This window comes from Aotus nancymaae, unplaced genomic scaffold (assembly GCF_030222135.1).
Source record: "Aotus nancymaae isolate 86718 unplaced genomic scaffold, 86718_ANA_hifiasm-v0.15.2.pri h1tg000103l, whole genome shotgun sequence".
Classification (NCBI taxonomy): Eukaryota; Metazoa; Chordata; class Mammalia; order Primates; family Aotidae; genus Aotus; species Aotus nancymaae.
The window spans coordinates 587,551-731,729 of record NW_026988518.1 but is presented as its reverse complement, the minus strand read 5'-3'; the positions used below and the strand labels follow the sequence as shown (position 1 = coordinate 731,729).

Sequence of the window (144,179 nt, the reverse complement as noted above, 5' to 3'; positions counted from 1 at the left end):
CTATTAGCTACCTCCTCACCCTTCTCTTACCTAACAGCCCCTTCCAGTTACATTCACATTATTACACAGATATGTCCAAGTTTAAGAAATTTTAAGAAATAGAAAATAACTGAATTTATAGTAATCATGTGAAATGTTTCTCAAATATTCCTTTATTTTACAAAACACTAGCATAGTCTTGTAAAAATTTTCAAAAGGTACTTTAAAATATGTTTAACATATTTTTAAGTGTATTACCAAGTACCATTCCAGTTGCATAAAATGAGGTGAACTTATATTACCTTCCTTTAGAGAATCATTGAAAAACAAAAACACAAAACAAACAAAAAGAATAGGATCAGATTTAATCCTCAATATTGTGTTATCATGTTCTTATACTGCGTTGGCCTCAGCAACACTATGAAGTGCGTACTACTAGATCAGCCAACAGATTTAGCAAAACTTACAGCTTGGTTTTAAATTGGGCTTCGCTACAAAGATCATTTCAGGCCCTGATTACTTTTTGGCATGGACAATTTTGTATTTCCTCAAAATACGAACGAGTCTCGAGATTTATAAAATGAGGGGATTAGGCCGTTTTAATACTCCACAGTCTACAAAAGACCACTCAACTCTAACTCATCTTTCAAAATCACAAGTAAATCATTGTGAAAAATATATACTGGAGAAAAGTTTTATACAGTTATTTTCTAACTATTTGCAAGGTATAATTTCTTGCACATAGAATTCTTTCAACATACAAATCAAAAGCCAATTTTACATTTGTCAAAATCCCCTCAGCATGCCTGTTCTCCTAAGCCACTCCAAGCCATGAAGAAAAGTTGCTATTCTCACACCAACATTTTAGAATAGTCTAAAATTTTATTCCGTGAACACCATAGGAAGCTCTGTTCCAGAAAGAAAACCATACTTAACAAATAATTGTAAGCTAATTTCTCTATTAGGTTAGCAAAAGAAAAAAAAAATTATCCTCCTTACAAAAAAATATGTGCTTCTGTTCATAACAGCAAAGACATTAAATCAACCCAAATGCCCATCAATGATAGACTGGATAAAGAAAAGGTGGTACATATACACCATGGAATACTATGCAGCCATACAAAGGAACGAGATTATGTTCTTTGCAGAGACATGGATGGAGCTTGAAGCCGTTATCCACAGCAAACCAACGCAGGAACAGAAAACCAAGCACACCGCATGTTCTCACTTGTAAGTGGGAGCTGAATGATGAGAACACACAGACACATGGTGAGGAACGACATACACTGGGGCCTGTCAGAGGATGGAGTGGGGAGAGGGAGAGCAGCAGGAAGAATAGCTAACTGATTCTGGGCTTAATACCTAGGTGATGGGTTGATCTGTGCATCAAACCACCATGGCACACGTTTACCTATGTAACAAACCTGCACATCCTGCACATGTACCCCTGAACTTAAAGTAAAAATTGAAGAAAAATATTTGACGGAGTCTTGCTCTGTCACCCAGGCTGGAGTACAGTGGTGTGATCTTGGCTCACTGCAACCTCCACTTCCCTTGTTCAAGCAATTCTCCAGACACAGCCTCCCCTGTAGCTAGGATTACAGGCCACCATGCCCGGCTAATTTTTGTATTTTTAGTAGAGACGGGGGTTAGCCATGTTGCTCAGGCTGGTCTCAGCTCCTGAGCTCAAAGTGATCCGTCCACTTCTGCCTTACAAAGTGCTGGCATTACTTCAGCATTAGCCGCCAGGCACAGCTGATTTTTAAATTATCTTATCAAATACTTCATCAAATTAAAATTCATTGAATTGTATTCAATTTCACTACTGAAAATTAATATGAAAGCAATCATATAGCATTCAGAATTTAATAAATATTTAGATAAAAGTTTTGTAAAATCTATGCCTAATGTGGAGCCAACTTTATACCTTCACTTTTCTTTCCCTAGAAGACTTTAAAACTAGCAATCAAGGTCTTCAAATTAATTAATGAGTGTCAGGCCCAAGTGAGGTCACTGTCTGCTGGGAAGGAGACAGCCTTAGCATCAGTAGACAGTTACAAAACAATCCCATCCCTTCTTCCAGATTCCAGAACTAACAGAATTGTGGGAAAACAAAGAGACAAATGTAAGAGACGAGTCCCTCCTAACCCAATAGAAAGCTACAAAATTTTGTGTATGCTTACAGAACTGTAGCTACATCTACATCACATATATAGTCTGTTTCCTTAAGATAAAAGAAGAGAGGTTATAGATCAAGACACACATTTTTTCACTTCTATCTAGCTCTGACCTGGTGTATAGATATCATAAATTGTTATGTTTGTTTTTATTTTCAGTTTCTAGACTCCCTTGCCAAGATTATCAAATATCCAGCAACACTCAATCTCCTTCAGATAATCCTGAAAAAGCTTGCTTGGAAGAAATCACTCATCCTATGTTTTGATCTTTAGAAGCCTATCCAGAGATTTTTTAAAGGCTTTTTGGCCACAGAAACAAACCAGTTCTGGTAAAATACCCAACATTTTGGGTTAGGATTCCAAAGATTGAGCCTTAGGAGTAAAGACAAACCAGAAGTGATTCAATCTTTGCAGGGGCTGAAGTATAGCTTCATATTGTATCAAGTTCTATAATTAGAATAAGATAATCTGGGAATACTGGTGTTCCTAGCCAAAAGAAAACATACAATTAATAAGGTCTAGGATGGCACTATTTTGTGGTTCAAATTAATTTTATAGTTTTTCATATTCATTGTTCAGCACAATCAAGAATAACGCAACAATGGATTTTAAAACCAAGAGAAATAAGAGAGAACAGTTCTAGAGCTATAAACACTAAGAATTATAACTAAGAAAAAAGAAACTATAAAATAAAACCTAACAGATTTTCTGGACATGAACAATACAATAATTGATATTAGAAATTTAATGAATGAGTCTAAAATTAGATCATACATAGCTGAGGAGAAAATTAGTGAACTGGAAGCAAAACTGGAATAAAATCATCAAAATGAAGCATTAAGAGATTAAAGTATGCAAAATACAGAATAGAGAGTAACAGATACAGGAGATACTGTGAAGTCTAACTTTGAAATCCCAAAAGGAAAGCAAAAAGTGAATGAGGCAGAAGGAAGGAATTTCAAAGTTATAGAGAAAGCCTCTTTCAAAAGAATTAAAAGCAGCTGGCTTTAGCAGTACTTTCTGCAACAATCCATGCCAGAAGAAAATAAAATGATAGAATTCTCAGTCACGGCCCAAGAATTGTATAAACAACCTAACTACCATTTTCCTAAATTCAGAAGCAAACTATGAAAGTCATTCTCTTTTAACTAAAAGAAGCAACTCACCTGCTGAATCAACTAGCCCTGAAAATGGATGGCGCTGGAGCATCAGGCCCATACCCGGCTGTTGCCGGCAGTCGACTGGACCCCTTCCTAACACCTTACACTAAAATTAACTCGAGATGGATTAAAGACTTAAACATAAGACCTAACACCATAAAAACTCTAGAAGAAAACCTAGGCAAAACCATTCAGGACATAGGCGTAGGCAAGGTCTTCATGACCAAAACACCAAAAGCATTGGCAACAAAAGCGAAAATTAGACAAATGGGATCTAATTAAACTCCAGAGCTTCTGCACAGCAAAAGAAACAATCACTAGGGTGAACCAGCAACCAACAGAATGGGAAAAAATTTTGCAAGCTACCCATCTGACAAAGGACTAATATCCAGAATCTACAAAGAACAAAACAGGTTTACAAAAAGAAAACAAACAAACCCATCCAAAAGTGGGCAAAGGACATGAACAGACACTTTTCAAAAGAAGACATATATGAGGCCAACAAACATATGAAAAAATGCTCATCATCACTGATTATTAGAGAAATGCAAATCAAAACCACATTGAGATACCATCTCACGCCAGTTAGAATGGCGATCATTAAAAAATCTGGAGATAACAGATGCTGGAGAGGATGTGGAGAAATAAGAACACTTTTACACTGTTGGGAGTGTAAATTAGTTCAACCATTGTGGAAGACAGTGTGGCACTTCCTCAAAGACCTAGAAATAGAAATTCCATTTGACCCAGCAATCCCATTACTGGGTATATAACCAAAGGGTTATAAATCATTCTATTATAAAGACACATGCATACGTATGTTCATAGCAGCACTGTTTACAATAGCAAACACCTGAAACCAACCCAAATGCCCACTGATGATAGACTGGACAAGGAAAATGTGGCACATATGCACCATGTAATATTATGCAGCCATCAAAAATGATGAGTTCGCATCCTTTGTAGGGACATGGATGAACCTGGAAACCATCATTCTCAGCAAACTGACACAAGAACAGAAAATCAAACACCACACGTTCTCACTCATAGGCGGGTGTTGAACAATGAGAACACATGGACACAGGAAGGGGAGCATCACACACTGGGGTCTGTTGGGGGGAGCCAAGGGAGGGACAGCAAGAGCATGGGTACATCAGGGAGGGATAACATGGGGAGAAATGCCAGACGTAGGTGATGGGGGGATGGAGGCAGCAAACCACCTTGCCATATGTGTACCTATGCAACAATCCTGCATGATCGGCACATGTACCCCAGAACCTAAAGTACAATTAAAAAAAAAGAAATGAGCATTGAATTGCATGATAATTATATTAATATGTTTTACATTTTGGTGAAAAAATGGTTTCAATACGGCATTATGCTATTTTGAACTTTAACTTTTATATATATATATATATATATATATATATAGCTTTAGTATTTGTGAATATGCTTATTAACCTATAAAAATCCAAAGCAAAAAGTATCTTACAGTTGCTTTAGATAAGCTTTTAAATATAATTTAAGTTTCAAAGAACAAGAGAGCAAATATTTGATATATTCCTCAGTTAAATATTCTTATCAAAATAAATGTGACCGAGAGGTAGCTGAACTCTGGGGAATTTTTGCCTAGTGATGTGACATTGAGTAATCACCTGAAGATAAAGTCAATGCCCAGGGAAATTTTTAGTTGTAAAAGCTAACTTTTAATATTAAAATATGTTCAAATGTCATACAGTTTCTCTCCCAAAAGCTGCCTACAAAAATTGTCCAAACCCTGGGCACCACAAAAGATGTCTCATGTGAGAGTCAATTAACCTAAGTTGTATTTGGATTCATTTATTATAGCATGAAATGAGCTTAATTAGACTAGTATTTAGCAGTGTGAGCTTTTGAAGTTGAGGAAAATTTGTTTATAAATTGCATAACTCATTTAGCAACGAATGTCTCTGGCATACTCCCTGGTACCAAAGTTATCTGGAAGAATTCCTTTACCTCTAAATGTGAATCATTTACTACTTACTCTGGAGTTGGAGGAGGTCAGTATTGGTAAAACTTTACCAATATTGTCTTACTAATAGTCATTTCCCAGACTCATAGGAGGGAAAATGTATTTGGTACACACAGTTTCTGGATAATTGTGCTTTGTTTTATCCAGCTTGATGAATTGGTTCAAAAAATAATATACAAATGAAATTTCTTCACAATTCCAACATCTTGTAAAGGCCACTGGATTCCACATTTCTATGGGGTTGACTTGAAGATCATTTCAAGAAGTGGTCCTTTTAGATCATGTAGTAATGCTGTTGTACAGAAAATAAAATTTAATGCTGAAATAATTATTGCAGCAACTCCATAATAGCAGTGATTTAGAAAATTATTCTCTTTAGGAAATTGAAATATTTTTTGAAAGCCTGATTGAAATCAAAGGGGAAAATAAAGTAGAAAGAAAATATCAAATCTAGCTACAGAGCATAGTTCACATGTGAGTACTAGCAGACAAGAGGTTTCAAATGCCACTCAAATTAGTAAAATTATGAAACCAATAGACTGTGATAAGTTATGTGTAAGTAATGTAATACCTAGAACAATTGTAAAAAACACTACTCAAAAACACTATAAACAAAATAAAATGGAACTAAAAATAAATCTTCCAGTAGCTCACAGAAAGGTAGAAAAAAAAGGAGAAAAAAAGAGGGAACAACAGAAAACAAAAAACTTGATATGATTACATCTTACATATCAATAATTACATTAAATATAAATGGTCCAAATCTATCAATTAAAAAAAAAAGAGGGTGAAAGAATAGACTGGCAGAGTATATGACCCAAATATTTACTGTCCACAAAGAACTCACTTCAAATAAAACTATATAGGCATGTTAAAAGGAAAAAGATGGAAAAATATCTGATAAAATAGGCTTCAAAAAAAAGAGAAAATTATTAGAGATAAAGAGGTTCATTATAAAATGACAAAAGGGTTAATCCACCAAAAAGACATAGCATTACTAAACTGTATGTGTCAAACAACAGAGATGCAAAATATGTGAAGCAAAAGACTGACAGAACTGAAAGAACAAAGCCACAATTCTAGTTGTTTTCTTCAACAACTAACTCTCAACAATTAATAGAACAACTACACAGATAATCATCTAGGATATAGAACTCAACAACACCATCGACAAACAGAATCTAATCAACTTTTATAAAACAGTTCATACAACAGTTCATAAAACAATAACAATAGAATACACATTCTGGTCAAGTGAGCACAAAACACATACCAAGATAAACCATATCCTGAATCATAAAGAAATATCAACAAATTTTTAAAAATTGAAATCATACAGAATGTTTTCTCCAATCACAAATAACTAAAATTAGAAATCAATAAGAGAAAGAGAGCAGAAGAATGTCCAAGCATGGACACTAAACAGCACAATCACCTATGGATAAAAGAGGAAGTCTCAAGGAAAATCAAAAAACGTATTGAACTGAATGAAGTGAAAATTCAATATATCAAAATTTCTGGAACACAACTAAATTTAGAGCACAAAATTCATGTATTACACCAAAAGAAAAGTTTCAATTTAACAATCTAAGCTCCCACTTCAAGAACCTACAAAAAGGAAGAGCAAACTGAATCCACAGCAAGGAAAATGAAAGAAATAATAAAGGTAAGAACAGAAATCGTTGAAATTAAATATAGAAAAATCAATGAAACAAAGAGCTGCTTTTCAAAGATCAATTAAATTGACAAACTTTTGCAAGACTGAAAAAGTAGAAAAGATAAAAGATATAAATTATCAATACCAGAAATGAAAAAGAGAATATCACTATGGACCCTGCAAATAACCAAAGAAAAATGAGGAAATGCTATAAATTACTTTACATACATAAATTTGAGAAAGTAGATGAAATGGGCCAGTATCTTAAGCTTTCACAATGAACTCAATATGAAATAGATAATTTAAATGTGCTTATAAGTATCAAGGAAATTGAATTTATAATTTTTTAACTTCCAAGAAAGAAATCTCCAGGTCCAGGTAGTTTCAATAGAGAATTCTTCCAAACTTGACGAACTCCACTTTTATACATTCTCTTTTAGAAAATTAAAGAAGGAAGACGCTAATATTTTGTGTTTTTAATATTACCCTGATACCAATACCTGATAAAGAGAGTCAAACAAAGAAACAAAAAAACTACAGACCAATATCCAGATGCCACAAACATAGACACACGTAATTTATTGCATATTTCAAAATAGCTAGAAGAATTGTAATGCTCCCAAAACAAAGAAAAGATAAATGTTTGAGGTGATGTCTATCCCAGTTACCCTGATTTAATTATTACACATTGTACACATGTATAAAAATATCACATGCACCCCCAAAAATATGTACGACTCTGATATGTCAACTTAAAATTTTTTTAAAAGTTAGTAAAGCTTAGAGATTTCTTAAAGAGTTGCTCATGCAAATCAGCATGACCTCTAATGTTTAACTCTAAGAAAGTCAGTATAGGTCTGGGAGTGACTCACTCCTGTAATCCTAGCACTTTGGGAGGCCAAGGCAGATGGATCACTTGAGCTCAGGAGTTTGAGACCAGCCTGGCCAACATAGCAAAACCCTCATCTTTACTTAAAAAAAAATACAAAATGTAGCCAGGCATAGTGGCATGGGTCTGTAATCCCAGCTACTCGGGAGGCTGAGGCAGGAGAATCACTGGAACCTGGGAGGTGGAGGTTTCAGTGACCTGAGATTGCACCACTGCACTTCAGCCTGGGGGATAGAGCAAGACTCTATCTCAAAAAAAAAAGTCAATATAATAAATATATATTTGTTTTGCAAATTTTATTTTTAACCACACTTAAGATTAAATATGCAAAAGACCTTATTAAAGACAAGCTAAAGACCAAGAGCAAATATTTGCAGATCACATGTTCAACAAAGGACTAGTGTTTAGCAATTAGAATACATAAAAAATTTTCAAACCCCAACAGAAAAAAAAAAACTCCAGTTAATAAGTAGGCAAAAGACATGAAGAAGTATTTCACTGAAGACGATATACAGATGGCAAATAAGCACATGAAAAGGTGTTTGATATCATTAGCCATTAGAGAAATGCAAATTAAAACCACAATGACTTATCACTAAACACTTGTCAGAATGACTAAAATAAAAAATTGTAACGAGACTAACTGCTGCCAAGTGTGCAGAGCAACTGGATTATTCACACTCTGCTCCTAGGAATGTAAAATGGTGCGGCCACTCTGGAAAACACCTTGCCAGTGTCTTCAAACACTAAATGTGCAACTACCATAAGACCAGACAGCAATTGCACTCTTAGGCATTTATCCTGTAGAAACGAAGACTTACGTTCAGACAGAAACCTGTGCATGAATGTGTATAGCAGTTTTATTCATAATGGCCCAAAGCTGGAAATATCACACTGCACTTTCTGCACTGGAATTATACATTTGGAGTGTTTTAGTTATTTGCTTCCATGTCTTTCTTTCCCAACTAAAAAGCGACATGTTTGAGGTCAGAGCTTTTACCTACCTGTGAAATGTAGTACAGAGCATTAAAGGAGGCCACATCTGAAACCCGCCCATATGGTTCAAGTCCTACATGCTAACACTCTGGCCTTGGATAAGTAATTTAAATTCTCTTTGTCTTTATTTCTTCATCTGTAAAAAATGACAATAAAAAGGCACACATACCTGCAAAGGGCTTAGAAAAGCTCCTGACACAAAGTAAGCTCACACCACGAACACCTGGCTTTTAACATCTAGCTCAGAGTTTGGCGAATAGTAAGTGAGTCAATAAATATTTGTTGAATGAATGAATGGGTAAGCAAGTAAATGAATGGTTAAAGTTCTAAAATATTTTTTCCACCACATTTAAATTGTTGACTCCTTTCTATCTCTAGGACTATACATCTAATCAAGGCTTTTATCATATCTCATTATTCTAACATAATAAACCATGACTTAATAAATGAGATAATGCTTAACACATTTAGCTGAATGCTTGACATAAAATAAATATTCAATAATTGCAGCCATGGTTAAATTACTTTAGTCTTTTGAACCCCACAATTCTGTCACAGGGAATCATTTTCTAGTTGCTTCCATAATAAAGTTAAAGTGTAAATCTCTTCGCATAGCATTTAAAATCTTACAGTCTGACTTTAATCTAGCTTTATCTGCAAAGAAAGTGCTCAATAAATAGCTATGAATATATTTACTATCTTTCTCACTAGATTCTTTTCCACATCCTATATTTCAACTCCAAGTTACTATTTCCTGAAGAAGCCATGAGTCTATTTGAAACTTTCTTCCTCTCTTCCTTATCTGACAAATATTTTATCTTTAATAAAGACTCCATGTCGTCTCCTATCTCTACGTAAGCTCCACCCATCCATCTATCCCTCTAAATCACTCTCCAATCATTCATTTATTGATTATCTTTTTATCACTAGGGGCCAGCACAGTGCCTGATACATAATAATGCTCATTAGTGTCTGCTGAATTGGACTGAGGAGAAGAGAAAAAGTTCTAAAGACACCAGTTTTCAAAAATCCTAAAACCTGTGCCAGTTTCCTCAAAATGTAATCATTATAATTGAGTACCACATGCAATGATTGGGGAAGTGCTTGAGTTTCTAAGAAGTGGGGCACTTACTTTAAGGGTATTATAAAAAGTTGCAACAGGAATCGCCTAGGAACCCCTGAGTGTGTCTCTAAGGGATGAATCTAAGCCAGGTGTTAAAGGAGTCTGCATCATATTGATCCCTTCTCTCCTTCAATCCTTCTCTTCAGAGAGCTGTCCTCCTAGACCCCTTAGCCATGTGCTGTCAAAAGCTCCCAAACACACACTTATGGGTCCACATTCTTGCTGTATCTTTTCCATCTTTTTTGGTGATCTTCATTCTCTTTCCCATCAATAATCTCAATTCCTAGGGTCCTATTTGCAGCTACTTTAAATGATATTAATAACTTGATGACTAACAGAATTTATCATTTTTCTTCTGTGTGTACCCCTGTCATATTATTTTAGATCTTGAGTATTTGAGGTGGTTTCTGGTTTGACTTCATAAGTCCCAGCCAGGAATTTTACCTCATCCTGCAAGTTACTGCCACCAGATACAGTGCCAATGATGAGAACAGAGGCTTTACTGAGCATGGAGACCAACTTCGTATAAACCTTAGTTCTCAAAAACTAAAACTTCTATTTTAAAATAAATCCATTTATATGCATTATATAATTGTACCAAATGATTTTCAGAGTAAACACACCACTATCAATATACATGAACCCACTAAACACTTATATTTACTTAATTTTCTGTGACAAACTTTTCTGACAAGTTTTTGATAGACTTTTTTAAATAAATTTTTCTATCAAAATGTTTCCCACTTCTTTCACTAGGTAGTTCCTTTTCCATTAATAATTTACTCTTCTACCAAAATTGTCTATACAGAAATAGGGTTCTCTTTCCCTGGCTAGTTGTAACTCTTAATCATTGTTTCAAACTGACTGCCTATTTTACTGAATCCTCACTTTTTCATCACTTAGGAAACAGAAGTATAACGTAATTTAAAATACATCCCTTTGTTTTCTTTTTCCTTATATATATGACATGAAGTCTGATCTTACAAACTCATTTTCCACCTGTAACCTGAGCAAATTTCACAGGCTCCTCGTACCTCTTAACATAGAACTTGCAGCAGCCTCAGGCAAATTCCACACTCCCAAACTCCCACCAGCTCAGGGCCTCTGATCCACAGATCACCAGCACCTGCAAAGCCATCTGGGGTGCAATGGGGCAATGCCTCTCTCTTAGTTAACTTAATCTCTAAGAGCAGGAATTCTCAGAATTGTTTATCAAACTTCACTGTTTATACTTTCCGTGACATTCATTTTTCTATTTTCACTTATTTTCTTTCCCTTTCAAAGGACAAACACCACACTTTCATGTTCAGAATCATTTTTCCTCTTCAATGTCTAGGGCTTCATGGCTCAACCAAGCATGGGGTCTGGCTCTCTTTGCTTTGGGATAAATTTTCCACCCAGACATGCTCAGCCTGTACAAATAGTTGTGTCAACTGCCCCACTATCTCATCAGACATGTCCAGCATGCCTGAACCCTGGGAGAGGACAAAGTCTAGGCTCACGTTGATGCCCTACTTGCATAGTAAGACTAAATTAAGGACTAGGACAAGCATCTGCTGTATTAAGCTCTCTATGAATTTTTTTATTTCAAAAGAGAACATCTGAAAATGAGAATATTTTAACCTAAAGAAACAAATGCCTAAGGGCAAAACTTCTGACAGCAAGTAAATACATATTTTTAGACACTTTTCTCTCCAATTACTTTGTAAACAGGACCACAAGAGCGGACCCCTCAAAAAATCTAGGCCTTTCTTAACTCAGGCACAGAAACACTCTCAAAAAGCATCATGGGCCTAGCAGACAGCCTGCAGCCCTGGGTCCTAAGTAGTCTGGGACATGCAAACATCTGTACTCAGGAGCTGGCCAGCTGCCACCCACAAAGAAAAGCTTCCCATAGGTTTCCTACAGTGATTTTAGGATCCAAAAACAACCTGACATTTGAGTTTTACCACTAATTACTCAAACAATCAACCCACTGTTTTCCAATACCACCTCTAGTTTCTTTCATTTCCATCCAAGCTTTCTTTTTGAAATAAAAGTTATTTCTCATCTGACTGCTTTGCTTTCCATTTGTGGAGACTTGTGAAAATCTTTCCTCGAGATGTGTTGCATGTTTAAAACCATCTAGGACTGATCTTTATTCTATTTTTAGAAAGCTTCTTTTTCAAAGTGTATGAATAGTGTTTGATGGCATAGTGGTTAGACTGAGCATTTGCTCGATGTGGGGTTAGGGAGAAGTGGGGCGCTGATATTTATAGAGCACTATACTGGGCCCTTCAGGATGAGTAGTGCCATGTTGTCTTCATTTCAAAGACGAGGAACAGAGGCACCAAAAGGCAAAGAAATACACTCAAGATCATACAGTTCTTAAGGCACAGAGACAGAGTTTGAACTCAGATCTATCAAACTCTAGATCCCATTCCCTCTCCATGTATCAAAGCCTTCCATAAGTCAGAGAGTTTCACAGAATTTCGTTCTCTTCAGGAACCTGCTCTTAGTACATATAGCAATTCATTTCCCACCATGCCTCTTAATAGGCATTCTTTTATTCACCATGTTAGAAGAGCATTTTTGCCTTGTGTTTACCTCCAAAAAGATGTTTCCATTGTTTTGCCTCATTTGTGTGTGTGTGTGTGTGTGTGTGTGTGTGTGTGTGTCTGCTGGTATCTCAGAGGTACACAGTTCTAGACTTAATCTGTATTTTCTGACAGAGCCCTAGCCTGTAAATGTGCACTCTCTCTTTCCTGGAGAACTACGCTTTTGGATAAAACTGCTTGGGGATATTTTGCCAAATTACAGTAATTATTGAGGTATAAAATCAAGCTGAAAGATTTAAATCTGCAATCTCAGAAGATCTTGCTTCTAGATGGTAGAGTTGTTACCTCCATCAGTTAATTGGAAAACTTCCTTGTTATAAGAAAATGTTGGCACAGTTGGTTGGGAAAACAATGAGTCTGAAAGTCTATAACAATTTGATAAGCTGCAATGAAATAGAAAATGAATGTTAATATAAATTGGTAAACATCAGTCAGATACATGAGGTGAAGGTTACATAGAGTCAAGTATTTGTATAGAATGTATCTGGAATTCTAGGTACTTAACTTTCCTCTGAAAATGCTCCTGAATTTTTCTTTGTGTGGGCAGCTTTGCTAAAGAATCCTGCAAAGAAATACTCAACCAGTGAGGTCAGGTTGGTTAAGTATCTGTGGAAAAAATAAAATGTGTATACAAGAATATAAATCACTGGGTCAAGACAGCCTAGAAGAAAACACAGCAGCTATGTACAAATACAACCAGGATTTCTAAACTATGAAGTAATTTACAATACATTATCTGGTTACAATATCCTACAACAGCATCTTGCATATAACGAACAAAGTGGCCAAAGCCTGGATTTGGGCAAAATTCATGCCACCTACTTTGAATTGATCCTCATTTAAATAATTGAGTTTTGTTAAAAAATAATTTTTTTATTTTTAAAAATATTTTCCTTTCAGAGGACCATCTCAGTGTAAATACTATATATAGTATCTCTTTTCCTTATGTTGCGAGCAGATCTGTGGTACATCGGCCTACTCATTCTCAGTAAAAACACTCCCTAATCTTCCCAAAGACCCCCTCCTCTGGAAAATATTCTATCATCTTCATAATGCAAACACCATCTTCTGGTCCTAATACTATGCTCATTGGCAGCACCTTTCCCTTGTCGTGTATTATGCATCATCTTGTATTATTTATCTTTCATAAATGATTATTTGCATCTTACATGTACACCGTCTGCACCCCAACAATAGAACATATAGTCCTAGAAGCAGAGGTAGACTAGTTGTCTTTACAGGCTCCTCAGTGTCCAAAGCACTGTTATACATGAAGTAGGTACATGACGCAGAGCTGTTGACTTACTTAGCATTTTTTAATTTTAACCAGGATTATCTTCTTCAATAAGCACAAAATAATATTTTAATATGAAAAGCAGAATGAGTTCATTTTTTTACTTCATATGTAATATTTTTACTGTAATTAATATGGATATAGGTTTGGTGCTGAGATAGTCACTAGTGAAAATCTAAACAATGCAAGAATTATAGAATTAAAATTCTAGAATAGACCTTGAGAGATTGTCAAATTATCCATATCCTTCAGCATTAAATAATCTTTTAACTGTTTATTTCAAAGGATAGAATAAATGTTTGTAACATAAAGCATAGAATAAATATTATAATAAATGTATACGATATTATACATTTCTTCTCAGTTTTTACTGAGAAGGAGCAGGCCGACGTACCACAGGTCTGTTCTCAATGTAAGAAAAAGAGATACTATATATTACATTGTTTACACTAGATCTTCTTCTGAAAGGAAAATATTTTTTAACAAAACTCAATTATTTAAATGAGGATCAAGTCAAAGCAAGTGACATATATTTTGCCCAAATCAAGGCTTTGGCCACTTTGTCCTTTATATGTGAGATGCTGTTGTAGTTAATCTTAAAAAAAATTATTTTTATTGTGCCTTTGATATATTATGTTATTAATTAATAATTCTTGTATAATATGTATTTGATTAAAAAGTTTTTTGGTACATATGTACTACTCTATCATTGCCAGATGATGCCGAGGTATAAATCTTTTCAAAGCTTTGAATCTTCCAGGCGTTTGGTGCTTTGGCAAATCTAAAAAATATTTTTCTATTTTATTTTCCTTTTTTTTCAATTATCCAATGTCTCTTAGAGTTTTTTACCTCAATATTTTGATATAGAAATTCAACTGACATTCAGCATGTGCTTAATTCTAGCCTTTACTAATCCATAAAGCAAATACATGATGAAGCTGCCAAGAATCTCTAGACCTTAGCATAAATTTTTACTTTCTTTGGATGGTAGAGGAGAGAGAGACGTAGCATAGTAATACAAAGCAACATGACAAATTAACTGATGAAAATGGTACTTTTTTAATTTTTTAAAAAATGTATCAACCTTTAACAACCTAAGACAATAAACTTTGAATAAAAGCTGAAAGCCTTCCCCTATCTGTTTCCATACCATATCCAGTTTATGGAACTTGACCCTATATTAACTCAAAGCCTAATCTCAGGAGGCCAGCACTGAAACTAACATGGCAGGCTCATAATGAGCAGAAAATCCAGAGTTCCATCCAGTGCCCAAACTCCTGCTCAAACCTCTAATAATCAATAACCTTGAGCCCTAGTCTCAATGCTGAGAGAGATTTAAGAAACTTCTGTCCCACAGGAATAGTTTGAAATGTGCCAGAATTGGGAAGAACTATATTGTTTGTGAGAGAACCTAGCGGACAGCTCTGAAGATGGAAATCTGATTTCACAATTGAACTATCAAATCCCGGGGGAATTGAGACAAGTGGCAGCTCTAGCAGAGAAATCTCAATAAGCAGGAAAAAAATGGGAAACTGGTGTAAGGAAATAGTGAAAGAGAAAAAGGAGGAGTAGCCTAAGGCCAAATCTGAGAATTTCTTAGGAAGTAGGAGGGCAGGTAGCCCTTTGTCACCACTTTCTGAAAGCTGCCTCCTCCTCAACTCCCTCTCTCTTTCTCTCCCTCTGTCTCACACCCACACACATGCACACATATGCACACACAGACACACACGCGCACACACAGACACACACACATTCTAAAAGGCATTAGATTATAAGAGTTGATTATAATAATCTTCACTGCGATGCTTGGCTAATCAAAGGAAAATGTCAGGAAAACAATCCTTGCCTTGCCCAGTAAGATGGGAGTGTTGATGAAGATGGGAGATGAGGACAAAGGAATTGAACATTGAAGGGGAGCTTGGAACAGCACCAGAACGCCTGTCAGCGTATTCATATCTATAGCATCTGCCTCCCTGACAGATTGGAATCTTCCCAGAGCACAGTGCTTTTGCTTAGTGGTTTCTCACCATGACCGTATGAGAGAACGCTGCTCCACAGGTGAAGACATCTGTTAGAGATGGTGCCATTCCCCTTCCCTGAGAGATTTCTGTTGCTAAAGTCTTAGACACAAACTATTTTTTAGACATATCTGCCAAACATGTATTATTATTACTACTTTTTCTTTAGAATTTACTAAGGTAGGTTTATTTTCTCTTTTAAATTTTCTCTTAAATTATTTTAATGTCATTGTACATATTTGTCTTTAAACGGGCATATACAATTGTACATGATTGCATGAATAATCAAATTATTTATCTTTTTTTATTTTACTTTAAGTTCTGGGATACATGTGCAATATTATTACTACTTTTTATAAAATAAAAGCTAGCATTGTATTATCCCCAGTTTAACTTAATTGAATAAATTTTTGTTTCAGCATCTTCTTATCTCAAAAAAAGAAGCTAAACTGTGTTCATTAATAACCCCCACAAAAATGCAGATTTTATTGCATCAAGGGAAAAACTTTGTTAGGAAGTGTGACCCAAAACCAAATAGATTGCCTTTAGTGACACTGAGGTTGTCACTACTTAACTTGTTCAGGGGAATCTGGGCCTTAATGTTTAGAGAAGATTCATAAATCAGGTAGTTAGTGAAGTCAAATGTATGTGGGAGATGTATGTATAGAGAAATAAAGTAAACATGACAAAATGTTTTCAATTATTGAATCCAGGTAGAAAATATATGGGTGTTTATTATGTGCTCTCCTTTTCTGTATGCTTGATAAGTTTTATAATGAGATATTAAGAAAAAAAGTGTGCAAACTTCCTATGCACATAATGTGACCATTTGTCAAATTACTATAATTGAAATGTTTTATGACCATTTTTCATAAACATGTGCTAGGTTCTTCTCCATAATAATGTTTACATTATCATTTGTAATAGTAGCCTATTGTATGGTTTTCCTTTTATTTTTTCAAACTAATTCTCAAATATAGATATTTAGAGGGTTTCCATGTTCTGTTATGGGTGAAGTAGCAATGAGTATCTTACATATACATCACATCTTTGAGGATTTTCTTCATTTTCATACAACCAATCTATATATTTTTCTTTGGATTTTGGCTTTAGCTGTCACGTTTAAAGTCATTCCTCATTTCTAGATTATGAAAATCTTGCTTAAATTGTATTCCACTACCATTATGCCTCATTTTTTTACATTTAAATTGTCATCTATTTGGAATTTAATTTGATATAAACAGTCAGACGTTTTGCTTTGTTCTGATTTTCCCCAGATCCAGTAGAATAACCATCTTTTTTTTTTAATGGCTCCATATCTTTCCTAAATGTCTTTTGCTAACACTGTTAGGATTCTTCATTCAGCATCCTAATTGAGTGTACGTAAAGCTCTTATAAAAGCCCCTAGGTTTACATCAACCTGAATTTCTTCCCAAAAATAACATTTTGAATTTAGAAAGTACTACTGACAAAAAAATACTCATGCAATGACATTTCAGGACATTCATACAAGTTTCTGAAGTTCTGAAAAATCTTTTCAAAACCACTCAAGTCCCACTAAAAGTATCAGCTATTCTGCCACCCCACTGGCAGGAAATGGGCTAAGCGTCTCCGCTCACTTAAGAAGTGATTTGAGGCCGGGCGCAGTGGCTCACACCTGTAATCCCAGTACTTTGGGAGGCCGAGGCGGGCGGATCACGAGGTCAAGATATCAAGACCATCCCGGCCAACATGGTGAAACCCCGTCTTTACCAAAAATACAAAAATTAGTTGGGCGTGGTGGCACGTGCCTGTGGTCCCAGCTACTCGGGAGGCTGAGGCGGAAGAATCGCTTGAACCCAGGAGGTGGAGGCTGCAGTGAGTCGAAATTGCGCCACTGCACTCCAGCCTGGCGACAGAGAAAGACTCCGTCTCAGAAGAAAAAAAAAAAAAAAAGAAGTGATTTGAGTAAAAGGTAACATTCCCAGCAGTCTAAGAGTCTATCGACGTCTCCCACTCACAGTAAAGGACTGAATTTTCTTCCATGCTGCTATCACTTCACTTGCTCTACACATGTGACAAGTTAAAGTGTAAGGTTTCCTTTACAAAGACTTTTGAGGAATCCTCTGATCACAGACATGACATTAGAAAGACAGGAAACCTGAAGCCAATACTAAGGAAAAGAAATCTGTCCCACTGTATTTTGAAAAATTGGTTTTCCTTTTCCACTCCAGCTTATCCATAAAGATTTTCCCATCACTCTGTGTTAGCTGTGAGTCTGGAGTCTTCGTACGTATTTGGCAGAACTGAAGTGAGAGAAGGTACATTCCTATTCATACAAAAGGATCTTTCCATTTCCTTTAATATAAGTACTATGAAATAACAGTATTTGAATAAAGTACTGTGAAAAATAGATTTCCATGAACCAAGCAGAATAAACAATATGTTGGCTATTTCCACATCACAATGGCTTCATTTTTCTCTCTCAACCAAAAGTCAATCTCAGTGTTTGCACATCAATGAATGTGTTTTCTTTTGAGCCAGCTACTTTAAGCCTAAGGTTAAATACCCTTCTGTAAGTGTTAATCACAATTGTATTTCTCATTCTGACAGGTCGTAACCTGTCCCTCTAACACCACCATTCTCCCCCTTATCCACCAATTTCCCAGGGAACAGGCATCATTCTTGAATTTATTAGTCTTTTGTTGTATTTTTTCCCAGTTACTAGAATAAGAATGAAGTCATCTGGTTAAACAAGTTTATTGCCCAATCAAGAAAACCCAGGCAATTCCCTTCTGTAGGATAGTCACTGTGAGCTGTGGTCATTTAGAAATCTATCATTGAGCATGTGATCTATGAAACCGAAGCAGGTGGCACTAGAAAGGTTGCCATATTCTACCAATGTGTTTAATGATGTAAGCAATTATGGGAACTGTGAAACTGATGTGCTTAACTGCTATGATCTAGCTGTATTCGTGGAATTCATTACTTGAATTAGGGTCCATGAAGGATAGGAAAATTAGCATAAAATAGGATATTTCATTATATATTTCTTTGAAGTCCAAGGTATAAACCAGTCTATTACTCTGTGTACACCTCAACTGTTTTTCTTTCTTTGGTCTCTGCCTAAATAGTGTCAGTCAAGTTCCCATTGAAAGATTGGCAGTGATACAGAAGATAGTTGGGAGGTACGTTAGCTTTCAAACGCTATGATTTAGCCATGTGGAATCCACCCTGTCTCAGATAGGGAGCTTGCAAGTGCTGGCATGTCTCTCTGTGCTGGTCTGCCAGCCTCCACACATTATGTTTTGAAAGCACTTCCTCCAACTGCCGCTGAATTGGCAGGGCGGACCTCCTGTGGATCAGTTTTTCCATTCTCTCAGTCCTGCTTAAGCACAGTGTTCTGTTGTCTGTCAGCCTTCTATTCCAGACCAGGCCCCGCCCTTGGCCTACTGAGAAAGCTGGGAGCTACTGGAAAAGCAAAAGCCCTATTAATGGTGCATACCATACAGCCAGGCATCTGAGTCTTCCCCACCTCTCCAGCCATATCCCACGGGCTTTGGACCAGCAATAGGCAGGGACAAAGCAGAAGGCATCTGATAATTTGGTTTGTTTCAAACAGATAGTTTGACTGAGTGTGCACTGGGCACCTTGCATATCCTGTGCACATGCAATACATACCAGAATCTCTTTGAGTGCTCATGAAACCCAGACATCATCTCTCTCTGAACCCAACCCAGAGCTATCAGTGACATCTCATGAGAGGTCCTTTTAATTCATTCAAGTGGAAGAATATTGTTTAATGTCCTCTAAGCAAAAAGTAAAATCAATAATATTTTTTTTTACTACCATCTCTTTGCCCAAAACCATCTAGAATCTCAAGATAGTACAGATGTGGTATACAGCATGGTACCCCCTCTAAAACTACCTAAAATTCCATTAAGGAGACAAGACCATACACAGAGCCATGTGAGAACAATAAGTGGTGATAAATTCAATACAATGGCATAGGTCTTAGTAATATGAGTGACACAAATTTTAAGAAAGAAAAGATACAAGTGAGATGGAAGTGCTGGGGGAATGCTTCAGGAAGGAGATTGAACTTAAAGGATTAATTTATAGTATTTTGCTTTGTAGAAGAAGTCAGGAAGTCACAAACAAATGGGAAAACATCCTATACTCATAGATAGGAAGAATCAATATCATTAAAACGGCTACACCGTCCAAAGCAATTTACAGATTCAGTACTATTCCTATCTAATGACTAATGACATTCTTCACAGAACTAGAAAAACTATTTTAAAATTCATATGAAACTAAAAAAGAGCCCAAATAGCCAAGGCAATCCTAAGTAAAAACAACAAACCTGGAGGCATCACATTACCTGACTTTAAACTATACTACAGAGCTACAGTGACCAAAACAGCATGCTACTGGTACAAAAACAGGCACATAGACCAATGGAACAGAATAGAGAGCCTAAAAACAAGGTCACCCACTTATAATCATCTGATCTTTGAGAAAGCTGTCAAAAACAAGCAATGGGGAAAAGATTCCTATTCAATAAATAATAACTGATTAGCCATATGTAGAAGAGTGAAGCTGGACCTCTTCCTTACACCATATACAAAAATCAACTCAAGACAGATTACACACCTAAATGTAAAACCCAAAACTATAAAAACCCTGAAAGACAACCTAGGCAATATCATTCTATACATAGGAAGAGGCAAAGACGTCATGACAAAGACACCAAAAGCAATTGCAACAAAAGTAAAAATTGACAAATGGAATCTAATTAAACTTAAGAGCTTCTGCACAGCCAAAGAAACCATCAACAGAGTAAACAGACAACCTACAGAATGGGAGAAAATATTTACAAACTATGCATCTGACAAAGGTCTAATATCCAGCATCTAAAAGGAACTTAAATCTACAAGAGAAAAACAAACAACTCATTAAAAAGTGAGCAAAGAACATGAACAGATACTTTTCAAAAGAAGACACACATGCAGCCAACAAGCATATGAAAAAAGCTCAATATCACTGATCATTAAAGAAATGCAAATCAAAACCGCAATGAGATACCATCTCACATCAGTCACAATGGCTATTACCAAAAAGTCAAAAAAATAACACAGGCTGTCAAGTTTGCTTAGAAAAGGGAACACTTATACTCTGTTGGTGGGAGTGTACATTAGTTCAACCATTGTGGAAAGCAGTGTGGCAATTCCTTGAAGAGCTAAAAGCAGAACTCACATTTGACCCAGCAATCCCATTATGGGGTGTACACCCAGTGGAATATCTATTATTCTACCATAAAGAAACATGCATGCAAATGTTACTTGCAGCACTATTTACAATAGCAAAGACATGGAATTAACCTAAATGCCCATCAGTGACACATTGGCTAAAGGAATACTATGCAACCATAAAAGAGAATGAGATCATGTATTTTGTGTGAACATGGATGGAGCTGGAGGCTGTTATCCTTAGCAAACTAACACAGAAACAGAAAACCAAATACTGCTTGCTCTCACTTATAAGTAGAAGCTAAATGATGAGAATTCATGAACACAAAGAAGGGAACAGACACTGGGGACTACTTGAAAGTAAAGAGTGGGAGGAGGGAAAGGAGCAGAAAAAATAACTAACGGGTACTAGGCTTAATACCTGGGTGATGAAATAATCTGTGCAACAACCCTCATGACATGAGTTCACCTATATAAAAAACCTTCACATGTACTACCTAACCTAAAATAAAAGTTAAAAAAAAAAAAGTCAGGAAGTAGGAAAATGGAATGCATCATAATGAAAGGCTTTGACTTTTTCAAGACACAGTTGAACAGGAGGTATCTTTTGCCAAAGTATATACTTGTAATGATAATAGTAAGAGTTACCACTTAATGAACACTTACTGTTCTATGTACATAGCGTAACATAATATATGCCATAATGTATAATGACATTGAATCTACATAGCAAGCTCAGATAATATCATTAGCCTCATGTAAAAGATAATGAAACTAAGTTTAAAGTGGCTATGTAGTTTCTCAAAATCACAGTAAGCAGCAGTGTTGAGATTCAGATAGGGCTCCTGAACCAAGACTGTGACCCACTTCACTAAACTCATGCTTTATTAATATTTCCCACAGAAAACACAATACTTACTAGTTGTTCAAAAAATTCCCAGTCAGAACGCACTCATGTTGCGCAAGATCCCTAAAACCTCCATCCTCAAATGACATTAGTTTAGAGAATGATGATAGCAAAGCCCAGCTTAGGAGAGCACCATTCTCATTTGGTCATTGATTTTCTTAGTAAATAGACTGTGGTGCCCTGTTGGTGAAGAATGTGGGTTCTGGGGCCGAGAGGGTTAGAATGCTGCTCACTATAGTCTAGAGTAGTCCCAGAATTTACAACCTAGCTTTAGGTGATTAGCAATCAAGAAAGCCCCTCAAGTTGTATAGAGAAAAGCATTCATCTAATTCCTCATCGAGACCTTACAGATTCCCTGGCTTGCCTTAGAACAAATGTAAATAATTCAGACCCACCTATTTGTGACTTGGCACAGTCTAGACATCTCAAACTGCTCTACTATGGGGCAAGACCCCTGGACCACCCACCACCTAGAACAGCTTTGACGCAGACTTCAACAAAGCCATCCACGGATCCACGTCAGTCCTCTATTAATGCCTAAGGCATTGTAATTTATTCATTTATTCAACAAATATTAATTGAGTGCCCACTAGTGCCAGTCCCTATCCTGCCACAGAAGCGGTATCAGGAAAGGAGTCTTTCTCCTTTTTTCACTTTTTGCCCTTCCCCATCTTCATTCTTAGTGGGGAATGAGATATGTTGCCTAACCTAATAACGTATTAGGGCTAATTCTCAGTTTTCCTAGGAAAGAACAAAAAATGGATCCCACTGTCCTTGTATATATTTTGGTGGTATCAGGACAGAACCAGGGAAGATTTCAAAGGGGTAAAACAGGAAAGAGGAGAGTTACGGGGACAGATCTAGAAAAGTATCTTTCTAGTGTCTACCTGTATTGCTTACTGATTGATACATTTAAAAGTTACCTTCTAAAACTTTGCTACTTAAAATAAAAATAATCATTTATTATTTTTCAGGGTTTCTCTAGATAAATAAGAAATTCACAGTGTACGTAGGGGATGACTTGTCTCTGCTCAAGGAATCTGGGTCTCAGCTGGGAGACTCATAGGCCAGGAGCTGGAACACCTACATGTGGCTTCTCCATGTGGCCTGGACTTTCTCATAATGTAGTAGCTGGATTGCATAGGCAAGCATTCAACAGAGACACAGAGAGAGAGAGACAGAAGCTGTGTCCTTTTTATGACCTAGCCTCATAACTTACAAAGCATCACTTTCAGCGTACTTGATTAAAACCCAGATTCGGCCGGGCGCAGTGGCTCAAGCCTGTAATCCCAGCACTTTGGGAAGCCGAGGTGGGCAGATCATGAGGTCAGGAGTTCGAGACCAGCCTGGCCAATATGGTGAAACCCTGTCTCTACTTAAAAAAAAAAAAAAAAAAGCAGATTCACAGGATAAGAACGTAAGACCCACTTCTTGACGGGTACAGTACAAGTCAAACTATAAGAAGAGTATATGGAATTGGAACCTATTTGCATGGCTATCTTTAGAAAATACACTCTGCCAGAAAACAAATACCACATGTTCTTATTCATAAGTGAGTGTTGAACAATGAGAACACATGGACACGTAAAGGGGAACATCACACACTGGGGCCTGTCAAGGGTGTGGGGGCCAGGGGAGGGACAGCATAAGGAGAAATGTCTAATGTAGATAATGGGTTGATGGGATGCAGCAAACCACCATGGCACATGTGTACCTATGTAACAAACCTGCATGTTCTGCACATGTGCCCCAGAAAAAGTATAATAAAAAAAGAATAAAGAAAGAAAATATACTCTGCCATACCACTGATAGCTGAATCTGAATGAACTACCAGATGATCCAATGCTTGTGGTAACTAAATGCTTTTGTACTCTCTTGTAAGCTCCAAGCATATTGGGCATTTTTTGGTAGTAGACTATACCTATGTGCCCTTCCACATGCTATAGGATAGTGTTATTGGGCTGGGTGGTTCTGTTATCAACATCATTAAGCTGGAAACCAAAGTTCCCAGAATCCTCTTCCCTATATGGTTCTAGGTCTGAGCTGGCCAAAAGAGAAACTTGCATGTGATTTGGTATGTGGAAGTAAAGCAGTAGGCGTTATTCTCTGGAAGTCATTTGTAGTGAGATGTAGTGAGGGACAGATGCAGAGTTGACCAATAGGTTCAAACTTGTCTTTGTTCTTCTCCGCTATGCATCTAGCTCTTCTTCTTGACTGCTGACCCTGGTGATAAATGGTGACCTCCTGTCCACCACCAGATGCCTGGCTGTGGACCCACAGAGAGGGTAACTGTACAGGTGCAACTTTGTATAAACATTTACATGAGCTTCTGTTCTATTCCCACTTCAATGGCTGGACATGCTTAGCTTCTCAGATTTTTCCTACGAACTTTGGCTTCTCCATCTGTGAAAGTGCTTTTAGAGGATCCGTTAGTGACTCTTTTCTCATCCTCTAACTTTGTCTTTTTGACATTCACTCGTTCAGCTACTCCCACAGTTTTTTTTTTCAAGGTCTGATTCTTATAATAAATCCCAGATTCCATAACATTCAATAGTAGTTTCAGTTCTCTGGCTGGACCCTAATACAATTCCATATGGGAAATTCACGGGAACATCTGGATCAGCGATAGTAAATCCATTTCCTGCCTGTTAAAACAATGTGAACACTGGGGCACAAAAAGGGCTTTTCACTCAATTTTGGGCATCTATCTCATACAAGGGCCCAAGCCAAGTATTAGAGTATCTGCTGTTTGTCTTAGCCTTGAAGATAAGCCATAGGAGGAAAAGTATTTATGAATATAGGTTGCAAATAATGATGTATTAAAACTGTTTCTCATGTTTCTTGCCCTCCTGAGGCTAAGTACTTATAGTAACACGAGAGAACAGAGAAATAATGGAGAGGCTGGGGAGACTTACAGGCATGATTTCTCTCTTTATTTTTAATGATAAGTTAATCCCTTGAATATTTATTAGGAATCTCTTTTGCCACCTCTGGCTAAACTCTGTCAATGTCAAGCAAAGGGGATGAACAAGATATGAATTCTGCTAAAAACTTACAATCTAGTAAACAAGATGTCTAAAATGCAGATAATTCTGATGAAAATTAGATTTCTTTTAAAAGTGAAAGCAAGTTGTTAAGAAAGTGAAAGAATAAAGGAATGGCTACTCCATAGGCTGAGCAGCAGCTTGAGCTGCTGGCCTAAGGATACTTACAGTTATTTCTTGATTATATGCTAAACAAGTTTTCTGGGAAAGGGGTGGGCAATTCCTGGGGCTGACAGTTCCTCCCCTTTTTAGACCTTACAGTTGCCATGGCATCTGTAAACTGTCATTGCGTCTGTAAATTGTCATTGGGAGTATATTTTAACATGACAATGCATTACAACTAGCATATAATGAGCAGTGAGGATAACCAGAGGTCATTTTTGCCACTACCTTGGTTTTAGTGGGTTTTGGCCAGCTTCTTTACTGGAAGCTGTTTTATCAGCAAGGTCTTTATGACCTTGTGCAGACCTCCTATCTCATCCTGTGACTTAGAACACCTAATCTCCTAGGAATGCAGCCCAGTAGGTCTCAGCCTTATTTTACCCAGCCCCTATTCAAGATGGAATCACTCTGGTTCAAATGCCTCTCACGTATTTCACCCCTCCCTTTCATAAGAGAACCCTTAATCCTAAGGGTTGTAAAGGGACAGAGATCCATCTTCTGTAACTTCCTCAGGCTGAATAGGGGTGATAATATTCCTGCCTAAGTACTAGGGTCTCTTGTATTCAGAGTAAAGAGGAGTTCAGTTGAAAGCTTCAGTATGGTGAAGGCCATTCATAACTCTGAGTTTCATCAAAAGGTGGTATCTGGAAGATTAATAAGTGCTTAATTTAAGAAAACATTCAGTAAGCTGCTTATCCTGCATTCCTACACAAAGAGTAAAATAGCAATATATTCCACAACAATAAAGCAAAATACGCAAAATTATCCCAAGTAAACTAAACAAGAAGGTTTTCCATGAATTGGGCAACTGTTAGAAGCAAGATGATATGAGGTTGCTAGATGATCCCAATATGTGTCAAGAATTAGAATATTGATCCAGATTTTTACATTACCCATCCATCTTGTTTCTTCTGAGCAGCAGTCAGATATTACTGATAGGCTCACAGGAATAAGCAGAGTTAGTCTAAATTGCAGAGAATAACTTTAAAAAATCAACTGATGAGACTGGAATCTAGTAACAGGTGTACCATAGTTTTTGAAACATAATTTTTGTCTCTCCAGTTTCCCATTTTTACTAAAGACAAATCATGCTAAGACCGATTTGCCTTATTACACTTGGCCAGATTACTTGTATAAAGTGCAGCAAGAATTATTTTTCACATACGCTTTTTAAATTGGCTTCAATAGTACTTTGTTTCATAAAAGGAATCTCAGATAAGACTTTTTAAACCCTAGCCCAGCCATGAGTTTGTACCCTCAAATACCTATGAGTTGGAAGAATTCCTCTCCTCTTAAAGTTCCAAAATAACTTGGGGCTCCTAGGCCTGTCAGAAAGTGGCATTCTTTAGTTCTCACAGGTCAGGAACCCTGTACAGGGACTGTGTAGACAAGGCATGAGGCCAGTTTTCCCAAAGGGTTCTTACTGGCTCTGTAAGTCAAGTTCGATTCCTTAAAGAAAAACACACCATTCCAGTCAAAACTGGAAACTGGTAAAATAACCAGTTTCTTCAATTGTGTCCTATTGCAAAAGAAAATAGATTCTTACTGCACTTATGCAAATAACTATGTTGCCGTAAGTTAAGAATACTTAGAGTTTCCAAATTCTGGATAAATCCGGTAGAAAGAAACAAATATGCTCCAAATTTTGTTCATAGGAATATACTTTACTCAATTACTATGAGCTGTAAATAGCTCAAAATAAAAGTTTTGTTGACTCCAAAGTTGGCCAACTGGTGTTGCACACAAATGATTTTCTTTTGGGTCGGGGATCTCTTAAGTATAACCCCTTTATGGTTCACCAGAAAGATGTTATTGGAAAGGGGTTCCAATCCAGACCCAAGAGAGGGTTCTTGGATCTCACGCAAGAAAGAGTTCCAGAAGAGTACAGAGAGTAAAGTGAAAGCAAGTTTATTAAGAAAGTAGAAGAATAAAAGAATGGCTACTCCATAGGCAGGGCAAACAGAAGATGTTTTTTAATGCAATGCAAGAAGTTCAAGCATGGTAAAATAAGAGTTTACAACAAAATGAGTTACTGAGTTCATGCTCACTGGGTTCAGGGGGACTTTCTTTGGTATTTGAGCAAGGCCAGAAAAATTTACTAATGTTTTATTCATTCAACAAATATTTTATTTATCTTATTGTATTATTTCATCTTTTTTATACCAACATATAATCAGATCTTATGTAGATGTATAAATATTATCATATAGCCAAACCTGGAGCTATGACTTGGAAATCAAAACCTTTATTTTGAAAGTGTTAGGAAACCATATACACAAAAGCCAAGATGATATTCCACCTTTCTGGGACTTGAAGGCCTCTAAAGCTAGGAAAATCTAGAATCATGAGGAGAGGAAGTATATCTTGGCAATGGAAAAGTCTACAATAACACAGCTACTCATCAGTGAGTAGTGACTTCCAAAGGTCACAAAAGCCACACCTAAGTTCACACAACCCATCAAACCCCAAGTGGAGCAACATACACACTCCCAGACCTTGAGAGAATGATGTGCCTAAGAAAACAAAGACAACATTGGGAGTCTGTTAGAAAGAGCTTCCTCTATATGACCAAGAGAAAAAGAATAGAGCAGCTTCTGTTTCAAGCACAGGGTCCCTTTGTGAGAGAACATGCTCACCTTTGTTTTCCCACCTTTCCGATCTGGCTCTGCTTCATCAAACTGAACCTCTTTGATCCCTGCCACCAGGCACCAGCTCGAGCTGCCACCTCCAGACATCCCCCAGCACTCTGCATCATTGTCCTCTCCTATGCTAATGCAGCAGGTGTCTACCACACACCCGGACCTCAGTCTAAGACCAGAGAAGCTTATGTCTTAGTTATTCTACAGGAGTGGAACTGTAAATCTCCATTGCAAAATAAAATTCCCAAGTCAAAATCAATCTTCAGTCTTGCATTTCCTGAAAGAATGAGTAGAGCACTCAGGAAGGAGTTAGATTAGAGAGCCCCTAATGCAGACGTAATCAGTTTTTTGGCCCAGCCAGAGTTGTCAGGAGAAGTGAAGAGACTTTCACACAACAACGTCAGCCTCCACGTCTTTTCCCCAATACTGTAGCTTGACAGTATCCTATAAACAATGGGCTGGGCAGAAGTGGAATTTGTGAAATGAAACTATTCATAGAAGTGATATTATATTTTAGAGACAGTGTTGTCAAAGGGATTAGAACAGAGAAGGTCAAGGACAAATCAAAAGTGCTCAATCCCACCACTGTTTATGGGCTTCTAATGCCCTCTAGAACATTGTTCCAAGTCACATATGCTCTCAAGCAACTAACATCAAAGTCAGACAATATCATTTTGACCTTTCTAGTTGCATTCAAAATCCGGTGCTCTAAAAATATAAACTCTAAAAAGACATACTAAATAAAAAATCAGTTTAAGTTTTTATATATGATAAGAATCAAGGACCTTGGGATGAGACATAAACAGAGTACAAAGAGAGGTGTTCATAGATTACAGCAGTAGTTCTCAGATGGGGGTGATTTTGCCCAACCCCAGGGTATATTTGGCATGATTGGAGACATTTTGGGTCATCACAACTTGGAGGGAAGGAAGATGCTACTGGGATATAGTGGGTAGATGCCAGGGATGCTGAACATCCTGCAAAGCAAAAAATAATCCCATTCTATCTAACAAATAATTATCTGGTCCAAAATGTCAATAGTTCTGAGATTGAGAGAAATCCTGTACTAGAGACACAAAATTTAACCTGTCTTTTCAGCAATTATGAATATTAAAATAAAGTTTAACAATTCCAATCTAAGTTCATATTTTGAGTCCCCCTCAGCCCTCCTAAGGCCTTGTTCCAATCATAGTACTGATAGATAAAATATGGATAGAGTCCATCAAAAACTCAAAGCTGTGCTTATAAACAAAATAAGCATCTCTGTGAACAGAACCAGATGGCAACATGAAATGGAGAGCCTCCCAGACTCTGGATACAAATGCAGTCAGTGGCAGCCAGGAGTTTGAGTCCTGTACAGCAGTGGAAAACGTGGAGAATGAAACAAGTATCACTATATGAAACCAGGTTGTAAAATAAGTTGAGAAAAGCTGCCACGTACAGCTCTCTGAGACAATAGCTTGCAGGAAGTAGAATGCCCAGAGGAGGTAACGGAAACATACGCAGACTCATAACCAGGACCTGAGCCTAGTCATTCAGAGCCTTAATCTGTCATACCCTTAATAACACCATGGGATAGAAACCTCAGCCATCTACATAAGATGGGTTCTGGGCTTTGGGCCAAGCGGCCAGTGACAGCAACTACAAAACCACTAGACAGCAGAGAATGTGAGAGAATAAATCTGCACATCATATTCCAAAACACATAAAGAAAACTAGCACTAAGAAAATTACTTTAAAAAATCAACAGAGCATAAATTCACTCAAGATCAGTCATTCTCAATTAAGAATAACTTTTTTCAACCACAGAGAACAACTAGCAATGACTGGAGACATGTCTGGCTGTCTCAAATGGAGGGATAGAGGTGTTATTGTCACCTAGTAGTAGGCAGAATCCATGGATGCTGCTAAACATGTTAAGTGCACAGGACAACCCACTACGACAAAGAACGACCTGGCCTAAAATGTCAATAGTGCTGAAATTGAGAAACCCCGTTGTAGATGAAACAAACATAATGGGAATGTCTAGTCTGCAAAGAGGTACTTCAGGAAATGCCATCCATTTTTAAATGAAAACTTTTAAAACAAAATCAGAGAAGTAAAACAAGTGAATGTAAAATGAGCGCATTAATGTGTTAGAAATTTAAAATATTATCACTGGTATTTAAAAATTCAAGCATGATAAAGTCTAAACAACACAGAAAATTAGTAAATTAGTATGTAGTACTGGAAAAATTTATCAAAATTTTTTAAAAAAGAAAATATTCTAGACAAAGATAAAAATTAAAAGACAAATTAAGGGTCTGTAATTCCTAGGAGTACTGCCAATGATAGAGCATTAGAGGGGATGGTTTTGATGCAGTATTCAGAGAGATCATGGCTACAGTTGCTTAAAATATGAAGAATACTGTGAGCACTCGTTAAAACAGCACTCTAAGCACTCAGTCAGGATAAACTAAGATAACTCTGCATCTAAACACAAGAACAAATCAGAAGAATATCACTGTGTAAAGAGAAAGCTTTTTAAAACTACCAAAGAAAAAGAGAAAATACCTAAAAAGTCGTAACTGTCAACATTTTTCTTTAAATTTTCATCATCAGCAAATTTCTCATCCGTATGAATAGATGGCAGAAAATAATGGAGTAATATCTTTTAAAAGCTTAGGGTCAGTAATGCTCAAGCTAAATTTTGTACCCGGAAAAACTATCTTTCAAGAGTATAAGCAAAATAAAAATACCCTCAGAAATAATAAGAAAACTCATTGACTACATAAACAAGGGTCTATATGTGAGTGGAGAGAGAGACAAACATCTGTCTATGTATGTAATCTATACACATCTGTATATATATATCTATATATATACACACACATTCTTACAGGCATAATTGTATATAATCATGTGTATGTCTACATACAATACATGTGTATGTGTGTGTACATATGTGTGTGTAAAATTTTAATTTCTAAACCAGGAGAGGAACTAAAAGAGGATGTAGAAAACCATCACTTTAACAGAGAAAGAGAAGAAAGGGGGAAAGGTAAGAAGGGAAGCAGGGGGAAAAAAAGAAAGAAAAAAGAAGAAAAAAGGAAAAAAAAAGAATAATAACCAGAAAACACATATAAGATTGTAGAAACAAGTCCAAACATACCAATAATCATAATAAATGTAAATAGATTAAACCAGCCATTAAATAACAGATATCATCAGGAAAAAAATATATATATATATGCAGCTTTAAAAAACACATTAAAAGTATACAGAAAGTTTAAAGATAATGGTCTAAAAAAGATGTATCTTAAGAATTCTAACCCAAAGAAAGCTCATGTTTCAAAAAAGAAATATTTAAAGGGAAATAATAAGAAAAACAGTGGTCACAAATAATAAAAAAAAGAACATTCCACTAAGTTACAATAATAAACACATATACATCTAACAACTTGGTCTCAAATTTATAAAGCTAAAACTAACAGAATGATGAAAACTAAACAAAACAACAATAACAGTAAACAATTTTTAAATATCTCTATCAGAAACATACCAAGCAGAAAAAGAAACTGAGATTTAGAAAGCTCAGGCTGGGCACAGTGGCTCATGCCTTTAATCCCAGCACTTTGGGAGGCTGAGACAGATAGATTGCTTAAGTTTAGGAGTTTCAGGACAGCCTGGGCAACATGGTAAAACCTCATCTTGACAAAAGATACAAAAGTTAGCTGGGCATGGTGGCACACAGCTGTAGTCCCAACTACTTGGGAGGCTGAGGTGAGAGGATCTCTTGATCCTGGGAGGTCAATCTGCAGTGAGCCGTGATTGCACCACTGTACTCTAGCCTGGGCAACAGACCTAGACCCTGCCTCAAAACAAACAAATGAAAAAATTCAGACAACATATTTTGACAAGATTAATCTAATAGAGATAAATAGAATCCTGCACCTCACAAATAGGGATGATTTTTATGCATGTATGAAGCATTTGCAGACAAAATTCTATAAGATACTTTATTAATCTAAGAAAGTGCATGCTAAACGATTATATCCCTGGCCATTATCTAAAGAGAAGAGAGTTCTTAAGAAGGGGTGGTAAGAGGGAAAACAGAGGTGAGAGACATATATTCTAGTTTATTTAGTTGGCAATTACTTGTGGGGTATCTAGCATGTTCTATTCTCCCAACTGGTTTTATGAGAAGTACCCTGCATATTCTGTATTTATTCTCCCAAATACCTTTTTACCTTTCCCAAACAAGAAGCAGAAATTAATTTTGAAAGAGTCTCTCATAAAAAAATAGATGTATAAGTCTTTTATGAATAGTGTAGCTATTATTATTTTAAATTATAGCAACCTTTAAGGGATAAAGTGCTCAGCACCTCGTTAAAGGGTCAATTGATTTATTTTGCCTATTCTGCTAATCAACATTAGTAGTGATCTTGAGTTTGGTCCATTGCAGGAACTCAGATTTCAATGCAGATGCACTATTTTAAATCCTTTTTCCCCACCTCAAAATCCAAAAAACGACGAGCCTAATTAAAAGCATCTATGTGGCTGAAAGTCAGGGGGAAGAGGACTTACAATGTTTCTGTCTTCTCTGAAAGGCAGCAGCAGTGTAAAGGGGAAATTTGTGAAACAATCTGACTCCCGTGTTTCTCTGTGTTCCACATTCTTAACCTCTCTGAACATCAATTTCCTTCTCATAATTTATACTATGCTATTCTCCCAGGATTGTGGTGAAGACTAAATGACATAATGTTCTAGTGTTTAGCACAGGCCAAGTACAGAATAACTACTCAATCCCTGTTGAACCTAAATCTCTCATCCTGAAACAGAAAGCTGAGAAACCCCAAATCAGCTAAAGACTGTTCCTTCCCCTGTGGGTACCTTATCCTGTGATCCAGCCCCACCATTTCCTGAGTTGCTGACATCAATTTCCTGACAATTTCACTATTTCCATCCTGAAAAATTGACAGCTTAGATTCAGGGGGAAAAGTAAATGTTAGGTATTAACACCTACCAGGGTTAGGTAATCAGGGGATTTCATATGTGCACTAGGAAAATATGAAAACTAAAGAAAGTCAAAGCTCTGAAGCTCTGGGATTCAAGAGAGGAAAATATCCTTGTTTTCTTTGTGTTCCATTCTCATCGGTGTTTAATGTTACTAGATAATGCAAAACAGTGGAAAAAATAACTTTCATCACTGAAAAAAGATCTGAAGGGATACCTGACCATACTTTTATGAAATAAAGTAAAATTTTAAAATCCTGCTAGATAAAAAAAAAATACAGAATGTTATTGTAACTTTTAAAAATGTTAAATGGCAATACCTTAAATTCAATACAGTGGTTTATAACTGAGCATAACTTCTTTAATTTATAATCTTCAGCATAATAGTCCTGTAAGAAAAAAGGTCAGCTACCTTTAGAAAAGCAAAAATATACCACAAATGTAAGGCAGAAGATGCTTTTGACTTTTTATGATATAACAGCTATATCTGTCTAGATATACACCAGGCCTTTTGTTTTTTGTTTTTTGTTTGTTTGTTTGTTCTTTCTTGTCCATTGAAAAATTCCAAGTATTTTCTTTCACTAACAAGAAAATATTTTCCATATGTAGCAAGAAAATATTTATCAGCACCTCTCCCAACTCAGTGTCAAAGTAGATGTCACTCTGAATTGGTAGTTCCCACAATCCTGAAGCTAGCATGCAGTGAGACATTGTCTTTTACACCAAACTTACATATGAATTTTAGCAAGATGCCCTCTGCTCCAGCTTTCTTTCAATATACCAAGGAAAAAAGACTACTGCTTTCCACCTAGGAACTGGGAGAAGTGTCAAAGTAAATCTATCCAATGGAATGGAAGGAAAGAGAATATATCACACTTGTGATATATGTGAAATATTTTCTCTCTTGCTAAGCCATAGCTCCATGGCTTATTGCCCCAAGCCAACAAGGTGAACCAGCAGAGAGAGACCACATGCACGAGCTGCAACTGTGCCTAGTATTCTGAGGATAAAAGAATATGGGTACTATTTTATGCAAATCTCATCCAGGTTAATAGAGTCAAACCCAGAATTATGAGCCTTCAGGAAACAAATGCATCTGGTAGAGGGCTCTAAATTATATATGGCATCCTAGCTGTAAGAGAGTCTGGAAAACACTTTTCTGCAAGCTTTATAAGGAGGCACAATAGAGTTTGGAAGAGATGTTGAGCCAGCCCACATATGATATCTGTTATTATAACCAACATTTATTAAATGCATACTATGTGCCATGTGTTGTGCTTAATATTTCATATATATTACGATTATCTCAGTTTAATCCTCATTATAATTTATAAAATGGATATTATTATTACTATTCTTCCCTTCCATGTGTGCCTACTGAAGCTCAGACAGTTAAGATCACAAAAGACACCCTTTAAACTAGCCATCTGACTCCAGAGCTCAAGCTTTTAACCACATTTTATTGTCTAAGTATTTGTCTTGTTCACTGATACACTGTCAGTACCTAGCACACTTTTTTTTTTTTTTTTTTGCTCTCTCTGCTGCCCAGGCTGGAGTGCAGTAGTAGAGTGGTCACAGCTCGCTGCAGCCTTGACCTCTCAGGATCGCCGCCAGTTTCCGGGAATGACCAGCCTCCTGGGCCAGTTGGAGGTCAGGCAGCTGCACAAGTCTCCCATGGTTCCTTGTGCAGGGAATATCAAGGGGTATCAGGGGGTCACACTGGATCAAGACCTGGCTCTGTCACACAGAATCCTCCACTCTGAAGACTGCACCTCTGGTTACCAAACTGATGACCTTCAATTCTTTCAAGTCACTTCTGTGGTTACTCTAAAGGCCTCCCTCCCCCAATTCCTTTTCTTCGTATTAGTTGAAAAGCAGTGTTTACACTGGTTTGAGGTATAAAACTGCAGGGCCTAGCTCCGGTGGCTGGTGGCTTCTAAGTGGACTAACGTTTTTAAGTCCAAATGTGTCATGGTAATCGCCCCATAAACTGCATCCTTCGACCATATCTCGGCTTTCCGTTGAAACTGCTCTATGTAACCCTAATGTGACAGGCAAGCAGTCCAAACTCATGCCATCTTGGCCCCTGCAACTTGTAATAAGTAACTAAGGTCTGTAATTTCCACCCTACCCCAACAATGTATAAACTAATGCTTATCTTGACTTCAGTGAACCACTTAAGTTGACAATCAGAATGTCCGAAGTCCCCTGGCCCTCAGAATGTCCGAAGCCCCTCGCCCTCACCCCTGCCCAGGAGGTGGTTTACGGGCATAAAAGGTCTTAACACCCTCCTTTCGGGGCCACGGGTTAGAGAGACAGAGTCCTCTGTAGCCGCTGGCAATAAAGACCCTGCAATTTGGCCTAGTCTTTGTCTCAGTGGTGATTTCGCATTCGCTCGGTTACAATATGAACACACAGGGTCTTAATATAAAGCCCAGCATCAAGGTCAACTATCCTCACTGTATTGACACTGCTGTCATGTTAGAAGGAGAAACATGGCACAGACCAGAGAGAAAGCTTGGCATGATCACTATTTACCTATATCATGTAGACAAAGTCCTTTGGCAACCTCTATCGTCACAATATTTGGATCTATATTGCCAAAATGAAGACCCTTAGCAATATTCAGTGGCTTGGGGAGAATTCGATTTACCTAAGGAATACAATTAGGTTAAAAAAACTTAAAAAAAAAAAAAAAAAAAGAGAATCTCAGACAGCCAAATCATTGGAGACCAATAGAGATGTATTAAGGATTGGAATCTGAGAAAGAGTATAGGAGTCTTTCTATCTGTATGAAGAAAACAGTGACCATAGAGGAAAAAATCCAGCCATGCAGCTCCAAAGAAGACAAGTGGGGTATCCTGAGGGGAAAATGTATAGGGGATTGAGAAACTTGTAATAAAAATGACTGAAATGGGAGATGTCAAGGGGAGGGGAAGGCAGAGAACACAAACTGAGCTTTTTCTCCACTGAGAAAGTGCATGATTTTTTGGAGAGCCCAAAACTCCATGAAAAAAAGGTCCTTCTTATTGTTTGCTCTTTCCTCTCACAGCAGCCTCGCTGGAAAGCAAAGTCAGCCGAAAAAACACAATGCAACCTTCTGTTCAAAGGAAAGTGGGGGGAAAAAGAAGTCCAAGGTTGCCTCCTTCTTACCCACTCTTGAGGCACATTTTTATCCCATTGTTGGACTCTGCGTTTTCCCAGCGGTTGCCATGGCATCAAAGAGACAAATGCATTGCTCCCGTTTTAAAGCTGAATTCCCTTGCAGACAAAATTGTTTCCATTTGAGGATATTTTCACACTCACACACAACCAGAACTGCTTTCAAAAGAATGTGTCTTTAAAAATATGGATGAAATGCATTGCATTCTTCTGGTAATAGAAGAAACATATTTTTATTTTTTAAATGGATAAAAATATTTGAAAAATGAAATGCAATTGCCTTATGGGTCTTCACCTACAGATGATCATGGCTCACATTTTGTCATATTTATTTCAGGTCTTTCATCTACAAATGTATATATATTTTGTATTATACATTGCAAAATTGCAGCCCAATTACATACGTAATTATGCATGCTCCTTTTTCTTCACTTGATAACCCAAAGACACACTCTTCCAAAGCAGGGCTATAAAACCCAGAGATCCTCTTTATAGAGCTTTCACATTTTGCTCATTTGCATCTTGCATATTCTTATGAAAAAAAAGAATTTAGTAAGACAGCAGTCTGGCCTTCATGTCCCCATGAATCTAAAAGTTTGAGAGAAGTCAGCAGGGAAGATGGGTTAATTGTGCTAGAAAATTCTTGCAAAGAAAAGACTTTGCTCTCCATTAATTTATGCTATGAAAGAGAGAACACAGTTTCGCATATTATCCTGGGTCTATTTAAAGAAAATAAACTGAGAAGTTAACTATAAAATGTCATGATTTTTCTTTCAATAATTACATGTTCTTTAAAATTATAAGCGTATTTTACAATTAGTAATTCTTTAGCCCATTCATCCTTCCAAAACAGGTTAAGGTTAGTAGGAAACCAGACTCCAAAGGGTGTAAAAACATGAATGAAGACAGTGTGCTACAGTGGAAATATTTCGGGTTTCACATCAAACTAAAGTGGTTTCAAAACTAAGCCCTGCAATTAACAGATGTGTGACCTTTGACATGTTACTAAAGCTCCCTAACTCTCAATTTCCTTATCTCTAATAATTTAGATTGAAAAAATGCCCAGCCCAGGGTTGCACAGAGAATTAAATGAGAAGAAGCATGGGGGATGGAAAAGGCCAGGTGCAGTGGTTCATGCCTGTGAACCAGCACTTTGGGAGGCCAAGGCAGGAGGATTGCTTGAGGCCAGGAATTTGAGACCAGCCTGGGCAACATGCAAGACTCTATCTTTTTAAAATAAACATTTTAAATTTTAAAAATTTAAAAATATGAAAAGAGCGTTACTCAATACCTGACACATAGTAGGTACAGCAAATATTGATACTCTTCTTTCAACGGCAATCTGAGCTAGAACTTAAATTCTATCCTAGCATTACACCATTTCTATGAGCAATGATGTTTGCAGTGTTCATTATCCAAATGGCTAGTAATTCTATGTTGTTTTTTTTAGCTCCACGTTAACAAACATTCTTGGTAAACATGGCCTCCAATCTCCTCTTAGTAAAAGTTATGTTATGTAAAAAATTTTCTAATGAAATTTAAGAGTCAGGAAGAATAGGAATGTTCACATTTCCAATAGGTTCCCTTTTCTGGGAAAAGTAGAGGAAACGAGTTAATTTGTGTACCATCAAAATCCAAAGGGAATAAAACACTTCCCCTGTTTGCCATTAAGAAATTTCCTTAACTACTCTACCAGAGCTTCCAGAATCAAGATTAAAAAGAAAAAGAAAAAATTATGTCTCCACACATTTCATATCAATAGAAGGATGTTGAAACAGTGCTGGTAAACAGAATAAGGAAGCAAAAGCCTCATTAGAACCTAATTGTTTTCTAATTATCCATACTGGAAGTGGATGTTATCAGGGGTTTGCTCAAGAGACTTTTGAAGATTATGAGATTGAATGAGACCAAGTATTGACTAAAGTTCCTGAAAATATACAGCAGACACCAAAAACATTCTTGTTAATATGGCCATGATCAATTTAAGGCCTAAGAAATGGTAAAAGCATGGTTTATTTTTGGATATTCGATTTATTTACTTAGCATGTTTTAGTCAAGGTAACTAAAATCAAAACCACTTGCATAAGTAAATCAATGTAACATTAGAAATGGAACAATTCATACTCCATATTTATATCCACCCTAGGTACTAACTAGTACTAGTATGAAATAGATAATTGATAGACTAGATAGAGATAGATAGATAGATATAAAGCAAAACACTATTTTAACCATTTAAAAATTAGTTCTGTAACTGACCTAGGCTGCTGAGATAACCTATAGATTTCTATATATTGATTTCATTTTACAGATGATGAAAACAATAACCAGAAAAGTTTCATGATTTGGCTAATCATCTAAAAAGTTGAAAATCAAAACTGAAATATTTGGATTTTCTTCGTGTGACAATGATGAGCCATTGAAAGTTTTTTTTATCATGAAGGCTATGGTTATACTATCACTAAAATGTCTTAGAAAGTTCTTTCAGAAAGTAGTTTGCAGAATAAACTGAAAGAGGGAGAAACTGGTGGCAGGAAGGTAAAATAGGAGGCTAGTGAAACAATCCAGAAGAGGGGTGAGTTTTAAAAATGTGCTGTTAGACACGTGCGCTTCCACTGAAAGGCATTCTATTTGGTTTGGTATGATTTGGTTTTGGTTTCAATTTCAATCTTTTGTTCCTTCTACCCCATTAGTAATACCTTTTCTGTTGTCTTTTTTTTCTTTTTTTTTTAATTTACCAAATACCAGACATCAAAGAGATATCTTTTTTTTTTTAGAGGAAATTCAGCTGTTTTCCCAACCCACTCCTTATCCAACACATCCTCAGAAACTTCTGACTTGTGACCTTCCATTCTTGCTTTAGAGTCCAGCCTCTGGTTCTCTGTAACTATAGGAGCAGATGTTGAAATCAGTCGCAGTGTTTTACATTCAGCCTCCATCCTCTCCTCTCAAAGTACATAACAATGTGGACCCCTCAAAGGAGCCACCTTTATGTGCAGCCATAGACTATAAATTCTTTGTGAGATTACTTCTCAGCAAAAGAGAGACATGAAATGTCTACCAGCCAGTCTTCCCAAAAGAATCTTGACTTTTACCCACAAGATCTTTCAGACTGAGGTGAATTTCTTTGTAGTGAGACTTTACAAATCCACAAAAAGCTTTTCCTTTTAAGACACCCATTCCTGAGGTTTTTGAGCTAAGGAAAGCTGACGAGGCTTGGCAAGTACAGAGTTCATGATTTTAGTAGGCTGCATTTTGGGTCCCAGACTTTTTATGATGGTAACAAGGCTTCTCATTCTTTTGAAAAGTATTGCCTGCCTCAGTGAATATATGTAGTTTTTTTTTTTCACTATGGGAATATCTTTCTTCTTTGGAATATGCTTTTCCACCTGAAATAAACTGAAGAAATAGGAAATGATGATGAAAGAAAAATATGATGTTTGTTTTTATGTGATCAGTAAGTAAACCTTCTTACTGTTCTAATAAACAGCCAAGAAAATACTACATAATTGACGAAGCTCAATGAAATTTAAAATCGAAAGATATTTTAAGAATTATCTAGTTTGACTTCTCATTTTTTACATGAAAAAGGAAACAGCTCTCTACTTTTTAAGAAAATAATTCCTTGTTGAGCATACTAGTCTGTTTGCATGGTGCTAATAAAGCCATACCCAAGACTGGGTAATTTATAAGGAAAGAGGTTTAGTGGACTCACAGTTCCACATGGCTGGAAAGGCCTCACAATCGTGGCAAAAGGTAAAGGAGAAGCAAAGGCACATCTTACATGGTGGCAGGCAAGAGGACATGTACAGGGGATATAGAATCATCAGGTCTCGTGAGACTTATTCACTATCATGAGAACAACACAGGAAAAAACCCACTCCCATGATTCAATTGTCTCCTACCAGGTCCCACCCCATGACACATGGGTTATTGCAATTTAAGGTGAGATTTGGGTGGGGACACATAGCCAAACCATATCACTGAGCAAAATATAATAAACTAAACTAAAGAATATTCCCGAAGTTCTCTAATAAAAATCTAAAACAAACCTGGCGCATTGTTCAGAGCTTAAGGGTTATCTGATATGGAAAATATTCAGTAGAAGTATTATTTGAGGACTAATATGTTTACTATGCTCCAAGATCTATTTAACATGCCAGATTAATTCAAATATAGGAGAAAAATATTTTTAAAACCTCTGGCACTTTCACAAAGCACTTATTAAATAATTCCAAACTTCCCTGTTGTTTTTATCTACCACCAAACTGTAAGCTCTGGAAAGACGGGGATGGCATCTGACTTGCTAATCATTATTGTATCAGTGACTAGAGACAGCAAGTTTTCCGTTGCTATGTGTTAAATGCATGTGTTAACTAATTAACTAAGATTCTAACATCAGGGCTGTATTTAAAATAAACTTTTTACTTCTGAAATATTTTTAGGTTTACAGAAAAGTTGCAAAAATAGTAGCAGAGTTCTCATATACTCCTTACCCAGTTTTAGTTTCTCCTAATGTTACCATCTCACATTTCCATGGTACATTTGTTAAAATGAGAAGTCAACATTAGTGCATTGCTACAAAGTAAACTCTAGACTTTTTTTGGACTTCAATTAATTTTCCCAGTAGCATTCTTCTTCTATTCCAGTACCCAGTCCAGGGAACCACATGTGTTATCATGTCACTGTCACTTTAATGTCCTCTGGTCTGTGAGTTTCTCAGAACATCCTTATTTTTCACCACCTTGAGAGTTTTTAAAGGAGTTTTGATTATGTATTTTTTAAAGTGTCCTTAATTTTGTCTGATGCTTTTCTCATCACTAGACTAGGATTATGTGTTTTAGGAAAGAATCCCACAGAAGTGAAGTGTCCTTATTACACATATTAGGGGAACATGATATGCACATGACATCACTGGTGATGTCAACCTTGGTCATATGGTTAAGGTAGTTTGCTGGGTTTCTCCACTGTAAAATCATTTTTTTTCCATTTCCTATTCTATTCTTTCAGAGCAAAGCTGTAAGTCTAACAACATTCAAAAAGGGAAAGGAAAGTATCTACATAAATTATTTGAAATTTTTCTGTCAGGAAGATTTGTCTCTTCTCCCCTATTATTATTCAATCATATATATCTATTCTAATATAGATGATAAATAGATGATAGATAGATAGATAGAATTTCTATGTCATATTACATTTCTAAATTATGCTAGTTATTTTGTTGCTCAAATTAGTCCAGCTTTGGACATTTGGCATTCCTTCAGTTTGACTACTGCCTTGTATTGACACGCGCCCATCATTAAATTTCTTTTACTTTTTGTTACTACAAGATGCTCCAGACTCATCTTGAATTTTTCTTGCCCAATTCTAGAACCAGCCATTTCTCCAAGGACCCCTGGTTCATTTAATTGGAAAATTATATTTATAACCAAAATCTGTTCACTGGAGTGCTTGTCTCTCCTGAATGATGTCTCTAGATTTTCATTCTGGCAGAGCCAGATAATGTATATATATTATCATGTGTTATAATATATACACATATCTAAAATATTTCATATATTAGTCCTTCTGTGTATACATTTGGGGTTTTCTGTATGCAGTTTCCATTGTTTATTTCTAATTTTTAAATGACATTTATTACTTTCTTAAAGAAATTCAACTTTTATTTTGCATATGGGGCATGTGTGTTGTTTGTTACATGTGTATATTGCACCCAGGTAGTGAGCACAGTACCCAATAGGTAGTTTTCAACATGCGCCCTCCTCCCATCCCCCTCCGGTAGTCTTTAGCGTCTTTTGTTCTCATGTTTATGTCCATGGGTGCTCAACATTTAGCTCCCACTTATAAGTGAGAACATAAGGTATTTGGTTTTCTGTTCCTGCATTAGTTCACTTAAGATTATGCCCTCCAGTTGCATCCATAGTGATGCAGAGGACATGATTTCATTCTTTTTTGTGGCTGCATAGTATTCCATGGTATATATGTACCTCATTTTCTTTATCAAGTCAACCATTGATGGGCACCTAAGTTGATTCCATATCTTTGCTATTGTGAATGATGAGGCAATTAAAATACAAGTATATGTGTCTTTTTGGTAAACTGATCTATTTTCTTTTATTTCTCACAAACTTGAAACAGAGCAACGATTCAACCCAGCAATCCAATTACTTAATTGGATTAAGTAATTTCTTTGTGACTTAATTGGATTGCTGTGTTGAATGGTAGCTCTGTTTTAAGTTTGTGAGAAATCTCCAAACTGCTTTCCACAATGGCTGAACTAATTGATATTCCCACCAACAGAGTTAAGGCAGTCCCTTTTCTCTGCAGCTTTGCCGGTATGTGTTGTTTTTTGATGTATTTATAATAGTCATTCTGACTAGCGTGAGATGGTATCTCATGATTTTGATTTGCATTCTCTCACGATTAGTGATGATGATCATTTTTATATGCTTGTTGATGACATGTATCTCTTCTTTTGAGAAGTGTCTGTTCATGTCCTTTGCCCATTTTTTTAATAGGGTTATTTGTTTTTTGTTTGTTGATTTAAGTTCCTTATAGATTCTGGATATTAGACCTTTCTAAAATGCATAGCTTTCAAATATGTTCTCCCATTCTGTAGGTTGTCTGTTTATGCTGTTGATATTTTCTTTTGCTGTGCAAAACTCTTTAGTTTAGTTAGGTCCCACTTGTCAATTTCTGTTTTTGTTGCAGTTGCTTTTGGTGACTTAGCTAAAAATTATTTGCCAAAACCAATGTCAAGAAGGGGATTTCCTAGGTTTCCTTCTAGGATTCTTATCATTTGAGGTCTTACATTTAAATCTTTATCTTAAGTTAATTTTTGTATATGGTGAAAGGTAAGGGACAAGTTTCATTCTTCTGTGTATGGCTAGCCAGTTATTTCAGCACCAATTATTGACTAAGGAGTCCTTTCCCCCTTGCTTGTTTTCATCAGCCTTGTCAAAGATCAGATGGTTGTAGGCGTTCCATTGATCTACATGTCTGTTTTTGCACCAGTACTATGCTGTTTTCATTACTCTAGTTTTGTAGTATAGTTTGAGGTTGGGTAGTACAGTGATTCTATCTTTGTTCTTTTTGCTTAGGATTGCTTTGGCTATCCAGGATCTCTTTTCGTTCCATATGAATTTTAGAATAGTTTTCTCTAATTCTGTTAAGAATGTCATTGATACTTTGATAGGAATAGTGTTAAATCTGTAAATTGCTTTGGGCAGTATGGACATTTTAACAATATAGATCCTTTCAATCCATGAGCATAGAATGTTTTTCCATTTATTTGGATTGTCTCTGATTTCTTCATCAGTATTTTGTAGTTCTTCTTGTAAAGATCTTTTGCCTCCTTGGTTAGCTGTATTCCTGAGTATTTCATTTTCTTTGTGACTATCGTAAATGGGGCTGTGTCTTGATTTGATTCTCAGCCTTGCTGTTATTGGTGTTTAGAAATGCTACTTATTTCTGTACGTTGACTTTGTATACTGAAATCTGACTAAGATCATTTATCAGTTCTTACAGCCTTTTGGTGAAGTCTTCAGGATTTCCTAAGTATAGAATCATATTTTCATTGAAGGGAGATAGTTTGACTTTCTATTTGAATGACTTTTATTTCTTTCTCTTACCTGATTTCTCTGTCAAGGATTTTCCATCTACGTATATATCAAGCCAGACATAAGATATACTGGTGTCTCCCACTCCAGCCCCACAGAGTTCATTCTAGCCTTCCCCTCTTGCTTACCTGTAACCTCCCACTCATGGTACCTACCATCCACCACCCATTTGCTTATTTGTTCAACTTACTTAAGTTAGCTCTTTTCCACTCACACCCTTTAGTGCAGTTATGTTGTATATTTGTAATACAACTGTTAGATTCACTTGCTTCCATCCTAAGATCTCTTACATCCAAGCTGATATTTTATAGTTTGTATACATTCAATTTCACTGCATGCAATGGACTTTTAAAAAAATGCAGTTATGCACCCATGAACCCAGTACCATGCAGAATAGTTCCATCACCCTAAACTGTTCCTGCATATCCCCTTTGTAGTCAACCACTCCTCCAATCCACCAACCCTTGGCAACCACTGACCTATTTTCTGTCTCTATACTTTTGCCTTTCCGGAATGTCATATGAATGAAATAATACAATATGTAACCTTTAGCATCTGGCTTCTTCTCCTTCGTAAAATGCATTTAAGATTCGTCATGTTGTTGTAGGATTCAATTGCTCATTCTTTTTTATTGCGTAGTAATGTACCATTGAATGTATATACCACAGTTGGTTTATCCATTCCCTCCATTCCCCTGCTGAATGACATCTTCATTATTTCCAGCTTTCAGTGATTATGAATAAAGCTGCTCTAAACATTTATGTGCAGGTTTTTGTGTGAATATAAATGTTCAACTCACTTGAGAAATACCTAGGAGTATGACTTCTGGGTCATATGGTAAGTCTATGTTTAACTTTATGAGAAACTGGCAAACTGCTTTCCAGAGGCTTTTAAAAAATATTACAGTATAGACTGCAGACTGAAAATCAGTCTTAAACCAGTTCAACCATAAAATTCAATATAGCATTAATAGTTTATCAACACAATTTTTAAAACTATTCTAGTTAAAAGCTCCTCTAAAAATGTCAACAGTTATGGGTAACTGGAAGATCTCAGGCCAATTGTTAATCTGAGAATAGTGCTGTATTACAAACAAAAATTACCAGGTTAAATTAGTCTTCGTTTTGAGGATGTATAGCCAATGTAGCTAGTTCATATGAATAAACTAGTATCAGACAAAGAAGATGGTAATTATCTGCAAAACACATTAAAATTCTGCAAATGTTAATGAACAACTTGTCTGCACTACTTTAGAGCATCATGCCTCTCAGATATAACAGTACCAAACTACTAATTTTCAGAAATATTACATCATGGTCTCTCAGACACATTAGTGAAACTCATCTTTTGTATATCATATATCTTAAATGGTACCTTTTCCATTGACCCTCTGATTCATGTAGAATTACTCCAAAATTATTTGAAAGTTGTCTTAACATTATCCTCAAACTTCTTCATTAAGTTCAATCATACACTTGATTAAGAAATTTTCTAAATATCTTTGCTAAAAGGTAAGCTGTCAGCTCTTCAGAAAGAAGATTGTTTACTTTATTTCTTTACTTTCTCTACAGCTCCAGAAAGTCAGAAGACAATTAGTAGGCATTTTCAGTATTTTCATTTACAGCTCAATGTGTAATTTATGTGTAACTTTTCTTTTATCCTCTCCCCCAAAAAGAGAAGATAGAAAAGTAGGTTATCAATAAATAAATAAAATACATTTTTATGTTCTGATTACCTCCTCTGTCTATGATGCTATATGCAGTTTCTGACCCACTGAGCTAATTATGACCTCAAATTCTCCATTTATTCAAATAAATGTCTCCCACTCTTGTCTTTGGTCCTTCTCTCAAAAATTCTAGAGCTTTTCTATGTCTGAAATATCATACAGACTAATTCTTTAAAAATTAATTTGAACTTTTACTCTTTACAACCCTATTAATGGGTATAAACTATCCATCTTTATAGCAATCTATCTTCAATGTAGATCAATTTTAAAAATTGAGAGAGGTAATTCTTTCTCTGTATTCAGGATCCACGACCAACTTCAAGGTATGCAATCTGTATACCGCTGCATAGGGGCCTCACTTGATTTAATGCTCTGCTGTCTCTGTCTTGAAATCAATAATCTTTTAACAAATTTAAATTCACTGCTAAGTAGTGTACCACTGAGTATACATACCACAGATTGTTTATCCCTCCCCTGCTGAAAGATCTCTTTTACTTCCAGTTTTTAGTTTTTGATTTTGAACAAAGCTGCTCTTTGTTCAATAAATAAATTGCAGCAATAATCACTAAAAACTGGAAGCATTTTCATTTTTCACTGGGCCCCACAAGTTATTTAACCAGTCACGTCAAGACCATATTTCAATCACCAACCAAAGTACTTCAAGGGCTTTCTGTAGAACAGTACATACTTCTCCTTCTAACAGGAGCATAGCCTTCTGAATTAGTCAACTCCGTTCTGCAAATACCACAGTACTACAAATTCCTTTTTCCTTCTTTGTCAGAAATGATGGAGAGGTGGGAGAGAAGTGGGGAGGGACATTGTACTCAAAACCCTTCTTTGCAGTTTTTATACTCAGTAGACTTTCTCTAATAGCCCAAATTAATGAGGCTTATTATTTACGGGTACCTCTAGTAATCTCACCCCTATTTCCAAATAAACTCCATATTTTCTCTTCTGGGACCTGAAATCAGAGGGAACAAGGTGTGACGGACGAAATCTGGCATTAGATAAATATGGTACGAATCCCATTTTGACCACTCACCAGGTTTTTTATCATGATAAAATTATTTAAACACTAAGGCTCACGTTTTTTATTGTATATATTTTTGGGGTGCAAAGTAATGATGTGATATATGCATAATATGCAGAATTATTAAATCAACCTAATTTACTATCCATCACCTCAAATAATCATCACTCTTTGTAGTGAGAACATTTGAAATTTACTCTTAGCAATTTTGATAGATATATTAACTATAGTCATCATGCTGTGGAGTACATCTCAAAAAATTTATTCCTCCTGTCAAAAAATTAAAAGTTTGTGTCCTTTGACCAAGATTTCCCCATTTCCCATAACTCCAGCCTCTGATAACTGCCATTCTACTCTCTGTTTCTAGGAGTTCAAAGTTTTTAGTGAGATCATGTGGTATTTGGCCTTCTATGCCTAGCTTATTTCACTCGGCACAATGTCCTCCCGGTTCACCCACATTGTCACAAATGACAGCTTCTTCTTCTAAGACTCAATGGTATTCTATTGGGTATATAAAGCACCTTTGCAAAATGCATTCATCCATTGATGGCCAGGTTTTGTTAATTTAAAAATAGATAATGATACTTTTCCACAGATTTTTATAAGTACTTTTTTGAAAACTAGAAAACGTATATGCTCAATAAAATTACTATGGAACTATTTCCTCTATAAAAACACACACCCTTGGGTGAGTAACACTGTGAAGACTCCTCAGGTTTCCTCCCCTTGGACTCTTCAGAGCTCTTCAGTTCAGAGCACTTTTCTACATTGTCATGTTGCCATCAAAATTTCATTACATGTATTTGTGTCCTGGCTGAAAAACACATAAGTGCCAGCGTAGATCACTGTTCCTTACATTTGGCATAAACTAATTAAATTGTTGGGATAGAAATGAAAGGAAAATGGGGAGTGCATCAAAAGCAACCTTTATTCATAGTTTTTCAAGTGCTAGCCCAGTTGCATCGCCAAAGGCCTGTAAGCCCACAGCTCTCCTTCTAGGTTTAATTGCTACAGATTTCTTTCTTCTTACTACTTAAGATATTAGAAGTAAGAAGAAAGTTTCTTAATCTAAGTTTTGCTTATAAAACTTTACTTCTGTTTGTGGGAAAAAAATCTTTTTTTTTTTTTTTTTTTTTTTTTTTTTTTTTTTTGAGACGGAGTTTCACTCTTGTTACCCAGGCTGGAGTGCAATGGCGCGATCTCGGCTCACTGCAACCTCCGCCTCCTGGGTTCAGGCAATTCTCCTGCCTCAGCCTCCTGAGTAGCTGGGATTACAGGCACGCGCCACCATGCCCAGCTAATTTTTTGTATTTTTAGTAGAGACGGGGTTTCACCATGTTGACCAGGATGGTCTCAATCTCTTGACCTCGTGATCCACCCGCCTCGGCCTCCCAAAGTGCTGGGATTACAGGCGTGAGCCACCGCGCCCAGCTCAAAAAATCTATTTTTAATTCATCATCATTCCCTTGAACACTAGTAATATGGCTTACTTCAGAGAAACATAAGACCGGGTATGGTGGCTCATGCCTGTAATCCCAGCACTTTGGGAGGCTGAGGCGGGCGGATCATGAGGTCAGTAGTTCAAAACCAGCCTGACTAACATGGTGAAACCTCGTCTCTGCTAAAAATACGGAAATTAGCCAGGCATGGTGGCACACACCGGTAGTCTCAGCTACTCAGGAGGCTGAGGCAGGAGAATCGCTTGAACCTGGGAGGCAGAGGGTGCAGTGAGCCGAGATCACGCCAGTACACTCCAACCTGGGCGACAGAGAGAGACTCCGTCGCAAAAAAACAAAAACAAAAACAAACAGAAGAAACATTAGAATTTTCGATGCCTTGTTACTGAAGAAATCAGGCTAAAAATTGTTTCATGCAATTATCATCACTAAATGATGTGACCAAATTCCAAAGAGATGTCTTCACGGAGGACATTCCATATCAAATCTTTTCAGAGGCATTTATAATTGTTTCACTTGATGAAGGTAATAAGTAATCTAGATGCTTTATCAAATTCCACCATCAAAACTCAACTTGCCACAGTCACTTATGTATTGAAACTTTGACTCCATGGCTTTATTTGGATATGCTTGACTGTTGACATTGGCCCTTGAGAGGAAATACGTTAAAGAGATTGGTATGCCAGGATGCAGTCTTGCAGCCAGCCCTCTCACCTTCCTCAAAAAGTTCAATTCACTTAAAACCAGTTAGAAGATTAGTTTATCCTGTAGGACCCTGATAAAAGGATCCTGTATTACTTTCTAGAATAATGACTTCAGTTCTGCTACTTAATAAACCTGTATTTCTTATTAAAATTGACTCTGAATTTTAGACTTAGTACCTTTGGAATTACCTCATTCATCCCCTTTATTTCATAACACAGAAAACTGAGAACAGATAATTTAAGTGATTTGCTCAACTCTTACAGAATGCTAATGGCAGAGCTGAGGCTAGTCTTGAGGAGTCTCCTGACTCCTGGGCCCAGTGCTCTTTTCATTAGGAAGTAAAACTACTCTTAAGCTTATTATGCCTGTCTGTGGCTCCATGATCACTTCCATCAGAATTTACTATGTCAGGGAAGCAAGAGACTCAAATATGGATGAGAACCTTAGATATAATAAAAATATTTATGTTTATTGCATCTGCAAATTCTTGCCCACACTTGGTTAAAGATTAGGAAAATAAAATGTGTGAAGCATGAAAATTTCCCCATACAGATGTAGCACTTTCAGGATATCGCATGTCTAAACATCAACAGAGTACAAGACCAGGGAGCTGATATTAACTGTCACACACATGAAACAGCACACAGCAAAGTAACTTCCTGATGGCTGCACCAAATTGGCAAGATTTAAACTTCCTGTTCTCATGTCTCCACCATCTCATCAATGGTCTAGATATGCATTTATTCAAGTATGTTTTTTCTTGCCAAAACAGAAATGCACATGGCATAGTCTCAAGATCTTCCTGGAAACCCATAGAGCTAACCCTAGATATAGCAGTGTGTGTAGCACCAGGCCCAAGGGAACTCATCCAAATGTTTAAAATGTGAGGCTCACCAGGCATGGTGCCTCACATCTGTAATCCCAGCTACTCAGGGGGCTGAGGTGGGAAGAGAGCTTGAGCCAAGGAGTTCGAGGTTACAGTAAGCTCTGATTGCACCACTGCACTCCAGCTTGGACCACAGTGAGACCTCCTCTCTAAACGAAAAGAAGAGGAAAAAAAGGAAAGGAAAGAAATGCTATAGAGTCAAGGAAAGATTGATTCAGTGCCAGACTGTCTTCAGGAGCAGTTTGTCTTCCCTTCCCAACTGCCTGTCCTGCAAACTTTGGGCTTCATTATCCAATAGGGAAATAATGGCCTCATATAAATTGTGCAGTCAGCTCCCACAATTGCACAAGGTTAAAGCTCTAAAATAAATAAATCCTTTTATAGTATGTGTGTGTGTGTTGATTTTGATATATTAAGGAATACACAGACACACACACACATAATCAGTGAGCACCTAAAGAACTTCGGAAAAACTGCTAGTGAAAGCCTGATGTGCTTTAGTTTAAGCAGGCTTTCAATGAGAGTTTAAAAGAAAGTGAGTGACTAAACTTTGACCCATCCAGACTATAGAGTATGATTCAGTGCTAAAAAAAAAAAAAAAAAAATGAACTATCAAGCCATGAAAACTATCAAATGCATATTGCTAAGTGAAACAAGCCAATCTGAAAAGGCTATACACTGTGTGATTCCAACTATATGACATTCTGGAAAAGGCAAAACTATGGTGACAGTAAAATATTCAGTGGTTTCCAGGCACTGAGGAGAGAAGGGATGAATGGGTAGAGCACAAAGGACTTTTAAGGCAGTGAAAGTACTCCTATGATACTATAATGGTGGATACATGCCACTATACGTTTGTCCAAACCTGCAAAATGTACAACACCAAGAATGAACCCTAATGTACACTGTGAACTTTGGGCGACAATGATGTGTCAGTGGAGTTTCATGAGTGCAACAAATGTCCCACTCTGGTGCTGGAGGTTGATAGTCGGGGAGGCTGTGCATTTGTGGCAGCCGTGGGTATATGGGAAATCTCAACTTTCTGCCCAATTTTGCTGTGAACCTAAAAATGCTCTAAAAATAAAGTCTATTTTAAAAAGAAAATAAAAAGAAAGTGAGAAAATGTTACGAAAAGCTGGAGGAAATGGTTTCCTTTTTATATAGTGGTAGAAAATTTAGTAGCATTTTGTTGCCTGTAGTAATGGGCAAAGTAAAAACATGTACCCAATGGATTAGATGATCAAGCCTCAGGAGATTTCCAGGCAGGGTGTTAAAAGTGCCACCTGGCTTCTTTTTGCTGCTTACAGTAAAATGTGAGAGGAATGATGAGTGGAAGAAAAAAATTAGATGTAAGGAATCCAGGACTTGCTGAGTTCAAAAATAAAACTGTTTCTCATTCTCAGCACTTCCAAGATTCTCAAATTAAGAAATTACTTCAGAGAAAAAAACCAAATCCAATGGAGAACCATTAAATCCTTTGTTAAAACCTTAGAAAGATCTAATACAGTCTCTGAGAAAACCATTCAGTCAGACAAAAGTCCTTCTAAGATTCCAAAAGTAAGCCTCACAAATTCACTCCTTTAAAGAAAAATCCCTCTCGGACTCTTAAAGGTGATGTTCCTATCATGGTAAAGAGGGTATCTCTTGGGAAAAAAAAAAGTATATATGTGACTTTTGTCTAATGGAGTGGATTATAAATGAGTTCATTTTAAAACACAAAATTGTTTTAAAGAATTATACCTTCTTGGATTTAAAGGAACTGAAACAGTATAAAATGAGAGGGCTTTGGGTCCCTAAACCTCTATGGGCAAGAAGCAGGTCTGGAAAACACTCATCTGCAAATACAGGCCATTTCTAATGAAAAAGGAAGTAATGCTCAGAAGATAGAACCAGGTTGGGCGTGGTGGCTCACACCTGTAATCCCAGCACTTTGAAAGACCAAGGCAGGCAGATCACCTGAGGTCCGGAGTTCAAGACCAGCCTGGCCAACATGGTGAAGACCTATCTCTGCTAAAAATACAAAAATTAGTTGGGCATGGGTGGTGGGCACCTGTAATCCCAGCTACTCAGGAGGCTGAGGCAGGAGAATCACTTGAACCCAGGAGGTAGAGGTTGCAGTGAGCCGAGATGGCACCACTGCACTCCAGCCTGGGCAATAGAGCAAGTTCTATCTCAAAAAAAATAAAATAGAAGATAGAACCAAGAGCTCAGAGGACAGAGGTAAAAACCCTAAAGAATCACTCTAAGGCAGCAGGATGGAGCCTGAATCAAGGACTCAGAAACACATGCCTGGTTGGATTTTAGAACTGCCATGGACCAGTGGCTGCTGTGTGACTCTTATTTTCTCCCTTTCTGAAGAACGCGGATTGCTACTACCCTACATCTTTCCTATAACTTAGGGGTGCTGGTTGTGTGAGGAACAGATAATTTGTCTCCATAGTTTACAGGTCTTCAGATCTAGAGGATCAGTATTCAAAGAGCTATACTCAGCTCTGATTTAGGTGATCCCGTCTTGGACTTTCAGCTGATACTGTAATGGCATGAGACTTGGAAGCCTTGAGGAAGGAGATAAGTATATTTTCTTGAGTAGGAGAAACATGAATCACTGGGGGCCAGAGGGTGGACTAGGGTATTCAGTCTCAAAAATGGCCTCCAATGATCCTCCCCTCCATGTACTGATGCCTTGTACAATTCCCTTTTCTAATGCTCACGGCTGCCCCTGTGTGACCAGTACAACAGGGCAGAAGTGACAGTCTGTGACTTCTAAGACTTGGTCATAAGAAGCATTTCAGCTTTTGTCTCAGTATCTCAGTTCACTCACTCTAGGAAAAGTCCACTATTTTACCTTGAGGACACTCAAACAATCCCATGGAGATTCCCATGGAGATTCCCATGGCAAGAAGAACTGAAGTCCCTGGCCAACAGCTATGTGAGTAAGCTGCCTTGGAAGTGGATCTTCCACCCTGTGTCAAGCCTTCAGATGATGGCAGCCCCATGTGATATCTGACTGCAATACCACAAGATGCTCCTAAATGCTTGACCCACAAACCCAAAAGAGATAATAAATGATTATTACTAATTTAAGCCACTAAGTTTAAATTAGCAACCCACAGAGCAATAAATAACAAATATAGCATGGTTTAAAAGTAAGGAGATCATGGGGCAAAAAACTCTATCTGCTATGATGATAGCACCTCTCTAATATGATTAACAGCAAAGTCCAGGCTACACAGGAAAGCAAATGACACCTAGAAGGAAGATCATGATTTTATGAATAAGGAAGTTTTATGAAGTCTATGTATTATGGGATATTCTGGCATTCCCTAATTAAGGTACCAAAATGACATATATTCCCATGATTAGAAAAGTATGGACATGGTGACAGTCGTTCATATATATATTTTTTTTTTGAGACAGAGTCTCACTCTGTCATCAGGCTGGACTGCAGTGGCGTGATCTCAGCTCACTGCAACCTCCTCCTCCTCAGTTAAAGTGATTCTCCTACCTCAGCCTCCCAAGTAGCTGAGACTACAGGCACCTGCCACCATGCCCAGCTAATTTTTGTATTTTTAGTAGAGATGGCATTTCACCATGTTGGACAGGATGTTCTTGATCTCTTGACCTCATGATCTACCCGCCTCGGCCTCCCGAAGTGCTGGGATTACAGGTGTGACAATCATTCATATTTTTGTGAACAAATATTCTGAATAATTACATGCATTTGGTGCTTATATATTTATTCTCACCTACCTAAGTTTAATTCTCTCATTAACCCTGTGAGATGGCTACCACAGATGAAGAATCTGTGACTTGAAAAATTTGCCTAAGGTCACATTGAGAAAATGAGCAAGCCAGGATTAAAATTCAGGTCTTCTGATTCAATGCATGGCTTTCATTCCTTTGGTCACAGTTGCCCTGTGCTGGACACAGAAGGAATGCTATCTCCTGCAATTCAATCTTCTGAGAAGGTAAGGAGAAAAAAATCTAAGGATTTACCTTCTGAGACAGAAGGAGAAAAGATGTAATTATACAGAATAGGCAATTAATGATAACTAGCACTTTATTCTCACGGACAAAAAATCAATTAGTAGGAAATACTACAAGAATTAGAAAATGGGTGAGATTTGTACAGGCTAAAGAAAAGCTTTATGGAGGGCATGGGCGTTTCATTGAAAGAAAGGTAGAACGAGGATAGTGGAAGGAGAGGGCTTATTCTGCTCGAGGGCCACAGAATAAATCATAAGCAAAGTTTCAAGTGGGAAGCACAGCATATTTAGGAAACAAAAATGAGACTGCTTGGATCTAACAAAAGATCCAAAGTTAACTCTGAAGAACTAGAGGTGAGATACGTTAGAGGCTGATGTGAGGAATAAGCTGATATTGTACATAATGGACAGGCACTGGAGATTACAGAGAAGGCAGTAACCCACAGAATTGTATATTCATAGAGGTAAGACCCTCTCCAGAGTCCAGCATAAACTGGCACATGTCTGCTATCTTTCCAGTTAGTTGCTGGAAACTGCATCTGCCCTAGTAGGAGTCTAGCATTTCTCTCCTAAAGAGAGCGTCCTATCCTAACCCTGAATTGTCCAAGAATTCCAGGCGCTTTGACAATTCAATTTGGGGTTCAGTTGTTCTTCCAAAAGCTAGGAATTGGGAGAGAATGGAAGGCCCCCAGTCCACTAGCACCATAGCATGGTTCAAAATAGATTCTCATAGGTTCCTGCACCACCTGTTCCAGACTATTATTCACTGCTAAGGTGATGCCCATACTGGACCACATCACAGGCATGGCCACATGGCCTCCCATATGCTCATTTCCAGCTTATTTCTCTAATTTCCACATGCTTAGTCATTGTTTTCAGCCAAGGCAGCTGGATCCAAGAGAGCATCCACCACACACTGTACGGAATCAGTCACCGTCCTCCTTCTTCTCTTAGCCCATGTGGAACCCGAATTCTTGGCCATTCAGCCCTTCCCTTGAGGTGATGCCAATAGGACCTGTCCCACCAGGTAGTTCTAAGAATTAAATGTGTTAATATATGTAAAGGTTCTGCACTGTCTGGTGCATAGCAAGTTCTCACTAAATGTCATTATTACTATTATTTTATATTTGAAAATGCCTACAGAGTGGTGGGAAACTTCTCAGAGGTACAAGCTAAGCATACTACTGTTTTCAAAATGATTTCTAGATCTTAATAGCACCTTAGAACTAAAATTTGGTCACTAGCCCTTTCCTATAGCAAACACTGAGCACTATCAAAAAGGCAAATTTGTATGCTTAGGTAGTGATTAAAGGTGAGAATGAATGAATCAGGATTTCCAATCCACACTAAGCTATGTGTGTTATAAATAGGCCTTTGTAATGGAGCAAGTCAGAGCAGGGCAACTTTGTGAAGAAAATGAAGACATATTATTGTTTAAAAAAAGAAAAGCAATAGTTAATCCTCAGCAACTATCCTTTGTGTAGGTCGTTACTGCAACTGTGAGATGGTAATTTAAAAAAAAGTAGGCCCATTTCAAAGACAGTGTGTACAGTATAGAAAGAATACTGTGGCCTGAGTGATCACCCATCCAGATTTCTATATATGAAAGATAAGTACAGTTAAGATACTTAAAGTGTTTATGGGGCTGAAAACTTTGCATACAAACCCTTTTCTGCACATTAAGTATATATCAATGACACTAAAAAAGAGTATTACTTTATGCCCAGCTTCTCCGCCTTTAAGAACCACAAAAGGTACTATGATGGGACAAGATTCCTCAGAATAATCTGGATGGGTGAACACTCAGGCCACAGTTGTCTTCGCTGTCCACGCTGTCTTTGAAATGGGCCTGCTTTTTTTTTGTTTAATTACCATCTGACAGTAGCAGTAATGACCTCCACAAAGGAGAGTTCCTGAAGATTAACCACTTGGAAGCGGGGAGGATTTTAGGAGCTATCAGCACTTCCTCCCCTTCTTCAGGAAATCCCAGGCCCTTCCTAAAACAGAATGGCCAAAGTAATTTCATTTCTAATTACCCTCAACTCCCCACTTTTACCTGTACACTGAAACCATGGTTTAACCATAAAACAGTATTCCACATTCTTCCCCCGGTTTCCCAAGTCTGTTCTGCATCACCAAGACAACAATATATAGTGCTAAGAAACCTTGAACCAAATCATCGTTTCTCTTTTATGAAGAATTTATTTGCCTTTATTGGAGGAAACAATTACTTTTTAGTAACACACACGTACTTTTAAGTAACACACCATGACTCTTTTCTGTAGATGTTTCACCAGGTTTCAATAATAAAGCTGCCTTGGTAACAAAGAAAGGAATACTATAATCAAATGTGACCGTGGGCATCTGTCAGTCATAGGGAAACAAAGAGGAACCCTCTGGAAAATAATACAAAAGGTGGTGAGTTCCCTATGCAGTTAGTTTGCCTTCAGGGCCCCTAATCCCCCACCCGCACCGAAAGAGCATTGACCTGCCTGTGCACTGGGTCTAGCACCTGTCCCTCTATGGCTCCACAGGACTCACTGCAAGATTCATGTGACAGAAGTCATCTGTCCTCCCACACTCTGGCTATGACTGACCAGCTACAAAGCAGGGATGTCTGACAAAGAATGGAAGGCTCCATGTTTCAGAAGGCGTTTTAAATTTCAGGGAAATAGCTGTGAGCTGGAAAGGAAATGCTGGGGTCCTGCTCCTGATGAGCAGCTGATCACACTCTCAATGTCGTCATTATGGTGTGTCATCTAAGGGACAGAACTGAAATAGCTAGACTCTCTGGAACCAAAGGGTCAGACCAAGGCAAAATTAGCTCAGCTTGCTATCAGGGTGATGACTGCAATCCTTTGCGCTCCCTGGAGTGCTTTATGGTCAAGGATCTTGGGGAGAGTTTGCCAACAATTAATCTCAATAGAGGCCTGCGGGTTTCAGGACAAATCATACCGGTCATTTGCCTCTTTCTCGTCCATGACATGCTCTCACATGGAGCTGCCTGCAAGGACTGAGTCTATCAAAACATATGTAGTAATATTACACCTTTTAACAAGCGATCCCATTGAGGATTCAGTGGTCCATGCTGAGTCCACAAGTGGAAAATCACATAGCAGAGCTGGCTGTGAAGCAAAGCCTTGACCAAAAGGGGGAAATGCACCAGCATCTTGCCACCAAACTGCCCACCAGGCCCAGTTAGGGCTTGAAATCCACACACCCAGAAACTGGGTCTGAGACAGAACTGCCTTCTATGAAATGTGCTATAAGCAGAATACTATTTTAGATTCAAATCATAGTCCTGTGACTACAAAAAGGGAAAGAGAGAGAGATTAGCCAAACTAAAGGGATAATTCCACAAACATGGTGAAAATAGCACAATTTTATCAGGAAAGTAATCATCAATAGTTTTTATTGCCTGAAAAGAGACTCACAGAATCACAAGATTTTAGAGCAGGGAGGGGTCTTGGATATCATCTAGACCAATTTCTTTATTTTACAAGACACAAAATTGTAGTCTAACATTTTTTTTCCTTAACAACCCACCAGTTAAGAACAGGCTTCCATTGAAGGGGAAGGAGCCAGGCAGATCCGGGTGCATAAGGCACTTCTTGAGGAGGCCAGACCTCTATGGGATTTCCCATGAGCAAACCCAATGCTAGGACCAAGATGCTGAAAGGAGAAATGAGAGTGCTGGAAGGGCAAATAGAAGCAAACCAAACACGATATTGCTTCACTTCCCAAGTTCTACTAGACTTTAAATTCCAGCCAGGTGTGGTGGCTCACGCCTGTAATCCCAGCACTTTTGGAGGCTGAAGTGGGCGAATCACTTGAGGCCAGGAGTTGGAGATCAGCCTGGCCAACACAGTGAAACCCCTTCTCTACTAAAAATATGAAAAAAAAAATTAGCTTGGTGTGGTTGTGCACACCTGTGATCCCAGCTAAGTGGGAGGCTGAAGCATAAGAATTGCTTGAACCTGGGAGGCAAAGGTTTCAGTGAGCTGAGATTGCACTACTGCACTCCAGGCTGGGCAACAGAGCAAGACCCTGTCAAAAAAAGAAAAAAGAAAAGAAATGAAAAGAGAAGAAAGGAAAGGAAGGGAAGGGGAAAGGGAAAGGGGAAAGGGAAAAGGGGAGCAGAAGGAAAGGGAAGAAAGGAAGGAAGGAAAGAAGGAGAAAAACTCCTAAATTCTACCACCTGCCTTAGAAGCTGACAAACAAAAGTGAGAATTCTAGAGTATAATAAATTCAACAAATTAAAATCTGATTCTGAATGAAATTGACACATGCATTTCTGGGGACCTTGAAAGTACTCCTGTAAAAGGTAGCAGTAACATTGCCCTTTGTCAAAGGCAGGTCTTTGTCCCGTGTTCTCTCATGAGAACACATGAATGAATAGAGAATGGATGAAACCCCTCTTGGGAGGAGGCCAGAGGTCCTACAAGCTATTCCATTTGAGTTTAGAGCAGTAAAACATATCATTAAAAATACGTGCTATTTGACAACTAAAGAGTATCATTTTCTAAACTTTCTGAGTATGCTATATTCTCAATCTGCTTCTCAAAATTCCTTCCACAGTTGGCTTTATGGAAGTTTACATTCTGCCCTATTCTTAGCTCTCACAGCTGGAGAATTCCGGGGAGTCCTCAATGCCAAATTCCAGGACATGAAGCTAATACCACTTTTTCAAACTTCTCTTTTTAAAATAAATGCATGATTTTAGAAGATTTTAGTTATCAAAAGAATGCTACTTTTAAATGCAGTGTAGGCTAAAACAAAGATTTTCTATTGCAAAATCTTAAAACAACAACTGTGCTAATGAAAGCTTACAATATGGGTGATAATGGGGATGGTAATATATTTTTTAAAATAAGCATCAGATTTAATAAATGATTTCAGTAACAAAATTTTAAAGATTGATATTTCCTATAGTAGAACAATTTGGTCAATAAATTTAATATATGACCCTGAATGCATGTCTCAATTTCAGATTAATTTATTGATCCAATATTTACTGATCACCTACTATGACCCAGAACAAAATGCTTGTGAACAAAACAATCAAAAACTGCAGACTATGGAGTTTACATTCTTGTGGAGGGAGACAGACAACAAAACAATAAATATTTTCTCAGGTGGGTCTTTTTAATTTGAAAGGCAAGACTCAGGCACTGTGGAGCCCATTGAAATGCTGGATGTTAACCATGTTATTGGATGTAAAATCCAGAAGGGAATACTTGGAAGACACCAACAGGGATCACCAGTCATTTTAGTCAAAGAATACTAATTGTTTAACAGAGGCACCTCAAACGTGGCATAGCCTCAAAGTTTGACATATCCCAAAACAGCGTTCATTCTGTTTTTCTTCTCCTTATTTTTTCCTTTCTAGTGACAGCAATGCCTGATAGCCAGTTATTACAGAAATACAAACCTGGCAGTCAGGCTATGCTCCTTCCCACTTTCCCATATGCATGTCCTAGAGCGCTGACATGCTCACAGTTCACTTTTCTGTCCCCACTGGATCCTGATTCTCACTGCTGCACCTCCATCACTTTTCCACGGGATTCTGGGAGTAGTCAACAACCACCTGGTCTCCCTGGCTCCTTTAGGCACTTCTTTGATCTCCTTTTCCTCACTGTTGCCCAGTGATCTTTTTGAAATATGACTGCATCTATTTCTTATTTAAAATCTTTCAGCAGTGTCAAGTGATTCTAGGCATAAAGATTTGGGGGGTTTTGTTGTTGTTGTTGTTGTTGTTGTTGTTGTTGTTGTTGTTGTTTGAGATAGGGTCTTGCTGAGTCACCCAGGCTGGAGTACAGTGGCACAATCATGGCTTGCTGCAGCCTCAATACCCCAGGTTCAAGTGATCCTCTGTCCTCAGTCTCCCAAGTAGCTGGGGCTACAGGTGTGCACCACTAAACCCAGCTAATTTTCTTTTTATTTTCTGCAGAGACAGAGTCTCACTATGTTGCTCAGGCAGGTCTTAAACTCCTGAGCTCAAGTGATCCTCCTGCCTCAGGCTCCCAAAATACTGAGTTTACAGATGTGAGCCACCATGCCTGGCCTAGGACTTGTTCACTTTTTCAATTGAGAATTTTTTTTAGTCAAGGAAATGCAAATACAAGTTTAAATCTTTCAATATTATCAAAGGGTAACTTTTTGTCATTGAAACTTAAAAATCATTTTCATGAAATGTAAGTTTTTCATTCATCCCAGTCCCCTTAAGACTCAAAAAATAAACAAATAAATAAACATGTTAAAACTTTTTTAATTACATAGTGTATTAGAAGGTGACAAGCACTACGTAAAACCAGGACAGGGTAGGAAGATCAGGGTGGAGATGCTACACAAATTTAAATAGGATTTCCTGGGTGTACCTCATTAAGAAGGGACATTGGAGAAAGCTTACAGCAAGTGAAGGGGGAGAGTGCTCCAGGCAAAGTCCCCGTTCCTGTGCAAAGGGCCCTGAAGTGGAACATGCCAGCCAGCTTGTGTGAATAGGAGGGGAAACGTAGTAGGGAGATATTCAGAGATTAACTGGAGGCTCAGTTTGTCAGGATTTTGTTGGCCATTCTTAGTACTTCGGCTTTTGCTTTGTTGAAACGAAAGATAACAAGCAAGAATGGAATCAGGGGAGCAATTAGGGAGTAAGTGACAATGATTGGCTCATACCAGGGTGCTCATAGTAGAGATGATTCGAATGGATCGGATGAAGTATATAGCATAAAGATAGAGCAAATGGGATGTTCTGACTAATTGGATATGGAGTATGAGAGAAAGAGAAGATTCAAGGGTAACTCCAAGAATTTGACCCAGAGCAATTATAAAAGTTAATATTGCCAGCTGGGCATGATGGCACATGCCTGTAATCCCAGCACTTTGGGAGGCCGAGGCAGGTGGATCACTAGGTGAGGAGTTTGAAACCAGCCTGGCCAACATGGTGAAACCCTGTCTCTACTAAAAATACAAAAAATTAGCTGGGCATGGTGGTGGGTACCTATAATTCCAGCTACTTGGGAGGCTGAGGGAGGAGAATCACTGGAAACCAGGAGGCAGAGGTTACAGTGAGCCGATATAACACCATTGCACTCCAACCTGGGTGATGAGTGAAATTCAGTCTCAAAAAAAAAAAAAAGGTAATATTGCCATCAACTGAGATGGGACAACTGGGGGTAAAGTATTGCAAAGTTAAAGATCAGATGTTTCATTTTTTATATATTAAGTTTGAGTTATTGATTGGCTCTTCTAGTGGAAATTTCAAGAAGTTGGTGGTAAGGGACAACTGGTTCAAAGAGTTTTGCTGCAAGGGAAGGCCCAGGAATGGGGTAGTAATTGGCAGGGATAATGGAGTCAGCAGAAAGCTTCGGTTTTCATCGTATTAAAATAGGAAAAATAATTTATTTGTATATTGGTGATAATGTTCCAAAAGGGAAAAAATGATGAAGCAGGAGAGAGAAGAACTGCTGGAGCAATGATCTTTAATAGGTAAGAAAGAACGGGACCTAGCACACAAGTAAAAAGATGAGTTTTCTCTCTAAGAAAAAACAGTAGAAATAAGCACAAATGTTAGATTTCTTGGATACAGACACTGGTAGATGGTAAATATGGTGTTTGGAGTCTGGAGAATTCTCTTTCAATTGTGATTGAGGATAATGGAGGAAGTGTTGAGGTTTTAGGAGAGCTGTGGAAATAAAAAAATCAACTAGAAAAGTGTGCCTGGGCATGGTGACTCACACCTGTAATCCCAGCACTTTGGGAGGCTGAGGCAAGAGGATTGCTTAAGCCCAGGAGTTGGAGACCAGCTTATGCAACATAGTAAGACCATGTCTCTATTAAAAAAAAAAATTTGATTAGCCAGACATGGTGGCACGAATGTGTAGTCCCAGCTACTTGAGAGGCTAAGGCCAAAGGATGGCTTGAGCCCAGGAGGTGGAAGACACAGTGAGCTATGCACTTCAGCCTGTGTGACAGACAGAGACTGTGTCACCAAAAAAAAAAAAAAAAAAAAAAAAGTGGGAAAGTCAATGGACTAGAGAAACATAATTTCCTGGCAGCATTAGGGATGAAGCATAAAGCATCAGAGGCCCACTCAAAGTAAGTAGTGATTAATTTACAGTGGGACAAACATATTCAAATTGTACAAAGGGGCAAGATTGTCTGTTTTGTTTAGTCCTATTCAGACTCACTGGTATAGGTAGGTGTATAGTACACAGAGAGGAAGACTTAACTTGTGGCTTTGGCAAGGAAGGAAACTGAAACCAAAAAAAGACAGGGAATTGAGGGTAACCACAGGGAGTGACTAGGATGGTTAAATGGTTAAAATGGTTAAAACTGAACTTAAGTTTGGTCAACAGGGAAGAGAGGATGTCAAGAAGATGATGGAGAGTTTTAAATAAAAAATGACAGACAGATCCTACTACCTAGGATCCAGGTAGATTCAAATTGTTGGGATCATGGTTCTGGAAGGAGTGAGCTAGAAGAAAGGGAAGGTGGTCATAGGTTGGGAAGATATTATGGAGAGGTTGCAATTATGAATAATGACAAAATTCAGAATAATAATCTTTTTATTTACACAGAGAAAGTTACTGTAGAAAAGAAAAATAGAGTGTGAGTGGAAGAAAATGAGAATGGATTCAATGCAGAACCACTGACAGGCTTGGCAGTTTTTCAGAAGTGGGCTGCTAAGTAGTTTCTTTGGGCATTTTGTGGGTGTGGAGAAAACAAAGACAGGTGGCAGCCAGTGTGAGCACAGGGAGCTAGGAAGAGCTCATTTCTCAAAAGGAACTGCCTGCAATGACTTCAACAGTGAGAGGTTTATTGGCTTTATAATACTCCTCTTTTACAATGCATTTAGTGTAGCGGTCATCTATGCTGCAGTATGAATTGCAATAATCAGACTATTCCAGTGTTCTCCGATCCCAAACTAAGATCTGTGCAATGAGAACGCAGGAGTTTTAAATAGAACTATGAAGACAGAGCATAAGAAACTTTGAGTGATGTCCAGAGCTGCATTATTCATAATGGCCAAAAAGTGGAAATAGCCCAAATGTCCCTTAACTGATGAATAAATAAGTGGTATATCCACACAAATGGAATATTACTTGGCAATAAAAATATATGGAATTCTGATATATGCTAGAACATGGACAAACTTTGAAAACATTATGCTAAATAAAAGCCAGACACAAAAGGCTGTATGTTGTATAATTCTATTCATATGAAATGCCCAGAATTGGCAAAACCATAGAGACGGAAAGTAGAATAATGGCTTCCTAGGGTTACGGGTACAGTGAAATGGGTGACAGATAAGGGGCACACAGTTTATTTGGGGGTAATAAAAATGTTCTAAAATTGATTGCTGTAATGGATGTACAACTCTATAAAAATACTAAAAACCACCGAATTATACACTTAAAATGGGTGAATTGTATGGTGTTGAATTATATCTCAATAAAGCTGTTTTTTAAAAGAAAGAGAAAGAAGGAAGGAAGGAGGGAGGGAGGAAACAAAGAAAGGGAAAGAAGAAAGAAAGAAAGAGAGAGACTCTGAATGAGTTCAGGTGAGCTTTGGACAGCAGCAACCATCATTCAATGGACTTTAGGAAAGAAGAATTTGGAAAACACTAAAAGAAACTCTATTTTTTTGAACTTTGACCTAGAGCCCTGCTGATAAGTCACACACCCAAGTGTCTCTTAAATCAACTCCAACATCATCTTGGGCCTGTCTGCCCAAGGTTGCTAATGCTTCCCCAGCAGAAACACACACTGATCAAGCCAACCTAGAGTTTGCAGAGCACAGTGATCAGGGTTCAGTCTCTAGATCCAGGCAGAAATGGTTGATATTCTCACTCTGCTGCAGGTTGTGTGTTTGTGTGACTTCAGGCAAGTCACCTTATTGCTCTTAGTCTCAATATCCAATGGAAATAATAAAAGTACCTATCTTATAGTGTTGTAAGAATTAAATGATATTTTTAAAAAGGCAAAGCACTTATTGCAAAAGCTGGCAATTAGTGACTGCTTAGTTATTATAATTCTAAAATGTTAGGAACATAAAGAGGGATGGCTAGAGATTCCAATATATTTTACAGCACATACTCCAGCACTCCCCATGTATGCCCTTCCACAGCAGTCAGATTGGAAAGAAAGAAGCGTAGTGCATTCAAGAGAACTACGTTTCCCCACTTTCCTCTCTCCCCATTTGGCACTTCCCCTGTGACAAATATTCCTGTCTTTGGGTGAAATCTGTTCTTGCTATCAAGAAGAAATGGTAATGTTGCAGGAGCAGCTGCATTTTCACCCAAATACCATACCCAATGCAGAACAACTGCTGTGTCATTACCCTTTTGTGAAATGAATCTCACCTGATGCCATCTAATGGCCTTGGTAAGCCTATAGAAAAAATTCTCCAAAAATGTATCCTATGAGTTTGGCATCAACAGTTAAACAAGCAGTTACTTCCAGATGACTAGAACATTTTCAGAACTTGCAGACCTCATGTATTAGCAGACAGACAGATACCCAGATACATTTGAAATCTCAATTTAAGTGATGTAATAAAAGTAGATACAATGTGCTATGGAGACACATATGAGAGAATGATTTGTTCTATTAGTAAAGGAAGGCTTCAGACAGGAGGTATCCTTTCATCAGGACTTGGAAGAATGAAGCGATGTTCTAAAGAGCCTGAGTAGCTTCACAGGTGTATTTCACATCAGGGAGTGGTTACTAAAATGGGGAGAGTCGGTGGGGCAGGTAGATGTGCACAGGCTACAAAAGGCTTTGACTGACAGGCCAAAAGGCTTGCACTTTGGCCGTGTACAGTGGCTCACACCTGTAATCCCAGAACTTTGGGAAGCCAAGGCGGGTGGATTAGCCTTGCCCATCTCTACTAAAAACACACACACAAAAAAAAATTAGCCGGGCATGGTGGTGGGTACCTGTAAATCCCAGCTACTTGGGAAGCTAAGGCAGGAGAATTGCTTGAACCTGGGAGGCAAAAGTTGCAGTGAGCTGAGTTTATGCCATTACACTTCAGCCTGGGCAGCAGAGAGAGAGTCTGTCTCAAAAAAAAAAAAAAAAAAAAAAAGAAGGTTTGCACTTCATTTTGTAATTAAAGGGAAGAGCCAACAATCTTGTGACAAAGACTGCTGGTACTCCCCCCAATATCCTTTTTTTTTCTTCTTCCCTCGTAAGAAAATCCTTAGCTGACCACATTACCAGGCAGAATGAAGATTCTATTCCAGTCTCCCTTGGACAAATGAAAAGTTGACAGCAGAGGCACTACGGAGGCCCCCTTGGGGAGGATGATATTCCATACGCTAGAACACACAGTTATCCATCTCCCTTCTAGCAAAGGCTAATCTCTCCACCTCCACTGGGAGATGCACTCCCCTCATCTTCTTAGCTACCCTTTATTTCTCTTATAAAATCAATTGTTCGCCTTTCATGAGATCATTACTATATATTTACAAGCATCTTCCAATATCTGTACTCATTGAAAACAAGGATGTTTCATACCCACTTCTAGTGCTGCCCCAATCCCTGCTCCCATAAATAGCCAGATTTCTTGAGTTTTAAATACATGTTTACTCCACTTCCTCATTTTCCATTCTCCCTTTAGCCTATTACTATCTTCCGAACTCAATATGTCACTAAAACTAAAGAATGAAGACACCAGAGACTTTCATGTTGCCAATATGCTTCTCTGTTTCTGCTCTCTTCTCATTGGATACGGTTGGCTCACTTGATCCCTGCTGTCACACTTGCTCAACTGACACCCTTTTCTGGCTTTCCTCCTACCTGTCTGGCTGCTCCTACTGTCTCCTCCTTTGCCTGACCTCTTAGTGTTGGAGATCCTCAGAGCTGAATCCTGGACATTTTCGTCTTTCTCTACACAGTCTCCCCAGAATGATCACAACTACTTCCTTGGCTTTATATACCTTCCATAAATGACGATGACTCCAAGACTGGTATCTCCAGTCCAGCTCCCTTCTCTGAGCTTCTCTCCAGCGTATTCACCTCCATGTAAATGTCTCAGGTACTTCAAACCTATCATGTCCCAAACTACACCTTCAATTTTTGAGCAAAACAAAACCATGTCTGTCCTTCAGTCTATCATTCTCCTTTACTGATGACAAAATTCTAGTGTTACCTGTGGTAGGCATGGAGGTGCAACATCCAGGCCTCCCTTCAAGAAAACCTGCTTCGAAGGTATAGTTGATGGACAGCCTCCAGGAACCCACCTTCAGATACATCCAGGTGTTCACTCATGAGGCTAGGGGAGGCTTTCCCTGGCGGCTATGCAGTAGGAGAACTAGAGCCAGGTGGTTTCATCATGAGACCTCTCTAACGGGCAACCTTGGTTCAGGAACTCCCCATAAGCCTATCCAAAACTTACTCAAAAGTGCAGAGGTCTGAAGCTCTTCCTACGCAATCCTTCCCTTCTCCCCCCGCTCTTTTCACAGGTAGCAGACCTGCATCACAGTCTAAGTAAGGTCTCCCCACCAATCCATGCTATGTCTCCGTAAATATGTGTGAATAAATGAATCCAAAATGAACAAAAGTGCCTCATTCAAACACTCCTCTTAATCAGCATAACTTTTAAAAGGGCCTTTACAATTTTTCTGTTGTGGAGCTGTGTTTTCTATTAAACTCTGTGGAAGAGAAGCACAGGATGGCCTCCAGGGCAAACACTCAATGGATATCTCCTGACAAATCACAGGAGGGGGCATAAGGACAGCAACTGACTACTATCTACACATCTACTGGAAACTATGGATTAGATTCAAGGGTAAAAAAATTATCACTCTTACAAGGTTCACTCCAGAATCTAACTACACATGGACCTGGTTAAAATGAATAAAGAAAGAATGTCCAGCAAATTGATTTAACAGTGAACACATGAGGTGTGATATGTTTTCTGAGGAGGCTGATGGCTCTTCCATAGGTGGGATTACCTAAATTAATTCTCTTTTCTCATAACTAACCTTTGCAAAGGACTGAGATGACTTCTTTGGTAACTTCTTTGAGTGGCAAGCCATCAATAAGACATAATACCTATAGAATTACTGAAAGCAAAGCAGCTTTTCATTAGAAGAAAATTCTGTTATCTCTGAAAAAGCTATATACACTATTAAAGCCTGGCTATTAAAGTCATGAGTCTCTTTTTAATAAAGTACCACCAATTACCCGGAGGTAACTTCGTGATTCTTTTTTTTTATTATTGTATTTTAGGTTTGGGGGTACATGTGAAGAACATGCAAGATTGTTGCATAGGTACATACATGGCAGTGTGATTTGCTGCCTTCCTCCCCTTCACCTGTATCTGGCATTTCTCCCCATGATATCTCTCCCCGACTCCCCACCCCCGCTGTCCCTCCCCTATTTCCCCCCAACAGACCCCAGTGTGTAGTGCTCCCCTCCCTGTGTCCATGTGTTCTCATTGTTCAACACACGCCTATGAGTGAGAACATGCGGTGTTTGATTTTCTGTTCTGTGTCAGTTTGCTGAGAATGATGGTTTCCAGGTTCATCCACATCCCTACAAAGGACACCAACTCATCATTTTTGATGGCTGCATAATATTCCATGGTGTATATGTGCCACATTTTCCCTGTCCAGTCTATCATTGATGGGCATTTAGGTTGGTTCCAGGTCTTTGCTATATATTTTTTTTTTTTTTTTTTTTTTTTTTTGAGATGGAGTCTCACTCTGTCACCCAGGCTGGAGTGCAGTGGTGCAATCTTGGCTCACTGCAACTTCCACCTCCCAGGTTCAAGCGATTCTCCTGCCTCAGCCTCCTGAATAGCTGGGATTACAGGTGCACGCCACCACATCCAATTAATTTTTGTATTTTTAGTAGAGACAAGATTTTACCATGTTGGTCAGGCTGGTCTCGAACTCCTGACTTTGTGATCCGCCCACCTCAGCCTCCCAAAGTGCTGGAATTACAGGTGTGAGCCGCCACAACTGACCTACTGTGATTCTTAAAAGGAAAGAAACTCTTCCCTATGCCCAATTTGCAAGCTTATTAAATGTTTACATGGCAAGAGAAAAAAAGGTTTGCCTAATTTAGAAGGAGCAAATAAAAACCAAATAAGTACTATATTTAGCTGAACTTCGTAGGTCCATGACTATGAAAAGGGGAATCTAATTCAGAAGAAACCCTGAGTTTTTAGCTTGAGAAAATTCAAATGTTAGCTCCTCAAAGGCCTTCCTTGACTTCTCAGTCTAAATTAACTGTAAATCTCACTAACACCACCAACCCTAACCAGTAACTCTATTCAAAGTCCTGCTTTGTTTTCTTCATAGCTCTTACCATGATCTAAGACTCTTTATTTCTCTCACATCTTCCACCACTAAAGGCTAAAACCCAAGAGAGCAGAGACAGTGTCCATGTTGCTCAATTCCATCATCAACTCCTTGTACAGTACCTGGCTCACGGTAAATACATAATAAATATTTGTTGAATGCATGAAATCAACAGTGCCACAACAATCATGACTTAAAGGTGTACATCACTGAAAACGTTCACATTGCCAACAGTGTTTTAGATCTCAAGAGACTTCCAATTTTCATTTGATTCCCAGCAACATGTTTGAACCCAAAATTATATTTGTCACTCCAGTTGATTCATCCTTTCCAACCAACCACATCGGCACCAACACATGACCAGTGGACACACACATGTGTAGAATGTAATTCCCACAGCAGGCCTACTGATTTCAAACTAGTTCCTTAAGGAAAGGATCACTTCTTTTCTTTTCTTTTGTATTTTTTTAAGTGAAAATAAGTTTATTAGAGAAGCAAAGAAACAAAAGAACGGCTACTCCATAGGCAAAAGCAGCAGTGTGGGCTACTCAACTAATGACACTTGTAGTTATTTCTTGAATATCGCTAAACAAGAAGTGGATTATTCATGAGTTTTCTGGGAAAGGGGTGGGCAATTCCCATAACTGAAGATTCCTCCCTCTTTTAGACCATATAGGGTAACTTCCTGACATTGCCATGGTATTTGTTAACTGTTGGGGAACTGGTGAGAGTGTCTTTTAGCATTCTGATGTATTATAATTAGCATATAATGAGTAGTGAAGACAAGCAAAGGTCACTTTCACCACCATCTTGGTTTTGGTGGGTTTTGGACTGCTTCTTTTTTTTTTTTTTTTTTTTTCCGATTCCTTTCTATAATTTTTTTTTTTTTTTTTTTTATTGCATTTTAGGTTTTGGGGTACATGTGAATAACATGCAAGGTTGTTGCACAGGTGCACACGTGGCAGTATGATTTGCTGCCTCCCTCCCCTTCACCTATATCTGGCATTTCTCCCCATGCTATCCCTCCCCAACTCCCCACCCCCCCACTATCCCCCCTCCCCCCCAACAGACCCCCGTGTATAGTGCTCCCCTCCCTGTGTCCATGTGTTCTCCTTGTTCAACACCCGCCTATGAGTGAGAACATGTGGTGTTTGATTTTGTGTTCTTGTGTCAGTTTGCTGAGAATGATGTTTTCCAGGACTGCTTCTTTACTGCAACCTGTTTTATCAGCAAGGTCTTTGCTTCCTGTATCTTGTGCTGACCTCCTATCTCATCCTGTGACTAAGAATGCCTAACCTACCGGGATCATTTCTTTTCGTATATGAGTTGACCACTCAGTAAAGCATGAATGCATAGGCTCCCATTCCATTTAGACTGTGGAAAGTGTTTTCTCCACTAAATATACTAGTTTGACCTAGACACTTTGAGAGGTGGTAGATTAATAAATAGATTCAGTTAGTTGTGTTTTCCCTTAGAATGACAGTTCTGTGGTTAAAGGGAGAGAGGGAATATGAAGAGGAGCAAGATGGGCTTCATTCAAGTAGTGAGGATACAGGATATAATCAAGACCTCTGTGCACTTTTGGATAAAAGAGAACAAATTACACTGGCCATGATATGGAATTAATTATGCATGACATTTGAGTCAGAATGTTAGTTACAGGATCTAAATGTGTTAGAACTCCTTGACTTGGTGGAAAGAACTAAAATCTATTGTCAGAAACAGGAATCAAAGCTGCAGTAATACTGTTGTATGTAGCAAGGACTCTCAACTGTTATTCTAATACTTTTCCAACTTTAAATTTAGATTTAGAAAAAATCTAGCTTGTCTTTAAATTGTAATTTTTTTCTGTAGAGCGTTTAATTTACACCTTGGTAGTGGAATGGTCATTATGCACTGAAAGATCTTCCCCAGGCTGCACCAGTCCTAGAGAGCCAGGGAGACCATGAAAGACAAAGTAACAATCGCAATTATCTGACTCTAGAACTCCTAGCCTGTGAGTGCATGCCACTCCTAAAAGTCCAAGTCCTTTTCATTCACTCCAGGGGGCTCCCATACTCTCCTAGTTCTTCGCTGGATTTTCTGCACTGTCCTCTGGTAACCTGTACTCTAGCAGTTTCTACTTCAATCATGCTGGTCCTCTCTTTCTGGACTTCTCTCTTCTCTCCACTTACTCATGCTTAGAGCTCACCAATCTGTAGCTAGGTCCTCTCCTCCCTATTCTTTAGAGTTAATATTATTAGGCCCCAAATGGCATAATTCTCCATTTGTTTTTACACCCCTTCCTACTGAGAGGATCTGAGGTCAGCTTCCTTCAGGTTGAAATCAGACACTTGGGTCATACACACAAAAGTATCCCTCCCCCAAAAATAATCAGTATCCTAAACTGAAGTACATGTCTTTTCAATAGTCTCTTACACCAAGGTGAGTTTTCTTATTACTCAGGGTGCTTCTAGAAGTTCCTGGATCCCCAGAATCAAAGGATCAGTTCTACAATTGTGTCGCCATTTTTCCTAGAAGCCCGTATCCAAATGTCCTGATCTCACAGCATTCCGAAAGTGTGTGAAGATTAGGCTTCCTCCTACCCTACACCCTACCATCCTTTTCTCGTTAAGGTGAAACTCTAATGTAGCCTGAACTTGGTGCCTTTGAAGCAAATGGAGGTAAAAAAAATTTAAAGCTCGTATTAGCAGTCCAAAGCTCCTTGTTTATTGCAGAATCTGACATGAAGAAGAGAAACATCCTACTGGCAAAGAAAAAAAAGAAAAGAAAACAAATAAACTAAAGTCAGTGACTCGGTCTTCAGTAAATACAAAAAAAAAAAAAAATGACCATGAATCAGCTAACATTTAGAACTTCTCTGTAGGAGTTGAATATTTCTCCCAAATAGAGAGGTCAGTAGGCTGCCATGTAACATCTATTCTATCAACTGGAACATTTTGCTCTTTAGTAGAATAAAGCTTGTAAATAAAGCTAAGCTCTGAGTTGTTTCCTAAGGGGAAGATCATGCAGCCTGCTTTAGTGGAATGTCAAGACGTAAGGGGAAAAAAGACATCATCAATAAACAAATGCACAGAACTGAATTGTTACATTCTTTTTTGGGGACAAACCCGTCTTTATTTTGAGCTGTATGTTAGGGAGTCACTGCTTCTCCTCTTTATAATTAACTTGGCACTTGGAGGCTACCATTTGTTAATGGCATCTAAGAATCTTTCTGTACGTTCCCCCTGCTGTGTACCCATGGGGTACCATTTGATTACATTCCATTTGTCACATGTACATTTGTGCTTGGTAGATCGTGGAAGGCGGGAGAAGACCCAGCAGTCATACAAAGCTCAACACAAAACTCAGGGTATTTACCTTGCTCAGTTAGAAGTGAGCTTACTGCCTTCAATAGCTCCAGGAAACACAATAATGCTCTTACTCCATTAGGCCCTGAAAATGCATTTCCTTGCTTCCTCACACAAACAGATTTGGTAAATTCAAAGAAAGGAAAATGGATCTCCCCACACCCTAAAAGATTGTGATTTTTATTTCATTCATATTCATTTCTCAAAGAGATATGTAAATAAAGGAAGGGGATAAGAATATAGCTTGATAAAAATCAAATGTCAAATGGGCATAGTATGTTAATAAAGCCTTGGACAAAATTAACACGAGATACTCATCTGGTTTGACCTTTGTTTCTCAACTGAACTGCTGTTACTGTTCTATTGAGGAACTCCCTTTAGAAGTCTGGTTACTATTGCAGTACCATAATAGCTTAGGATTTCATATTTAAGAATGCCAAGGCCCAAGAGGAAGAGTAGACTGCTCTATGGAATTTCACTTAGAAAGAAATTTACACTTAAATTGCCTTTAAATGTTTTCTCTGAAGTTTTTTTTTTTATGTTGTGAGGTTGAAATCAAATACACACAAAGAAATATTTTTGTTACTGAGTTGTTTTTTTTTAAAGTGGCTGATGGCCAACTAATGTAGGTACAAAGTGGCAGCTCTCTATGTCACTATTTGGGCTATGCTCTAGGCCTTCGAATTTCACAGGAAATAAGGACTCTAATTAACCTTCAGCTCTAAAGGAGTTCCTACAGACCTGTTTGTGGCAACTATATTTCTTGGAACTTAATGTTCTTTTAAATCTCACCCCACCCACACCACTGCTTCACTGCATAATGTAATTCTTTCAGTCTTTACCCTGGGCACCCATTAAGCAATCTAACTCCTACAGTTAGAATCTCACCAAAAGGAAGAGGAGAAGAGAGAGAAGAGAGAGAAGGGGAGGGGAGAGGAGAGGAAGGGAAGAAAGGAGGGGAAAGAAAAGAAAGGAGAAGGAAGGCTATAAACTTAAAAGGATTTCACTTTGCATGACAGATCTAATGATGAAATAACAAACATATTTTATATTTTACACTATGCTAGACTAAAATTTCTAGATGGAAAATATGTGGTTTTGTTTTTTAGTTTTCTTTTTCAAGGCCTAGCTAAGGCATGCAATAATCACTGGTCCTTACAAAGTATCTATCTCTCCAAAGAGAGGTCGTTAAATATTTTGGAAGTAAACTTTTAGTTGGCATCTTTCAAAACACTTATTTCCAAAAATCTTCAAGCTAGAATTGCAATTGTCTGGAACCCAATCTGTTGGTAAATGAAACCTCAGAGCCTTCACTCTTAATAGTGAAATGGACTGAAAGGCAGATACACTGACAGCTGGCTCATTTCTTGCTTTGCCATGTAAATCCACTTTAACATAACTGGCTTGCACCCTAGCCTTCAGAGTGATGGCTCTGCCTAGAAACCAATCTAACTGGATAATCTTATAGGATATTTCCATAGTGGCAAAGAATGAGACCAAGCCCTCCAAGATTTCCATAGGGAATCTAATGGAAAGACAAGGAGTGTTATTATTTAATGAATTGGCTCCTTGCCCAAATCAGTCAGTCCATCTATGCCTCAGTTTTCTCATACTGGAAATGAAGATATCTGATAGCTTCTTGGTTTGTGGGGAAGAATGAAACTCTGGTCTTTCTCCTGAACAAGTCAATTGCAGTATTAGGTCATATATGTTAAAAGAAGCATTCGACAAATGTAAAAGCACTGAAAGAAATAATAATATGCCTGCAAGATTTACTATACCTTTCTAAGAAGTGGACTTGTACAATAAGATAAAAATAGTAAGGCTGTCATTTATTAAGCATCTATTGTGGTCTATGATCATCTTTACCTAAATATTAATTTAATCTTGATGAAAAAATTTTAGATATATTTCTTATTCCCATCATTGTACACCTGAGAAATGAACTCTCTCAGATATTAAGTGATTTTCCTGAGTTCACTCATCTAGTAAATGGAAAAGTTGGAAAATAAACTAGTGTCTCTGATTCCAAAACCATCTATATTCATACTTTCTAATGGAAGAGAACCAAGATTTTGATACGTGAATTAGCTAAGGATTACTAATAGAAACAAATATATTTATAATATATATGTGTATATACATATACACATGGACAATTTGGTAAGGTGTCATTCCATTATCTACTAAAAAATCTGCATCTAGGAAGATTATTCAGCTTATCCATAATGATCTAGAAGTTCAGGGGCCGTGACTGTGCCGTGTCCCCTTACTTCCTTACACCTCCTATCCCAGAATCATTCTCTTGATTAATTAACTCTCATTTCTCTAAATATGAAAGATTCGAGTATTCAGCTCAACTATCATCCCTGCTAGGACAACTTTGCTGAACTCTGGCCTTCCTTGTCCTGATTCTGACTTCGATGACCTTTTCACTTTTCATGCAGTATTAACTTGTCTTCTGTGTACCTCTTATCTTTTCCACTAAAAAAAGTTCATTATCTTATTTATCTGATTTATCTCTGCACATAGCATGATGTCAGTTACAGAGTCAGTAGATGTTTAACCAGTATGTGATGTATGAATAGATGAATGACTATGTGATCAGAACTCAAAGTACTGGGCTTCTATTTAGCAGTGACATCTTTTTACAATTCCATTTTCAATTCCCAAATTGCATTCCTATGATGGCCAAATTGTTCCTCAAGTCTTTACAGGGGAAGACAAGTATTTTAGATATAAATATTAGGGCCAGCAGTCCCCATATCTACGTTTGGGAGTCTAGTAGAGCTACAGAATCAATAACTTCTTTATAGGCAAGATAGCTTTCCAATGGTCAGTTTTAATTTCTCTACTTGCATTTATGAGATCAATACAAATTTGAGGGTATTTATTTTTCTATACCAACAAAAACTGAGATTCAAACTTAAGGAGAAAAAGGGAATGCAACAGTTTGGTTAATAGAAGAAACCCCACTCAGTACTTCTTTGTGCAAATCTAGGGCAAAAATCTTGAACTACCCAAATGCCAAAAGTTATAATCAGTTACTCTTTAAACTAAAATCACAAACTTTGAGAGAGAAAAGAGAAATAACCCTCAAAACAACAATCAAAAAAAAAAAAAAAGCCCACATTTTTTAAGCTCATAAAACAGCTGAGCACACACAGAAGCAATCTGGGTAATTTAAACAACCAGTTTAGTAAGCACTACCACATATTGTGAATGTATTCAAAATGCCTTTGATTTCAGGAATGTTTTTCGGTCCAAATATTTTAAATATTATGTTGAATCAAATGTCTAAAATGAAAGTGTCAAGTAAAGGTATCACAGTGGAACAGCATTTTTAAATACACCCAAATCCGAAAACAATGCTGAGGGGAGGGCGGCTTCCTTACACTGCTAACAAAGGAAGGAAAGTGAATAAGGCAAATAGTCCTCACTGAAAGCTCTTACTCATAACAAATACATCTAAAGTTCAACCTAGATGTTCTTTTTCATCCTCCTCCATGGTACACACTGTACAAGAGTATAAGTACCACAAGCTGTGAATGTATAAGTGGGAAATTGATAGAGAAAAAAGCATGCGCTGAGGTACCCCATAGTCCTCGATCTTTGTGGAATGATAATTACAGACTGTTTAGCCTCCTACTTTTTCTCTAGTCTAAAGCTATGCTAATACTTTTTATGATGCTGGTTATTTTCATGTCCATTTATAAACTGAGGCAGAGGAAACTAAGATATAAGATATATATGTTAAATATTGGCATCTCGTGTAACACGGACATGAGAAGGGAAATAAATTATGAAACATTTTCAATTTGTTTGATGGGTATTTGGGGAGACTTTGCTGTGTGCTTGGTTTGTTAATAGGTTATTTTTTATCTGTGGTTATTTTTGATAGGATATTAGATAACTTAGGCTGTGTTCAGAAAACAGCTGCACCTTTTATCTCTAAAAAGTCAATTGGTTTAGTTAAATATCCTTTTCCACTAAATGGAGCAGTTGTTTGACATCTAGGAGACTAAGCTTGAAAGCACTGCATAGTTGTTTAAAGAGACAGCAGCATGCTTAACCACACACATGCTATTTGACTACATGCAAATAGAATTTTTTTTTTTGTAATGGTATACTTCTGGAATACTTTGATTACAAAAAAATTATAGTCTAGTCTTTAAGCAAATTTCAAAGAAAAAGTGATTGTAGACTCTGCTTACAAAAACAGTTATAGTCTAATCTTTAAGCAAATGTCAAAAAATGGTTGCCCATTGTGTCTAGTCTTAAAAATCAATTCCACAAATCATCAAAATTATTAAATTTTCCGGTCATGCAAAATGTATTACTCTATGTCTGGTTTAAACCTTGTGCTGTGGTGTCTCATTACAACTAAGGAAAACTAGAGGTAGGAAAGCATGGTGAATAAAGATGGAACCTTGTGTCCAGACAGTTCTAGATTTAAATCTTGGTTTTACTGCTTATTAGATATATCACTCATTGGTAGATTAGTTAATCTTTTTGAATGTCAATTTCCCCAATCCATTAAGTAGGCCTATAAGGCATCTGACACATATTGTACAATCAAATGGATCATAATGATTACTATCCCACGATTATCTGTTGTGTCTACTATATACCAGTTTGTTCTAAGTACTTAGAATACAGATAAAAAATAAACCTTCTCTGTGTGGAGGTTGCAGTCTAGTGAAAGAAGACAGGCAATACACCCCCCAAAAAAGTATGTCATATAGTATTATAAAACATGATAAAGGCAAAAAAAAAAAAAATAGAGCCAGATGAGGAGGATTTGTAGTTTCAGAAAGAGGCATTTGTAGGTTTTACATAGTGTGGTCAAGGTAGTCTCGTTGAGAAGGTAGCATCTGGGTAAAGACCTAAAAAGGTGAGGGAATGAGGGATACAGATTTCTGAGGTAAGGGAGTTCCAGGACAGAAGAGAAGTCTAGGCTGGAGATATAAATCAATGCATGAATCTTGGCATCTAAATGGCATTAGAATGAGACTAAATAAGATCTTGAGAGTGAGTAGAAAGGAATAGAAAAAAAAAAAGAGATCACCAACAACTGCAACTTTAGTGCACTGCAATTTTAAGACACTGGAAATAGGAGAAAGAACCAGCAAAGAAGTGTGAGAGGGAGACTAGTGACATGGGAATAAAATCAAGAGAGTGGGCCGGGCACGGTGGCTCACGCCTGTAATCCCAGTACACTGGGAAGCAGAGGCAGGCGGATCATGAGGTCAAGAGATTGAGACCATCCAGGCCAACATGGTGAAATGCCATCTCTACTAAAAAATACAAAAAATTAGCAGGGAGTGGTGGCATGCACCTGTAGTTCCAGCTACTCGGGAGGCTGAGGCAGGAGAATTGCTTGAACCTGGGAGGTGGAGGTTGCAGTGAGCCGAGATCGTGCCACTGCACTCCAGCCTGGTACCTAGTAACAGAGTGAGACTCTGTCTCAAAAAAAAAAAAGAGAGCGAGGTGTCCTGGAAGCCAAGTGAAGATAGGAAGGATTAACTCTGCCCAGTGTCATGGAGAGTTCAAGTAAGATAAGCTTCTGTACTCTAGATTGTCTTGAAGCCTATTATTTTTCCCCATTTACTCTTTAAATCATAAAGTTCAAATTACCTCAAAATGAAATGGGTATGTCATAGCACCAACAAATCAAAATAATTTTTATTTGATTTATGTGGTCAAATTTTTTAACTTGATTTATGTGGTCACCCTACTCACATACTATTTGTTACTTGCCTATGGCAATTAGATCCCTTCCAAGGATCTACTAAAGAAGAAAAGGATAATGAAAAACTCACATTGTCCAGTGATGTGAGAGAATAAGGGTCAGGGATAAAAAAAAAAAAAATAGAAACAGACTGATTAGCACATGATAAATCTGAAAATGAAGATTTTTCTAATGATTCCTTCAGAGGTGTAGTATAAAAAGTAAACATTGGGCTGGGCGCAGTGGCTCACGCCTGTAATCCCAGCACTTTGGGAAGCCAAGGCGAGCAGATCACGAGGTCATGAGATGGAGACTATCCTGGCCAACATGGTGAAACCCCGTCTCTACTAAAAATACAAAAATTAGCTGGGCGTGGTGGTGCACGCCTATAGTCCCAGCTATTCGGGAGGCTGAGGCAGGAGAATTGCTTGAACCCGGGAGGCAGAGGTTGCAGTGAGCCGAGATCATGCCATTGCACTCCAGCCTGGCACCTAGCGATGGAGGGAGATTCTGTCTCAAAAAAAAAAAACCACTGGATTCTTAGCCTGACACTACTTCTGGCCTCTAGAAGTCTGAGAAGTTATAAAGAGAGAAAGAGGGGGAAAAAGAGAGAGAGAAAGAAAGAGAGAAGAGTGAGAAGGAGAATGAGCATCCAGTTTTTTAACATGGGATCTGGTTTCAAAAAGGATCTAGAGAAGTTTTTCACATATACATTCTAAAAATAATGACTTCTTGCCTTTAGCATCATTCAATTTCCTCCTGCCACCATTTCATTAGATTTCATTTCTTTGCGATTTTAAATCTGAAATTTCTAATTCAGGCTCCTACTTTGTACTTCATTTGGAACCTATCAAATTCTCATCCTTTTCTCCAGATGAACCCTCTTATCGAAATTTCTTGTGCATTTCCTCCTTATTGGTCATTTCCACTGCCATCCCCCTTGGGTTCTAACATATTTGTGTTAGCACCTTAATACTCCTCTTCTACTCACTTTGTCCTCCATGTTCATCCACTTTGGGGCCTCTGAGTTCAGACCTTCTGAAGGTGAGGAAGAACTCTGGGGACCTTTCCTGTTGTGGAACACCAGCGATTTTTTAGGCTGTTTCTACAGACTCTTTCATAGTCACCCTTCCTGATGGATCTCTCCACCTGAATTTTCCCTCTTCCTATATGTTCTGAGACAGTTGGCAGTTTTATTCCCCTAAAATATGAATCTGATCTTTTTTCTTCCACTTTCTCTGAACATCGAGTTCTATGTATAAATGTATATTGCTATCAGTCTCTCTGTCTAATTTCTCCTCTCTGCTCCAGACAGGACAATCTCCTTCATGGACCTCTAACACATTATGTTTCTCTCCCTCTCATGCTTCTAAAGTCTGCTTTCTCCCTGCAGTAGCTTTCCTCCAACTCACATTAATCTTGATTTTCAACTCATGTTGCACTCACTGCTAATCCCACACACTACTATCATTCACTACGCTATACTACCCTGGGCTCAAATTGTGCAATAGTTAGCACTTTGTTTCATCAAAATACAGTAACTGCTGGTTTACTATTTTTTCGTCTTCTAATTGTTTTGAGCATGGGTCTTATCTCTCCAACCAGACAGTGAATTCATTATAAGAAGGAGCACTGTCTCATAATCTCTTGTGTCCCTTACCTCCTAATATAATGTCAAGTAATTGACTGTAACTTTTAACTCTTGCCATCCTCATTGACACTGGTTGGAAAACAACAAAAATATTTAGTAAAAGTAGTTTAATAAGATAATTGACAGCAGATAGCACTCTATTATGTATCTATTTTACAAAGGCTGAATTTGGTAATGAATCTATGGTTAATATTTAATGGAAGCTAGTTCACTAACATATGCTGCTTTTTGAACTATAATTCTGAATGTTTTGTGATCCTTTCATAGTTAAAATAAATTTTAGAAATCCACCTGAGACTTCTTTCCTGAACTCCAAATTCATATATCCAATTGTCTACTCAACATCTCCATGTGGAGAACCAACTGACTTTTCCAAAACTTAGTATCTATCCTCTTCCTTCAAAAAAAAAAAACTAGTTCATCAACTTCCACTATCTCAATTGACCGTAACTTCTATTCTCTCAGGCAAGGAGTGATCACGAATCCTCTCTTTCTCTTAAACCCCCATGTCTAATCCACCAACAGAATCAAAAGATATCCATGGTACAACCAGTTCCCATCACACTCATTGTTACCACCTTGACACGAGCCACCATCATCTCTCATCTGTATTACTGCAATAACATCCTACATGGTCTTCCTGCTTTCACCCTTGCAAAACACTCCTCTGCTCAAAACATCTCAATGCCTTCTCATCCCACACAGAGTAAAAGCTAAAGTCCTTACAATGGCCTACTAGACCTTCATGCATTGGGACACATTACATTTCCAACCAAATTTCCTGTTAACCCTCTCTAAGTCCCAGCTTTCTAACCACACTAGCCTTGTTCCTAAAGCATGGCAGGTACGGCCTACCACAGGGCATTTGCCCAGGCCCTTCCTGATATGCTCTTCCCATAAGTATCCTCACCACTAACTCCTACCACTTCAAGACCTTGCTCAAATATTGCCTTCTCACTGAGGCTACCTTAATGACCCAATTCTAAATTGCAACATCCCCTGCCTTAGCAATCTTTATTCTCTTCCCTGCTCTATTTTCTTTCCATAACATTTATCACTGTGGCTAATGAGAAAGTGCCTCTCAGACATTGAACTACAGGAGCGTAATTGACCCGAGTCCCAGCTGTTTCACTCTGAAATCCATTCCTATGTTTGCTTCAAGGCTTTGCTTCCCAGGGGCTACTCCCAGCCAGTGATTGAGCATGGTAAGAATGCTAACATTCCTGAGAGACACTGGACCACTCTGGTTGCTGACAACTGATTGGTCTCATCATGTGTTTATTCATTCGTTTAGTTGACAATCCTAATAATTGCTAATATTTTTTAAGCATTTGTTATTCATTCTGCACATATTTATTGAGAACCTCTGATGTGTCGGGCACTGTGTTAGGTGTTTGGGATACACGGACGAATAAAATTTCTCTTCTCCTGGAACTTACATTCTGGTAGACAATAAAAGATTAAGTAAACAAAATACAGTAGATGTGGAAGTGATTATGTTATTCTGGATCCTATGAGAAACAAATGCCAAGAAGGGTTAAATGTACAGAATTTTACCAGGAGAAATGACTGTAAGAGAGAACATGGGAAGATAGCCAGAAAGGCTGGGGCTGGGCATGTCTAGGAGGCCAGGTGGAAGAGAGAGGGAGGGAAAGTGGAGTGGAAACCGCCCAACCTGTAGTGCAGTCCAAGGGAGATTGTCAAGGCCACCAGAGCTCTGGCTCCAGGAGTCCACTCAGGTCCCCCAGATCTTCCCAGTTCCTGCCTTTTCTGCCTACCACCCACATGGTGATACCAATCAGTTGTTGCAACTCTGCTCCCTCCTAAATTCCCTGATCTCTTTTTTTCTCTTGTCTTCCCCTCCACTAGCAAACTCTTAGGTTTTCCTCTAGCAGAAATGAGATTTGAGAGGTAAATTGTTTTTAGGAAAAGATCCAGGCTAATAATTGGATGACTGTCCATTTGTTCTGGGCAGCAAATATGCAATTCCGACTGAGATATTTATCACTACAGCTCTCTTGTCTTTAATTTCAGCCAGGATGTACAAATAAACAAAATCAGAAGTTTTGAAGGTTTGATTTTTCTTTTAAGCTTAAATATCCACCCAATAGTAATCAAACTTGGCCCACATCCAAACAATCCTCCTATTCTTTAGTCTCCCAAAGTAACCCTTCTGACAATGTATGAGCAAGGACAAACCATTCGCAAGTATAATTTCAGAGTCTTAAAACATGAGTATCACCTTATAGCGACTGGCTTGGGATGAGGACTCTGTGGTTGGGGAACTCCAACTGACAATGTGGGGAAACCCCAGTAGGGCCAGTGACATTCCCACATCGTTCTGCCTGAGGCTCTTACACCCAGCTGTAGTGTTCCAGGAGCTAGATGGAGGAGGAGGCTGGGGGCCCAACCCCTTCTCATAAAGACTGACTTAACCTTAAGCCTGTGCCTCACCTTGCCCTGTGTCCTTGGGCAGTCCTTGATGAATGACAGTTACACAGTCAGGCAGCTGGAGTTCCAATCCTGGCTTTGCTACTTACTAGCTAGATGGCAAATTACCTCTCTGAGCCTGTTTACTCATTTTTTAAGTAGGGATTATAGCACTTATCTCTCGGCACTTTGCAAGTACGCATTTGCCTATAGACAGAATCCAACAAATATTAGCTATTATCATTACTAATATCAAAACTGCAAAGGAAATTAAACCATATGTTCAATGTTTGGGTTGTTCTTTTAACCTCTTCAGCTAAATGTTGATATGAAAGTGCTTAATAGCATTCAAACACATAATAATAAGGTAGTTGGTAATTAGGATTTACTTCAGCAAAATTTAATTAAAGAACCAGTAGGGGAAAGAAAACAGACAGAGCCAATTGTACCGCTTCCCAGCCTCTGCTTTGACCTAAGAGTCTTACTGGGCTTGCCTGCCTTTTTCTAAAGGGCGGGGGAATATCCACACAGTGCCGGGCTGCAGGCAGTTACAGAATGTCTCATCACATTTTCAAAGGCTCACTCCTTTCTCTTGCGTAACTGGTGAGGTCAAAATGGGCACCTTCCTGAAAGCCGAGAGTGTCATTTCTGAACGTCGTCCAAGAAAGAACTACATTCCATAGAAATCCAAGTCAAGCAATGACAAAAGGTGGCACTTGCGTTTAAGCCACACTAAACACCTTGGTGGGCCAACTTCTTAATATAGTCACATTAACACCTTCGATTTCTCCATGACCTAAAGATGCCAAAGTTGGCAACAAATTGCTGAGCAGAGTTGGGGGTGGGGGTAGAAGGGGGAGAACAAATCAATGTAAATTTACCACTTCATGAAGTTTAAAGTAACTATAGACTGCTCTCTTATTATCTAAAGCCCGTCAGTGGAAGAAGGGCAAACAAGTGACTTGGCACTTCTGCCTCAATCAAGGTAAGGCTCTCTCCCTAGAGCTAGAGAGCAAATTAACGAGCTTTGTACAAACACACACAGACCCACACATCCGGGGATGGCTGTGTGTTGCTAGAGCAGAGGCTGATTAAACACTCAGTGTGTTGGCTGTCTGTGCCACTCCTGGAAAATAATGAATTGGGTAAGGAACAGTTAATAAGAAAATGTGCCTTGCTAACTGTGCACATTACAACAAAGAGCTGGCAGCTCCTGAAGGAAAAGGGCTTGTGCCGCTGCCGTTCAAACTTGTCAGTCAACTCATGCCAGCAGCCTCAGCGTCTGCCTCCCCAGCACACCCTCATTACATGTGTCTGTCTGGCCTGATCTGTGCATCTGCTCGGAGACGCTCCTGACAAGTCGGGAATTTCTCCATTTCTCTACTGGCGCAAAGAGCGGATTTCTCCCTGCTTCTCTTCTGTCACCCCCGCTCCTCTCCCCCAGGAGGCTCCTTGATTTATGGTAGCTTTGGACTTGCTTCCCCGTCTGCCTGTCCTTGACTTCTAGAATGGAAGAAGCTGAACTGGTGAAGGGAAGACTCCAGGCCATCACAGTAAGTCTGCATACAGTTACAACTCATTAAGGTGGTTGCTTAGAGGAAGGCAGACCATGGCCGGCTGCCCCGGTCGCTGAGCCCTCGTAAGTGGAAAAACAGAACTGTCAGCCTTCATGGACGCGTCTCTGTTTCTCTCTTAACCCTTATGACCCTCTGTAACTCTTGGGCTTCAGAACCTGAGCACAGGGCAAATGTTCTTGATTTTCAAAAAGGCTGTGCCTGCATTTTAAACAACAATCAAAATCTGTTAAGGCAGTGTGATTCACTATCTTTCATACTCTGTGTGCCTTAGAAATACAGTTTTTCCTTACATGTCCATTTGACAGGAATTAGATCAAAAAACAGATCTCCAACTTGGAAACTTTTTAAAGCCATGAATGCATCAAAAAGTTAGAATTTCTTTTAAAGATAGAAAAAGAAATTTTAAAAATGACCTGAAACTTTTATTTGTAGTGTGGTAGTATGTTCCAGAAAGCCTAAGATAATTGAAATGAATGTTAGTATATGTAATATAAGTGTTAAACAAGAGAAAAGTAGGTAAAAGCATGTATCAGATTAATTCTAAGATATCAGTTTCCAGCAGAGTCACAAACTGAATAAGATCCTGATAAAGGAATGCAGTGCATGCAGTGGATTTGGAAAATATTTTGTTAATACTGAGAAGAAAATTCGTGCACTTTTTATGTTTTTTCTGGGGAAAAGTCAAAGCAAGATATAAATTACTTTTCTTAAATAATCCAGCTTTAATTTTATAAAACCCTGTATTTGGCAGTAACTTGGAAATCTGTGTCACAATCATTTATCCTTAGCTACAACTTTTGATATAATTGTTTTAAGGAAATAAAAAAGATCTTTGGAAAGCAATTCCCAATTTCTCAGCATTTTTTGCCAGTGACATTAGGTGTAGGAAAAAAATAAGTACTTTTTAAAAACTGATGCTAGATCAGGGATTTTTTTGTTGTTGTTCTTCAAATTCTCATTGCATAACTAATTATGCTAATCCTAATTTAGATTTTTTTTACTAAATTGATATAATGTCTTAGTTTCACCCAGAAAACATTCAGTAAATTGAAATGTCTTCGTAGCCAATGGTAAGACACCAGAAGTCTATTGATAAGGCTGGCACTTTTCCATAAAACAATGCTTTGTTAAATATCTAGCTTCTAATTGTTGTATCTTCCTCTCTTCAGAAGACCTTGGTCGGGACTGTTTGTTTTGTTTTGTTCTTTTTTTGTTGTTAAACTCAGCCACCATCTCAGCTGTCCCGCTTTAAGGGACAGGAACTCGGCTCTGCTCTGTTGTTTTTGGCAGGGGCCTTTTGCATTACAGCTGTTGTCTAAAGGTTACTTTATTAGCCTGCGTGAGTTGTGTGATCACAAGCTCCACTATTTCGAATGCTTATATCTCCTGATTAACGAACTGAAATACACAAATAGACCCTTGCTCTAGATGTTCCTCCTTCACTTGGGGCACACCCTTGCTCAAGCCCTTTCTCCCTCCCGTGCACCTTATAACTCTTCCCAAAGCCGCACGTGTTCCAAAGATATGGCCGCATACAGCTATTTCTAACGCTAGGAATCTCAGTCACTGAAGGTTCCAAGTGCAAAGAGAGACACAAAATCATCATGATGTCTTAAAAGCCATTAAGAGAATAAGTAGGTTCCTGAATATATAGATGTATGCTTTTTTGATGATTAAAAAAATTTGGATTATTCCATCAGCTTAAATATATCCCATTAGAAAGGACTAAATAAGTCTCCAAAGTAAGATCACAAGTAATTCTAGCTTGGAAGTAATATACTTTTATAAAGGTTGTAGGGAAAAAATTGGAAAAAGTTTATGGGAACAAATTTCTCATAAACCAGCTACGCCTCACCAGGCTAAATCCAGTCACACTTGTCACCACCTAGAGGAAAAGTGGAGCAGTGGTGTGTCCATGGAAACAACACATCCACTCTCCTCCCTGTTGGGCGCCCTGGGACATGCCAGCTTTCCCTGCCTTCGCCCTTGCTTTGCCCAGGAAGCCACCTCAGCTACTCTCTGTCTCCTTAGGAAAATAAAATTGCAGAGTATGCAGAGAGTTTGCAAGAACTATTTCATTTTCGGAAGTACTTAAGCCTCAGAATCTCCAACCTAGACTAAAACTCAGAGAATATCTTCTCATTTTAGCTTTTTCCTCCTATTTACCCACACTGAAATTTTTTTTTACATACTTCAAGAACGAAATCAGAGGGCAATTGGCCAATACACCCAGACATAGCAACACATGGACTTCACTTTGGAAGCAAAAAATTAAAAAATAATTTACACTCTAGGATTTATTTGATTTTTATATTAAAATTTGTTTCTCCAATTCCTGGCTATGAAATGAAATAATCTTCACAGTTGTATTTATTCTACCTGGTTTCAAGTGCCTAAAAAGTTATTATTTTCACTGCAAAGAATTGAAAAATTAAATGTATACGCCTAGAATTTGACAGAACCAAGATCCAAGTGCCAGTCTTTTTCTTTTCCCCTTAAAAAAAAAAGAAAAGAAAAAAAGATTAAACATATTAAGTAGTTGAAATGTGACACTTAGGCTCTCAAATTGAAAACTAAATTACTATAGTGATGCCATTCATTTCTCATATCAGATCAGTAAATTGAATTTTAGATTACTCAGATGTCTTCTCAAAGATTTAAAGAGAATAAGGGCAAAATTATGAAAGTACACAGAAACAATTGTTCAAGGGTAAGTGCTTCAGTTTGGGTGTACCAAATGTAGATTCTATTTTACACAATTACTTTCATGTTCTTCCATGCACCAACTCTTCCCTTACTAAATTAATGGTCAAAGTAGCCCTTTGCCTAAAAGTTCAGTCTTCAACTATAACTTAAAAACAGGGCTGCTTAAGATTAATTAAATATTATATTTGATCTTTAAAATGTCTCTTGAGGCCCTTTTCAAGTCAGTACATACTTTAACAGATAGTTGATTTTTAGACAAAAGGAGAGCTAACTGGAACTCAATAGTATTTTGAAATAGACTAATAATTTGAAATTCACCTTTAACGATACTGGAACTGAGGATACCAATGGCTCCAGCATTCTTGAGAAGCATGAGATGAAGGACTGAAGGTATCACTAACAGAGTTATCCCTACAGAGTTCCTGTCTGAAAGTGAACGTGGCCCACACTGAAGAACAATGAAAAGGCCCAGGGGTCTCTCCTCAGAAACACAAAGATCCCCTTAGGATGAGTAACATTCCATATACTCTCGACATCTCCACAGCTAATACACTTCCTTATGTCCCTGCCCACAGCCACATTGGAAAATACCATTACAAATATGGATATGCTCAAACTGGAAAACTAGATCTTAAACCGTCTTGTGATCATAGACTCAGTTCTATTTGAAGGATGAACTCAGAGGAATTTTAAGAACTAGAATCCACTTTCAGAGAACAGTCAACTGAGTAAAAGAGAGTAAGAAGAAAGCTGACATTTTTATTCTCATCCAGACTTAGCTTTAACTGTAAGGAACGTGTGTTATCAACACAGTCTCCCATGCCTTTATTCAATTAATGGTTATTAGGCACCTACTGTGCACCAAGCCTTGTGCATTTAAGAAGTGAAAATAAGGGGAATCTGAAGTGTGAGGAGTGGGGATGGGAGTGCGTTTGTGAGTTTAAGTAGAGTGGTCAGGGTGGGCTTCACAAAGAGTGTGATGTTTGAGCCGAGACGTGAAGGAGGTGAGTTCTGTCAAAAGTTAGACAATAAAAATAGTCACAAGTACAAGCACCTGCCTAGGACTGCCTCCATTTGGAAAGGAGCCATGTAAAGTCCTGACACTGGAATTTGAGCAACAGAGCCAGATTTTGCTGGCCAAAGCTGCTCATGAGCAAAAAATAAAAATAAAAAATAAGGAGCTCTCACATTTCCCCGGATCCACTCCCTACTGCGTTCCACTCCCAAATGCCCAAATAAATTTTTCTTGACTTGTAAATGTAGGAATTTAAGAGGCATGGAGTTCTTTACGTAAAACAGAAATCTCCAAAGTACAAAGATCAATATTAAAGCAATAACATGAACACAGATGGGTTCTAGTTATTTCTTTAGCACATGTTCCCTGTTACAGATGTCACTGGGCACTCTACCTCATCTTGTTCCCTTTTTGTCAATATCAGGGACCTTCTAGCAGTCAGTAAGACAGTTAATGACCCAAAAGCTGTGTGATTTGTGGGGCCCAAAACACAATGAAATGTGGTGGCCCTTGTTCAAAAGGTATTCAAAATTTCAAGGTGGTGACAACAGAGCTTTCTAAGTGCGAGGCCCTTCTGAGCATGATGCCCTGGGTGACTTCGCAGGTCACAACCCCAAGAAGTCAGCCCTGCTTCTGTATTCCAGACTGGCCATATATATTTTTCCTTATTCACTCAATCTGAACAAATGAGAGAGTAAAAACAAGTGCAAACCAGCCTGGGTCTTTAACAAAGGTAAACCTTAACATGTGTTTGGATCATTGTGTTACTTAGAGTTCTAAGGACTTCTTAAAGTACTAGTGGCCAAAGAATGTATAATGCCCCGTTATTAACCAATATACCTCATGATTAAGACATAGTTATAGGAAAAACTTCTAATTTGTCATGAGCTTCCAAAGACATTCACATGAAGATGGTACAGGAAGATGTAGCAATCTTCTAAATAAAGAAGTCCCATGCCAGAATATTCAACAATGAACCTCTGCACAATTTTCCACAGTGCTGTACCAAGATTACATGTTTCTTCCAGAGAGGGAAAGGTTTCTTCAAACAAACGTGGTTTGCCACACTTCTTTGCCAAACATAATAGCCCACCCATAAAGGAGACCGTGTGATGAGGTATAATAATTTTGATAGCTCATTAAGGAAACTGCTTTTGATAACTGGGGAAGGTTTTTCCACTGTGCGACAAAATGATAATGCTACTTTCCTAAATCCTCTACTGACAAAGATCCCCGTGAACTTTCTGAATGTTACTGGATGGTTGAAAGGAATAGCTGCTTCTTTAGAAAACTGTCATTAAAACAAATTAGAGAATAAGTATCTAAGACTAACCAGAGTACAAACAAATGCAGCACAGTTCAGTGCTAAAACTGCAACAGGACTTCTACTTTTTAATCCGCAGTCTCAAACTACCTATCCTCTCTTAAAATGAAATAAGAATATTTTACTTCATTTAAATGATAGTAATGTCATTTTGGGAAGAGATTCCATGAAAACTTACTGCCTTAAGAAGTTCCCTCACCCAGAACCCTGTGGCATCCATACTTTTCTAAAACATCATCAAAGCAGTTTGAATGAGATCTATACTTATAGTTTTTACATAAAATCCTAGGGACTGAGAGGATTCAGTCAAGCCACTTAAGACATAGAGCTAGGTTATCCTCAGAAGTTCTGAATGAAAATCAAAACTAGCTTCTGTCCTAAGCATCAAGCTTTCAATGTATAAAATGCATCAGTGATTGATACAGAATGATGTGACACAGCAAAATGGGCTACAACAGCTATTCCTAATCAAATATGCTAACAACTCTGGAATAAAAAGGACACATCCTAAGAAAAAGAATTCTGAGATTTCTAACAATAATAACAGTGCCTATTCTTACATAGCATTTAGGCTTGAGAAAATAAAGGTTTCGCATCCGTTTTATCTCATTTGTCCAAGTAGTCCTAAACTACTTGGTTTCCAAAGATGTCAGTAACATATTAAGTAGTTGAAATGTGACACTTAGGTTCTCAAATTGAAAACTAAATTACTATAGTGATGCCATTCATTTCTCATAACAGATCAGTAAATTGAATTTTAGATTACTCAGATGTCTTCTCAAAGATTTAAAGAGAATAAGGGCAAAATTATGAAAGTACGCAGAAACAATTGTTCAAGGGTAAACAATTTCAAAATTATATGTTATCATCCCCATTTTGTAGTGGAAAACCTGGGCCAAGAAAAGTTAAGGAATTAGTCAAATGTTGGAACTTGAATCCATTCTTCTGCTCATCAGATTCTCTGACCACAGCCCATCATGATAAATGTTTATGAACATCGAAATCACACCCCTCACCCCTGTTCAGGAATTCCTCAGATTTCTGGCCAGGCACGGTAACACATTCCTATAATCCCAGCACTTTGGGAGGCTGAGGCGGGCAGATCACTTGAGGCCAGGAGTTCAAAATCAGCCTAGCCAACATGGTGAAACCCAGTCTCTACTCAAAATAGAAAAATTAGCTGGGCATGGTGGTCCACACCTGTAATCTCAGCTACCTGGGAGGCTGAGGCACAAGAATCGCTTAAACCTGGGAGGCAGAGGTTGCAGTGAGCCGTGATAGCGTCACTGCACTCCAGCCTGGGCAACAGAGCCAGACTCCATCTCAAAAAAAAAAAAAAAAGAACAGAACAGAACAGAGCAGAACTTCCTCAGATTTCTGTTGTTCACTCTTATTAATACAGTTTGAAGTGGAGCCAAGAGAAGAAACTACGGAGGTTCTGCTTTGCTTAGCCACATGTTCTAACCCAAAACAGTTCTCTGCCTCTGCAGTCCCCTCCCGCCTTCCCCAGTCTGAAGGAATAGAAGTGGGCAAGAAGAGACCACGGTGTCATTTCAGAAGTATTTGTTTTAAGAGGGTTGGAACAGAATCAAAGTCACTTTTCAGAGCACCTAATAGTTCAGGCCGCTTTACCTCTGCCCTCCTCCCCATCCACGTTCTCTGTGTAGTCTCTTCCCTCCAGCCAGGAATTCCCAAGGCGAAGACATCCTTGCATCTTTCACAGTTGCCTCAACAACAAGCTCAACACTAGCTGGAGCACCAAAACAAAACCAAAAAACCGTCCTGAGTGAGTGAGTGAATGAATGAACAAACACAATCAAGCGGAGAAGGGGTGAAAGCTAATGATTGTCTGGCCTGCTGACAGATTGTTTTTCACTGAAGACCTGGCCAAGCTTACCATCACCCCTTGATTATTCAGGGGTTTGTTTTGTGTTTGTTGTTTATCCTGGTTTGGTTTGGTTTTCTCACTATTTGTTAGAACAAACAAGAAAGGGTAGACAAAGGAATAAAAGAGTAAAACACAAGCTGGATTCTTTTTAGAGATCTATTAGAATGTGTTGTAAGGTTGGGAAAGATAACTACAATTATTTGATAAAATGAGGTTTAGAAAATTTGTGCTTTTCAGTTCTCCCCATAAATGGTAGTGATAACCACGCCGAATTCCCATGGCTAACTTAAGAATTAGGATATTCCAAAGCTAGATGCAGATATAATTACAGGAACACAGGAAAATGTAGAAACTTCTTTATCCACGTCCTCACTCTCTTTCTACCATGCTCAAGAGCTGCTCACCCAGCCTTTCCTTGAGTACTTTAATATCAGGTTGATCAACACCCCTAAAGACACCCTATTCCATTTGAGAACAGCTCTCTGAGTTAAGAGTTCTGACATAATGTACCAGAATCTGGTTGCCTTTAACTTCCACTCAATCCCCATGACTCCTGCCACTGAAGCTATACAGTTTTGTTTTCTGGATTTCAATCATTCTTCATATCACAGACTCATTGTAGACACTCTCCAAAATGTCAGTATAACTGTTATAAGTTGGTGCTAAGAGATGATCAGAACTCTGATGAGTATAGAGCCCCTTGGTGCTATAATGTCCCTTATTTGGGAAATTATATTTCTACTGACATCTTTGGAAACCAATAAGAAAGAAAGAAAATAACAAAAATAAATGATAAAAAAGCATCACCCCTGGAATTGTAGAAAATCAGGTTTAACACAAGTTCCACCACTCAATCAATCACGACTTGAGAAAGTTAATGAACTCTAATTCTCATCTTCAGTGTCTCTGAAGTTTAGAGTAAGAATTGACTTGAAAGCTCAGTTAGAAAGCAGATGCACAATGAAAATATAAAAAGCAGTAGCTTTCTGAAAAACAAAAAGTAGTCAGAAAATATAACGTGAAAATATCCCATCCTTAATAGCTACAACATTGTAAAATATTAAAATTTTAAAATAATACTAGTAAGGAAGTATGCCATATTTATATGAAGAAATATTTATATTTTATACATACCAAGGAAATGTGCAGCATTTCTATAACAAAACTCTACTAAGTAACATACTATATGTGACCAGAGATACATACTATTCCTAAAAGTACAGTTTTAAAACAGAAAAGTTATCATATACTTCCAAATTTATTTTAAGTTGAATACAATTTCAATCAATATCTCTAAGGAGGCATTCTCATACATTGCCGATGTGGTCAATTTATATTCCTAAACATTTAAAAATAGTCCCAGTTTTATATGAACTATGGCAAATTATGCAGATATAAATCTAATATAACATTACTAATCTCTGATTATCTCTGGATAGTGATCACTAAGAGTAACTTTTTAAATTTCATCAAAGTGTGTAGTTCTTTTGTTTGCTTGGTGGGTTGCTTGGTTGGTTGATTTCTCTGATTTGGGGGATAAATAAGGAATTAGTTGGGTTTTCAATTTTGTTTCTATTGGAATTTAATAGAACAATTCCAAAGTCCAACTAGAAAAATAAACTATGGTTATTAATCAAGACATTTTTGATAAGAGCAATAAAGGAAAACTTGAGTATTTCTAATTGATAAATGATCTAAACTATGCAGTATTGGTACCAGAATCAATAGTCAGAGAAACTATACAGATAACCTGGAACCAGACCCTAATATACATTTTTAAAAATTAGTGAGTAATAAAAACTTTATTCTAAGTCAATAGGAAATAATTATTTGATGAAACTTTGGACACATAGTTAAAAATTTAGAAAAACAACTAGATCCTCGGCATCTATGATGAATCAAAATAAATTCAGCTGAATTATAGTTATTTTTTAAAAGAAAATACAGATGAATAATTAATGAGCCTTAGAGGATAAATGATATTAAAAACATCAAAGCAATAGAAAAAAAAATTCAGTGCTTCTAAAGACAGCATAGAACTTAAAAGCAAATAAGAGGCTGTGAACAGTGGCTCACACCTGTAATCCTAGTACTTTGGGAGGCCAAGGCAGGAGGATCACTTGAGGTCAGGAATTTTAGACTAGCCTGGCCAACATGGTGAAACCCCATCTCTAGTAAAACTACAAAACTTAGTTGTGCCTGGTGGTGGGTACCTGTAATCCCAGCTACTCAGGAGGCTGAGGCATGAGAATCACTTGAACCTGGGAGGTGGAGGTTGCAGTGAGCCAAGATCACACCACTGCACTCCAGCCTAGGCAATAAAGCAAGACTCAGTCTCAAAAAAATAAATAAAAATAAAAAAATTTAAAAATATTAAAATTAAAAATAAGAAAAGTATTTACATCTAATACGGCAAACAAAGTTATAATCCTTCATTTAAATAGCTTTTACAAATTGATAAGTTAATATTAGGCTTCACAGAAAAATGGGTTGATATCACAAACAGGCATTTTTTTAAAAAAAGAATAAATACAAATAACCAAGAAAATCATTAATAATATTTGACCACACTAATCTACATCTCATGAAAACACCACCAAAATACTATTTAGTACTATTCAAATTGCAAAAGTATTTTTTAGTTATAAAATTTATAATTAGTAAGAGTGAGATAATAGATGCTTTTGTGAAAACATAAGTTGAAACTTTTTATTAAATCATTTTAGCAATCTGCATCAATAATTTTGAAAACATTCATATCCTTTGGCTCAGTAACTAACTTCTAGGAACTTAAGCCCAGGAAATAATCAGAGAAAAGTGGCCTAAAATTTACATATAAGAAACCTCATCACAAAATTACTAATGATAGTAAAAGATTCAAAACAACCTAAAAGGCAGAAAAAGGAGGAATAATTAAGCAAATTATATTTTGAATAAAATTTAATTTTTTAATAAATTTTTAATTGAAATTTAAAAATAATTTTTAATTTAATTACATGGGAAATGCTCATGACATAATATTAAGCACAAAAAGTCAAAAACAAAACTATGTGTACGGGCCTCTTTGTTTGGTTTTTACATGTGTGTTTGTGTAAGTATTGGTGGTTTGGGCATGTTGAAAAAATTTGAAATAAAGTACACCAAATCATTGACAGTAGTTATTTCTAAAGTAGTAGAAGTCTGAGTTATTTTTATGTATTTTTAAATTTCTGAATTTACCAAATATTCTACAATCAACATATCCTAGGAAGTTTTATTGTTTATTCCACTTAATAATAAAAATTAATCATTCATTTGGGCCCATAATCCCTATCAGCCAAGATACTTTGAAATCTTGATTTGATCATCTTTTATTGCATTAGTTTCCAGATCCAGCTGACTATAAAAGTCACTAGAAGTGTTTTTTAACATAAAACTTGTAGCCTATTCCCACTTCATCCTAGAAATTCTGATTCACAAAGTTACTACAATATATTTATGTGTATTGCTTGTTGGGTTTAGTTTTAGTTTTCTATAATATTTCTCTTCTTACAAGGCATTGGTTTAAAAAATTTTAAGACAGCCACCTTCAAATAAATATTCCTTTCTGTTCACGTTTCCACAAATTTCCAAAAGAATAAAGTAAGAATCAGTCACAAGGCATGCTGAAACCAAGATATCCTGCATTCTCATGATATAGCTATCTTCATTTATTGTTTTTTCACCAACATAATGAGTATAAACATGATCCCTACCCTGTTAACATTTGAAGAAGATTAAATAAGTTTATACATTTATGTGTTTTAAGTAGCTGTCAACACATAAAAAGCTCTTAATAAATGTTAGCTATTATTAAAACCATCTTAATCTTCATTATCTGCAGGTCTTGAAATAATTAAGCAATAAAAAATAGTGTGAGTTTTAAATGCTTTGTTTTTAGTAAGCAACTGCTACCACCTAGCCCTATTCCTTGTCTAAATACCATATTCTTCGTCTAGACGCAATTCACTCTGCAACTTTGCTAGGGATTAATCAGTAATTGCACCAGTCTTTTAAATATTCATCATTCACCTCTTTGTCTCTTCAAAAAATTGGGTCGTTTGCCACTTTCAGTCTCTGGTATCTTTTCACTTCATCCAAGATTCCAAGGAAGTTACTTAACAATACTTTTCTGTCATGTCTGTAAATTTTTCTACCCCCTGAAATGAAACATATCAGAGACTGAAGACTAAAGCAGCTCTGCCTTCGATGTTGTATTTCCTCTTCGGCTTTAATTTCCCTTTAGGAATTTTTGTTCTACCCTTTCAAGGATCAAGATTATTCTCCTTAATCAAAAATATGAAAGTAAAGTAGAAAAGGAATCGTATTTTATCTCTGTCATTTTAATACTACACTATGTATCTCAGCAGTCACCTTGTTGCCTTTAACTTTTTGTTCTCAGCATAACAGACACACACACACACACATACGCACACAGGCACACACACACGCACACATGCACAGGCACATGCACTTTTTGTACCCTCAGTGTTTTCATGTTTCACATCTTCACATCACCCTGAATTTTACCTTATTTTACTATGACAAATAGGTACCACCGTCTTATCTTTATTCTTGGTTGTGTGAGCTTATTGGGAAACACTCAGTGATATTAAATGATTTGTTTTAAAGTAGTTCTCTTTTCTTCTTACCTGACATCATTTTTAATTGTGAGTCCATGTTTCCATTCATAAATTGCTCATGCCTTATGATCTATCTTCCCTCTGGAAATTTTTGCTCCATTTTCAAGAATTTTTTTAAGAATATTTTTCAAGAATTGTTGAAATCTACTTTTACTGAAATCTGGTAAACTTCTAATTATGCCCTAGATTAAAATATTGTTAGCACATCTGTTTTTTTCAACGTTACCATTATTTGCACACCACCAGCTGTGCACTGTTGGTAATACTTACATTCAAATAAGCAGCTTCCACTAGTATTCTTTTCAGAAACCTAAGCAATGAAAATATCAGCAAAGCTAAGCATGAAGTTTTAAGATTATCGGCTTCTAGCAAAATGATCTGAAAACATTCAACTATTTTAATTCTTTCATTATTGCTCTAACTTGCCTCTTCCAATTGTTTCACTTGGTTTAGAAAAACTTCCTATACCCTCTTTCTGGTCAAGTAGAATGATGGCTTCCACTTTCACTTCTGTTTTCTTTACCTTACTTTTATCCTTGCCTAAATGCCCACAACCACGCTTTTCTTCCGTAGAGGTAGTGAGAAGTACAGAGAACCCAGGACTGAAAATGAAGATCTTCTTACTAGTCTTGGCCCTGCTGCTAAATACCTTTCTAAAGCAGGTCACTTAACCTCCTCAGGTTTCGAACTCTCATATGTAAAATGAAGTATTTGTATCACAGGCTCACTAAATCTCTCCCAGCTCGCAACATCATGACTCAGTGGCTGTCCTTTGTGCTCCCCACAATCTGTTTATTTGAAATAACACCTGTTTGCTTATTGCTCCTTTCAGTCGTGCGGCCAAATTCACCAAGTCTTATTACAAATAATATCAAAAAGACCCAAAATAAACTTCCATGTGGGTTCCCCTTCTCCTGTACCCAATGTAGGTGCTTCAGGAAGGCTCTGTCCTTAGCCTTCTTTTCTTTTCATAAAAAATGTCTCCCATCGTGCTCTCATCTATCCCTTCCAAAGCTCCCACATCTTTATCTTTAGCTGTGATTCTTCATCTCTCTCCCTCCAACATTCCAACTGCCTAGCAGATCATTCTAACTATTTGGCCCAAGGACACCTCCAACTTGGTGAATCCATCATCTTTTTTCCCGAAATCTTCCTTCTCCTGATATTCCTATGTCTATGCGTCATTCTGCTCTCATCAGTTACCTAAGCATAAGAGCCTTGCATTCCATTTGACACTTTCCTTTTCCTCCACTCTGTGTCATCAGTTGCCAAGTCCTGACAATTCTAACTCCTTGCTAACTGACATCCATGCCCTCCGCTACTTCTCGTTCAAGCTCTCATGGCCTTATGCATGAGTTGTGCAGTGGTCTAACTGATTCTCCCCTTCATTTTCTCTCCCTTTCATAGCTACTACACAATGAGGCTACATTCAGCTTCTTAAAACGTGTTTTAACTCTATCATTCTTCTTCCCCTGAAAACTTTTTATTGCTCCTTATCTCAATATGTAAATAAATTCAGAACACTTTGTCATGCCATTCAGTATTCACTACTGAGAATCTCCCCTCATCTGGTTTTTCTTAATTTCCTGCTACTCCGTATATGGTAACTTAGATTCCAAACTTGCTGTTCTAAATAATTCCCCAGTGTTCTGGTTCCAGGCCTTTGCTCACATCAAGCCCTTGACTTGAATGCCCTTTCCCCGTACTCTCCAGCCCCACTGTAACTACTCAAAACATTCCACTCAGATGTAACGCCAAAACTTCTCTTAATGACATCAGCTAGGAGCAACCTACCCCTGTCTCCCCTCAACCTGCATCGTACCTTACTAGTGCCTTAGTGATAACATGTATTACTACTAAAGTTATTACATTTTGGCCAGTGCGGTAGCTCATGTTTATAATCCAACACTTTAGAGTGGATCACTTGAGGCCAGGATTTCAAAACCAGCCTGGCCAAAATGGCAAAACTCCATCTCTACTAAAAATACAAAAATTACCCATGCATGGTGGGGCATGCCTGTCATCTTATCTACTCAGGAGGCTTAGGCACAAGAATCACTTGAGACCAGGAGGCAGAGGTTGCAGTGAGTCAAGATTGTGCTACTGCACTCCAGCCTAGATGATGGAGCAAGACTGTGTCTCAAAAAAAAAAAAAAAAAAAAAAAAGCTATTACATGTCATAACTTTATTTCCTAGACTACAGTTACTTGCACAAATGACTTTCTTTAGCCAAGGTGAGAGGATCGCTTGAGCTCAGGAGTTTGAGACCAGCCTGGGCAACACAGAAAGGTCTTGTCTCTCTTAAAAGTAAAATAAAATAAAACACAGCCAGGTGTGGTGATGTGCACCTGTAGTCCTAGCTACCTGGAAGGCTGAGGCAGGAGGATGACTTGAGCCTGGGAAACCGAAGCTTCAGTGAGCTATGATTATGCTACTGCTCTCCAGTCTTGGTGACAGAGCGAGATGCTGTCTCAAAAATAAGAATGTAAACGTACACCTACCAAATAATTTTGAAACCCTGCACAACTCCTAATGTCATCTTGAATATAGCATTTGTACATAAGTAGCTAAGTATTGAATAAATCAATAATCAAACAACTCAGGATCAATTCTGCCTTCTTGACAGGATTAGGCATATTATAACTTAGCTCATTGTTAATCAATGATAAATCTAAAATCCTTACACTCTTAAGCATTGTGCTTACTTTTATCAAACATGCGATTGTGGTAATATCATTGGATCATATTAATAGTCACAATAACTTTATAGTTGTACAAGGTGAATAAATTAATTTTCAAGATAATTAAGAGATAACCTTTTACAGATTGAAATTTGTGGGCGTCAGTTGCTAAAATAGGCTGTCACAGCTAAAAATCTAGGCAAAATCTATTGAACAAAAAGTCAAGGTAGTTGAACATTGAGGAATAAGTTCATTCATTCAATATGTTATTCATAATGCTTACATTAATAACCAGTGATGTCTGATGTGCCAGGTTGCAACAGCTATCTATAGAAGTGCTCCAGGTTCTGGGGAAATTTGGGGAAGCAGATGGCATTTTACATTTATTCACTCCATGAAAATTTGGGAAGAAATTAGCTGACTCTGATAACTTCTGCTACACTAGCAATCGAGCTGTAAACAACTTAAGGCTGACGTGTAGTTTATTCTCCTACACTGAAACTAAGTTATTGTCATATTGTTTTTCATTAACGCTAACAGAGTCCAATGAAATCTGACGAAGGAACAATAACTCTCTGCTGATGAATATCTTATGAGGATAAAGTAGAGCTATCTTAAAAAAGGATCATGCCTATAACATTATGAAATTTCCTTCCTTCCTACATAGACTGATATAAGAGAGGCATCATATTACCTTGGAGTGACAAAACATTAGTATTCCTTAGCAACACTCATATAAGCCTGTTGTTGCCAAAACACTTCGGATGCCATGCCTCTACCCACAGCTTCAATTACCTGATTACTAACCCCAAGATGAAACTAGCCCAAATGGCAAACTAGCCCAAGCTGGCAATCAGCAGGGGTGGGGAGGCATTGCTGGGTTCAGCAGTCCCTGTCCACTACACATAACATGCTCTTCTCTATGGGTTCTTCATGGAGAGCTAGTTACAGCACCAGCATCTAGGGAGCTAAAAACGTGCTCCCTGCTAACAAGAGGTCACATTCAGTGCTTGCTGTCCTAGTGCTGCCTCCAGGCTACAGTACTTCATGATGTAGAAGACAAAGGCAGAAGTTGAGTCTAGCTTGATTAACTCTCCACTCCAGGGAATGGCACCATGAATTGGCTAGGAGTGTGGAGGCTGACTTCAGACTGCCTGCGTTCAAATCCTGGCTCTGACAATTATAAAAACCTGGATGAGTTAATTTCCCCCTAAACTTCCATTTCCTCTTTGTAAATGGAAATGATCATAGTGTCTGTTTGTTGTGATAAGTATTAAGTAAAATAGTGCCTTAAAAATAATTACCAAAATGTTTGGCATAATGAATTTAAAATATAATTAATATTTGCTCAATAACAGCCTCTAGAGATAGTGAAGAATTGATTCACAGAGGCTTTCAGAGTTTTTATTACTAATGGCCAGATTTCATCCAAAGAAAGAAGTGATTCTCAAGATCCATGTCTGTTGCCTAGCTTTTTCTTCTTTTTTCAAAACAAACATGAAATTTTTAAAGTACGCTGATATAGCCTGAGTCACATAGTGAGACCCGGTCTCGACAAAACGTTAAAAAATAGCTAGGCATGGTAGTGTGCGCCTATAGTCCCAGCTACTCAGGAGGCTAAGGTGGGAGGATCGTTTGAGCCTAGGAGGTCAAGGCTGCAGTGAGCCGTGATTGTGCCAATGTACTCCAGCCTGGGCAACAGAATGAGACCTTATCTCAAAAGTAATAATAATAGCAATAATAAGCTGATGAAGTCATATATTCTTACACGCAAAGAGAAACACAGCATACATTTGGAGAGCAATATGTTGATTTTCTTCAACAAATGTACCTGAACTTATACATCAAAAAAGACTTTTTATCTTCAAAATTATCGCATCAGGAAGCCATGCACGTATCTCAATAATGCTTCAAAATATTTTTTGAACTCCTTCTTCCAAATTACCTTTATTGCCTACTTCTTTTGGATGTCTTCATTGGCAACAATATTTTATCCTTTGGGAGTTTTGAATTTTGAAAGCAAATTCAATACCAACATATAAAATGGAAAAGAATGTCACCTCTGATCAAAAATGAGGAAATAAAGACCTTTTTGCATGACTAGTCAAATGTCTCAAACAATTCCAAAGAATCTCTAAAACATTTCAAGCTAATGAAAGCACTATCAGATCTATTGTGTCGCTTTCTAGGTGATCAACAAGTTATATATTTATTTATTTAATGTTATTAAGTGTCTCTAGAGCACTGTGTCAAGCGCTGTTCTAGACACTTTTACATATATCAGGTAGGTACTCTCAGTAGCCTCATTTTACAGATGAGGTTACTGAGGCACAGAGAAGATACGGATTTTTGTCCAAAGACACAGAGCTAGTAAATGGAGGAGGCAGAAGTCAAACCCAGGCTGTCTACCTAATATTATTTGCTATATTTTCTTAAAAGTACAATGTTTTTGTATTAGTAGTTATGCTTTCTGGGTTGTTTGAGGTAACATAATTTAAACTTGGTAAAAGGTATAATATAACTTCATGAGTTTTGTTTTATAGGAGCTAAAAGTCCTTTTAGTGTTAAGAAGTACTATCAACTCTTTTCCTCTATCTTCCCACAGCAGGCTATACAAGGAGGAAACAGTCCCACTTCCCAGCTTCCTAGTTTTCTAATGATTCATCCGTCGACCTGTTTTTCCACATAAGGAGTCCTTTCACCCGGAAGTTTCTTCAACATTGGACCAGGACCATTCTCTCTTCTCACGATGTTTCCTCACATCTATTTGAAAACTCTCTCCTTACAATTCACTTGTTCTATTACATCACTCAGTAGGTCAATCTTGCTAGACTAATGGGAAAGAAAGAAAAGGGGAGTGAAGAAGGATGTTTAAGCCTGTTTAGAAAAGTACCTTTCCATAGTCTTTCCCATAAGCAAAACGCTTTGAATGTCTCACTTTCCTCTCCTTTCCTTTGAAATAGGAGTTTCCAAAGCAGCTTCATACCAATGCCAAGAAAATATCTCTAATGGGCCATTCAGATAGTGACAACAACCCTAAGAAAACATAATTAAGCAAATTTTATAAATAAAATATGCTGGAACTTTTTCATTTCAGGATAAAAGAAAAATACAGGAAGAAATCTCACAGAAGCGTCTGAAAATAGAGGAAGACAAACTAAAGCACCAGCATTTGAAGGTAACTTGTGACTTTAATTTCATTTCAATGATTTTGTATTCAAAAATTCTAATGGTACTCAAATTTCAATACTAAAAAAGCTTTAGGAAAGAAAAAAATTCAAAGATAGTTTGATTAACATTGTAATAACCACAGGGGAGGCCAACAAGCTGGTAATATTTGCATATGAGATTAATACCTTCTAGCAAACATGTGCAAAGTTGAAAACATCATTTTCTTACTTTTATCATTTATTACTGAGTTTCCCAATTTTCTCGAGTAACCTTGAGAATTCAGCATTGAGAATTTGGCCCTGCTCGCAGTCTTGCTTAGCATCCCTAGGGAGTGGATCCAGCTAGGAAGTTCCTTTTGAAATCAATGAAAGGCCAGCCATTCCCCCGGGGGTGCAGAACAGCGTCTGGCATGGTCAAGGATGCTTGTATTTAAAAGCTCAGTGCCATGAGCCCAATGTTGTTTGAGCATGCTTTGGGTTTTTGTTTTATTTTGTTTTGACAGAACATGAGATCATAACCAAAAGTAACTCTCCGTGTTTAAAATCAGATTTTACATCTTTCACTGGGTGTGGTCACTTTGTAATTAAAGCACATTGAGTTTCAACATTTTATTACTTAGCTTAGTGACAGGATGCAAGCAAATGACAAACAGGAGCTCCTTGTGAAAAGACCCAAGCAGGAAACTACTTTTCTGGCAGGGCTGCTATCAATAGATTTAATGAATCCCCTTAATGATACAAGGCTGCACACTCACAGGGTCTACAAATTTAAATTAACTTGCCGAATGCAACTGACTTCATTTTTTCAATGGAACAAGTACCTACCACTGAAAAAAAAACATAATTTAAGATTCCAATTAGCCTCAGCTCTCTGGATTCTGTTTGATTCTTTGCTTCTAAGTAAGTTGACATTTCCGATGTTTAATGGATAATTTCAAAGCATAGTAAGTCTGCTGCCCTTCCAATATGTCACACTGAATTTACATGAGTAGTATACATAATCAAGAAATGCAGTGTGTACTCCTAGAAAAATCAATGAAATTTTAAAAAAAAAAGTGCCAAGTTGTTCCAGTGCAATTCAAATGAAGTCAACAGTCAAATGTGGAACAGTGTTTTAGATGGACCATTTCTAACTCCAAAACAAGAGGAGTTAGAGGTCATTTGTTCTCCTTTTCTCTCTCTCTCTCTCACACACACACACTTGCACAATTTACACACACACACAAGCACACAATTTACTCATACAATCCGGATCTCCCAATGAACTACATCCTGCTTCTGAGTAAACTGACAGCTCTCTAGCTATCCTTGAGAATGGGCAATTGCTATCTTTGCAGAATGATAACCACAAAACAGAGGAGCTCACAGTAGAAGAGATTTAAATATCCCCTCAGTTCATTTAGAAAGTAAGTTTCACATGAAAGACCTGACTCACTGAAAGGTCCATTTCTGAGGTAGCACCTCATTTCAGCACTTGCCAAAAACAGTCTGGAAGGTAGTACATCATCTTCCTTATTGGTTTGCTCTCCAGAACACAGGAGACCTCTTCCAATCCAATCCAACCAAAACATTTATCATGTTTTGGTCTGCCATATACAGTTGCGCAGAGTGTGCACTGCACAAAGATACCTGAAGTGATGGTGCCAAAATCCTGTCTATATTCCTTTGCCAGTAGTGCACTCTGGTTCAGGGATGCTTATACCTGGAGCAGAAGGTTTCCATTTTCTCTGCCTGAAAGTGCTATCCACTTTCCCAAGCTGTTCACTGGCCAAAAGTGGTATGTGTGGCATGCAGCAGGGCTGGGAATTGGGGGAAATGACACATTGTCCTGATTTAGGAAATTCGAGATTAAGTAAACAAGATAAAGGATAGTTGTTTTAATTTAAACCACAGTATACTATTCTTTAATCTGGGGTGGTCAAGAAGGCACTATTAAAGGTATATGTTTCAAGCTGAGTCTTAGTTGATAAGTAGAATTTATATGGATGTACATAGGGCCTTTAGTCAGTAAATATTTATTAAGTGCCTATTATATACAAGGTACAAACTAGACACTAAGAATATAAAATAAGTGAAATTTGGCATGTGTCCTTAAAAGGGTAACTGATATGTAAACTCATAATGATGCTTATTCTGTGATAAACACTTTGTGGGAGACATCAACTGCGCGGGGCGCAGAGAAGAAAGAGTGGCTATTTCAGTAAAGCGTATTCTTCTAAGTTTTGCAGAAAATAGTTGGCTATACCAAACAGCAACAAGGCATAATTCCCAAATAGGGTTCAAAATGTGCAAAAGTATTTTTAAAAACAACTCTACAATATGTTCGCCAAGTTAGGAAAGTTCTATTGGCCTCTGTAGCCTGTCTCTTATTTTCTTCTTCTTCCATTTGTCCTGGTTTTCGTGACTACTGTCTCCACCTTCCTGACTGCAAACTAGTTCATTATACTTCAGTGACACACATTAAACAACATAAGCATAAACATTTACAAAGTGTTCCTCCTATATCAGAATACACACATTTCAAAATAGTGGTAGTGACTCACTCTGATACTCTTTAGCTCCTGAAACTGATGATCATGCCCACAATGTGCTAGCAAGGCAGATTCTGGGACATTTTTACATCTTAATATTCAAACTATTCTGAGACCTTTTTCTGTATGGATCTTCTTGCCTAGTATATGATCACAATCTCATATTACAAGGAAACACAAAATATACTCAATCTGAAAAATGTTTGATTTCCATGAGTCCACTCAATTCAGTCTATGAAAAACACTTTATTCCAGGTCTACTGTAACTTCTGGTAGATATAGAAGTGCTTCAAGAAAACCTTTTCCTAAAAAAAACTGCAGAAAGACCTATCACCTGCATGTCACATATTTTCATTTAGTTCATATGGCTTTCCATTCTGAATTTCATTGTAAAGTAGATTTTATTATATTCATTAGCCTCATATATTAAAGCACGAGTCTAAACTGTGACATAAAAACAAAATAACCATTTTGATTACTACAGTATATATGTGATTGTATCAATATATCATTTTGATTGCACATCCAAATTGTATATTTTATATTTAAGTTCAATGGTAGTGAGTTCTCCACCAGGAATAAATGAAAATTAATGAAGTATGAACAAAGTTTTACAAGGTTAAAATTAAAATTATTTCTAACCAGACTAAGCATTAAGAAGGTAGCCCCAAGTTAACCTAACACATCACGAGGATGATTCGCTACCCCCTATAATTCAGCCTCATAAAACCACCCCATCTGAGTGTTTCTTATAGAGCTATGTATGCAGTTGACTGGAGCTTTCTTTATAGGTGTTTTGTAAGGAGTATAACTTACTTCTATAGTTGTTACTGTCTTCTTTTCTATGCATTAGCTAAAATTAAAATAAATCAATTAAAAATAAATTAGAATCAAGATAAATTATTAAAATGATGCTATATTCAGATTTTCTTAGCATCTTTGACCCCAGGAGCTGAATATCGACCAATGTTAATAATATTTACTGGGTCTGCGGGAAAACATTTTTACAAACAGCTTAACAGCTATAACCAATGGTTAAGATAACACTGGGGTAAACAATCTCTGACCACAGAGTACAGTAATACAAATTGCTCTTATGGTGTATATTATCCACATGCAATGCTTAAGACTCTGAAAAGGCCAACACAAATGTGATGATCGGGGGTGAAGTTGTTATTTACTTAATCTAGTGGTTTTCAAACCATATTCTGTGCATCCATAAGCCTTCAGGTCCCCACACTGCTTCAATTAGAGCAGTCCTGAATTCATCTGTTTTCCAAACTATAGTTCCATATAACATTTATTTGTGATGTTATAAGTTATAGTGTTATATTGGGGTTCTTTTTTTTAAAAAAAAAAAAGGTTTAGAAGTCTTTACCTTAGTAAAAAAAAAAATCCTTTGGTAATTATCTATCACAAACTTAATTTTAAATGTGTTTTTAATTCAGAGATATTTGTATCTCAGTGGTATTTATTCTAGCATCCCTTAAAAAAACACAAAATTAATGGGGAAATGACAGTCTCATTAATAAGTGGTGCTGAGAAAACTGGATATCCATGTGCAAACTAATGAAAAAAAAAAGAACACAAAATTATTCTTACTTGCTCTCATTAAATTTCAATATAAGAGAAAGAAGTCCCAAAAAACAAAGTTCCCATTTTTTCCTGATGGATTTTAAACATAGTGAATCCCCAATGAATAATTAACAACGAATAACTGAACAAATAATTTATAGAGGCAGATTAGATACATAATGAGAGCCCTTTTATTCCAAGAGAAAAAGACAAACTTGAGCTCCTTGAAAATAACATGACAGTATATCTGACACTTTCTACTTGAGATGTAGACTACATGCTAATTAAAGCCCATCCAAAATTTAAAGGTCTTTTTCATTTGTTTTAAGTCATCTTAGGTCTTTAAACTCCAGGTCCAGGAGATTCATTTCCTCATGCAAACTCAAGAGGAGATTTTTGGTTTTTTCCATATGGTGAAATATAATTTTCTGTGTGTTGTTAAAGTTGACAAAAACTCACTAACGTTTAGACAGATCAGTAAATTTTGTGCTTAAGAATGTCTATAACCAGGGAGACTCTGAGAAGAAAGAAGGGGTGTTAAGTAGGTAAAACAATAAATAGCTGCCACACAGCCCGAGACTAACACTGAATATGTTTAAGGCACAACAGCAACCTTCTGTTTTTCCCACCGTTCCAATTAATCCCACAAAAGAGTTTTCTGAAGCAGTTTTATGCTCTCACTGGGGGGAGTATCAAAATGGCTTCAAGACGATTTTGACTTTGTTAAGGACACAAGATATACACCCATCAATAACAAATAACACTAAAGACATCATATTATGAGGTCCCATTATGACTGTGATAAACATACAGTATGGCATGATTCTGAAGACAGAAAGTGGGGTCGAGATGGGGCTGCCAGGAGCATGGGGGCCAGGGATCTTCATGCCAAAGGAGGGACCCAAACTAACCCTTGAAATGTAAATGAGACTTAGATGCATACAAACTGGTTTGAATAGAGTCAAGAAGGCTATACGAGATTTATTCAGGCAAGATACTGAGAGAAAATGCTTCCTCTGTCACCTATTGAAATTCATTAGATTTGAAAGCAGTAAGAGATTTTGGAAACTATTGACCAATATAAGAACATATCTTTATGTTTCCTGACATCAGAAAAAGGCCTTGAGGGAGAAATGGCTTCTAGACGGAATCAGCAGCGGAAAAGAACAGGAAGAGATGAAGAAGCAAAATCAACAAGACCAGCACCAGATCCAGGTTCTAGAACAAAGTATCCTCAGGTATGGCCCTCACTGAGACACTCCACAACTACCTTTATTTTGACTTTGTCCCATGTTGTACATAGACATGCCATTCTGACTTTCAGGGGCACAATCGGATCTTCCATTTGAATTTCTTTTTTTTTTTTTTAAGGCAGGCTTTCACACTGTCGCTTAGGCTGGGGTGCAGTGGTGCGATCTCAGCTCACTGCAACCTCCACTCCCAGGGCTCAAGCAATCCTCCAACCTCAGCCTCTTGAGTAGCTAGGACTACAGGTGCCCACCACCAATGCTCGGCTAATTTTTATATTTTTGTAGAGATGGGGTTTCACCATGTTGCCCAGGCTGGTCTAGAACTCCTGAGCTCAAAGTGACGCGCCCGCCTCGGCCTCCCACTGTACTAGGATTAGAGGTGTAAGCCACCGTGGCCAGCCTTCCATATGAATTTCTAAAAAAGACTAGGGAAGCACACCAGAAGGCCACAATAGAAATTTTACTGTAAATATCACCTGAGTATAGCAACACTAGATTTATTTTTTAAATGCATATTGATGACTTACTCACACTTCTCTGAGACTGTTTCCTCCAGAATGGTAGGAATGCCTACCTTTTAGTGCTATTGATCAGATTAAAAAATATATGTGCTAAACTACCAGCACCTACCTGGCACATGGTAGGTACACAAACAACAGTCCTTCTTTACAGCCCCAGCCCATATTCTCACCTTAGGACAGGTGACAAGTCTACAGGTGTGTTTATCCTGTCCTTCCATCATATCTCTCTCAGGCCCTCCTCAATCACAACTGTGATATTTTGGAAAAGAAGCTTCTCTAGGAATACTCTACTCACAGTTTCCCTCTTCCGGTTCTCTGATGATTTGGTCACAGGTGTTCACCTCATTTCTCAACATCCTTTCCTGCTTATTATGTGAGATCAGTACAGTCAGGCAACTGCTGGCGTAAGAAGTAATGTTTTAAAATTATCTTGGCTTGAAATAAGATGATGGACATAAAAAAATGGAAAGCTCAAATGTAAGATGGGATTACTAGTATTATCACATGCAAAAAAGCACAAAAGAAACAGATATGGGAAAGACCAGAATCATTTTCTAACCTACACAGGGATAACATTTAAAAGATGGAATTTCTTGTTTTATAAGCATGACAACAAATTAAAGTCTACGCATCTTTGAACGTAGACAACTTTCAAAACCTCACTCACTTTAATTTATTGCCTTTAGTGAGGACTATAGAAAAGACATGAAACACAGATCTTTTAGTGACATTCAGTATTTGGTAGCTGTGCTACGACCATATTTTGTCCATACTCACTGCACTATACAAACAGATCTGATTACGCTTAAAACTGACAACATGAAAAAGGGCTTCCGCTCTACAAATGATTTCCATTTTACTTGATTAATTGCATGCACTTGTATATTTAATAGCTAAAATCATTAACTGCTCATCCTTATCTAGATGTTTTTGAAATTAACGATTCTTAAAAGGTTATAGAATTGAAATGTTTGCATTTATAAACCCCTCAGTTGTTTACTCAAAGATATGAAGTGCTTCTAAATAGAGAATAATAAATACTTTAAAAAATAACCCAGTAAGTCAACTCTATAGCTTGAAAAACTCAATTCTTATCAAGGCATCCCTTAGCAAGACCTTCTCACCAAGAGTCCGGCTTAAGGGGGTGATTACTTTCTTCATTCCTCAACACAGAACGCTTCTCTCTGAAAGAGTCCTAAATTTAATCCCTGCAAACCTTTCCCACTGCACAGACACCTACTTGCTTCCCCTCAAAACCTCCATTTAGAGTCTTTCCACATACTGAACACCTACAGCTTTCTCTGCATCTGATGATAACTGAAGTGGCTACATATACACAAACTCCATTAACAGGCTTGGGCAGCATTTTGAGTAATCTGAGTATTAACCAGGACTCTACTGATTGCTTTTAGACCTTGCCTGAATGCTCTGAGAAGCACATAAGCTTCTAGTAGTATTGATAGTGGCTTCTAGTTACAGCTTCTTCCTAACCAAAAATTAAAAAGGAAGAGGAGGAGGGAGACGAAGAGGAAGAGAAAGAGATATTTAATAAGCCATAGTACACACCAGGCACTTACATATATTGTCCCATTTAATCTTCATAAGCCGGTGAGGGTAGCTATTACTACCTTCACTTCTTTCAAAGAAGTTAAGGAATTCACACAACTAGGAAGTGGAAGATCGGGGACTGACCCATTTGACTACCCCACACTGCCTTTGAAATGATGGCACACAGCAACGTCTGTGGACTGAAAAGGTATTCTCTCTTATAGAAAATCTTTGAAATACGTTCTGTTCCTTTTCTCTCCTTTCTCCAAAAAACTCCAACCACACTTAGGATCTCCTTCTATGTCCCCCTGCTCTCTTTGGTAAATTACCAATTACATATTTGTTCATTATCCAATTTCTCGCATCTCACTACAACTTTTAGATCTTCGTGATGCTATGAATCCATAAATACTCCTTTGTGAACACCAAATGAGTTTAGTCCTTAAATAGAATAAAAGTAGTGTTTCACTTTTAAAGGAACTTATGTAATTTACAAAGTACTTACACTAAGTCATTTAAAACAGCAATCCTAAAAAGAAAGCATCAACACCTCCATTTCACAAGTGAAGAAATAGGCGCAGAGAGATTAAGTGGCTTAATCAAGGCCACAGAGTCAGTAAAGGGTAACAGATCTCCAAGCAAGCCAGGTTTAGTGCTCTCCAGATGAAAAATGAAAAGAGAGCTGTAAATGCAAATGCTCTAAAAATAGCAAAATGCCTAACACAGACAAGTATCTCTAATAATCAGCAAACTGCTTTAAGGAGTGATCCTAAAACGATGTATCTGAAAAAAATAATAAATAAAGAATTCTGTTTTCTCGTGGCCTATAGAGGCATGTTTATCTGGTTAAAAATGTACAAGCAACAGAATGTTCGGAAACAACACATGAAGACAAAAAATATCTATGCCTTATCTGTATTAAGCAACCTCCCCTACCGCCCAGCATTATAAAAATCACATTGCCAAAGCAGCTTTACCTGATAATGGAACATTTTCTTCTCAGATGTTTGTAAAGCTGCTGAAAGAAAATCAGGTGCATGTTTTTAAATTCAATCTTTCTCCTAAACAAGTACCCACAGTGCCTGAGAAGCTCTTATTACCAGCTAAATCAGTACAATTTCCCGTTAGCACTGAGTAGCAATTGAGCCAACTGATGAAGTTGAACTAGGCAGAGCCACTCACATTCCCTAAGCAGGGGAAGTAACCCAAACTCTGAATGTGATTTATCACTTGACTTACGTGCCTGCTCGAGGGTGACACTTGCCATTCTGCCAGGCCCCTCAGCTAGAGGATAAGATTTTAATGGGAACATCAAAATAGAAATGTTTACCTTGGAGTCCATAGCAGGGCCAGACTTTGCCCATGAACCTCTTTCTTTCTTTCTTTCTACTTCCAAGGCGTCGTGAAATGAACTAAGCAGTGTTGCCTCTGGCATTCAAATCCCTGTTCTGCTGACATAGTACATAGGCTTGGTCAAGTTCTTTTATTTCGTTGAGCCTCAGTTTCCTTGCCTGTAACGTGGGACAGTTATAGCCACTTCACAGGACTGCTGTGAATGCAGAGTGCCTGACACATGGTAGGTGTACAAAAAATATTAAATACTAGTCCCTACTAAAAGGCAAAATTAAAAGAACAACACTGCATGGATCTTTATCCAGGTATTTTTATTTTTTGGCCAAGTTCTCTCATTTCTTTATGCTAGTAAAAAGAATAATTTTCTTGAAGTAAACTGAGAATACCCACCGACAAGAATTCTTTTCATTTGGAAATAATCGATGATTTCTCTTTATGGCTTAAAGGCTAGAATGTTACCATAGGGGTTAATTTTTATGGAACATTTGCTGTGGACCAGGCATTGTGCTAAACATTTCATGTATGTTATTTCATTAAATTCTCACAACTACCCTATTAGGTGGGTAACATTTAATAGATGGGAAAAAATTGAGGCTTACAGAGGCTAAGTTACACAAGTCTACAGCTAATGTAAAGAGCCAGGATTTTAAACCTAATTGAAAGTCCTAATCATAAAAATAAAACTGTGCCTCAGATCCTACAGAAATTCTTTACAAATGTTAAATTCTGTAAACTCTGTACTTTTAGGGCATTTTTAAATTTCCAATCTATGCTATAATTTCACTCTTATGTGTACCACATTATGTAGACATTTACCTGGGTAGTTCACATATTAAAGACATTCAGAGGGTACCCTGACTCATGCACAACCTTTAAGTAAAGCCTATCTGCTTATTCATGCTGTCGTCTTCTCTTCCAAAGAGAGGCAACATTTCAGAATATAAGTGGGTTTCCATGGTTTCTGTCTCTGAGTTACATTCTTAGCTTTGGAACAATATTTTGGAGTATTTTGCCTGGTGCCCTGATTAATACCTTGGGAGGAAATGTTCCCAGGGGAAGGCTATTGAACATCTCCTTCTGAGTCACTTTGCTTAAACAGAGTTTCAATTTGCCTCCCAAATGAGCCCTGCTCTTACTGCAACCACTGAACCATTTACTGCCCGATTGTAGACACAGGTGCACTGGTTTTTCAGTCCAAATATCCATGTGCACAAATGTATAGCCTGGCTTGGAAATCTCGTCCTAACACTTTCTTTGCTCTCCTCTATCCGATAGCTCACACCCACAGCGACACCCCACAAGAAGTCTCCTTAGGAGGTGTGCTCCTAGCAACTTGTTCACATCCTGGGTTCTTCCTCCCTATGCAGCTGCCCTGCAGTTGTCCATGACCTCCCTTAGCCAAACCGCCCTGTACCAAGCTCCGGTCCAGACACTCTACTTCTTGAACTGTGTCCAAAGACCTCGGACTTTAATTGGAGCACAAGAGTGCCTGACAGAAATGTCATAAGCATGAAATGTAAAAGGTTAACTGCCGAGGAGAATGATGCAAATACACTGCATTCCCTTTGGGAAGGATAAGCTACTTATGATTAAACGTTCTCTAGCATGGATTTTTTTGTAAATACTCCAAAGCGCCCTTCTGACCTTCTGCCTTCTTTTAATGAACTTTCATTTGTCCCCCAAATAGTTAGAAACCACCTTCCACATATGATACAAATGGGCAAAGGTATATGTGAAGCCTTGGATGTCTATGTGACTATCCAAGCCAAGAGAAAAGCCAAGTAGGCTGGCACAGCAGCTATGGCCACATCCCATATGACTTAAGGAATATTCCTCCACAAAGGGAGCTGAACCCCAAGAAAATGTATTCTGCTCAATATCATGTAAAGCAATAATCTACTCAGTTAACTCAAAAGAGAGCAGGCAAGATTCAATTCAAAAGCAAACCCAAAACATTGATGTAGAAATATAAAAGTTAAATTTTTTTGTTACTGGTTATCATTTATCAAAGTTTAGCTCATTATTATTTCCATCCAAGTTTAACCCTACCTAATGCTTTTAACTACCTGTGCAGGTCGATTGTACCTTAATGAAACTAATGTTTCATCAAACACAGGTGAGGTATGCTACGTGAAAAAATACCACATTGTACATGTTTCTGCCTTCCTACCCTAACCCATATCTAATACCACATAGCAGAGAGATAGACAAGCTGCTCTTTGATGACAACATAAGAAAAGGAAGAAAAAAGCGAAAAAAAAACTCCACCATTTGTTTCTTATTAAATTTGCTGTTGCCTGGAGACACTCGAGAAATTATTCTAAGGTAATTATATGAGTCAAAATCATTCCGAGCATGTTTTTCACTCTCCATATTTGACTAATTGGTTTACCAGATTTGTGATAGTTCATCTGTTGTTTTTAATCTCCCAGATAGTCTGATTATTTTTAATTCAGGAGCTTCAGTTTTAACTTAACAACAAAAGCTAAGTAAACCAAACTTAAAAGCAAAATAAGGGAAGAAGTCTACCCACTCCAACCCACCAACACTCACACAAGCCCTAGTACAACGCCTAGCACATAGTGGGAATACCTGTGAATATATAGCTTAAAAAATGAATGAATGAGAAAAATAGATGATGTATGGATGAATATTAGTACTTAAAAATGCTACCTTTCTAAGAGGACCAGCTGAAGAAGCCTAGATAATGACTTAAACATGAATGAACTAAAAAGGAAAGCCTTGAAACGCTTTTAAAAATAAAAAAAAAGAATAAACATCCAGCTAGTTTAAGTCAAGGACAAAGTTATATGGTAATAGTGTCCTGGTTTTTGAAACAATTATTGATGGCATGTTTTTTGTTTTTTTTTTTTTTAATTGCATTTTAGGTTTTGGGGTACATGTGAAAAACATGCAAGGTTGTTGCATAGGTACATATGTGGCAGTGTGATTTGCTGCCTTCCTCCCCTTCACCTATATCTGGCATTTCTCCCCATGCTATCCCTCCCCAACTCCCCACCCCCCTCTATCCCCCCTCTCCCCCCCAACAGACCCCAGTGTATAGTGCTCCCCTCCCTGTGTTCATGTGTTCTCATTGTTCAACACCCACCTATGAGTGAGAACATGTGGTGTTTGATTTTCTGTTCTTGTGTCAGTTTGCTGAGAATGATGGTTTCCAGGTTCATCCATGTCCCTACAAAGGACGCGAACTCATCGTTTTTGATGGCTGCATAATATTCCATGGTGTATATGTGCCACATTTTTCCTGTCCAGTCTATCATCGATGGGCATTTGGGTTGGTTCCAGGTCTTTGCTATTGTAAACTGTGCTACAATGAACATTCGTGTGCATGTGTCCTTATAGTAGAACGATTTATAATCCTTTGGATATATACCCAGTAATGGGATTGCTGGGTCAAATGGAATTTCTATTTCTAGGTCCTTGATGGCATGTTTTAACATCTGACCATCGCTTTGTTTACTTTCTCCTCATTTTCTCCTCCTCTATGCGCCCTTTTATTTCCTTATTCCCACCTTTCAGCATTCATTCTTGCTCAAACCTGCCAATCTCATCTATATGTTAGTAGAAATAAGGATTAAATGGTTACTGGCCCCCACCATGATAGGCTGGAAAGTAGATTACAATTACCTCTGAGGATCCTCCCTCCACTTCAATTTATTTAATAACAGCTACCCTTTATGGAGCATTATTCTGAGAATGACAATTCTCTGAGGGAAGTCTAATTAGCCTCATTTTGTCCATAAGAACACTGAAGCACAGAAAGCTATAAATCCGGTAGGAGTCATGCCAGGAGTCACACGTAGGTCTTCCTGACTCCAGACCCTTTCCACCAGACCTTACGCTGCTTATTCTTGATTCATTTAGTGAATATTATTGATAACTTGCCATGAGTCTTATAGAGAAGATTTCAGAATGATAAGCTCCCAGAAAAAAAAATTGTATTTGTGTTTTTCTCTCTTTAAATCCTTTAACTTTTCAAAATGCACTTACACTTACATTTATTATCTCACTCAAAATGGGATTCAGTGCCTTGAAATACAAATTTGACACCATTAGCAGAGTTGTCATAGATCTTTGGCTGTGCTGACGTGAGTAAAGATAGAACAAAGGAGTAACTGAACAATCCGGAAAGTGGGAGGTGAATTAGTTTCAGTGATCTGTTCTCCAAACCTTGGTCACAAAGGAAGAATGTTCAAGAGCAGCAACTCATTGTAATAGAGAAAGGATCTGTGCTGCCTGCCACAGGGCCTAGTCTTCTCCATTCTGCAGGAGAGTTTCCCGTAACTAATTTTACCAGCTCAAAACACTTCCACACCCACCCCCTTGCAATGCATCTTTTGTCTGCCATAAGGCAAATGTCACTTCATCCATTTAGACCACCCAAGGTTATCTGATTCTTGCTGGCTACTCTATGTTTCATTAGGATTGAAATTTATATTTGTTGATCTTCAAACAATACAGCCCTGTTCTTGGTAATCAAATATGAACAATTAACATCAAGAAGCAAAGCAAAAATGAAGTAGATAAAAAGTAGAAAATATAGTGGCTGCTCTATAATATTGTCAGGAATAAATGTTAAGGGTTTCCAAGGCACAAAGCCAGGAATTATTTCTGAAAGGAGAGAGTCACTAGCTGTCTACATCATTGAATACTTTTTGCCATTTCATTATATAGTTACAAGCAGTTTATTCATAGAAATATTTTCTGTACAATTTTTTTTAGGGAAAGAAAAAGGCTTACCAGAATCATGGATAAATAGATCTTCAGTTAACCTGCCATGTCCTGGCCACAACGGTAGTTGATGGTCACTTGGGAACCTCATGACACCGGGGTGCAAGTCAAATTGTTACAATTATTTCACTCCTTTTAAATGTTTGTCATATACTACAAGGTTCTCTACAATCCCTCATTAAAAACACACACACACCTAGTTTCTGTCCTGCCAGAGCACTTGAGAAGCCCATGACTAACTAATTCTTCATATCACATCAGCCTTGAGAGTATATGTTTATTTGCACTCATATGGAAATTACATTTGTATAATAACTTGTGCATGACAGTGGCTGATACTCTGAAAACCAGTTTGGTTTCTTATTTTTCATGGCAAATTAAACCCTCAATTTGCAAAATATTGTTCTGATTAAGAGGGTTTGCTCTTCTACTAAATCACTCTCTTCTAATGTTACATGCCTACATGGCAGTTTCAAATCAGGATACTATTATCTGCCCATTAGATAATTATTAATATTTTCAGAGTTATATTAGGAGATGAGATTCACCCATGCAAAAGCTATTCGCATGTAATTAATTACTCAGCTTTCTAAACATCTGCTCTGTTCCCAGCCATCAGAGCAGACCGACGCTTGCTTCAATGTCATCGTTGCCTTGGCTCTCTGCTTCTTGTTATCTTAAAGTTGCTGCATTGTATTGTTTGCTCTGTTCTTAAATGCTCCAGATTAGAGGCAACAGATCTGGCTTGCAACAAACAGTGTTTGCTGTATGCCAAGTGCCCTTTAATTCTCTGGCATGCTTACCAGTAGCATGTGATTGTTTGCACTAGCAGGCTAGATCTTCCTTATTACACATGCACTTTGACAATGGCTGGTTCTAAGGCAGTTCTTGTTCTTCTTCTTCTCTTTTTTTAGGACACCAGCCATATTGAATAGTTTTTGTTCTTACGTACAGTCTGTGCATTGGATTATTCTTTATCTTTTTTGATATGCACTTTTTAAAAATTTTTGTAGATATGAGGTACAAGTGGTTTTGTTACATGGATATACTGCATAGTGGTGAAGTCTGGGCTTTTAGTGCAATCATCAGCCAAATAATGTTCATTGTACCCATTAGGTAATTTCTCATCCCTCATACCCCTCCTACCCTCTCATCCTTCTCTGACTCTCCAGTGACTATTATCCCACTCTATATGTCCATAAATACACATTACTTCGCACCAAGTTATAGGTCAGAACATGTGGTATTTGTCTGTTTCTGAGTTATTTCACTTAAGATAATGATTTTATTTAAGCTTAGTAAAGAAAATATGCATGACATGTAATAGGTCCTTAATAAAGGTTTGTTATACATTTGATGAAATGTATTAAACCCCAACTTTAAAAAGTAAAACAAAAAGCTCACCAATAGATTACATTACCCACAGTTTTATTAAGAAAATGTAATTTGCCTTTACCTTTGGCCAAATTATCTATAAAGATGAAATATCTTTAACCTCTGACCGATAGTAATAATTTATCTGCCTATTATGTATGACTAACACACTGCAGTCAAGATAACTTGACTAAAGTCAACTGTATATACTTAATAGTAGCCACTGAATTTCCAGAGAGATTATTTTAGATGAGCTATGATTTTAAAAAATAAAAAGACCTTTCATTTTTCACTGCTAACCTTAACCATTCAATATTAGCCAGCTGTCAACCCAAATCATGCTACATTTGATACATTTTTTAGAAACATACAAATCCTTTAACCACTGGAGGCAAAGACTGATTAATTTTTCTGTTTTTACTAGTTAACTATCTGAAATGCAAGATACTGATGAGTAATTCTGCAAATCAATGAAAAAAATTATGAAAAATCACATAAAATCTGTCACACTACAATTCATTCCCCGTAAGATTACACAATAATCAGCATACTGGTTTTGTCACTTTAAAAGAGTCCTCAAGAGCAGTGGCTTAATGAGATAGAAAGGTCCATTTCTCTCACATACATCAAATCCTAACTGGTAGACATTCAAGCAGAGGAGAGCATCAGTGTTACATGAGATTATCTAGAGGCCCTATTTCTGTTTTTTTTTTTGAGACGGAGTCTCGCACTGCTACCCAGGCTGTACTGCAGTGGTGCAACCTCGGCTCACTGCAATCTCCGCCTCCTGCATTCAAGCAATTCTCCTACCTCAGCCTCTTGAGTAGCTGGGACTACAGGTGTGCACCACCACGCCCAGCTAATTTTTTGTATTTTTAGTAGAGATGGAGTTTCACCATGTTGGCCAGGATGGTCTCGATCTCCTGACCTCATGATCCACCCATCTCAGCCCCCCAAAGTGCTGGGATTACAGGCATGAGCCACTGTGCCCAACCTAGAGGCCCTATTTTTTTCTGTCTTGTTGCTTTGCTACCTTCTAAGGGATGCCCTTGTCTATATGGTCAAAGTCAGCTCACAACCTCATCTGCATTCCACTCCAGGAAGGGAAGATTAATGAAGGACAAGCGGCTCTATTTTAACGGCGCGACATGACAGTTGCAGACGTCAATTCTGCTAATACCCTGTTGGCCAGAATTTACTCACATGGTACCATCTGGATGCCAAGGACACTGGGAAATGTAGTCCATAGCAAGGTAGCCAAGAAGTCATATAAAACTCAGAGAGTTCTATCACTAAAAAGAACAAAAGGACAATGGATTGGGGGTAGGGTGTGGAGAGAGAAAACAGCAGGTTGTCCAAAAAGACTAGTATGTTCTTTCTGCCCACGTTTACTAAATACACATCATCCCTGTACATATTATTACAACTCTTCTGATCATGCTGGATCACTGTTGAGATTTTCTGTTTAGAATAGTATTTTCAAGGACAGATGTGTCCCTGAAGCTATATTAGTACCATGCTTGCTAAAGTTGCAGATCTAACACCGGAATGGACCTGGTAGATTTTTGTCTTACAATGGGGTTGTCACAGACGGTCCTCCTCTCCCAAGCAAACTAAGAAAGAGAAAAGGGTAACTCATTTTTATTTTTTTTCTGAGACCTCACTCTGTTGCCCAGGCTGGAGTACAGTGGCATGAACTCACTGCAACCTCTGCTTACTGCAACCTCCGCCTCCCAGATTCAAGTGATTCTCCTGCCTCAGCCTCCCAAGTAGCTGGGATTATAGGTGTACACCACCATGCCCAGCTAATTTTCGTATTTTTAGAAGAGATGGGGTTTCACCATGTTGGCCAGGCTGATCTCGAACTCCTGACCTCAAATTAGCCACTCACCTCAGCCTCCCAAAGTGTTAGGATTACAGGTGTGAGCCACCACGCCTGGCCCAGTAACTCATTTTTATTAAGGAATTCCTCTACCTCAAGCCCTGTTGTAGGGTTTTATGAACAAGTAGCTCAATTATCTCCTTAAGACAACCTTTGGCGAATACTGTTATTATTCCCTAAATGAGAAAACAAGGTTGGAGGGGTTAAATGATTAAGCCAAGTGCATTAGCTTTGAGACGGGTTTATTTTCTGTTTCCATGGGTAAAACTGGAGGAAAAAGTACTTTCATCTCCTGAGAAAGTGGGCCTTCACACAAAAACTCACAAAATATAGGTAAAGCACCAACTGTTTCCTGTTCTCCCAAGATTTAGTGGGGAAGAAAGGGAAGAGAATCTCTGTTCCAAGGGAAGAATCAAGTTAGAGTTGCTCACCACTCTAGGCAGAATTCGATATTTATCGGAGGCAGAGACATTCTGAGAGCCTGTGAGTTCTGAAAGAAACTGGATCCAGCTGGGCACGGTGGCTCACACCTGTAATCCCAGCTTATTGGGAGGCCAAGGCAAGGTGGGAGGATCACTTGAGCCCAGGAGTTAAAGACAGGCCTGGGCAACACAGGGATACCTCATCTCCTAAAAATATATATATACACGTGTGTGTGTGTGTGTGTGTGTGTGTGTGTATGTATTTCTCTTTATCTAGCTTGGGGAATGTCAGTGATGGGGGGTTGGTCCTAGCACTTCTATCAGCCTGCCTCAGAGGTATATCATTAGTGTCATAACACCTGCTGACTCAGGCTATCCCAGAGAAATAGCCATTGGACCCTCTCTTTAGGTGTAGTCCTGGCTTTAATAAAAGAGTTTGGGCTACTGAAACCAAGTAATTCATCAGTCCCTTCAACGTATATAGCTAAGAGCCAGTCACAAACTTAAATTCATACCTAGCATTGGTGGTTACATTGAAACTGCAGTAAAATAATCAAATTGCATTTGCCAGCTTTATATTTAAGACCTACTGCTTCAATTACTTTGAACAACACCATCTTGTGTGCAAGCAAAGAAAAGACTTTCTTTTCTGACCTCAAGTCTTGCTGTAAAGTGGCATTAGCTTAGGAAACCCCGGATTCTTTGAAGGAGACTGTTCTAAGAACTCCTACCAAGAACCAAAGTCAAGCAGCCAAAAAAAAAGATAAAGCCCAGATTTTAATCCTTGTTAGATGGACTAACCCACTGAGCAGAAAAATCCCCAGTACAGCAAAATAACCCTAGGGAAGATAAGGACAGAAATATTACCTTTATATGTAATGGGTCAACACTTACACACTGGTGGGCCCCAGCTATCGTTTCACTCTTCACTTCCTTTATTATCATAGAAAGTAAAAAAATCCCTTTATACTGCTGAGCAAAATGAAGGTTGTGTCTAAGTTCTTAAGAATCAATTTTTCTAAGTTTTCTTTCTCCAGTGGCTAATTGGAGAGGAGTTAAGAGTTCAGACCCTGTAAGTAAAGATCTGATTCCAAATTCCATCCTGCCACAGGCAGCCTGTGAGCCTCCAAACCGGTTGCCTTCCTAGGCACCCAGCTTGCTCATCTGTCAATTGGAACTAACAGCAGGGCTCACGGGGGTTGCTGTAAGGATGAAATAGGCCAGTGCCTGGTGCAATGTAAATATGCAATACATGTTAAATGTCATAAATGCTAACACATGAAGTACCAAAAGTCAGGATGACGACATTTGAATTTTGGTTTGTGTGGTTTTTTCCCCTCATGAGTTTAAGTCTGTTTGGCCCCTAATGGCAAACTCTATCAGATTGTGAGTCCTTGTTAACTCCACCAAAAGCTGAGAGAGATAAATGGACCCTTAGCAGCAGAAAAATTGCCTTCTGAAATAACCTCTTCCTGATGCATCCAGCATTTATGTGCTGTCCTTTTTTCCAAGACAAAAAATTGCATGTTGGAATTGGATTGGAGACATTATCTCGTGATGATTAAGGGAGGTTATTACTACAACAGTTCATGAAATGAACTGTACCTGCTTTTACCTAGGGAGCTCTTGAAAATAACCCTCTTTTTCCCCAGCAAATAGGCAAGGAGAAGAAAGATTCCAATAATGGATAGCATTACAAATCCTTTTTCACGTACTCTGCTTATCTAAATTGGCACATGATGTCTGCCCACCATCTCTCAGAAATTGTGAGAGGTACTGATCCATCCATCAAGCCCCACCTAACAGCCTGGGAGGCACCAAGAAGGGTATTTCTCTTTCTCTGCTGCCTGTTCCTCGCCAAACTGAATCAGCATTTCAAGGAGCTCAATTCTCATTCTGAAAGGTAATACCTTCCAAAGATGGGGATGGCAGCACTTATGGAAATTCTAATCCATCAGCTGAAAGATATGCATGTGAAGGTCAGTTACACCCCATGGTAACCTCCCCAAAAGCTTTCCATTTGAAAAAATTGTAATTGTACATATATGTGTATATACACTCATACATAAACACACATATATGTACATATGTATATACATGCATACACATGTGTGTGTGTGTATATATACACACACATATATTTCCCCAATACTTCACTTATACTTACCATATTTTTTCTCTTCTTCAAAACTACCTTTGGAAAGAGATTAGAAATGAGACCCTAATTTAAGTCTTGCATTGTTTAAGCTTTAAATCAGGGCTGAATATTCTCTTAACTATGAATCGTCATTGAACAACAAAAAGAATAGATACACAAATGTGTATGTATATTGGAATGGGAAGAAATAATGAGGAAAAATGTAAAATGTCAAAGAAATGAATAAAAATAAATTCCTTTTACAGTACATATCAAGAACTTATACTATACCAGGCATTTTTTTTTTTTTTGAGATGGAGTCTCACTCTGTTGCCTAGGCTGGAGTGCAATAGTGCAATCTCGACTCACTGCAACCTCAGCCTCCCAGGTTCAGTCGATTCTCCTGCCTCAGCCTCCTGATTAGCTGGGATTGCAGGCTCATGCCACCATGCCCAGCTAATTTTTGTATTTTTGGTAGAAACGGGGTTTTACCATATTGATCAGGCTAGTCTTGAACTCTTGACCTCGTGATCCGCTCACCTCGGCCTCCCAAAGTGCTGGGATTACAGGGATGAGCCATTGTGCTTGGACACCAGGTATTCTTTTAGGTATCCAGTGTTCCTCAATCCCAGCACTATCGACACTTTGGACTACATAATTCTTTGCTGTGAGGAAACTGTTCTGGGCATGACAAGACATTTAGCACCATCCCTGGCCTCTACCCACTAGCTGTCAGCAGCACCCCCCTCCTCCCTCTGCCAAGTGATGAGAAGCAAAAATGTTTCCAGACTTTGCCAAATATCCCCAAGGAGCAAAATCACCTCTGGTTACAAACCACTGTGCTAGATATACAAAAATTGCCCTGCCTAGTAGTTGCAATTTCTGTTTCATGCTCCTTAAGGACAGTCAGTTCTCAAAAATTCAGTGTATTATCTGGTGTAGGGGTTGTCAAACCTCCTCTTCTCTATTGCTGGGCTACCGCTGACTTCTGACCAAATGGAGGGGGTTGGAGGGTTTTGGCAGAATCCAATTCCTTTCTCTCAGTTATACTTTCTAAGTCTCTCATCATTTCCATTGGCATTCTGATCCTTCAGAAAGCTTCTCTAGAGCAGCAAATCTCTAATATTCATCTGATATTTATATTGTCCATAAATATTAGAAGTATCGAATCAACACACAAAAATAAGAAATCAAGTTTTGCATTGAGGTGGAAATTTTAAGAATGTTCTACATCAGTAGGCATCTCCTGTCAGAGGCTTGTGATTCTAAGTAATTAGTACCAAGATACTTCCTAGTTATCCTTTTAAACTCAGAGTTGGCTGTGACTAAGTGATAAAGAATGGGAGGGAGGTGTTTATTCATGTTTAGTTTTCACAAACATATCACGATGTATTGTGAGACCGCAGCCACTTATTAATGCAACTTTTACCCACTGACTTGAAAACCTTCAAAAAACATTCATTAGCAGATATGCTGATGAGGTTTGCAGGCTTTCAACCTCATATTCTTACCATATTAGTCTAAAGAGATCCTCAAGACAAATCATAAGGCATTACATTACCCATGGCTTTATCTTCAGAGAGAAACAACAACAAACACCAGTGCATTTCAAAATTCCCTAAAATGTCAATGGCCAAGCAGACCAAGAGCTTTGTCTCTGTGTCCCAGGAAAAGAAAGGGGCAGAGACAGGAAGAAACTAGCGAAGTCACTGGGCATAGTAGCTCATGCCTGTAATCCCAGCACTTTAGGGGGTGGAGGCAGGCGGATCACTTGAGGTGAAGAGTTTGAGACCAGCCTGGCCAACATGATGAAACCCCATCTCTACTAAAAATACAAAAATTAGCCGAGTGTGGTGGCGCAATCCTGTAGTCCCAGCTACTCAGGAGGCTGAGTGAGAAGAATTGCTTGAACCTAGGAGGCAGAGGCTGTAGTGAGCTGAGATTGCACCCTGGCACTCCATCCTGGGTGACAGAGAGAGAACTCTATCTTCAAAAAAATAAATAAATAAAAGAAAGAAAGAAAGAAAAGAAAACCCTATGAAGTTGTTAACATTGGCCAGACCTCTAAATGTTTCATTGCCCCAGAGTCAGTCCTTGGAATTCTTATCTCCCTCACTTTCTAGGAAAGTTATAAATACCAACTCCCTAATGTATAAATACCAACTTCCAAATGTGTATCTTCAAACCCAGATTTCTCTGAGCTCCAGTCTTGTATATCCAACTGTCTTCTCCATATCACACTTGATTGTCTCAAATTTAACACATCCCCCACAAATCCCCTTTGTTCTGTCTCCCAGATTTCTGTTCAGCCAATTGTATTTGCATGTTTCCAGTTACTCAGGTCACAAATATTGAAATCACCTTGACATCTCCCTTTGTCTTATCCCCTGCATATAATCATCAACAAATTCTGGCAGCTCTTTCTCTCAAATATTTCCATAATCCAACCACTTCTCACCCTTCTACTGGCAACCAACATCTGGACTATGCCATCTTCATCTACATTTTTAGGACAACTGACCTCCATGTTTGCCCCATTCAGTCTAGTCTTCACACAGCAGCCAGTGTAACTGTTTACATTTCAAGTCATAGCGTGTTTTGTCTCTGTTCAAAATTCCCATGGCTTCCCAAAATCCTTTCACATGCAAGGCCCTGTATATCTGGCCATCTGCCTCCTCTCTGACTTCATTTCACCTTTCTACTCTATCAGCTCTTCCTCCAAGCTTCGTAGTTACTCTTCCATCTCTCTGGAGCATACTCCCCTTGAAACCCTCATGTCTCCTGCTCTCACTTCCTGTCTCTGCTCAAATGACACTTTATCAGAGAGAATTTTCCTCACCACACTGTGTGAAATAGTGCCCCCTTCCCAGTCTTTCTCCATACTCTTACCCTGCTGTTTATAACCTCTATCCTGCCTTTTTCATCAAAAATGTTTCTTCTTCATAAATGTGTGTATATCTATATATATATAGATATACACACATATATGCATGGGTGTGTCTGCAATATATACATACTGTATTACACATTTATCAATGCAGGGGTTGGCAAACTATGGCCCAGGACCAAATCTAGCCCTGGCCTGATTTTGTACAGACAAAGCTAGAAAATGTTTTTATATTATTAAAAGGCTACGAAAGAAAAATGGGAAAAAAAGATGAATATGCAACAGAAAGCATATGTGGACTGCAAAACCTGAAATATTTAGTATCTGGCTCCTTATAGAAAAAGGTTGCCAGCTCCTGTATTGTCTCCCACTAGAATATAAACTCCTTGAATGCAGGGGCTTTGTTTTGATCACCGTAAGTAAGATCCCCAGCATATAGAAGAGTGCCTGGTTCAAAGTAGATGCTAAGTAAATGTTTTTAAAAGAATGAATGAATAAAGACAGCAAGTATTTTTTTGTTTTGTTTTGAGACTAGATCTCACTCTGTTGCCCAGGCTGGAGTGCAATGGTGTGATCATGGCTTACTGCAAGTTCAACTGCTCAGGCTCAAACAATCCTCCCACCTCAGCCTCCCATGTAGCTGGGACCATAGGTGCAGGACCAGCTAATGTTTTTGTTATTTGTAGAGACTGAGGTCTCACTATGCTGCCCAGGCTCATCTCTAACTCCTGGGCTCAAGCAATCCTCCTGCGTCAGCTTCCTAAAGTGCTGGGATTATAGGCATAAGCCACCTTGCCCGGCCCAGCGCTGAGTCTTGTGAGGTCAGGTGACTTGTCCAAGGTCACACAGGAAACTGGCAGATGAGCCAGGATTCAAACCCAGGTCCACCAGATTCCACAGCTAGGTCCAAGAGCTGCTTGCAGCAATGATTTGAACCTTCCTGTCTTCTACCAAAAGGCTTCCCTTTGTAGACTGTCTCTAAGAGGCAAATTAGGTAAGGACCCTGTGGGAATGACATTCAGTGTGTTGCAGAAAACCTTTAAAAATTATATCATAACAAACTTGCATCTGATATCAACCGTATTCAATGTGCTTTCAAATACATCATCTCTTAGTGTCACCAAATATCTGTACAGGATAAAAAATGAGTTTCAGAGAGGTTAACAGAATGGGCTTTTATAAGAAGTGAGTAGCAGAGACAGGACCGCACCCAGATTTATCACTTTCAGTGCAGAGCATTCCCCTTTAACAAACTGGACCAACATATATCCCCACAGCTCTGCTGAAGGGTAAAGGTGCTGCCATGGATGTGGAGGAATTTCAATAAAATGGCAGTCACAGTTCAGTAACTTCTGAAAAACCAGCGGTTACTCCATTTATTTCACTTAAAGGTCTGTGGTATGCAAGAAAACCTCCTTGGTTATAAATGGCAATCTACCAATGGCCAGAGGCAGCAGCAAAGTAAGAGCTTTGAAACTGAAGCAATGAGCAAGGAGCTGGCAAGCTGACCCTCTCTTGGGCTTTTATTGGTGTGACAATAGCGCAGCGTTTTTGAGCTGCCAGGCCCATGACCATCTTCAAGAAGGAAGCCAAGAAAACTGACAATTCTCTTAGCTCACATGAGTATCCACAGCTGTCATCTCCTGGACCAGCTGCTGAATCTAATCAGCCATCCTCTGAGGCAGCTGACTTTAGAGCCTTAGTGTATTTGGCTGAGAAACTATGTGTGTTACGTGGCTGCCAAGGGCCAGCCTTCGTGCGTGATTGCCAGTGGCTGTATGTTTTTATAGAGTAGAGGTCATGATGCTGCCCCCTGGAGTTTATTTGAATCTGACATGCAGCTGTATGCTGGCCAAGATACCCGCTCAGAATGCTTGCAACCGTCCAATTTCAAATGTCTGTCTCTTTGTCATTGTAAGTTACTTATACTGTATCAGGCTATGTGTGCCTGCTTTTTCCCCCAGAAAAAGTAGTCTCTAGAAACAGCAGCAGTTAAAGCTACTGTGCCTAGATTTGGTCCATTTCCACATCTCTTTTCCCTACTCACTGTAATATGGCCCAACTCTTAAGAAACTGAAATTAAATCAAAGTGTCATTTTCAATGACAGAATATGCAAGATTTTTAAGTATTAAATGGCTATGATTATTAAGTCAGTTTAATAATTATGTTTTCTCCAAATAATTTATATGGTGACTTGGATATGAAAAACTGGTGAACTACGTAATAACTACAAATATACCATTCCTTTCGGTACATCTTTAAATTTATGTCTCTGTATTTAAAAATCTCTTTAATTTGGAAGTAACATTAGTAATTACAATGAAGAAAATGGAGCAAAGGTCAAGTGCTTTACCTAATATGTTCCTTTGTCAAAAAAAGAAAACTTGGAAATTGTTCAAAGTCGGGCGTTAGGTACCTTCTATGTATTAAGTATGATGCTTGGTGTGATGTTAAGTGTGACATTATGTTCTTAGAAGGTGTCTGACTAGTTACATGCATATTCCAAGGAAAGTTTATATACGGGGAAGATATATTTGAGAACTCTGCATTTGTGCTATGTTAAGCAAAAAAAAAAGTGTATCTTTTTGTTGTCAGGCTTGAGACAGAGATCCAAGATCTTGAAAAAGCTGAATTGCAAATCTCAGCGAAGGAAGAGGCCATTTTAAAGAAATTAAAGTCAATTGAGCGGACCACAGAAGACATAATAAGAGTGAGCATTACCCAATTTTAAAACTGTAATTCTCTCTCAAAATTGAATCAACAAATACTATATAATTTTTCAAAGCATATCCACATTTAGATTCTATTTTTTAAACTGTATTAATCATGGAGAATTCTTTTTTCTTATAGTCTGTGAAGGTGGAAAAGAAAGAAAGATCAGAAGGTATGTTTTTGAATAACTTACTTTATGTTTAAGTTTTTTGGTAATTTGAAATTGTTCCCATTGTTATAAATATATTCTAAATGTATTTTGAATTCATATTAATTTTACAGAGTCAATTGAGGACATCTATGCTAATATCCCTGACCTTCCAAAGTCCTACATACCTTCTAGGTTAAGGAAGGAAATAAATGAAGAAATAGAAGATGATGAACAAAATAGGAAAGGTATATGAGAAATCGGTGTTCAGGACATGTTCTTAATTTCAGATTTTACAGTGTCGCATATTCACAACTTGCTATGACATATTATTCTTCCAGGTTAAGCAATGGTCCATTTTACAAAGTCCCATGAGGTATGTGAGTCACTGCATAGGTGAGGATAATGAGGGTATATTAATAGCATTTATTCCGTGCATTTTATTCCCTAACAAACCAGACAGGGATAAGGAAGATAAAGACTTGAAGGAAACAAGAACTTTTTGAAAGTAAAGCTTCCCTGGTCAAAATTTATTTCTCCATATATATTCCATCCAATAGAAACTCCTTGGGGGTTACTAAGGTCTTTTTTGAAAATGAAATTATTCCTTCAGGAAGTTCAGGCCTTATTTAGCTCCATGGGAGATTGACTTACATAAAACTAATGTTTCAAAGCTTCTGGAAAATGAAGACTTGTATGAGAGCAGAAAGGAAACCTTTGAATTTTAGAGTGGAAGGAAAAGCTATTCTTTATTTGCAGATAGCAGTCATTTATTCATTCAACACATTATTCATTTGCTGAATGAATAAATGACTGTATCTGCAAATATTTAGTGCCATAGTAGGCATTCACTAAATATTTCATGGCAGGAAGTGCAATGTAGAGAATAAAGCAGAGAAGCTGGACGGGGAGAGTGCAGATGAGGATGCTGCAGTTTTTCTTGGGCAGTCAAGGAAGGCCAGGAACCACTAGGCTATAGAGGAGGTAAGAAATACAAAATGAGTTCAAAAAGAAAGGTGGGAGGACACAACAAAAGCAAGCATTGTCACACTGTAATTTCGCACAGAATCTTATTTTCTTTACTTTTCAGTTGAAATTCCAGCCATAGGGCTCTTACCTGGGTCATGAAGCAACTCTCAGCTTCCCCAGCTCTCTCCAGCCCATTTGTCTCAGTGCAGCTGATATTGCTCTATGTTTAGCCCTTCCTCTACTTGAAAATGGGAGTGAAAATGAAAAGAAACATAAGGCAGAAAGAGAAGCGTGTGATTCTAGCCTTCTTCCTCCCTTTTCCATCCCAGTTCTCCATTTAAACAGCCTCTCCATTGTGAAAACTTTAGAACACGCCTCTGTAATTTCACCAGGCTGCTGGCCTGTACAGTAAGGATGTAACTTTACAAAATATACTGTGCTAGGCACTTTACCCACTGTGATGCATCGTGCAACACATTCTTCTTGATAAAGGAAGAGCGTGATTCTGCCCATTGAGAAAGGCAAAAGAAAATACATCTGTCTTGTTGAATTTATTAATAGGAAAGAGTTTATCTTTTGATTCCCCAGTGAAATCTTTACTATTTGGAACGATCAGCTTATCTTCTCTAATCAATTTCTCTTCTTCCACCTTTTCTATTTTTCAGTAATAATTCCATTCACCATTACACAAAAACCTATGTTATTACATTTGGTCATTATATCGTTAATCAGTAAAGTCAGAAATTTAAAAAATAGACGACATCTCACAAAGAAGAACACGAAAGATATACTTAATATAAAAATAAACACTGTGAAAGCAGATGAGTTTATAAAAGAAAAGTTAACTAAACGATCAAATTTGTTTCTTAACAGCTTTATATGCCATGGAAATTAAAGTTGAAAAAGACTTGAAGACTGGAGAAAGTACAGTTCTGTCTTCAATACCTCTGCCATCAGATGACTTTAAAGGCACAGGAATAAAAGTGTATGATGATGGGCACAAGTCAGTATATGCAGTAAGTTCTAATCACAGTGCAGCATATAACGGCACCGATGGCCTGGCACCAGTTGAAGTAGAGGAACTTCTGAGACAAGCCTCAGAGAGAAACTCTAAATCCCCAACGGAGTATCATGAGCCTGTATATGCCAATCCTTTTTATAGGCCTACAACGCCACAGAGAGAAACAGTGACACCTGGACCAAACTTTCAAGAAAGGATAAAGATTAAAACTAATGGACTGGGCATTGACGTAAATGAATCCATGCACAATATGGACAATGGACTTTCGGAGGAAAGGGGCAACAGCTTCAATCATATCGGTCCCATCCGGCCAATACCTCACCCCCGATCAGTGATTCAACAAGCAGAAGAGACAGTACACACCCCACAAAAGAGGCTGATGACTCCTTGTGAAGAATCAAATGTCATGCAGGACAAAAAGGCGCCCTCTCCAAAGGCAAGGCTGAGCCCCAGAGAGACAATATTTGGGAAATCTGAACACCAGAATTCTTCACCCACTTGTCAGGAGGACGAGGAAGATATCAGATACAATATCGTTCATTCCCTGCCTCCTGACATAAATGATACAGAACCAGTGACAATGATTTTCATGGGGTATCAGCAGGCAGAAGACAATGAAGAAAACAAGAAGCTTCTGACAGGATATGATGGGATCATCCATGCTGAGCTGGTTGTGATTGATGATGATGAGGAGGATGAAGGAGAAGCTGAGAAACCATCCTACCATCCCATAGCTCCTCATAGTCAGGTGTACCAGCCAGCCAAACCAACACCACTTCCTAGAAAAAGATTAGAAGCTAGTCCTCATGAAAACACAAATTATAAATCTCCCCACAAAAATTCCATATCTCTGAAAGAGCAAGAAGAAAGCTTAGGCAGCCCTGTCCACCATTCCCCATTTGATGTTCAGACGACTGGAGATGGGACTGAGGATCCATCCTTAACAGGTAATAAAAATGACAAGGCATGCCACTGCTGTTCAGTCATGTGACCCGCTTCTCTTGTGCTAACACAGTCTTGCTTTCAGGCTTCTTTGACCACCTTATAAAACTAATATGCACTGAGTTTTTTTATTAATGCTGATAGGAGTTATTGTCACCCCAGTAAAGTGATTAAGTCACTTCAAAAGATAAAGAAAGTAAAAACAAATCATTGCCTTATTTGATATTGTATTGATGAACTTTAGTAACTTGAATTTCATCTTGTATCAGGGTATGGTGCTGCTTGTGAGTGTATTTGGGCCACTAATATGTTGGATCATCAATTACATATCTTTCCCCACTAGAATCTGATGGCTACTTTATTTGTGCCTCACGGTGATTTAAACTTCTTATATAAGTTAACAAATTGCCTTAATTTTGAAACAAAATACAAGAAACAAATTTTATTTTCAGAGCATTTTATTACTTTGCTGTATCTTGTTTCCCTACACTTCTATAGTTTCATTAGTTTTATTTCCCTAATTTTTCTACATTTTAAAATAGAACCTTACTTTATCTTGTCTTTTCTATAACCTTTAACTTTGCATAGTCTTCCCCAACTTAGCATATTTATCTTTCATATTTTCTATATATTTGCATTTCTCATTCTTTGTAAAATTTTTATAGTTTTATAGCTAACCAGCTATTTTAGCATTGAGTAGAAAATAACTTTTAACACTTTTTCCTACAAAAGTGATAGCTTCCCAATTTTAGATTCCTTGTTATCACTTTAATGTTATATTCTAGTTATCAGGTATAAAGAATAAATAAGAACCTGACAAAATCAGTTATAATAGCTGTACTCACCTCGGCTAAAGATGTAAATCAAATTACTTAGACATATGATTTCTATATATCTGCTAGGGATAGTAATTTTAAATGTCTCTAATGGAAGGATTCTCATTAAAAAGCAATAAATACTAAGTACAGGCTAATTCCACAAGTAGAACCTGATAATTGTATGGAAGTGTGGTAATACCTGCATAATTCAATAATATTTCTTCCTCTACAACCCATTAAGCCCAATATTAGGTTGCCAATAATACAGTAAAATGAACCCTCTCCCATTAGTTTCAGTAAAGTAGGTATCCCAAAGATAAATTTAATTACCTGAAGAATTTCTAAGTTTTTGGAAAGTGTACACATATATAACCTCCTCAGAGTTGAGTGGTATGTCCCACAATGGAAAGTTGCAGATACTAAGTTTCTTTCCATTTTAAGAAAGAGCTTTGTTCACTGATCAAACTTTGCCATCTTAAACTCATTTTAAAACCAAAAAACACAGAAGACAGAAAAGAGGAACATGCTGTTTATGGTCAACAGTAGTGGCATTATCCACTATAAAACCTCCCGTTTCTGAACTAGGATATTAGTCAGCTCCTCCTGAACACCCTTATTTCTTCTCCTCTAACCTTGTCAACACATTCACCCCATGGAAAATGACAGGAAGTGACTAACATTTCCAGACAACACTAATCATGCCCCTGAACTGAAACAATGAAAACAGGAAAACCTATTCCAGACAAAGTAACAATACAGAGTTCTGTACTATCAATCAAAGTATCTTACAAACAGAATGCTCCAAATTCCTTGCCTTCCACCATGATATTGTTTTACATTGCCGTTTTCCAATTCAGCATACAGACTACAGAGCTGATGTGTATTTTTTAAATGGGTTTTTTAAATAAGTAAGTCACAGTGTCATATGCCCTCAGGGGCCATACATAGAATACATAACTACCTATGCACTTCAATTTCACAAACACCAAATGGGTTGAGCTGCTTCCCCTAACTCCCCCACAAAAATGCTTATGATACTTGAAAACTCACCATTTAGGTCAATTCCTTTATTTGTGGTATACATCACCTATTTAAGATAAATAGCCCCGGTAGGCATAAGAGTTAAGAATTGTTAGTCTCTTTTCCCATAGTACAAATATGGTTATCAATGCCTTATCAAAGAGAAATTTTAATTTGGAAAACAGCATGAAAAAGAAAGAAATAGAAAAAGGTAGAGCCTGGAGATTCTAAAGACAAGATTTGTTAGTCAAAATTTTGACCAGAGTAAGACATGACAGAAAAATTCAGGCAACATTATGTCCATCTGCTAATGTAAATATAACAGGTTCATAAGATTGAGCTCAATGCCAGACACTTCCACCATTGCATGGCCCCAGCGAGCTTTGCTTGGGAGCTCACTGCTATCTCCACCAATCAGGGGGTAGTAGTTGGCTTTCTTTGGTAGTCCTCACCAACCTATTCTTGTACTTCCAGCTCTGTTCTGTCCTCTTAGAGATGTCAGTGGCATTCCAGGATGAAGTGGTGGGGACCTCAGCTCTGGGAGCTCACATGGTATTGGTGCTGATTGCCAACCTGCAACAGTCATTGGGGTCCAAGGGATACTGAGAGTAAGGAGACTTCCACCAAGTTCAGCCCCTGAAACCATGCATCTGAATTGCTATGGGAAGAAGAGGCAGGGATCAGAGAACAGCAGAAAACAGGAGTAAAAAGGAGAGCTGATGGCCCAGGGTTTTTAGCTGCTAAACCAAGCCTTCTATTGCCAACTCGCTCTGGCCCCGTGCATTTACTGGAACTCACACCATGAACCTACCATAGGCTTGAAAAAACAGGAGAGAAAGGAAAGCAGACTAGCAAACTTCTCTGAATGTCACAGCACACAGAATGTGCCTGATTTATAGAATTTTACAGTGAGCAGTGACTGTAAGAAAAAGCAGTTTGCCCCTGACTTAAAAGAGACTCTTAAAAAGCTCCTCACTCCTACTCTCTTTTGTTGGTAGGGGCAAGGTAGAGGCCCATAAAATCCAACAGCAGAAACTTCGTTAAGTCTTACCGTCTGCCTTCTGTTCACCTTCCGCCATGTGACTACAGCCTCTCCCAGCAATCGAGGCCTGCTTGCTACAGAGCACATTCTCTCCGCTCATCCTAAATTCTAGGGAACATTCTTGGCCCTGCCACTAGAAATGATCGTCCCTCTTACAGTTTCAAGGGAAAGAATGCTCTTTAACATCATTGAAATGGAAATATTTCATATAAGTGGAGTAACAATTAAAATGATCATGGTCTTGTTACAGAATTAGATCCCATCCCTTCTCATATTTGTGCAAAAAGGTTTCTTAGGCATGGGGTCATTTCCATTGTCAAAGGGTAACCAATATATGGCATAGAAATGAGAAAACATATCTTCCATTTTATTTTTTAAATAGATAAAATTGTTCAATCAGTTACATAGCTGGTTCTTGGGCCATATTACATGTGAATGTAATATTAGATCATTATTATAATATTTAGATCAGTGCCTTGAAAGCATTTCTAAACTTTTGGAACATGACTAAGGCAGCTATACACTGAAATCCTAAATAATAAGGATAGAATACCAACATACTTGTCCAGAATACCAGAAGAGTGTTATACATTCTATATCTACATTTTAAAATAATGCTTTCTACATTCAATATATTATTAGCAGAAGAATATATCCAAAAAGATGTATTTGCCATTTTAAAGCTTACTTATATCTTGACAAAGACACTTTATAATCACTCACTTATATCTTGACAAAGACATTTTATAATAACTTTTAATTACTGGTTCATGTTATTTCATTCATAAAGAAATTTGTTTTTCTTGTTGTATATCCAAAGGCCAGAGCTCCTTTGGGAAAGGAAGTTTAATGAGCTAAAAGCAAACACAGTCATGAAATAGAGTTTAAGTGTCCACACCTTTTTATTTTGGCAGTACATAGATCAGAAATGTATGTAAAACACAGTCATCAACCTATAGGAATATATATGTATGGCTAATAGGGAAATGGTGCACTAATCCTGTATTTGTTCTACTTGTACTGTGTTTGCTCTACTAATTTTTCTAATCTTTGTAGAAATAGGTTCCTTCTAACTCTGAACCTGCTTCTGCCCTAAGTTAACCATAGCTTATTATTTCTACTATCTTTTTGTGCTACTAAATCAATGCTCACATTGTTGGATAAAACCATCTGAGGTATGTTTAAACTTTCCTGCATTCTATGAATGGTCATTTAGTGTAAAAATTGAGGATTTTTTATAACTCTCTTTTTTTCTTTTATTGCAGCTTTAAGAATGAGAATGGCAAAGCTGGGGAAAAAGGTGATCTAAGAGGTGTACTGCCTATATAAACATCCTTTGGAAAAGAAACTAAGAAGCATTTGCAAATTTCTCTGCTGGATATTTTGTTTATTTTTTCTAAAGTCCAAAAAGTTATGATTACAGCGTACATATTAAGCCATGTGAATAAGCAGTAGTCATTATTTGTGAAAATTTCACAAAAAGCTGGGGAGAACAAATGTGTAACTTTTCCAGTTACTTGATATGATTCAGTGGGGGAAAACCAGCATTTTTTATTATATTGATACCAAAGCATTTCTAATAAGAGCTTGTTAAATTTAAGAATAAAGTTATTTAAAATATTCTGAGTATACCGTATTAACTGGCATTGTAATTTTGATGATACAAAGATCGGAAGCTCATAGGAAAGCATTGCACTTCATCACAGACATAGTCAACTCTGACAAGTAAATATGTCGCCCTGAATTAATAATACCTTTATGAAGGTACATCCTGCTGCTAAATATCATTTCAATTGGTTTGGTACAGACTTCAAACCCTTGCACACAGCCAAAACGTGCATCCCAAAATGATCCTCAGATTTGGGGACTGGGTTTGGATTGTCTGGCCAGTGCACAGATGATAACTGGCACATTCATCCTTCTTAAATCATCATCCTTTCTTTCACTCAGTTTAATGTGAGCCCTGTGGTGCAATGACTGATTATGACCTCAAGGTGCTGGATAGAGGATGCCCCATACCCTCAGAGAGCACAAATCTGGTCTAATACTTGACTGATTGTTGTGAACAACTTAGACGGGGGTGGCCAATCTTTTGGCTTCCCTGAGCCACATTGGAAGAATTGTCTTGGGCCACACATAAAATACACTAACACTAACAATAGCGGATGATCTAAAAAAAAAAAAAAAAAAAGCAAAATAAATCTCATACTGTTTTAATAAAGTTTATGAATTTGTGTTGGGATGCAAATCAAAGCCATCCTGGGTCACATGAGGCCCGTGGGCAGCAGGTTGGACAAGCTCGAGTTAGAATCTTAATATTAAAACTAACAAGAATCTTTACAGCATATTACTCCAAAGTGTTCTTGCCAAGATACTCAATCCCGATTTGAAGGGGAATACTCCCATGACAATACATTCTCTCCTACCTTGCCTTACTATTTGTCTCTTCTTCCAGCCCCTCAAGACCCACTCCTACACACCTTCCCCTGAACCATGCCAGTACGTATTACCCAGCTCCTCCAAGTCTGTCCATGAATAGTCTGTTTCCCCCCAGGACAGGAACTGAATTTCCCTTCTGGGACTATGTATGAGCAGACTTTATCTTAATTACTGGTCTGGAGGTAATGAGAGGTCAGAGAAGCAGATGATGCTGAGGAGGACAGGCATTAACCTGCAAAGCCTCTGCTTCGGCTGAGTGGATGTGCAAGGGGCAGCTGTTCTAGCAGGAGAGAGCTACTTCTGGTGGCCTGAAATGTTCTGCGAAACCTGGAGGTTCAAATTTTTGAAGTTAAGTACTTTCAACAAATACCCCTATTCCAGGTCCAGGGACTCCTTCCCTTTCGTGGCTCTGAGTTTAGCATAAGTGACCTCTCCAACCTGCACGTTCCTTTGTTGCCCAGCCACCCTTAGGATTGAAGCATGAGTTTTATTTTCACACAGTTTGCCTTCTGTCTACAAGAGACATAGGTCTCTTTAAACATTGTCATGAAGCCTGTCTGGCTTTCTGGAATGCCCCGAGGAAATAGTCGGCTGGTCTGAGCCTAATTCTTTTTCTTAAAGGCTTTTAAGGCAATTATCAAAAAGCAGCCAACTTCACAGCACATGTCAGTACCTGACAATACTTTTGCCCTGTACCAGCAAAGGGCAGAGCTGCTTTAAAACCCACCTCTTCCCTTTTCACCTGTACCTCATCTCTATCCAGTACAAGAGAGAGTCTTAGTAACTATAATAATACAGTCAGTCAAAAGGTTGTTACCATTCACTTATCACACAGTCCTCATTGCCCTCTGACCAGTGAGTGGACAGCCCAGTTCCAGAGTCCCATTCAGAGCATCTGCTGTGTAGAGCCACCCCTGGTTCCAACAAGAAGTAGAGCCTGAAATTAGGACTTGGGTATAGTAGTTTGAGAAGTGATCCCGGGAGCAGGAAGAAAAGCACAGGAAAGAATGATCTATATAATGGTACATAGTATAAGTCAATGCTTTAGGCACCAGGGACTGAATTCTACCATAATCTTAAGAGTGTACAGAAAGAAGCTAGCATTGTCTGTCTGAAGGACAGGGCACTTATCCACCAGCTCCAGTCCCTCATTGATTGAGGGAACATAAATTCCCCCACACTTCCGGAATGCACTTGCATGAGAGTCACACAGGCTCCCGTAGTGCCCAGAGTGAAAAGAAGAAAGAAGCACAGAACATGCCGCTGGAAGGATGGTAAGTCTGAACTTAGAAGTGTCCACTGCAGCTGCGGTGCTACAAAAATGGACCAAGGGGAAATGACACAGGCACCAACAGTGTCTGCCACAGGGCAACAAACAACTTACCTGAGCCTGTATCCTTATCTATAAAATGAGGTAAATGTCACATGCCTAACACAGTCATTTGAGGACTCAATTTGTCAGTGAATTAAAAGAACCAAGTGTCCTGCCCATCATCAAGTCTGGCTGAGGTGTCACACATAAAGGTAGACATCATACATCCTCATCATTTCATATCTTGATGTTTTGTATATTTAGTGCTTATTTTAGGTCAATGGGATATTTCAAGTTAAGTGGAGTAGAAGTAAGTGAAGGAAAACTTTGGGGAAGGGTAAGTGAAATAAAAGTTCAGGGTATTTTTTCCCAGAAACATTTAGTTGGTCCAGCCCTATTTGCTGAAACACTGTATTTTCCACATTGAATTACCTAGACATTTTTGCTAATCAATTGGTCTTAGAAGTAAGAGTCTACATATGGATTCTCTGCTCCGTTCCATTCATCTGCATATCTCTCATGCAGATTGCACATTTTATTTATAGTGGCAAATACTGTAGTTTTATAATATCAGAATCAAGTAGGGGTAGATCCTCCAATCTTACCTTGTTTTTTAATAGACTTTAAAAACAGTTTTAGATTAACAGAAAAATTGAGAAGACAGCACAGTTACCATATACCCTGCACCCAGATTTTTCTATTTTAACTTCTCACATTAGCATCGTACATCTGTTACAATTAATAAACCAGTGGTGATACACTATTATTAACTAAAGTCTCAAACTTTACTCAGATTCCCTTAGTCTTTAGCTAACGTCCTTTATCCATTCCAAAATCCCAAATAGAAAACCATTAGTACTTTTAGTTGTCATCTCTCCTTTGGCTCTTCTTGGCTGTGACCCTTTTTCAGACTTTCCTTGTGTTTGAATGACCTTGACAGTTCTGAAAATAACTGAGCAGGTATTTTGTATCTGGGTACAAACTATGGGTTATAATCCAACACAATTTGCTGCTCAAATTGGTCCAGCTTTGGCTAATGAAAGCCCGTTCACTTGGCTCCTGTGCCCCTTTGACATATCCCTATAAGTGATGTTGCTTTGTTTTTTCCTTACTTGCTGGCACTACAAGATGACCCCATCTCATTCTATTTATTTCCTTCCCCAGTTCTAGAATCAGCAACTCATTCAAGAGTTTCTGTTTCTTTTATTGGAGAATGGTACGGAAAACAAGATCTGGGCACCAGGCATGCTCATTGCTGCTTTGTCTTTTTAAATATTGTTTTGGCCATTTAAGGTTCTTTGTCTTTCCATGTGAATTTTAGAATCAGTCTGTAAACCCCTTCAAATGAGCCAGCTAGAATTTTGATTGGAATTGAACTTATATATCAGTTGGGAGAGAATTATCATTCTAATATTGTTTGCCGATCCATGACTATGATATGTCTCTCCATTTGTTTAGGTCAATTTTAACTTCCCTCAACAATATCTTGTAGTTTTATAGTAGACAGATCTTACACACCTTTCATTAAATATATCACTAAGCATTTCATCATTTTGACACTACCAAATTCCAGGTTAGTCTTTAAATTTTTTCTAGCTTTTCATTGTTAATATATAAAGATAAAATTGTTTTTCTAGAGACTAGCAAACAATACAGTCAGGATGGCTAAAGGTGCCCCAAGAAACCAAAGGGCAAGATATCTGCTTATGCCTTCTTTGTGCAGATGTACAGAGAAGAACCTAAGAAGAAAAACCCGTGGTCCCTGTTAATTTGGCAGAATTTTCCAAGAAGTCCTCCGAGAAATAGAAGACAATGCCTGAGAAAGAGAAGTCTAAATTTGATGAAATGGCAAAGGCAAATAAATTACGCTGTGACTGGGAAATGAAGGATTATGGACCAGCTAAAGGAGGCAAGAAGAAAAGGAATCCTAATGCCCACAAAAGGCCACCATCTGGATTCCTCCTGCTCTGTTCAGAATTCTGCTCCAAGATCAAATTCACAAAGCCTGGCATCGCTATTAGAGATGTGGCAAAAAAAGCTGGGTAAGATGTGGAATAACTTAAATGACAGTGAAAAGCAGCATTACTTCACTGTATTAGTCCATTCTCACGCTGCTATCAAGAAATACCTGAGACTGGGTAATTTATAAAGGAAGGAGGTTTAATTGACTCACAGTTCTGCATTGCTGGGGAGGCCTCAGGAAACTTACAATCCTGGCAGAAGCAAGAGAAGCAAGCATCTTCACAGCATGGCAAGATGGAGTGGGAGTGCCAGCAGGGGAAACACCAGACGCTTATAAAACCATCAGATCTCACGCAAACTCACTATCACAAGAACAGCACGGGAGAAATGACCCCCAGGATTCCATTACCTCCACCTGGTCCCACCCTTGACACGTGGGGATTATCAGGATTACAATTCCAGGTGAGATTTGGGTAGGATCACAGAGCCAAACCATATCAATCACCAAGGCAGCAAAGCTGAAGGAGGAGTATGAGAAGGATGTTGCTGATTATAAGTCTAAGGAAAGTTTAATGACACAAAGCGTCCTGCTACAGTTGCCCGGAAAAAGGTGGAAGAGGAAGATGAAGAACGCAAGGAGGAAGTAGAGGAGGAGGATGAATTAAAAAACTGTTTATCTATTTAAAAACTGCCTTTCTATAATGACTTTGTATCCTACAACTCTGATAAGTTCAATTAATTTTAGCATTTTTTTATACATTCCTTAGGATTTTCTACTTAATGATCAGGTTGTATGCAAATAAAAACAACTTTACTTCTTCCCCAATCTTATGAATTTTAAATCATTTCACTGTTTTATTGCACTGACTAGGACTTTCAGTACAATGTTACATATTAGTGCAGAGAGCAGGCATTCTTTGCCTTGTTTTGATTTTTCAGAGGGGAAGTATTATCTTTCACCATTGAATATAATTTTAGTTATGGGTTTAACTGTAGCTTTTTCCTGGATGCTGTTTATTACATTGAGGAAGTTTCCACTCCTGGTCTGCTAAGGTTTTGACACGAATGTGTTTTGAATTCTGTCAAATGCGTTCTCTGCATCTATTGAGATCATCAAACGGATTTTCTCCTTTTTTCTCTAATCCGGTGAATTTCATTGACAAATTTTTCAGATGTTATGCCAACAGTGCATTCTTTTAATAAACCTCATTTGGCCTTGATGTGTTACTCTTTGTGTAAGTTGCAGAATTTAATTTGCTAATATTTCATTAAGTACTTTTTTATATTATGGATTTTTCAGTTTATGGTCACAGGGAATATATTCTGTAGTTTCCTTTTCATGTGATGTCTTTGTCTGGTTTTAGTATCAGGGTAATACAAGCCTCCTAAAATTAGTTGAATAAGCTTCCCTACTGCTCTGTTTTCTGAAAAAGTTTGTGTACTCTTGACATTAGTTCTTCAAATTTTGCTGAAATTCACCAGTGAAGCCACTTGGACCTGGAGTTTTCTTTCGGGGAAGGTTTTTTAGTTACAGAAACAATTTTTTAATTTTTATTTTTAATTGTGGTAAAAATACATTAACATAAAATTTACCATCCTAACCATTTTTAAGTGTACGGTTCAGTAGTGTTAAGAAAATTCACATTGTCAACAGAGCCCTAGAACTTTTTCCCCTTGCAACACTGAAACTCTATACCCATTGAATATCACCTCCCCATTTCTCCTTTCCCACCCCTGTCAACCTTCATTCTGCCTTCTGTTTCTATGAGTTTGACTACTTTCAATACCTCATCTAAGTGGAACCATACAGTAATTTTCTTTTTGTAATGGCTTATTTCACTTAGCATCACGCTGTCCAGGTTCATTCATGTTGTTGCATGTGACAGGATTTCCTTGTTTTTTAAGAATGAATACTATTCTACTATGTGTTTATACCATATTTTCTTCATCCATACATGGTCATTTGAGTTGCTTCCACCTCTTGGCTATTGTGAATAATGCTGCAGTTAACATGATGTGCAAATATCTTGTAGAGATCTCACTTCCAATTCTTTTGGGTACATACCCAGAAGTGAAATTGCTGGATCATATGGTAATTCTATTTTTAATTTTTTGAGGAACATCCATACTCTTTTTTGTAACTGCTGTTCTATTTACATTCCAAACAACAATACACAAGGGTTGCAATTTCTCCACATTCACCAACACTTGTTATTTTCTGAGGAATTTTTTATAGTAGCCATTTTCATGGGTATGAGGTGATATCTCATTGTGGTTTTGATTTGCATTTCTCAATTATTAGCAATATTGAACATCTTTTCATACACTTGTCAGCCATATGTGTATCTTCTTTGGAGAAATATCTATTCAAGTCCTTTGCCCATTTTTAAATTTGGTTATTTGGTTTTTTGTTGCTGAGTTATAGAGATTCCTTATATATTCTGCATATTAACACCTTATCAGATATAAGATTTGCAATTATTTTCTCCCATTCTGTGGGTTGTCTTTCACTCTGTTTCTTTCAATATACAGGAGTTTTGGGGTTTGATGCAGTCCCATTTGTCTATTTTTACTTTTGTTGACTATGCCTTTTGTTGTCATATCCAAGAAATTGTATGACTAAATCCAATGTCATGAGCTCTTTCCCCATGATTTCTTCTAGGAGTACAGTTTTAGGTGTTTTAGGTCTTGAGTTTAGGGCTTTCACTAATTTTGAGTCAATTTTTGTATATAACGTAAGGTAAGGGGCTCACTTTGTTCTTTTGTATGTGGATATTCAGTTTTCCTAACATCATTTTTTGAAGAGACTACCCATTCCCCATTGAGTGATCCTGACACCCTTATCAAAGATCATTTGACCATAGACAAGAGGGCTTATTTCAGGGCTCTCTGAATAAGAGAAACATTCACTGATCTACATGTCTGTTTTTATGTCAGTACCACACTATTTTGATTATTGTAGCTTTGTAATATGTATGTTATTCAAAAATCACAAAGGGTAGAGTATAGAAAATTGTATTTTGTGATAAAAATGCAGATACTACTTACTAAAAATATATCCTCTTCCTGTGTTCATTCTTCCAGCATAGAAACTTTTAAATGACTATTATATAATTCATAACTTAGAAGTAAATGTGGTATATATTTATGCAAATTCTCTGCATCCTTCCCAACACTTGTTGCTTTTTTTTAATTATAGCCATTCTAGTAGGGACATAATAGTATCTCAATGTGGTTCTGATTTGCATATCTCTAATGAGTAATAATGTTGAATACCATTTTGTGAATTTATGGTCCATTTGTAAATCTTTAAGAAATGTGTGTTCAAATCATTTGCCAATTTTTAGTTGGATTGTCTTCTGAGTTGTTAAAATTTTTTATATATTTGATACTAGTTTCTTATATGATTTGAAAACACAAATACATTCTCCCAGTCTGTGGGCCGTCTTCACATTCTTGGCGCTGTCATTTGAACCACATAAGTATTTATTTACAGCACAGTTCAATATATCGTGTTTTTTTTTCTTTTATCCCTGTGCTTTTTGTACTATAAGAAATCAATGCTTAACCCAGAATCACAAAGATTTAGACCTGTGTTTTCTCCTAAGAATTTTATTGTTTGCTCTTATATTAAGGCCTAAGATCAATTTTGCATGATTTTTTGTTTATAGTATGAGATGGGGGGGTTCTAAATTTATCCTTTTGTATATGATATGCAGTGTCCAGGCACTATTTGTTGAAAAAGCTAGTCTTTCCCTCTTTGAGTTCCCTTGGCACCATGCCAAAAATAAATTGATTCCAAATCTGAAGTTTCATTTCTGAGTTCACATTTCTATTTGATTAATTAATGTCTATCCTTATGCCAATGTCATGCTGCCTTGATTACTATAGCTTTGTAGGTTTTGACACTGGTAAGTGTTATGTTCTTCAACTTTGTTATTTTTCAAGATTGTTCTGCCCATTCTGGGTCTTTTGCATTTCCATGGATGTTTAGTCAGATCTGTTTGTTGCAAAAAGAGCCAGGTAGCATTTTGACAGTGATTGTGTTCAATCTACAGATAATTTGGGAAGTATTGTCATATTATACTATTATGTCTTCCTGATCCATGAACATGAGATGTATTTCCATTTCATTCAATCTTTGGTTTCCACAATGTTTTGTAGTTTTCAGTGTACCAGTTTCGTGTTTCTCTTTTTATTCATATTTTAATCTTTTATTTTACTAATTTGTATTTAATTGTATTTTCCTAATTTCACTTTCAGATTTTTCATTGCTAGTGTTTGGAAATGCTGTTGATTTTCGTATATTGCTTCTGTATCCTGGCAACCTTACTAAACTCATTTATCACTTCTAGAAGTTTAGTGAATTCCTTAGGATTTTCCATTTATGATTATGTTATCTTCAGAAAAAAACAGTGATATAGTTTTACTTACTTCTTCCTTCCGATCTGAATGCCTTGTTTCTGTTCCTTGACTTATTGCACTTACTAAAACCTCCAATACAACACTGATGCAAAGTGACAGAACAGGCACACACTTGTCCTGTTCCTAAGTGTTCAATCATTCACCATTAAATGTGATATCAGTTGTAGGTTTTTCTTAGATGCTTTTTACCAATTTCACACGTCTTCAATGGTCAACCAGAGAAAGATGTGGGCAAACAGGACTGGGGATCCCCTCTCTAGCATTTTCCTTTTCAGGATCACCCACTGACCCCAGCAGCTTCTGTTGCCCCAACCATCAGTCCTGATTTCCTATGCCAGAGAAACTGCAGCTTCTCCACTAGATCCTCTGCCACCCAGTATTCTGCTGACTGCAGCTGCCCTGACGCTAAAATATACAAACAGAGCTCACTCCAAATAGTTTTCCTCCTCTGCAGGTGGACTCCTCGCCAGGAATGTTCCTAGAGTTGTTAAAATTCTTTATATATTCGATACTAGTCTCTTACGTGATTTGCAAATACAAATACATTCTGTATTTGTATCTGTGGGCCGTCTTCATATTGACGCTGCCATTTGAAGCACATAAGTATTTATTTATAGCATAGTCCAATATATCAGTTTTTTTCTTTTATCCCTGTGCTTTTTGTATCATATCTAAGAAATCAACGCTTAGCCCAGGGTCACAAAGATTTATTCCTGTGTTCACTCTCTGAGGCCTTCAGGGAGCTGCTTTTTGAAGTTTACGCTGGTTTTCTGGAGAAGGGGTGATTTGGTAGACTCTTACTCAGACATTACTTGCAGTGCAAGTCAGATATTTAGAATGTGTGATTTCAGGAAATTCTTATTCCAAGAGTTTGATTACCATACATCAATGTCGAATTGAAAAATCCAAAACGTGTTTAGGTCTCCATAGAAAACTCAGAGCACAGTACAATTTCTTTTACATATGAATAAGATATCATATGAAAAAGATGTATTTCTGGCCAGGCACAGTGGCTCACACCTGTAATTCCAGCACTGTGGGAGGCCAAGGCAGGCAGATCAAGACCATCTTGGCCAACATGGTGAAACCTCATCTCTACTAAAAATACAGAAATTAGATGGGCATAGTGGCAAGCACCTGTAATCCCAGCCACTTGGGAGGCTGAGGCAGGAGAATCGCTTGAACCCAGGAGGCGGAGGTTGCGAGTTTGCAATGAGCCGAGATCACGCCACTGCACTCCAGCCTGGGTGACAGAGGGAGACTCCATCTCGAAAAAAAAAAAGAAAGAAAAAAGAAAAGCTATACTTCTTAACACGTGCTCTAGGAACTTCCTCTCACCTAAAACAGAGGTATGTGACCAGGCATAACATACAATTACATTAACTTCTTTGACAACAAAATAATAAATTAAATGAATACCGAGTTTATGGCCAGCAAAACACCCAGATTTTTTTCTACCCAAAGGTATAATCCAGGAGCAGTAACAATATGATAGTCTTTTTACTGAGATGAAATTCACAGAACATGAAACTATTTTAAAGTGGACACTCAGTGGCATTTCTTATATTCACAAAGTTGGGCAACTGCCACCTCTAGTTCTAAGACGTTTCATCACCCCAAAATAAAGCCTTAGACTCATTAAACAATTACTTTCTATTCCCTTCTTGCCCCGCACCCAGCCCCTAGTAACCATCAATCTCTCTTCTCTTTATTAGCTTACCTATTCTGGATATTTTATATAAATGTAATCATAAAATGTAAATTTTGTGTCGGACTTCTTTTACTTAGCATAATATTTTGGAGGTTCATCCACATTATAACATGTATCAGCACTCTATTCCTTTTTATGGCTGAATAATATTCCATTGTATTTACATACCACAGTTTATCTGTTCATCAATCATGGAACATGTGCACTGTTTCCATCACTTAATGACTGTGAATAACACTGCTATGAACATTAGCTTTTTTCCACTTATTTAATTGTGGCAAAAAAATACATAATAATGGTGAATTTTATCATAGTTCAGTACATTACATATATTCACAGTGTTGTACAACCATCACTACTATCCATCTCTAAAACTTTTTATCTTCCCTAACAAACTTTGTGCCCATTAAACCCTAAACTCCACTGGGCATGGTGGCTCACATCTGTAATCCAGCACTTTGGGAGGCTGAGGCAGGCAGATCACTTGAGGTCAGGAGTTTGAGACTAGCCTGGCCAACATGGTGAAACTGCATCTCTACTACAAATACAAAAATTAGCCGGACATGGTGGCACACGCCTATAATCCCAGCTACTCGGGAGGCTGAGACAGGGGAATTGCTTAAACTCGGGAAGCGGAGGTTGCAGTGAGCTGAGCACACAGTAAGTTTGTCAAATAGGTCAAAGTTGTCTGCAGCTCCACTTAGCCGAGAATCCAATTGTGCCACTGCGCTCCAGCCTGGGCAACAGAGCGAGACTGCGTCTTAAAAAAGAAAAGAAAAAAAAACACGCTAACCTCCCATTTCCTTTCTCCCACCAGCTCCTGGTACCTGCCATTGTACTTTCTCTGTAAATCTAAGCGTTTTAGGTACCTCACATAAGTGGAATCATATTAATAAACAGTCGTCCTTCTGTGCCTGGCTTATTTCATTCCGCATAATATTTTCAAGATGAACATCAAATATGTCTTATAAAAAGTACACATTTTATATGCAACATTTATTAAAGTTTAACAACCTGATTATATGGCAAGTACATCATCAAAAACATGTACTAAACAAGCACCTTTTGCTGGCATCACTTCATTCAATCCTCACAGCTGCTCTGTGAGACGGGCTTTACAGATGAAAGGATAGAACCCAGAGAAGATAAGTGACTTACTCAGGGACATGCAGCTTGTAAACCAACAAGCAAACATGCATATTCAGGTCTTCTAATTTCCGGTCCTTTTAATTTACAGGATCAGCTGCCTCCCATCCCGTCTATAAAGATGGTCAAAACAAAAAGATACCGATGTTGGACAGCAAGTCGGGGAAGGAGCTAGAACTTGATCAACTAGCTTTTGCAAGTGATACGGAAGATACACTAGCTTTTGCAGGTGCTGGGAAGGACGTGGTCCCTTTAAATAATAGGAAAGGAGGGAAATGCTGGTAGAGGAGGGCGTTGTCCCTGGCGAGGGCGCCACCCCCAGGCCTGTGTCCACGGA

The 144,179-nt window shown here is 37.9% G+C and overlaps 1 protein-coding gene across 1 annotated transcript; it reads left to right on the top strand.

Annotated features, from left to right (window-relative positions):
- The first annotated feature begins 82,001 nt into the window (after positions 1 to 82,001).
- Positions 82,002 to 132,476, top strand: PALMD (palmdelphin). Its single transcript, XM_012458464.3, has 8 exons — positions 82,002 to 82,473; positions 99,870 to 99,950; positions 105,162 to 105,286; positions 124,771 to 124,885; positions 125,026 to 125,059; positions 125,170 to 125,283; positions 126,878 to 127,972; positions 132,113 to 132,476. The coding sequence occupies exons 1-8, from the start codon at positions 82,429 to 82,431 to the stop codon at positions 132,154 to 132,156; spliced, it is 1,653 nt and encodes a 550-aa protein (XP_012313887.2). The 5' UTR covers positions 82,002 to 82,428; the 3' UTR covers positions 132,157 to 132,476.
- Positions 132,477 to 144,179: the final 11,703 nt, after the last annotated feature.

What these genes read in the sequence shown, in the direction of transcription:
- PALMD (XM_012458464.3), top strand. Translation starts at nt 82,429, where the DNA reads ATGGAAGAAGCTGAACTGGTGAAGGGAAGACTCCAGGCCATCACA. An exon ending in CCACAGAAGACATAATAAGA is followed by an intron (nt 124,886 to 125,025) that starts GTGAGCATTACC and finishes TTTTTCTTATAG; the next exon opens with TCTGTGAAGGTGGAAAAGAA. An exon ending in TGAGGATCCATCCTTAACAG is followed by an intron (nt 127,973 to 132,112) that starts GTAATAAAAATG and finishes CTTTTATTGCAG; the next exon opens with CTTTAAGAATGAGAATGGCA.